This window comes from Sminthopsis crassicaudata, chromosome 6 (assembly GCF_048593235.1).
Source record: "Sminthopsis crassicaudata isolate SCR6 chromosome 6, ASM4859323v1, whole genome shotgun sequence".
Lineage (NCBI taxonomy): Eukaryota > Metazoa > Chordata > Mammalia > Dasyuromorphia > Dasyuridae > Sminthopsis > Sminthopsis crassicaudata.
The window spans coordinates 249,133,127-249,239,230 of NC_133622.1; the positions used below are offsets into that span (position 1 = coordinate 249,133,127).

Here is a 106,104-nt window from a genome sequence, read left to right on the forward strand (position 1 = left end):
AAGGGAGTACAAGGGATAATGTTGTAAAAAAAATTACCTATGCATATGTACTGTCAAAAAATGTTATAATTATAAATTTAATAATAAAAAAAGAATATCAAGCGAACCAGTGAAATTAAAAAATGGGGAAAAGAAAGAAAAATAAGCAGTACCAGATCTCAGATTACACTATGAAGTTACAATTATCAAAGCTATTTGATATTGGATAAGAAATAGAGAGGTTGATCAGTGGGACAGATTAGGTACTCAAAATACAAAAATAAATGATAATAGTAAGCTATGTTTGAGGAGCACAAACTTGCTATCTGACCAAAACTTTTGGGAAAACTGGAAAGTAGTTTGACAGAAGTTAGGCAGAGACCAACATCTCACATCATATAAGAAGATAATAGTATCAAATTAGGTTCATGATTTTTTTATTTTTAGTAAATGTACTTATTTTTAATACACATTGCTTTATGAATCATGTTGGGAGAAAAAAAATCAAAGTAAAAGGTAAAAACCATGAAAGAGATAAAAAAACAGGAAAAAGAAGTAAATATAACATGTGTTGATTTACATTCAGTCTCCATAGTCCTTTTTTCTGGACACAGATAGCATTTTTTGTACAGAGGCTATTGGAATTGATTTGAATTACTGAACCACTGAGAAGAACTAAGTCTTTCACCGTTGATCACATGATTTAGACATAAAGGGTGATACTATAAGCTAATTATTGGAATATGGAAGAAATTACCTATCAGATCTATGTATAGGGAAAGAGTTCATAGTCAGACAAAATAAAGAACTTTACAGGAAATACAATGGATAATTTGTATTACATAAAATTTTTCCCCCCCTGAGGCTGGGGTTAAGTGACTTGACCAGGGTCATAAAGCTAGGAAGTATTAAGTGTCTGAGACCAGATTTGAACTCAGGTCCTCCTGAATTCAAGGCTGATGCTCTATCCACTGTGCCATCTAGCTGCCCCTGTATTACATAAAATTAAAAAGGCTTTGCAAAACAAAACTAGTGCACCTAAAATTAGAAGAAAAGCATGAAATAGGAAAATAAATTTTTTGCAGCAAATTTTCCTAAGGGGTCTTTTCTAAAATACATAGGTAACTGAATCAAATTTAAAAGAATAAATACCTCATATTCTAAAATACATAGGTAACTGAATCAAATTTAAAAGAATTAATACCTCAAATTCTAAAATACATAGGTAACTGAATCAAATTTAAAAGAATAAACCTCAAATGAAAAATGATCAAAGGATTTAAATAGGCAATTTTCAGAGGAAGAACTCAAAGCTATCAGCAGCCATATTAAGACATGTTTTAAATCATAAATAATTAAAACATGCAAATTAAAACAACTCTGAAGTATTACTTTACACCTTTCAGATTGACTAAAATGACAGAAAGGCAAAATAACATACTAGAAGTGATGTGGGAAAATAGGTTGTAGAAGGAGCCAGGAATTAGTCTAACCTAGATTCTAAAGAACAGTTTGGAATTATGCCCCGCAAATTATGAAATTGCTCATGCCCTTTGATACTGGTATCCCCAAAAGATCAAAGAAAGAGGAAAGGGACCCATCTGTATTAAAATATTTATAGCAACTATTTGTGGTGTCAAAGAATTAGAACTGGAGAGTTTGCTTATCAATTGGGGAATGGCTAAACAAATTACAGTATAAGTATGTGACATATTACTATGGTACTATAAGAAAAAATAAAGGGGGAAGGGCTTTCAATGAAACCTAGGAAGATTCATATGAACGGATGCAAAGTAAAGTAAACAGAATCTGCAGAACACTTAATATATCGTAATGACGATCAAGAAAGACTTGAAGAAATTCTAATCAATACATTTTCTCACCAGAGTTACAAAGGGCTCATAACAAAAATGATACTCGCCTCCAAAGAGAGGGGTAAGCAGGCAGAAAGACAGACAGAGAAACAGAGAAGGAGAGAGAGGGAGAGAGAAATACATATAGAGAGACAGACAGAGAGTAAGAGAGTGTGAGAGAGAAGAGAAGAGAAGAGAAGAGAAGAGAAGAGAAGAGAAGAGGAGGGAGAGAGACACAGAGAGAGAGAGACAGAGAGAGAGAGACAGAAAGAAACAGAGAAACAGACAAACTCACAGAGAGAGAAAGCTGATAGATTCAGAGTACAGATTAAAGCATATTTCCTTCTATTTGTCTTTTTTAAAAATGTGACTAATGTGGACATTTATTTTGCCTGCTTATACATTTTTATAATGGCTTTTGTTTTTCTTACCTACTCCATGGATGGGGAATGGAGATGGGAGAGAGAGAGAATTCAGAACTGAAAATTAAATTAAATTAAATTAAATTGAAAAAAGAACTAAATGTACTCAATTACTGTCCCTCTAACCCAGATAAATTCTATCCTTGGTTTGAGAAAGAACTGGCAGATGGGATGACTGAGCCACTATCAGTGAAGTTGAAAAGATCCTGGAAAATAGGACAGATTTAAACATAAAACTAGAGAAGAGCAAATATTGTTCTAGTTTTAGTTTTGTTTTTTTTTTTTTGTTTTGTTTTTTTAAAGAGAGAGAAAACAGACAATGAGAGTTTTAAACTAAAGACCAATGAGCTTGACTCCACTTCCTTCCCTTGAGCTAAAAGAAATCCGCTCTGTTGGTAGAAGATATGACAGACAGATTATGAGATTTCAATGAACCAAAAGTTGCACAGAAGTGAGCAGTGGGAATGTGATTTAGAGCTACAGAAGAGGTTTCTAGCTTCTAGGAATAAGATGGCAGAGATTCCATGATGTTTTAAGGGCATTCCTTTCATGGATACAGAACTGGAGGCTATTGATCTGAGAGGCCAGGAACTGTCCCAACTCAACGTCCTGACCATCTCCAGAGACCCAGAGCTGATGCTCCAAACTCCTGCTCAGTGACAATGAAGACACTTGGATTTAACTGTTAATCTAGTTGTTTAAGTCTCACCCGCTGACATTCAGGGCTGAGTCATTTGGCAGCAAGGGCCGCCATTGTGGGTATGGGAACCCCTTTGCTTTTTCCCTCCAACGGGGCAAAGACTTTCAGAGGCCTTTCAGGATGAGGTTTCCAGAGATCTCAGGAAAGATGGTGCCATTGTATCCCACTGCCTGGCAGCAGTGAACTTTTCCAAGGGGTTGTTCAATGATCAATGATCAGGGAGAGCAGATGACATTTCCTCAAGGCCATCAGCAAGACTAAAGAGTTCAGCCATGGTCAGGTTGATCCAACTTGACAAAGATTCCCCTTGAGAGACAAAGCTCCAGTTGTCTAAAGATCTGCTTAAGGGAGCCTTCCTGTCACTTGCACCCGATTTCTCATTAACCAGAGGGCCCCAGCTTTGAGCTCTTAAGCCACACCAAGGAAAGTGTTTGGGCCCAAAGGCAACTGCCTCCCTGACTCTTCTGGGATGACAAGAAGAAGATGTTGATTTCTTCAGTTAAATGGAATAAAGATTAATCAGTATGGTGCAGAGGTTAACATGGAACTTCAGATTAAAGAGGGTTAAAAGATGATTATTTCAAACAAAGTCACGTATGCTTGGTAAAATATTAACTCTTCATAACTCAGTATCTACTTCTATACTTGAGCAGATTAGTTCAAGGTCGTTAGGGACAACAGGGTGGGAAACCAGGCCCACCACATACTGTCAGCTGGGATAAATTCTGAGTTCAAATCCAGCTCCAGACACTGACTGTGTTCCCTTTGGCAAATCACTTCACTTCTGTCTGCCTCAGTTTTCTTGTCTGTGAAATGGGGATAATTTCACTTACGTGTGAAGTAGTACTATAAGTATTATTGTTCTCTTTTACAGATGAAGAAACTGAGGTTGAGAATGGTGGAGGGATAACAATAATAGAGAAGTCTACCGTCTTCTTGGAATTGTACCAAAAATACAGAAGAGTATTTCTCAACAGTCTTCAAGACAAATGACCCCACCTCCCTTATGGTGAGATCCATGGGACTATGAATGGTACTCCAGTGGTGAAGAGTACAAAGTCTTGGACAAGGAAAGGAAGAATACAACAGAAATTTGTTTCCCCACAAAAGAGATAAGGCCCCATGAAGGAACTCCATAAACCACAGGGAGAGATCTCCAGAGAGTTGTTCAATCAGGATTCAAGGTCCCCTATGGGTATACATGCATAAATCTAGAGCTCCTGTGTCCTCACAGATGGATTTTTCCCATCAGGACTCAATCAGAGGACAAAATTTGCTCAAAGAAAAAATTTTGATTTGAACATCATAGCCAGTATGGTAGAATATTTTCTCCCCCTACCCCTGATGAACTCGGAACACATCATCTTAAAATCAGTTGAATTATCCAGGAAAAAAAAAGAATACAGAGATCATGCAAGAGGGACCCACAAGTGGAGAACACATGTGCATGAAAAATTTGTATCTCAGAAGCTGTGGGGAACCTTTGCTTTTTGTAAGATTCTGAGTGTTGTTCCTCACTGAGAAGAATGCTTCAGGGATGGGTCACTGCTGGGCTCACTGGGCTTCCCCTCTGAAGGTCCATTGTTGGGTTTGGTGAGAGATACTGTACTATCCAGGTCTGGTGGAACTAAAATCCTTGGCAAGAGTTTCATTCTTTCATGGATCATTGGAAATAGATAGGTGTACAAGACAAAACAGTCAATGTCTACTCTTCGCTAAACGCAAAGACTCCAGCTGCTGGGGAAAGAATTCATTCTGTAACAAAAAATGGAGGGGAAATTGGAAAACAGTATGGCAGAAACCATGCATAGAACATCATCTCCTACCATATACCAAGATAAGGTAAAAATGGATTCATGATTTAGACCAAAAGAGTGATATTCTAAATAAATTAGGAAAGCAAGGGTTAGTTTATACCTATCAGATTTTTGGAGAGGGGAGGAATTTATGACCAAAGAAGAACTAGAGAACATTATGAAAAACAGAATAGATGATTCTGATTAATTAAAAATTTTTGCACAAACAAAAGTAATGCAGCCAAGATTAGAAGGGAAGCAGAAAGCTGGGAAACAATTTTTACAGCCAATGTTTCTGATAAAGGTCTCATTTCTAAAAGATATAGAGAACTATGTAAAATATATGAGAATACAACTCATTCTCAATCGATAGTCAAAGGATATAATAAGACAATTTTTTCAGATGAAGAAATTAAAGCCATCTATTGTCATATGAAAAAAATATTGATTGGAGAAATCCAAATTAAAACAGCTCCAAGGTATCACCTAATGCCTATCAGACTTGCTAAGATGACAAGAAAAGATAATGCTAAATGTTGGAGGGGATATAGGAAAACTGGGACGCTAATGCATTGCTGATGGAGTTGTGAAATGATCCAGCCATTCTGGAGAGCAATTTGTAACTATGTCCAAAGAGCTAAAACAAAACAAAACAAAACAAAACTATGCATAGCCTACGATCCAAAAGTGTCACTGTTGGGTCTGATTCCCAAAGAGATCAAAAAAGATGGAAAAGGACACACATAAACAAAAATGTTTGTAGCAATTCTTTTTGTAGAAAGGAATTGGAAATTGAAGGAATTCCCATCAATTGGGGAATGACTGAATAAGTTGTGGTATAAGGATGTAATGGGATATTATTGTTCTATAAGAAATGATGAGCATGGGGCAGCTAGATAGTACAGTAGTTAGAGCACTATCCCTGAAATCAGGAGGACCTGAATTCAAATGTGACCTCAGATACTTAACACTTCCTAGCTTTGTGACCCGGAGCAAGTCACTTAACCCCAATTGCCTCAAGCGGGGAGAAATGATGATCATTCTGGATGAAATGAGCAGAACCAGGGCAACACTGCTCATGGTAATAGCAAGATTATGTTATGATCAACTATGATAGACTTAGCTCTTCTTAGAATATAATGATCCAAGACAGTTCTAATTGACTTTTTTTTAATTTTAACTTTTTTTTTGACAGTACATATGCTTAATTTTTTACAACATTATCCCTTGCATTCCCTTCTGTGCTGAATTTCCCCCTCCTTCCCTCCACCCCATCCCCTAGATGGCAGGCATTCCCATACATGTTAAATATGTTATAGTATATCCTAGATACAATATATGTGTGAAGAACCAAATTTTTTGTTGTTGTTGTTGCACAGGAAGAAATGAATTCAGAAGGTAAAAATAACCTGGGAAGAGAAACAAAAATGCAAACAGTTTACACTCATTTCCCAGTGCTCCTTCTCTGGGTGTAGCTGATTCTGTCCATCATTGATCAATTGGAACTGAATTAGATCTTCTTTGTTGAAGATATCCACTTCTATCAGAATACATCCTCATACAGTATCATTGTTGAAGTGTACAGTGATCTTCTGGTTCTGCTCATTTCACTCAGCATCAGTTGATGTCAGTCTCTCCAAGCCTCTCTGTATTCCTCCTGCTGGTCATTTCTTACAGAACAATAATATTCCATAACCTTCATATCCCATAATTTACCCAACCATTCTCCAACTGATGGGCATCCATTCATTTTCCAGTTTCTAGCCTCTACAAAAAGGGCTGCCACAAACATTTTGGCACATACAGGTCCCTTTCCCTTCTTTAGTATTTCCTTGGGATATAAGCCCAGTAGTAGCACTGCTGGGTCAAAGGGTATGCACAGTTTGATAACTTTTTGGGCATAATTCCAGTTGCTCTCCAGAATGGTTGGATTCTTTCACAACTCCATCATCAATGCATCAGGGTCCAATAGACTTTGGATGGAAAATGCTATCTGTATCCAAAGAGAGAACTATGGAGACTAAATGCAGATCAAAAATATACTATTTTCATCTTTTTTTCTTTTTTCTTTCTCGTGATCTTCCCCTTTTGTTCTTATTTTTCTTTCACAACATGAATAGTATGGAAATATGTTTGAAATGACTGACATGTATAACCTATATCAGATTGCTTGCTTTCTTGGGGAAGTAAGGGAGGGAAGGAGAAAAAATTTGGAACACAAAAGAGAGATCCAGAGCCTTTATCCTAGGACTCAGGAGAAGTTTTTCCAGGACTGGCCTGCTGAAGTCTGGGCTCCAAGGCTTAGCATCTCCTGAGCAGTAGGATGCCAGTTCCTAGTGCCAAGCTCTCTCCTCTCAACTCTCTGCATTGAAAGGGTGAGTTTCAGGAAACAATATTCCCATATTCCCCTTTGAAGTTGCATACGAGTGCATATTTCCCAAAGGTATATTCTTTGGCTCTATACAAGTTGGAAAAGTCCCAAGGGCAGAGCAGCTTCTTGAGCTTCCCAACCACCTCAGAGAGGCTCTAACTTGCTGGTTATAGAGGCTGAAAGAAATAAGATTTCATGGTCAAGGGATATGAACAGACAATTCTCAGATGATGAAATTGAAACTATTTCCACTCATATGAAAGAGTGTTCCAAATCACTATTGATCAGAGAAAAATGCAAATTAAGACCACTCTGAGATACCACTACACACCTGTCAGATTGGCTAAGATGACAGGAAAAAATAATGATGGATGTTGGAGAGGATGTGGGAAAACTGGGACACTGATGCATTGTTGGTGGAGTTGTGAAAGAATCCAGCCATTCTGGAGAGCAATTTGGAACTATGCCCAAAAAGTTATCAAACTGTGCATACCCTTTGATCCAGCATTGCTGCTATTGGGCTTACATCCCAAAGAAATACTAAAGAAGGGAAAGGGACTCATATGTGCCAAAATGTTTGTGGCAGCTCTTTTTGTTGTAGCTAGAAACTGGAAGATGAATAGATGTCCATCAGTTGGAGAATGGTTGGGTAAATTGTGGTATATGAAGGTTATGGAATATTATTGCTCTGTAAGAAATGACCAGCAGGAGGAATACAGAGAGGCTTGGAGAGACTTACATCAACTGATGCTGAGTAAAAAGAACAGAACCAGAAAATCACTATACACTTCAACAACAGTATGAGGATGGATTCTGATGGAAGTGGAAATCTTCAACATAAAGTAGATCCAACTCACTTCCAGTTGATCAATGATGGACAGAAATAACTCCACCCAGAGAAGGAACACTGGGAAGTGAATGTAAATTGTTAGCACTACTGTCTATCTACCCAGGTTACTTATACCTTCGGAAGCGAATAATTAATGTGCAACAAGAAAATGGTATGTAATTACACATATATATTGTATCTAGGTTATATTGTAACACATGTAAAATGTATGGGATTACCTGTCATGGGGGGAGGGAGTGGAGGGAGGGAAGGGATAATTTGGAAAAATGAATAAGAAAAAAAAAAAGAAATAAGATTTCTCTTCTCAGCCAGTCATTAACATCTCCTGGGCCCCATCTGCTACTTTCAATCACTGTCTCCTGCCCTATTGAACTGGCACTTCTTCAACTTTACAAATGACTTAGAGGCCTATATGTTTTGATGGTCTCAGATTATTTAGGAAACTATTAAATAAGAGTCATTAGGAAAAAATTTCCAAATTTCCACAGTTGAGACCCTCAGAACTTCCCAGAAGACAAAATCCAAGGAAGGAGACAGAAGAGAAGTTCATGGCTTCAAAGATTTATACAGAAATGTCCAAAGTTTAGAAAATGAAAAAAAGGAATAAGAAGTCCTGATATAAGCAGGCAAACCCAGCCTCCCAAGTGCAAGGCAGTTGGCCTTTGAAAGACCAGGATCTAATGGTATCAAAGGAGCCAATGAGGAGGGATTAAGCAAACTGAGTTAGCCTTTCCTTTCTGAGATGCAGTCAGGTTCATTGCCGGAGAAGTTCCCGAGTCAGTTAGTTTAAGTGAGTTCAGGCAGAATCCATTGGCCTTACGGGTAACTCAGAGACCCAGGCTGAGGGAAGTTCCAAGGAAAAGAGAGCTCTTTCCACAATTTCCCCTCAAGATGTACCTTTCTACAAACTTCGTGACATGGCAAAAATCATATAATAAACAGTTGAGCTAATGTGACAAAATGATCTTGTCTGACGCCCTAAGCAACTTTCTGATTCCAGGATTCTAGCCCGCCCCTTATATCTCTATAGAAAGCATGGAAATGGGAGCTAGTCAGCCCTTTTTGTAGTGGCTAGAAATTGGAAATTGAATGGATGCCCATCAATTGGAGATTAGCTGAGTAACTTATGGTATATGAAGGTTATGGAATATTATTGTTCTGTAAGAAATGACCAGCAGGAGGAATACAGAGAGGCTGGGAGAGACTTACACAAACTGATGCTGAGTGAAATGTGCAGGACCATACACGGCAACAACAATACTACATGAGGATCAATTCTGATGGATGTGGCTCTCTTCACCAATTAGAGGATCCAAATCAGTTCCAATTGATCAGTGATGAACAGAACCAGCTACACCTAGCAAAAGAACACTGGGAAATGAGTATGGATCACAACATAACATTTCCACTCTTTCTATTATTGTTTGCTTACTTTTTTGGGTTTTTTCCCCAGGTAATTTTTACCTTCTTTCTAAATCCAATTTTTCTTATTCAACAAGAGAACTGTATAAATATGTATATATATATATATATATATATATTGTATTTAACTTATACTTTAACATATTTAACATGTCATTGGTCTACCTGCCATTTGGGGGAAGGGGTGGGGGGAAGGAGAGGAAAAGTTGAAACAGAAGTTTTTCAGGGGTCAGTGATGAAAAATTACCCATGCATATGTTTTGTCAATAAAAAGCCATAATAAAAAAAAAAAAAAAAAGAAATTGGGAGCCAGCCCTCTGGATTCAAGGTTGGCTTTGGGAATTCATCTGGATTTGGTTGCCTTCCAGTGTGATTGTCCTTTCTCTTAATGTCTTCATGTTATGATTTGACCTAATCTTGCTGACTAGCCAAATTCTCATTTGGTTAATGCAAATCTTCCCATTTTTTTCTGAATCCCTCCTATTATTTCTTCCTCCTATGTTATTTCTTGCACAGCCCAAGTTCTCTGCACAGACCCAGGCTCCCACAGAGACATTACTGTCGAGACTGGTTTGGAGACAATGTTTGCACAAAGGCAGACATCCATTTCACAAAGGTGACTTTTGATCTTGAAAGTACTCCTTTCAGGAAAGATCGATCAGAGAAGGCAGACAGTGAAACTCAGCAGAAAGATGGCTAACTGAATACAATTTGCCTTATGATCCTCCTGCTAAGCCATGCAGAGAGTGTAAAATGGGTGTCTAGCCTCTCTGCTGATGAGGACGGGGGCAAGAAAAAAGAAGCTGCCAGCTGACCCCAAATCCGCATGAGAAAGCCACAAGAGCACATTTTAATGAAAATATTAATAATAAATGCTATAATTTTTATAGTGCTTTAAAATGTTTTTACATTAGTCTCTTTTTTAAAATTATAGCTTTTTATTTACAAGATATATGCATGGGTAATTTTGCAGCATTGACAATTACCAAACCTTTTGTTCCAACTTTTCCCCTACTTCCCCTTCCCCCAGATGTCAGGTTGACCAATACATGTTAAATATGTTAAAGTATAAATTAAATAAATATATGTATACATGTCCAAACATTATTTTGCTGTACAAAAAGAATAGGACTTTGAAATAGTGTACAGTTAGCCTGTGAAGGAAATAAAAAATGCAGATGGACAAAAAATGTGCTTAAATATTTTTGAAGCACTTTGCAAAAAAAAAAATTCATTTGATCTTCACAACAGCCCCTCAGAGTAGGTGCTATTATACTCATTTTAGAATTGAGGAAACTGAGGCAGACATAGGTTAAGTGATTTACTGAGGTCCCACAGATAAGAAGCATTTGTGGTTTCCTTGTGAACTCAGATCTTCCTGACTCCACATTCAGTGCTCTATTCATTGTGTCACATATATTTCACTAAGAAGTTCAGAGAGAGAGACGGAGACAGAGAGACAGAGAGACAGAGAGAGAGAGACAGAGAGAGACAGAGACAGACAGAGAGACAGACAGAGAGAGACAGAGACAGAGAGAGACAGAGACAGAGCACAGACAGGGATATAGGTGAAGGCAAAGGAGATTGAGAAAGTGAAATCATACAGAGAAGAGAAAAATCAAAATTGAAAAATTGAATTATGGCAGGAAAGCCTTGGAGGAAGAGAGTATTCAGGAGGAGGGAATGGTCAACATACTTCAGAGAGGTCAAGGAAGATGAAGACTCAGAAGGTCCATGAAGAGACCACTGGGAATCTTGGTGGTTAAATCGCCCTTTCATTCAACCTTAATTGCAACCTGGTGAGCCAAATACAACAGGTATGATCATTCCCCATTTTAGAATTGAAAAAACTGAGTCTCAGAAAGTTCAACTGCCTTAATCATGGTCATATAGCCAGTAATGCTCAGTGGGGGAACTCCAACAATTCTACCCTGACCTCCAGTCCAGCCATCCCACCACCAATTGCCTGTGACCCCCTAGGATCTGAACCTCCATGAATCAGTCCAAGTTTCCCGCAGCACAATCCATCTGGCTGGTCCATCTGCAATCCGAAGTTGATTTTTAACCATGCATTTTATAAATTGATCTTTGTCCCACGTAACCCCGAAACTCTGCACTTTTCTGTGTCTCATTGAGAACGAAAATATTTCTCTTCTTTGGAAGTTCCTGGAGCTGTTTTTACAAGTCTCCCTGTCACTACTTAGAAATCCACGGGCAGGTGGAAGGTCTATTAGTGACCCTCTGGGCATAGGTACTATGTAGAATGGGCATTTAAGCGCCCAAGTCCAGTTCTGATGGCTCCTTCCAGCTAGATACCAAGTCTGTGCCAGTTTTCTTCATCACTGGTTTGAGGCATCCTCAGCTGTACCCAGACCTGAGAACACTGCCTGTCTATACTGCTTCATCAAAGTGAGGAGGAAGGTTCTGGGGAGGAATCCTCCCTGGTCTAAAAAATACATCCCGTGGCAGTCAAATTCCTACTTTCTTAGCAGCTCTCGGAAGAAAAGTTCTCCTTGGGACTAGCATCACAGTCCTGATGGCCTTTGAGGATCTCCTGCCTGAAGTTGGAGAACAGGGAAGATTCCAGATCCTTCAGACCCTCACTTTTGTTCTCCCTCTAATATTTGTAGGGACCCATTTTCTGATAGAGAACATCACTGCCTTTGTCCCTCCACATCGCTGCTGGGTTCCCTTCCTTGACAATACCTCGGCTTTGCTCAATGTGAGTGAGAACCTCAATTATAGTTCCCTACTAAAGCTTTTCATCCCCCTGGATTCCAATGGGAAATTAGAGAGTTGTCGCCGATTCTCCTGGCCACAGTGGCAGCCCTTGCCCCCCAATGTCACAGGACAAAACCTGAGCCACCTGGATTTGGAGCCATGTGTGGATGGCTGGGTTTATGACCAAAGCATCTTCACTTCTTCCATTGTGACTGAGGTAAGAGGTTCTTTCTTGTGCCCCGTTTCCACACCAGGGAGATTTTCTTTTCTTTTGATTTGGAAGTTGGTTCCCTTGGTGAAGAACAGAATCAGATTTTTCTCTTCTGTCACCTCTCCAATTTATAGCTCCCTTTGTGATAAAAATTAGGGAGGGATCCATTGACTAGATCGATGTCATATATCAAAACAACAACAGTAGAGAGAGTTATTCTCAAAATACTGACTCATCTGAATGGGAAAAAAGTCAGAGAACTGAGCACTTATATAGAACATGAAACGTAAGCAATATGGAGACGGTGGAATTGTACAGAAAGTAGGAGGGGAAGATCAGGATGTACACATCAGCAGGGGAAGGATGAAGTTGTCTTCAGTCAGGAAGATCAGGGCCAAAACGAGCTTGAAATTGCTGTCCCAAGCTTGACTGTACATGTAGGATTGTATGATGGCAGTTTCCTCTTCTTATCATAATGGGGCAAGAATTCTGAGCCAGAATTTCCCAACATAATCTTTCTCTTCATCTTAATGGCAGCAAGAGCCCCGAGGCTCCAGTTCTCTTTCCTCACTTTAAGATCTGATGCTCTCATCTTCTCTTTCAGTGGAACCTGGTGTGTGACTCAAAGTCACTGAAGTCCTTGTCTCAAATGCTATTCTTAATTGGGATTCTTCTGGGATTTCTCATAATGGGATATCTCTCAGACAAGTGAGTTTGTCCTGGACATCAATGTTTGTGAAACAGAGAGCCCAAGGCCAAAGAGCTAAAAGTCTGAAGATGATGATATAATAGATCATTTAGTCCAACCCACTCATGGGACTAAGAAGGAAACCAAGGGTTAGAAAAGTAAAGAGATTTATTTAGAGTCAAAAGCAGAATTTGGATCAAGGATTTTTCTCTTCCTCCTTCTCTTTCTCCTCTTGCTCCTCCTCTTCCTCATCCTCTTCCTCCTCTTTCTCGTCCTCTGGTCTTCCTCTTCCTCCTCCTTCTTTCTTCTTCAATTCAAGCATTCTTTCCATGCTCTGCCAATGGTTCACACTAACAAGAAGATCCAGGCCTAGATTTGGAGCTGTGGGTGGAGGAGGAAAGGAACCTAGCAAGTTGCTGATGGACTGAACATAGGACAAAGATCAGTCAGTCAACAGTTAATGGACAAGCATTTCCTTTTTTTTTATGTAGTCTTGACAGAATATATATTTTTAATATAGTTTTTTATTTACCAGATATATGCATAGGTAATTTTACAGCACTGACAATTGCCAAGCCTTTTGTTCCAATTTTTCCCCTCCTTCCCCCCATCCCTTCCCCCAGATGGCAGGTAGAACAATACATATTACATATGTTAAAGTGGAAATTAAATACAATATATGTATACATGTCCATACAGTTATTTTGCTGTACAAAAAGAATTGGACTTTGAAATAGTGTACAATTAGCCTGTGAAGGATATCAAAAATGCAGGAGGACAAAAATAGGGGGATTGGGAATTCTATATAGTGGTTCATAGTCATCTCCCAGAGTTCTTTCATGGACAAGCATTTCTTTTCTTCTTTTTAAATTGTATTTATTTATTTAATTTTTACAAAAATTTTACGCATAGGTAATTTTCCAGCATTGACAATTGCAAAACCTTTTCTTTCAACTTTTCCCCTCCTTCCCCCTACCCCTTCCCCAACCAAGATGGCAGGTTGACCAATACATGTTACATATGTTAAAGTATAGATTAAATATAATATATGTATACATGCCCAAACATGCTGTATAAAAAGAATCGGATTTTGAAAGTGGACAAGCATTTCTTAAACACTTACTACATTCCAGGAATTATGCTATGAGCTGGGGATAGAACAAAACCAAAACAGTCCCTGCCATTAAGGAGCTCGCATTTAATGGGGGAGACAACCTGCTACCAACTCTCCCGGCAGGAAACATTCGCACCAAAGTGGGGGTCATAGTGCTGCACAGGGAGGACTGTGGGAGGCTTCTCACTAAAAGGGGGATATTTAAAGAAGCCAGAGGAGTGGGAAGTGGAGATGGGGGGGCAAGGCAGAGAGGGGAAGGCAAGGAAAATAATGCAAAGCTGAGACTGCCTATATAGGAAACATCGTGGAGTCAGTGTCTTTGCTTGGTAGAGGGGAAGAAAAGGTGAGAAGAATAGGAAAAATGGGGAAGTGCCAGGTGGTAAAAGGCTTTAAAAGCCAAATCGTCCATTGGCGGCTTAAAATAAGAAGAAACTATTGGAATTTAGTGATTGGGACCTGATAGGCTCAGTCCTGAGCTTTATAACAGGTAGCTAACTGCTATCTATGCAGAGCCTTTTGGCACTTGATTGGAGGATGGGTTGTAGTGGAGAGACTTGAGACTGTGAGACCAGCAGAAAGGTGCTGCAAGGGTTCAAGTAGTACCACTTGTACCCAGGTGGAAACTGTTTTAGGAGAGAAAAAGAACATACATCAGAGAGCAGGACTGATAGGATTTGGTAAATGATTGGATATGCAAGAGTGGGTGAGGAGGAAGTCTATGATGATCCTTGAGTAGCAAGCCTGGGTGATTGGCAAGAGAGTGATGCTTCTAAAGGTAAATAAGGAGGAAATTGGCTGAAGCAGAGCCAAGATGGTGGAGTCAAAGGATGCAATGCAGCCAAGCTCCTGTCTACAACTCCTCCAATTAGCTCCCGAAATCGTGCCAGATGGAGTCCTAATGGAGAAATCCAGGAAAATTCACAGTGAGTTCTTTGTCTGGCCCAGGTTAGCATAGGAAGGCAGACAGAGATTTGCAGACACTGACGACAGGGGCAAGGCAGAAGCATATAACATAAGGAACAATCTGGGACCCAGAAAAAAATCTGGGCATCATTACAAAAGGAGGTCCCGGACCCATAGTGGGACTACCCAAGACCCACACTGGAGTACTAAAAAAGGGACAGGTATCAACCAACAGCTTTGTTGCCTACTGGCCAATCCTGGGTCATAGATCCCAACTAGAGTGAAAAGGGGCCAGGGAATGTGACCTAGGGGCAATGTCCTTACCAAATAGGAAGACCCAGTATTGTGTACAGAGCAAAAAAATGTTCGGGAAGCGGCAACAGCAGAGGTGCAGCTCAGAGCAGGGTCTCACTTTCAGGATCCAGTCCAGCCTTTGGAGGAATTACCGAGGAAGAAATCCTGAACCAAAGGGAAACCTACAGTTCTGGTGCTCTAATCCACCAGAACTTTCTACATCACCCACGGGGGCAGAGCCCAGCAGCAGTGTATTCTTGCTCAGATCCAAATTCAGGAATACGTAAAACAGACTGAGGGAGGAGGATAGGAAGCACTCAGACTAAGTGCTGATTCAACTCTAGAAACATGGAAATCTTGCAGGACTCCAATCTGAGCCGTCCCCCAGACCCTGGAAAAACAACACTCAAGGCCCCTCCCCCATAAGCAATGTTTCATTGAAATGATGATGTCAGAAGCCAGATTGTAGAGTGAAGAAAAAAGGGAAAGGAAAGAAAAGGGAGACTTCCATTGGTTGGAAGACATGGGAGGGGGGAACTGAATGAGCAGGTGGGATGGTCAACTGGGGAGGTGGGGAGGTGAGATGATATCATGACTCTGCCCTGACTTTACTGCCCTGACTCAAGGACTCACAGCCATGTGGTTTCCTATGATATAGGTTTGGGCGAAAATGGATACTGATTTTAAGTTACTTCTTGTTTGCTGTCTTCAGCACTGGGGCTGCCTTTGCCCAGGAAGTGCTCGTTTACAATTGCTTTCGTTTCCTGATTGGATTTTTCATGACAGGAATTTTACTTTGCTGTTCCTCACTTGGTAAGTCTTCTCTGGTTTCATTAACATTTTCACCTGTTCGTTGAGATTCCATCTGTGTCTCAAATTCATCTTATGTTGGCCTTTCCTTTCAGTCATGGAATGGGCAACCATCAAGCTCCGGTCCCCACTAACTGTTGTGATATCCTTATTGATCAGCTTGGGGCATCTGTTTGTTGGGCTCCTTTCCTATGGCATCCAAGAATGGCGCAAATTCCAGCTGATAGTGTCTGCTCCCTTCTTTTTCATCCTCCTGACCAATTGGTAAGTGCCCCCAGGTGCGCTCTCTGTCTGCCTCTCTGTCTCTGTCTCTCTCTCACAGAAGCTGCAGATAAAAAATGAATACTCCCAAGTTTCTTTACATATATTTGTATATAATATGGGAAAGCTCATTTCATCACATCTCAAAAGAGGATGGGAATGTTTCCCATAATGGCCTGGGTACCAGTAGGGAGTTCAAACCCATATCTGTTTGAAATAGACTTGAAGTCATATATCTTCATCAAATCATCTGTAGGTTATAAGAAATAAAGAGAATCCAATTAAAGTTATTAGTGATGGACAGATTTTCCCCAAAGTATCAAGAAGAATATTCTAAGGCACAAGAGGTAAGACAGAAAAAAATCATTACATTCATAATGTAGTATAATATATTCAAATCTTCATTTATTATTTATTGATATTATTTATTATCACCCATTATTAGGTGAGTAACTTTGAACAAATCATTTACCCTTCCCATATCTCAGTTTCTTCCTCTGCAAAATGAATTGGTCAGACTAATGAAGAAAAACAGTAATTAAATCAGCATTAAAGACATTAGGTAACAGAAGAGGAAATAGAAAATCCAAATAGAAATATATATTGAACAAGCCATAAATGAGCTTCCTTTAAAAAAGCACCAGGATCAGTTGAATTTGAAAGTGAATTCTACCAAACTTTTAAAGATCAAGTAATTCCAATATTAAATAAATATTTGGAATAATAGAAAAAAGGAGTCCTATCAAACTCTTTTTATGAAACAAATATGATTCTAATATTATAAACCAATTTCATTGATAAATATAAATGCAAAAATTCGAGATAAAATACTAGCTGACTTACTACAACAACATATCACAAAAATTCTACATTGTGACCAAGTAGGATTCATACCAGGAATACAAGGATGGTTTAACATATAGAAGACTATTAATGTAAAATTGATTATGTCAATAGCAAAAGTAATAAAAATCGTGGTACCACTGCCACTAATTTAGAGGCCCCATGGCCTCTTCCTGGTTTTTTGGACCTTGCAAACCACCTTTGGCTGGAAAATTGTTCCACTCCGTCTTTTTACAGGTTCTGATGCTCTAAAATTTGTTTACAGTAAGTATTTAAAGGTATTTGGAGGGGTTTGGGAGAGAACTCCCTACCTTCATTCTGTCATAATCCATTTCAACTGCCTAAGGAAGACTCTGAAGATCACCTGGCAGAAAAAGGACAAGACACTGAGGTCTTTTCTTGACTTGAGCTGTTAAGTATCAAAACTCTACTGCAGAGAATACAACTCTGATGGGCTGGCCATGTTTTCCAAATGTCAAATATGTTTTCCTAAAAGACTATTTTACAGAGAACTCAAACGAGGCAAGTGCTCATATAGTGATCAGAAGAAGCAATACAAACAAGGTCTCTCTGAAGAATTTTCAACTCAACTGCATGGCATGGGAGATGTTGGTAAATGACCAGCCATGATGGTGTGCCTGTAGAAAGAAGGTGCTGTACCTATCCAGGTGGCTAAGATGACAGGAAAATGTAATGAATTTTGGAAGGTTATGGGAAAACCGGGACACTAGTTGTTGGTGAAGTTGTGAACTGATTCAGCCATTCTGAAGAACAATTTGGGAATATGCCCAAAGAGCTATAAGATTGTACATTTCCTTTGATTCAGCAAAGCCACTACTGGGTCTGTGTCCCAAAGAGATCAGAAAAGAGGGGAAAGGACCCACCTGTGCAAAAGATTTGTAGTAGCCCTTTTTGTAGTGGTAAGGAATTGGAAATTGAATGGATATCCATCAATTGGGGAATGGTTGAATAAGTTATGGATACTAATGTAATGGAATATTAGTGTTCTTTAAGAAATAATGAACAGCCCAGTTTCAGAAAAGCCTGGAAAGACTTACATGAACTGATCCTGAGTGAAGTGAGCAGAACCAGGAGATCGTTGTACACAGTAACAGCAAGATTATGTGATGATCAGTTGTGAGAGATTTGGCTCATCTTAGCAATGTGGTGATCCAGAGATAATTCCAATAGGCTTGGGATGGAAAATGCCATTCACATCCACAGAGAGAACTATGGAGACTGAATGTGGATCAAAGCATTTTATTTTCACCTTTATTTTTTGTTTATTTGTCTTTTCTTTCTCATGGTTTTTTTCCATTTTGTCTGATTTTTTTCTTGCACATGACATATATGGAAATATATTTAAGGTATTGTACATGAATAATGTATATCAAAATTACTTGCTGTCTTGGAAGGAGAGAAGAAAGAAAGGGAAAGAACAAAAATTTGAAACACAAAATCTTGCAGAAATGAATGTTGAAAACTATTCTTATACGTAATTGAAAAATAAAATACTATTAAAAAAAAGAAAAGTGCTGTGCTCATGAGCAAAGCAAAAGTACAAAAAAATGAGATGCTCAAATATAGAGACATCTCCACTCAAGATGTTCATATGGACTCTTGAGATGAGACCTTTATCTGAGAAACTATAAAATAGTTTCTCCAATTTTCTGTTTTCCCTCTAATTTTTGGATACATTGGTTTTCTTTGTACAAAACTCCTTTTATTTAATATAATGAAAAATAATCCATTTTACATTTCTCTATCTCTTGATCTGTGGTAGAGTTCTGAGCTCATATTGGTCGGATCAGACACTGACACATTGTACCTTGATTGAAACTAATGGTGTCATTTTAGTCTTCTTTTAGAAGGAAGGACAATAACTATCCATTAATTGTTTATGAGTGGGTACAGCTGATACAATAAAAGTGACAATTCTACCTAAACTAATCTACTTGTTCAATGACATCCTAATTAAATGACCAAAAATGTTTTCTTGACTCATAAAAAAATAATAAAACTCATTTGGAAGAACAAAAAGACAAAAGTATCGAGTTTACATGTAAAGACTGTTTTCAAACCCATCTTGACTTATTTAAAGAATTTATATTAAAAGAGAATAATCAAGATGGGCTCCGGTTGATTTATAATTCCAGCAATGTTGTCAGAGGTCTGTGGTATAGGATAACTGGGGATGAAAGTGTTTACATGTGAACTTCTTTTATATGTTAAATAATGCAAAGTAATTGTAGACAAAAGGTAAAAAAAAAACTTGCTCTGCTACACAGAAATATAACTTTGAAGTAGAAAATGGAGAAGTAACTTATATGTCATATACTATTTAATCAGGTGGTTGCTAGAATCTCCTAGATGGCTGATTGTCAACAATAAACTTGATGATGCCTTAAAGATGCTCAGAAAAGCTGCAAAAATCAATGGAAAAAAGGATAAATCCTTGACTATAGAGGTGAGTGGAGGAGGAGGAACCAGGACTGGGATGTGGAAAATGGGGGCTTGTCAAGTCAGACCCAGTAGCCTGAAAAAGTCTGGTTGCCAAGAGGAAAATCTGCTCTCTGATGATACTTCTCAAGGGGGTTGGGGTGGATGTTTTTTAATCCCTACTTGACAAGAATAGGGCCCCAGTGATTGAAGGTCCCTGGAGACCACAATGAATTTGGCCATTTGAAGACAGTCTCGGAGGCTGCCCTGAAAGAAATCAGAGAGGGGGAAGAGGTACTTGAATTATAGGATTCCCAGAGGGAAGTAAGAGAGGGGACTTATACCATCTGGACTAGCTCTCTGGAGGACCTCAAGACCAGCCCGAGTCCTTGGTCCCAGTGGAGGAGTGAAGAAGGCAGGACACCCACAAGGCTGGTCAAAGATGGAGTCCCTAGTTTCCAAGTCCTCTCAACCCTTAATTACCTTAGTACAATTACATCACCACAGCACACTGCACAAGTATTAACTATAAGCACCCTGCTATTGATATGTTTTTTTTTTTCTTTTCTTTTTTGTTTTTTTTTGAGGCTGGGGTTAAGTGACTTGCCTAGGGTCACACAGCTAGGAAGTGTTAACTGTCTGAGACCAGATTTGAACTCCGGTCCTCCTGAATTCAGGGCTAGTACTCTATCCACTGTGCCACCTAGCTGCCCCTCTGCTATTGATATGTAAATTCCTCTTTACTATCCCTTACTTTAAATAGAACACAGGTGGTCAAGCCCACTTTGACTTCTCAGGAAGGGTAAGAAGGGTCCAAAGGGAGCCAAACCAGACATTGTCAGCAGGTTCCCTCTGGGCTGAAGGATCTTATACCTTACCCAGAATTCCCCCACTATCTGTGGCCCTCTACAAGGATTCTCTCTCCTCTGGTTTAGAAGGGTCCCTGCAGCCCTCTGCCCTTCTGCCCTCCTGTGTTAAACATCATTCTCTTTGCCCCTTTCTGTCTTTTTTCCCCTTTTCTTCTTTGCTCAGTGGTTTAACCCTAGCTCTGCCATTCTATGAGGAGACAATGTAAAATAATAAACAAATAATACAGATTATATGAGATTACATTTATAAGCCACTTAGCACAGTGCTTGCCACATAGTAGGTCCTTATTAAGGACTTATTTCCTACCCGATTCTGTCCCCACAGAAGCCTTGGCTACCAAGGATCACTTTCTCACATATGGCACATTCAGAAAAAAAGTCTGCAGTTGGTACGAAACGAGTTTGATATGCTCTAGTAAATTACAGAAATCCAAGGTAGCAGGAGAAGCCAGACCCTGGAGGCAATGTGGCTAGAAAACTAGATTTTTTGGTCAAGAGATCTCAGTCACATTTGTCCGGGTCCTCATGGGCAAGTTACTAAATCTCAGAACTCAGATTCCTGATCTATATATAACTCATCGGAGAATTTTCTTAATTCATATCTGGGATACTAAACAAGACCACCCTTGGTTCCTACATTTGAATATCTATGAGGCACAAAGAAAAATGCCCTCTGTCTCAACTTCAGCCCTGCTGCAAGGAGGAAGGGAAAATGCTCAAGGAGCATGGAGGGCTACATCCTCTCCGAATCACAGTTCTTGACCCCTTACTGGAAGGTTGTCTTTACTGTTCAGCCAATGAACACCAACCAAAGAAGAGACATTTAATGAGATAACTTAAGAAGTATTCATATTCTCCCCACAAACCTGAGGAACACTTCCCACACCCATAATATGGGTAGGGCACACAAGATCATACAATAACAAAATCCCTACATAGAGGTCTCTATTCATTTTACACATGAGGAAATGGAGTTCCAGAGAGTTTTTTCATTAGCTTAGGTAGCACAGGAAATATTAATGACAAGATCTGAACTCAGATTTTCTGACTCCAAAGCCTGTGCTAAAGCTTATTTTTCTCCTTTTTGTTGCTTTTTAGCTTTTGTGCTACATATATGCTAGAACTGACTAGGTTCTGAAAAACATCGAATTTAGAGAGTAGCAATGATGCATCTCCATTGTAGTTTTCTTAAAATATATTGATGTTCCTGGAGGACTTTCTTTCTTTCTTCCTTTCTTTCTTTCTTTCTTTTTCTTTCTTTTTGTTTCTTTCTTTCTTCCTTTCTTCCTTTCTTTCTCTTTCTTTCTTTCTTTCTTTCTTTCTTTCTTTCTTTCTTTCTTTCTTTCTTTCTTTCTTTCTTTCTTTCTTTCTTTCTTTCTTTCTTTTTCTTTCTTTCTTTCTTTCTTTTTCTTTCTCTCTTTGTTTCCCTTTCTCTCTTTCTTTCCCTTCCTTCCTTCCTTCCTTCCTTCCTTCCTTCCTTCCTTCCTTCCTTCCTTCCTTCCTTTCTTTCTTTCTTTCTTTCTTTCTTTCTTTCTTTCTTTCTTTCTTTCTTTCTTTCTTTCTTTCTTTCTTTCTTTCTTTCTTTCTTTCTTTCTTTCTTTCTTTCTTTCTTTCTTTCTTTCTTTCTTTCTTTCTTTCTTTCTCTTTCTTTCTTCCTTCCTTTCTTTTTCTTCCTTCCTTCCTTCCTTCCTTCCTTCCTTCCTTCCTTCCTTCCTTCCTTCCTTCCTTCCTTCCTTGCTTTTGCTGAGGCAATTGGGGTTAAAAGACTTGCCCAGGGTGACACAGGTAGGAAGTGTTAAGTGTCTGAGGTTAAATTTGAACTTAGGTCCTCCCAACTTCAGGGTTGGTGCGTTACCCATAGCTATGTTTATTTCTTAGCTGGTATTTCCATTGAGGAGCAGACTAAAAGAATTTATGGGGCCCAAGTATTCATCCCTCACACTGTAGTGGCAGACATGGAGATAGCCTGTTATCTCTGCTGATCAATGGTACCCCTCTAGTCCCATGGTTACAGATATGGCTCCAATGGGCATGATATTATACAGCTGGTCAATCAGGTACAGAAAGGTTTTATGAGGCTTTGAGGTAATAGCCAATAAGCTATCAGTTGGTCCTAGTCTATGCCTAGAATCTCTTACCAACCCAATTCTTCTTGCTCCTTCCTTCTGTTCTGACCTGCTCTAATATCCAGATTGATTCCATCCTTGCCTTTTCTCCCTAAAGGATTTGAAATCCGCCATGAAGAAGGAGTCGTCTGCAAGCCAGACCCATAACACCATGTTGGATTTGGTTCGCTCACCCATCCTGCATAGAAGAGTCCTCTGTATGTCTTTTATAGGGTGGGTTCTCCATAATATAAGAAGAATATTAAAGTTTACAGTACCACCAAAGAACCCCTCAGGTAGACACAATAAATAGGTACTAGAACAGGACATCTTCGCTCAATGATCCACACAACTATAGAATCTTAGAGTTAGGTGGCCCAGTGGATCGAGTACCAGCCCTGGAATCAAAAAGACTTCTATTTCTAAATTCAAATCTGACCTGAAATACTTAATAGTTGTGTGACCCTGAGCAAGTCATTTCACCATGTTTCCTTCAGTTTCCTCATCTGTAAAATGATCGGAAAAGAAAATGGCAAACCCTTGGAGAACCTTTGCCAAGAAAACCCTCAATGGGTTCATAAAGATTCAAATTTGGCTGAAATGGCTCAATAACAAGGAGTTGGACAAGTTGCCCAGGTTATCTAATTCAATCTGAATTTAAATAATTTGCCTACCAGTATTCTTCACCTGAACCCCATTAACACATAACTAGCTTTTGCCTAAAAACTTGTAGTGAGAGGGAATCCACTGTCTCTTGGCCCAGTCTTTCTGTCTTCTGATCATTCTAATTAATACGAGATTGTTCTCTACCTGGAGTCTCAACCTGCCTCTCTGCAACTTCCATCCTGGGCTCCTATTTCTACCTCTGGGCCATCCAGACCAAGTGTTTGCTCTTCTATATGTCACCTCCTTCAGGTCCTTTAAGGCAGGGCACACTGTTCCCCTTCCCCAAGGCTTCTCTTCTCCAAATGAAGCATCCCTAGGTTCTTCAAGTGGCAGGAGCGTCCTGGCTCCGCTCCTGTGGACACTCATCTTAGCTGTTTCCAAGAAGAAAACTCAAATCAAGAATAGCCTCCAGAGCTTCCTTAAGTGATAATAGAAATCTATGTCAAGGAACTCTAAAATTAGCATTATGCTTCCATGGAACCAAGACCTCAAGGATATTCACTAGTGACATTGAAACTCATTGTTTCTCATCTTGTATAATTTTTTGGTCCATGTCATTCCATAAATCTTCCATGAAGGATCTATCCAATGTGAGAGAGTGATAAAGGTGATAATGATCGCTAACATTTATATGCTGCCTTGCAAAGCAAGTGACAAATATTTTTCCATTCGCTCCTTGTAACAACCCTTTGAAACATGTGTTATTACTACCATTTAACAAAGGAGGAAACTTTGGCAGACTGAGGATAAATGACTTGCCCAGATTTGTATAATTAGTAAGTATTTTAGGCTAGATTTGAATTCCTGATGCTAGGTCTTGTACGCTTCCCTCTGTGTCACCCCATTGCCAATCTTCCTGTAGGTCTCTTCCCATTTACTTGATAACAGGATGGCAATTGGGCAGCCCAGTTATTTATCCCTCCCTCATGGTCCCTACATCCCAGGTGCAATCATACATCATTTTGAAGATACCTTTCCTGCCATTTAAAAAAGAAAAACTTAGATTCGACCTGTAGGGCTTGTCTTATGTGAAGGATGCAAAATTTCTTTCCCCTCTTTAATCCACAAAATCTCTCCCTTTTTCTCTGTGGATCCCAGGCATCCTTCTATGCCTCTTATCTTTCATATTTAAATGTTTCCTTTTGATGCAATTTTTTTTGCTCTTTTCCAAGTGTGATCTAACTTTCTGGAAGAGATAGTGTTATATTTTCAAGGACCAAACACCCAGATTTCATCCAATATAAGGTCCTTATATCCCTATTCAACTGTCTCTATATCCTCATTTTAGCACTCCTGAGAGGAATCCTCTCCTATCTCCAGAGTAAAGCCTTTTTCCCTCCTTCCCACTTCAATCTTTTTCTCTTATGTTTCACCTACTCCCCAGTAAGCTCTTTTTTTTTTGAGTGAGACCAGAAAGGAAGTATCTCCTCATAGCTAGATTAAACCCTAAAGCCTCACAGATTCTCCTCTATGCCCCTGTTCCCCTTCCTCCTTCTATATGTTCTTAAAATACTATATACTCACTATGATGATTTGCAGATATGATGGTATACTTAGAAAATCCTAGAGAATCAACTAAAAAACTAGTAAAAAAATTTTAATAGTTTTAGCAAAATTTCAGGATATAAGAAAAATGCACATGAATCATCTGCATTTCTATATATTACCAACAAAGTTCACAGCAAGAGATAGAGAGATAATCTGTTTAAAATAACTGTAGACAACCCAAAGTTCTTTTGAGATTATTTGCCAGGACAAACCCAAGAACAATATGAACACTCTTACAAGCATGTCTCACACAAATAAAGTCAGATCTAAACAATTGTAAAAAATAATAATTGAGGGGCAGCTAGGTGGCACAGTGGATAGAGCACCAGCCCTGAAGTCAGGAGGACCTGAGTTCAAATATGACCTCAGATATTGAACACTTCCTAGCTGTGTGATCCTGGGCAAGTCACTTAACCCCAATTGCCTCAGCAAAAAATAAAAAAATAAAATTAATTGAGCAAGATTATGCCAAACCAATATAATGAAAATTACCAGTTAACCTAAATTAACTTAATTATTCAGTCCCTACTAATGTATTACCAAAAATTATTTTATTAAGCTAGAAAAAAATAACACCAAAATTCAAGTATGTCAAAGAAATCAGTGAAAAAATATATGAAGAAAGGTGGCCTTGCCATACCAAACCTCAAACTGTATTTTAGAATGATGATCACTAGAGTGATGGATCAGTAGGATAGATTAGGCATTCAATACATTGTGGTCAATGATCAGTTATTTAGCATTTGACAAACCAAAGATCAAAGCTTTTGGAACAAAAAAGTCATTATTTCACAAAAATTATTAGGAAAACTGGAAATTGGTATTACAGAAACTAAGTAGAGACCAAAATCTCACACTATATACCAAGATGCGGTCAAAATAGCTACATTATTTTCACATAGAAGGTGATGCCATAAACAAATTAGGAGAACACGGAAGTGTTCCTGTCAGATCTATGAATAAAGAAAGACTTTAGAACCAAATAAGACATAGAAAGCATCACAAAATATAAAATAGCTAATTTTGATTACATAAAATTAAAAAGCTTTTACACAAACAAAACCAATGCAGCCAAAATTAGAAGAAAAGCAGAACACGAGAGAGGTGATTTACAGCAAATATCTCTGAAAAAGGTTTCATTTCTCAAGTATATGGAGAGCTGAGTCAAATTTATGATTACAGGCATTCCCCAACTGATAAAAAATCATAGAATATGAATTTTTTTTCCAAGGAAACCTATAGGCATATGGAAAATGCTCTAAATCATATGAATAGAGAAATGCAAATTAAAACAAATCAGAGATACCAAGTCACATCTATCAGATTGGCAAATATGATAGAAAAAAGGAACAAAATAAATTTTGGAAGGAATTTGATGGGGAAAGTAGGATATTAAGGTAATTTTGGTATAGCTGTTAACTACTTTAACCATTCTGGAAAATAACTCAAAGGGCTATAAAACTGTGCCTACATTTTGATTCAGCAATATCACTTCTAGGTCTGTATCCCAAAAAACATTTTTTTAAGGGAAAAGAGCCAATCTGCACAAAGTAGCTTTTTTTGGTGGCTAAGAACTGAAGATTGAGGGAGTGTTCAATTGAGGAATGACTGAAGAAATTATTTTATATGATTGTGGTGGAATATTATTATGTTGTAAGAAATGATAAGCAGGATGCTTTCAGAAAAAAAAAAACTTGGGAAAAGTTACAAAAATTGATACAAAGTGAAATGAGCAAAATCAGGAGAACATTGTACAAAATAATTGCAGTACTGTACAATGAGGAATTGTATGTGACTTTGCTATTCTCAATAATACAATGATCCAAGATAATTCCTAAGAATCTACCTCCAGAGAAAGAATTGATGGCGTCTGAAGGCAGATCAAAGAATAATGCTTCCTCCTCCTACACCTCTCTCTCTCTCTCTCTATCCATATCTCCCTCCCTTTCAGTCTCTCTCTATATCTCTGTCTCTGTCTTCCTGTCTCTCCTTGCTTTTTCTATTTCTTTCTTTTTCACATTTTCCCCCCACAAAATGATAATGGGAATGTTTTCCATGACTGCACATATACAACTTATATCAGATTGTTTACCATCTCAGGGAAAGGGAAGAGAGGAAGGGAGAGATAGAATTCAAAATTCAAAATTAAAAATAACAATGAACTTTAAAAATGTTTTTAAATGTAATTAGAAAATATTAAATATTATTAAAGGAAAAAATACAGCTTTCCACACTCTCTATATTAGAAATCTGTGTTTCCTGAACTAGGGAGTCCACCGCCCACTTTGAATCTTTGTATGTGCAGTTGTTCGTGCCTAGGACATATGCTCATCTCACCTTTCCCTTCTGGAATCCTTGGCTGTCTTCAAGACTCAGCTCCTACTGGAGCCTTTTCTGATCACTCTACTTAGTGATCCCCTTGTCCTCCTGGATTTAACTGTATTCATGGAGCATTGCCTCCCCAACAGGATATGAACTCCCTAGCACTGAGTGCAGGCCCTGGAACCCAACAGGTATTTAATGAAAGCTTATTGATCTGAACTGCATCTAATAGTGAACTCTGGGCCACAAGTGTGATGGATTTTCTCTGCTTTCCCCACTGTCTGCTGCAGTTTCTCAACAGGAATACTTTTTTATGGACTCTCAATCAATCTTCAGGACTTGGGGTACAATATTAAAATCCTCCAGGTTATTTTAGGATTTTCCAGCTTCCTATCCAGGTTTGGAACCATTTTCATAATGAATTGCTTTGGCCGTCGAACGATATCAATACCTTGCCTCCTCTTTGCTGGACTCTTGACACTTGTCTGTGCATTTCTGCCTCAAGGTAAGAGAATAGGTTTTGAGGAAAGGGGAACAGGGGAAGTAGGAGCAGCACAGGATCAGCTAATGAGGCAGCGAGGTGGCCCAGGGGATAGAGCAAAGGCAGCTAGAAAGCCCAATAGACAAGAGTACTGGTGCTGGAGTCAGTATGACTTGAGTTCAAAACCAGCCTCAGCTAGATGACCGTGAGCAAATTATTTACCCTCTGCCTACTTCCATTTCCTCATCTGTAAAATGGGGATAATAATAATAAAACTCCCTCAAGGAGTTTTGTCAGATAATATTTCTAATGTGCTTAGTCCACTGCCTGGCACATGATGGGCTTTATAAAAATATCAGCTATGTTATTTTTGTCATCTGTGAGGAGCTCCTTGGCCATCCTTCAGGCTGGATTTAATGTGTCTTCCAGAGCTGGTCAGACCGGCCCTCTACCTCCCACTTTGGAGCATAGGGATACTGAAATGAATCTGGAACTTAGGATCTTGATTCTGCCAAGAGACTATTAGGGTGAGGATATCCTTCTGGTTGTCTTCATTATTCCCTATGACTTAGAATACAAAAGTCTTCGATCAGGAATCAATGATCACGATGGGCTCCTTGAATGTTAGGGCCCTACCAAGGAGACGGAGATCTGATCTCAAAGCTGAGAAGTACCTCCCATTTACACTGGCTAGCTCTTGTACCCATCTGGTTGTTTGTATGCTGCCTCCCTCCTTAGAATATGAGCTCCTTGTTTTTTACCTTCTTTGAATCCCCAGCACTTAGCCCAGTGCTTGACATGTAGTAAGTGCTTAATGAATGCTCATCAGTGACTGAGTTCAGTCTCATCTCATGCATACTTTCTGTGTGATCCTGAGCAGGTCACTGAACTCCTTTTTTTGTGTGGCAAAAAAGTAGGTTTATTACACTAAGAAAACAACTTTCTTAGTGGGCAAAATCCTGTTAGGACTTTAGCCTGAACTCTTCAATGTACTAAGCAACTCATAAATTATAGATTGCAGAGAAAAGACCGATCTGTGTGAATTTCTTTACTTGTATGTCCCCTATACACCTACAAAAGGATGAAATCACAGGTCTAGTCCCTATCCCCAGGGATTATTACTTATATATGCACTTTTATATGCACTTATATGCCTCTAATACATATACCTAATAAGTAATATATACCACCCTTTATATACCTCTATTAAAAAATAAAGGGATGGATAGATGGGTAGGTAGATGAAAGGAATGATTAAATAGAAGAATTAGTTGAGGAATGATTCCATGGGAAAATATGTGAATTGATAGTGTGAATGAATGAATGAATGAATGAATGAGTGAACAAATAAGTGGCTCCAAGATGTGTTGAATTCTGATTTAATGAGTTTTTTTGGTGTTCTGCCTTATAGGAATTTTGCGGGCGACTTTGACAATGGTAGGAATCAACTGTCTTGTGATCTGCATTTCGTGTAATTCTGTCTATCACACTGAGCTCCTCCCCACAATAGTCAGGTAAGACAGAGAATTTGGGGACAAAGTAGCAGCCATTGCCATTTGTGGGAGAAGGGGAATGAAAGAGACTCCATAGACTAGATCTCTCAGGAGACGGGTCAGGGCGATTGTCTGCGTCTAGGCCTCTCCCTGACATAACCAGGCTCTCACCTTCGAGGTCCAGAAATCCTGGCCCTGCTCCCCAGGCACCCACACCAAATAACATCTTCTCTCAAACTTAGATCATTCTCTCAGCCCTTTCTGTGGCTCTGGAAAAAAAATTTCCATCTTCCTTGAAAGCAACCTGCTGATTGATGACCAGAAACTATCTAAGCTGGTTCTTTGATCAAAAAGATAGTGAGCCTCCCTGGATCCAGAGAGGAAATCTTTCCAGCTTCATTGGGGCTGCCATGGCCTCTGTCCCATGTGGCTTTTGGAGACCCAGAGACCCCCCTTGTCCCAGGGGATTATCTGAGCTGAAGCACATGGATCTGTTTCTTTAGACGTAGGTTTACAGCCAATCTCAGGAATTTAGCAGCTTCAACTACACACCATGGACTACCAATTTGGCTGGGCAATGCCAACAAGCCCAGAGGCATCGGGAAGTCTGATCTCTCTCTCACCTCCAGCCTGGTCTGAACGTGGACTTGAACAAGCCAGTATTCTAGGATAATAGTATCTAGCATTCATTTAGCACTTTTAAAGTTTCCCAAAAGTTTAGTCTCGAAACCTTTGGCATTAGGGAGAATGCTTCAGATAAAATCTGGACTAGATTCTGAAAAACATGAGTTCAAATTTAGTCTCAGATACCGACTAGCTGTACTACACCAAGTAAATCACTTAAAGTGTCTTTACCTCATCTGTAAAATGGGGATAATAACAGCACTTACTATCCAGAGTGGTTAGGAATATTAGTGAGACAACATATGTAAAGCACTATGTGAACCTTAAAGTCTCCTCCTCATCATCATCATTGTCACATTGAAGGACAGATTATAAATAGGGGCTAGCCAATAAGAACCTTATCCTCATGAGCATGCAAAGAATCCCCAGTCTGGGAACAGCTAGATGGTGCAGTGGATAGAGCACCAGCCCTGAATTCAGGAGGACCCGAGTTCAAATCTGACCTCAGACACTTAATACTTCCTAGCTGTGTGACCCTGGGCAAGTCACTTAAAAAAAAAAAAAAAAGAATTCTCAGCTGGTGAAACCACACATGTTGAATGTGAGAGCATGGGTGGGCATTCTGGGACTGTGTCCAAATAGCTCTCCATAGTTTGCTTCCGATCGCCATCGATCCAGCAGTTGGTGTATAAGCAAAAGACTCCCTAAAGGGACTAATTTAGATTTTTGCTAAACATTTGCCAGCATGCCACTGGCTGTCCCTAGGAAAATAAGGGAGGGCGCAGCTAGTTAGTGCAGTGGGAGCACCAGCCCTGAAGTCAGGAGGACCTGAGTTCAAATGTAGTCTCAGATATTTAACACTTCCTGGCTGTGTGACCCTGGGCAAGTCACTTACCCCCAATTGCTTAGCAAAAGAAAAAAAAAAAAAAGAGATAAGAAGAGAACACCTTGAATGCTCTTGATGAGTTCAGGTGACTTGGCCTAGAAGAACTACATCCTGGGCTCCTGCAAGAACAAGTCATAAAGATAGAGGGATAGAGTGATGGCCATCTTGGTCAGTGATAATAAGTGAGAATGGAGAACAGGAAAGGGACTACAAGATTAGAGAAAGACAATTATCAAAAAAGGGAAGTGAACAAAGCCTACAAATCTGAGGTCAATGAGCTTGAGTTGGATTATTCCTAGAAAATTCTACAACAAACCATTAAAAATATGGTTTGAGGATCTCTAGGAAAGGAGACTACTTTGATTAGGAGCAGCCAGCATGATGGTGTCATCAAGGCCAAGGCCGGCCAGACTAACCTTACAGTCCTTTTTAGACAGGATTGCTGAATGAGCAGATAAGGGGAACACTTGGACAGAAAACGCCATCTGCATCCAGAAAAAAGAATTAAGGAGACTGAATGTAAATCAACACATGTTATGTTCACTTCTTTTTTTCTGTTTTTTTATTTTTATCTCTCCCATGATTTTTCCCTTTTGCTCTGATTTTTCTCTCCCCACGTGACTCATAAAGTAACAACTTAAAAATAAATAAATTTACTAGGAAAAAAAGAAGAAGAAAAGATAAGGGGAATGCTGTGGATAAGAGTTTACTTCAATGTAACAAAACTCTTGATAAAATGTGTCGTGCTGTTTGGGGAAAAGATGGAGTGACATGGATTATATGAGGATACATTAGCTCTTCAGAACTGGTTTCAGGGCAGATCCCGGGGGTTGTTAATTGTTCATTGTCAGCATAGTGGAAAATCTCTAGTGGAGAGGCCCAGCGATCTGGCTTTGGCCCTATTCTCAATGACTTGGATAAAGGCATAGATGGCCTGCTCATCAAATCTGACCATGACCCAAAGCTGGAAGGGACTGGATAATCCCTTCTAAAACACTGGATAAATGAGTTTGACAGACAAGAGCACAAGGCTGAGGAGATAAAAGATCAGCTCCACATAGGTGCCCTTTAGCACCCCTTATTTGGGCAGCCCAGATGTCAGGTATCCAGAAGAAGTCAACCAGGCTGTTGCAGGGCCATGAGCTTATGATCTAAGAGGAACAATGGAAGGAACTTGATGTGTTTAGTCATAAGGAAAAAAAAAACATTTTTAAGAAGAAAAAGAAAGAAAAAAAAACAGTAAAATGGATCAGGGCATTGAAAAAATATGAAATTGTCTATAGTATTTCATGCCTGTCAACCTTTCAAATCTGCAAAGTAGTTGAAGGAAAGGGATGTCTTCATAACTCTTCTTTGTGCTATTCTTCCCATTTAATATTGTAGTCTTCCACTTAACACTTCCTAGCTGTGTGACCCTGGGCAAGTCACTTAACCCCAATTGCCTCAACAACAAAAAAAAATATTGTAATCCTCATTGTACATAGTTTTCCTAGCTTTTCTAATCAACAGTTCCTCTCTTGAAGGAGTTTACACTCTTCTGGAAGAGAGATGTGGCCCACGTGTCCACCAAAGGAGGAGTGCCATCCACACAAGAGATGAAGGAAGTTGATTCTTTACCCCTCAGCCTTAGATATCAAAGACAAACAGGAGAATTTAAGCTCTTGGGGCAATTTGGATTTAACATATTTGCTTACTAATTGAGCTCACTTAGGGAATGAGCAGCATTTTCTTTCTCTTCAAATGTATCCATTCCAGGAGCCCCTGAGCTTCCAATAGTTTTTTAAGAATTTCACCCCTCCATGAATATACACTGCCCACTCTGCTAACAGAAGGGAAGGGTATCTTTAACAGGGGCTGAGTCTAGGACTTGTATAGAATCACAGAATCTGTCTGACAGGACCTCTAATCCAACTCGTGCATGATGGGATCTTCCTTCTAACACACTCAGCAGGTGATTGTCCAGCAACTGTTTGAAGGCTCCCAAGGAGGAGGACCTCGCCACTTCTTGAGACTGTGACAATAAGCTCTCCTTTATCCTGACAGGAACAGGTGCAAGGGAATCATTCTCACCATAGATCGGATAGGGGCAATGCTGGCCCCACTGGTTAGTATTCTCAAACACTACATCCCAGCCCTGCCATTGATCATCTTTGCACTCCTATGCATCATTGCCAGCTTTGTGGTCTTCTTCCTCCCTGAAACCCAAAACAAACCAATACCTGACACCATGCAAGACCTAGAATGTGGGTGAGTACTGCCTGGGGGGTCTTGGAAAAATCCCTTAACTTGCCTAAGCTTCATTTCCTCATTTCTCGTCCATCAATTGGATCAGATAGATTTACTTTACTTGACACTTACTGTATGCTTTAAAAAGCTTTATGCTAAGCAGTTGGGAAACATAAACAATCTCTATACTGAAGGAGTTTATATTCTACTAGGGGAAGAACATTTATATTAGAGAGCATCACGGGCTTGGAACAATATTTTGATCTGGAGACTCACAGGGAGGGTCAATGGAGCCCCAGCGGAGTCTATTGACAAGGCCTTTTCAGGAGCACTGCCAATATTGTTTTCAGAACTTTTCAAGATTTGGAAAGGGACTGAAAGAGGGGTGGAATATGGAGGGACAAATGTCAGAATTGCCACTAGATGGCGCCCAAAGACATGGATTCTTTGTACAAAAAGGCATTCAAGTCATCAAATCACCATCAAGATTCTCCTGGCAATTAGATTTACAGGTGAATTCTATCAAACATTTAAAGAACAATTAATTTCAGTACTATATAAATTATTTGGAAAAATAGATAAAGAAGGAGTCCTGCTAAATTCCTTCTATGATACAAATGTGGTGCTGATACCTAAACCAGGAAGAGCCAAAACAGAGAAAGAAAATTACAGACCCATCTCCCTAATGAATATTGATGCAAAAATTTTAAATAAAATATTAGCAAAGATATTACAATAACTTAGCAGGATAATACACTATGGCCAAGGGATTTATACCAGGAATGCAGGGCTGGTTCAATATCAAGAAAACTATACTTTCTGACCATATCAACAACAAAACTCACAGAAATTATCTGACAATCGCAATAGATGCAGAAAAAGCTTTTGACAAAATGCAGCACCCATTACTATTAGAATTCTCCTGGTCCCCATCTCAGATAAGTTTCCTCCCCCAATCAAATGAGGGAATATTTGTAAAAGCACTTAATGGCAGTACTTGGCATATAGTGGGTATTTCAAAAACACTTAATCCTTTTCCTTTATCGAATACACTCATGTTTCTTTATTTTACATTCATTCATGAACAGACATTCAAAAGAAGAAGGAAGAGCTGAGGGTGACAGCATGGTGAAAGTAAGCCAATTTTAGGATTACTCCCAGGAGTCTAATTAAGAAGAAAATGATGCTAGTCTAACCCAGAGTTTCCTCTTCTCCTGGTGGGGAGTAGATGCATCCAGCCTTTATAGCACCAGTGATCCTGTTTGGATTTCAGGTTTCCAAGAGGTTTAGTAGTGTAAATCAATCAATAAGCCTTAATTAAACACTATAATCATCTTTGTACCATCTCACATTGACTAATATAACAAAAAAGGGGGCATGTGGGAAAAGTGGGACTCTAATACACTATTGGTGGAGTGGATCCATCCATTCTGGAGAGCAATTTGGAACTATACCTGAAAGTCAATCAAACTGTTTATACTTTTTGATTCACTAACACCCCTACTAAGTCTATATCTCAAAGAGGTTTTGTTGTGTGCTTTTTTAAATGGGAAAAAGACTATTTGTACAAAAATATTTATAGCAGCTCTTTTAATGGTGGTAAAAATGGGAAACTGAGGGGATGTCAGTCAATTGAGAAGTGGCTGAAAAGTTGTGGTATATGATTATGATGGAATATTATTGTGCTATAAGAAATGATAAGCAGATTACTTTCTAAATATCCTGGAAATACAAATGAACTGATGGAAAGTGAAGTGAGCAGAACCAGAACCTTATACACAACAACAGCATCATTGTATGATCATGTATGATCAATCATGAATGACCTAGCTATTCCCAGCAATAAAATGATCCAAGACAATCCAAAGGTGGTGTGTGAAAAAATGCTATTCATCTTCAGAGAAAGAACTGATGGAGTCCATATGCAGAACAAAGTATACAATTTTAATTTTTTTTTCATGTTTTCCCCCTTGTGGCCCATCTCTTCTTTCACAACATGACTAATATGGAAATCTGCTTTTCACGATCACACAAAAATAGCCTATATCAAATTGCTCACTGACTTAAGGAAGGGGGAGATGAGACAGGGAGAACTCAAAAAATTTAAATGAATGTTTAAATTTGTCTTTACATGTAACTGGAAAAAAAGTACTATTTAAAACATTAAACACTTACTAAATGCTAATCTCTGGAAATATAAAGGCAAAAAGCCAGCAAGCTTTGTTCATAAGATCACATCTTATTTGGGGAGATAGTACAAACCCAGATAAATAAATACAAAATATACGTAAAATAAAGCATCTCAGAGAACTCTCCACAGAAAATTGGTACAGTCCTCACTCCACGGAGTATCCACGAGCAAAACTCAGTGGTTTGAAGACCTGCTCTTTAACAATCCCTGCTTTAAGAGACTCCTCCTTGAGCAAAATCTGGATTTCCTACTGAATTAATTGCCCCTGTTTCAAGACCCCTAGCCTGGAAAGGTGACTCAAAAGTTAGTCTGATTTTTCCATCTTAGCCTCCTTAAAACTCTCTACTGTTTGATCCTTTAGGATCAAAGACAAACTCTTCTATCAGGGCTTTCAAGCCCTCCACAAATTGGTTCTCACTAAACTTAATTCTCTTGATTCTCATTGTTGGACTTCTCTTCTATTTGAACTTAATGTCCAATCTCTCACTTACATACTTTTGCCCAGGCTGTGTCCCTATAATTTTCCAAACTTACCTTTCCCTCTGAAAATCCTTATGTACCAACTCCAAAGGAAAAAAAAAAAACTTCCTCATTCTCCTAGTTGTCAGGAAAAAAAGTTCCTCGTTCTCCTAGTTATCAATGACCTTTCCTTCCTCAAACTGCCTTCTATATTCATTCTTCTATATGTGCTATGTCTGCCACTTACCCCATAGAATGCAAATCTCTGAAAGGTAGGGATTATTATTTTTTGTTTGTTTCTTTGTTTTCGTTTCATGTCTTCATCACGCAGAATGGTGCCTAGTCCAGTGGGGACTTAATAAATGTTGGTGGAGTTAAAGTTAATTCAATAAAGAAATGAATTATTAAATTATAAAAAATCTAACCTCAGCAGTTGGCATGAAATAGGCGGAATTCTCCATGGAAAAGCTCAGGGTTTCATATTTCCATTTATAGAGTAAACGAGACTTTTGCTTGGAACAAAATGATCTGGGAAGGAGAAAGGAGAAACCCAGGTGGCTAATTCTCCAATTGATAAACGTCTAAAGATATGAAGAAGCAATTTTCAAAGGAAAAACATCCAAGGTCGATACCTAGACGCTATTAATAATAAAATGGTGATAATGATAACTAGAATTTCTTAAGAATCTTAAGGTTTGTAAAGTGTGACTTTACAAATGTTATTTTATTCTCACTCCAACTCTGTGCCCAGGCACATACCCAGGGTCTGAAATAGAATTGCAACTCAGGTTTTCCTGATTCTGGATGTTGTGTCCTATCTACTGCAGTTCCCAGATACCCTCACATGTAAAAATGATCCCAATTCCTAATAATTAGAAAAATATAAAATAATAACTCTGAGATTCATATCAAACCGAGCAGATTGGCAAAGATGACCAAGAAATAAAAATGACAAGTGTGAGGTTGTCTGAAAACAAGTACATCAGTGTACTTTTGGAGAGGGGGAAAGGGAGCAGTGGCAGGAGACAGAGGAGAAAGGAGCAGTCCACCAGCTCTTCACCCAGCTGGGACAGCAGAGGGATGGAGCATGGCCTCAGATATGTATACTCTGGCTTCCAGACCAGGAGATTGAAGAATTAGATGAAACCTTTTAGGGCTAAAAGGCCAAAGAAGGGACCTCAAACTTTGGGGAACCTATGAGAAAACCTTCAAGAAAAGCTGCAAGGGAAAGTGGTCCCAAAGGAGAGATCCAAGCAGGGCCAGGCTGGGGAACCGCTCTACCTGGAGAACTACTGAGTTGGGCAGTTAACAATCAATCATGTTAACAATCAGTGCCAACTCTGTGCCAAGTTCAGTTGTTTCTGCCCTGTTAAGGGCAAATGTTAAAAGGGTATAAATGTTGTTGCTCCAGGGGCAAAGTTCACCCTTCATTGAGCTTCTGGTAATAAGTTAGGTGGCCACAAGATCAAGGCTCTGAGACTAGAGACAGATTAATGATCTTTTATGAACTACTCACCCCACAGTCCCTAAGGCACTCCCTAGGTGCAGGGAGCTTGGTCATTTTCTCTGAGAGGAGCTATAAATCATGAACACAACCAGGAGAGACGACTCTGGCTCCCCAAAACAGAACATCTTCCTTTTCTAGTTCAAAGTCTCCATTCTTTTTTTTTTTTTTTTCAATAAAAAGATCAGGGATATACTCACACCAAAAATTTCATAGATGGACTTTGTCAGTTTCTTAACTATTTTTTCTTTTTTCATATTTTTCCCGATTATACATAAAAATCTTTAACCTTTTTTTTAAAATTTTGCATTCCAAATCTCTCTACCTCCCTCAACCCTGCCCTCCCCCATTGAAAAGGTAAGCAATTTGGTGTATGTTATATATGTATAGTCATGCAAAACATTTTCATATTAGTTATATTGGAAAAGAAAGGAATAAATAAAATATATGAAAATATAAAGAAAAATAAAGTTTTAAAAATATGTTTTGATTGTGTATATCCTCTGATCCAGCAGTATCTCTCCTGGGTCTCTATCCCAAAGAGATCATAAAAGTGGGGAAAAGTTTTTTCATGCTGCTGTTTTCAGAGCTGGTTCTAGGAGTCTGTAAGTGTTCCATTATTCCAAAGCGTTATGATCTATAGAGTGGTTCAGTCACCGCTCTCCCAGCCTGTATTTTGATGTGTAAGCAATCACAAACACTTTTTTTTTTCTGCCCTGGGACTATAACAAGGATCCCTGTTTCCTTATATCTATAAGTTCTGGTGTGTTAGGGCTCCTCCTCACACTGGGACTGGGCCCCAATACTACAACCTAGAGCTCTGATCCAGAACCATGTAGATCAATGCAACAGAGTCCTGCACCCAGTGCCCAGCAAAGGGACCTCTATAATCTCCTTCTGCTTAGTTGTCCAACCCCTTTACCATGGTCTGAGAGCTCCAGAGGCCACTGCTGCCACTTCAGCTGCTCCCAAGGCCTGCTGCTGGTTCACAGAGTGTAGCCTGTCCTGGACTGTGCTTCACTCCCACTCAAGTGAGATAGAAGTTTCTTACTGACCTTCTAAGTGGTCTTGGGCTAGAAAATTGGTAACCACCCCCCATCCTTTTGAGTATTCTGCCACTCCTAAATCCACTCAAGGAGTTTTTAAGAATTTATGCAAGTCCCTGCCTTTACTCCACTATCTTGGCTCTGCCTTTGTCTCCCTTCTTGTCTCCTTTACTCCCCCACTTGGCTTCTTAGAGGTAATCATAGGACCCAGGGATTTAAAACCAGGAGAGACCCCTAAAAACATCAACTAACAAGAAAAGTAATGGCTTAAGGATTGTGAAGCACTTTCTGCAAATTATCTCATACAAGACTTGCCATCCCCAAATTCTACTCTCAGAATTCTTGCTAGGTTTCCCTTATACCTGGAATACTCTTTGCCATCAGGTTTCCTGGGCTCTCTTCAAGTTCCAGTTAAAATCAAATCCAGGAAGCCATTCCCAACTCTTCTTAATTCTAGCACCTTCCCTCTGTTGATTATTCTCAATTTGTCCCATCTGTCGCTTGATGGTGCTTCATTATTGTATGTGCCAGATACTCTGCTAAAAGCTTTATAAGTATTATCTCATTTGATCCTCTGGGGGGGGGGGTGCTATTATTAGCCCTATTTTTTATTGTTGTCATTTCTGTCATGTCTGATTCTTTGTGATCCCATTTGAGATTTTCTTGGCACAGATACTAGAAAGGTTTACCATTTTCTTTTCCCTCATACTATAGATGAGGAAACGGAGGCAAACAGGGTTAAGTGACTTGCTCAAGGTCACACAGCTAGTAGGGGTCCAAGACTACATTTTATTTATTTATTTATTTATTTTTATTTAGAATTTTTTTTTCTACAGTACATATGCATGAGTAATTTTTTTATAATATTATCCCTTGTATTCATTTTTCCAAATTATCCCCCTCTCCCTCCACTCCCTCCCCCGATGACAGGCAATCCCATACATTTTACATGTGTTACAATATAACCTAGATACAATATATGTGTGTAAATACCATTTTCTTGTTGCACATTAATTATTAGCTTCCGAAGGTGTAAGTAACCTGGGTAGATAGACAGTAGTGCTAACAGTTTACATTCACTTCCCAGTGTTCCTTCTCTGGGTGGAGTTATTTCTGTCCATCATTGATCAACTGGAAGTGAGTTGGATCTTCTTTATGTTAAAGATATCCACTTCCATCAGAATACCTCTTCATACAGCATTGAAGTGTACAGCCACAAGACTACATTTTAACTCAGGTCATCTTGAATCCAAGCTTAATGTTTTGGCCACTGTGACATCTAACTGCAGGTAAAGAGATTGGATTCGAATCCTAGAAGTTTAAGGGATCTTGAAGATCCTCTAGTCTACCTGACCATACCCAAGCCCCCTTCCCATTGAGCTCCTGCTCCACTCATGAATATGATCTCTTAGAACTTATCTATTCCTGATCTGAAAGGGTTAACTTCTTCAGCCTGGACTCCAAGAGTCTGATTGCATACCCTCCCATTGCACACTATCTAGCCAAGTCTTCTGGATGCCAACTGAGGTCAAGGATCCAGCTGGGAAAAATAGGGGGAAATTATAGAGGGGAAAGGATGAAGGAATAAGGTTCAACTTCTGACTCTTTCATCTATTAGCTGTGTGACCCTGGACCTTAGTTTCCAAATCTACAAAATGAAGGGGCTAAAGCCCCTTCCAGCTCACTTAGGATCTGATGATTCCTATATGTGCTCCTTACTTCCTAGGTAACTTTGGACAAGCCCCCTCTCTTTTTTAGATGGTTTGGGATAATAGGAAGCCTTGAGTTCAAATTCTGACAGCTCTCTACTACTTGGGAAACCTTGGGAAAGGCAATGATGTTAATGCTCTGAGTCAAGAAGAGTGAGTCAATAAACACATGGTAAGAACCAGGAGAACAGAGGTACTCAGCAGCAACAAGATTATGTGACGATCAACCATGGTGGACTTGGCTCTTTTCAACAATGTGGTGATTCAGGCCAGTTCCAATAGGCTCATTCGATGGGGAGAGCTATCTGCATGAGAGAACTCTGAAGACTGAATGTGTATCAAAGCATAATATTTTCCCCTTTTTTTGATTGTTTGCTTGTTTTTTTTTTTCCTTTCTCGTGGTTTTTTACCTTTTTGATCTGATTTTTCTTGAGCAGCATGAGGAATATGGAAATATGTTTAGAAGAATGGAACGTTTAACCTATATTGGATTGTTTGCTGTCTAAGGGAGGGAAGAGAAGGGGAATGGGAGAAAAATTTGCAACACAAGGTTTTGCAAGGGTGGATATTGAAAACAAGCTTTGTATATATTTGGAAAAATAAAATATTTATTAAAAAAAAGGGGGGCAGCTAGGTGGCACAGTGGATAGAGCACCAGCCTTGAATTCAGGAGGACCAGAGTTCAAATTTGGTCTCAGACACTTAACACTTCCTAGCTGTGTGACCCTGGGCAAGTCACTTAACCCCAGCCTCAGGAGAAAAAAAAAAAAAAAAAAAAAAAGCATGTGCTAAGTGCCTACTGTATGTCAAACAATGCATTCAGCACTAAATGCAAAAACAGGGGAGGGGAGGGGAGAGGGGTATATGCAGAAACAGTCTCATCTGTAAAATGAGAGAGTAGGGCATTAAGGACTACATCTGGGATTCTCTGTTCCCTAGGTTGCCTTGCCAGATTGAGGGTGGAGGAAGGATCCAGGAAGGGGTAGAGGAGCCAAACAGCTATCACAGCTCTTGCCAGATGCTACAAAGGGCATTAGGACCCTGAAGGGAATGGCTAGCCCAAGAGCTGGGAGAAGGGACTTTGGATACATTCAGAGCCAGTCCTAGGAGTCAATCAGGTTGGCGGGGCTGGCCTTGGCCCCAGCAGCTCCCAGCCTCAGATAGAGCAGCCTCAGGGAGAGAGAGCTACCTGGCTCCTCACTCACTCACCCTCCATGTGGCGAGGAGAAGGAGGTCTGGACCCCCTTCCTGACAGCTTCATCTTGCAGCCACCAATCTTTTATCCGGTGAGTAGTTTCCCTGGCCAGGGAACTCCTGGTGGCAGGCTCTCTAACTTCCCAAGTTCTAGTAATGAATGCTGGGAAGTAGGTCAAGTTTATCCTCTTCCCACCATCAGTGGTGTCTGCCTGGAGAGGAGTGTCCTGCTCTAAGCAGACCCTGTATTCAGTGGCATGGAAAACACCTTGAATCTGGAGTTGAGGGGCAGGATCTTGGGTTCCAATCTCAATTTTTGGCTCAAATCACAAGGCAGAGTAAGGAGAGTGTTTGTTTTGGAAGCAGGAAGAGAGAAATTTGCTTCTGATCCCTTTCAATTTGTTCTCCCTTCTATCAGCCCCCCCCTTCCCTTTTCTTACCCCATTCTCCTCCTTCTGCCCTTCCTTTTATCACTCTTCCCTCTTACCTTTTCTTTCCCTTTTTCCCTTCTACTTCCCTGTAGGGTAAGATAAATTTCTATACCCAACAAGGGGTGTATGTTATTCCCTCTTTGAGCCAAATCTGATGAGATTAGGATTCTAATAGTAATGAGTAATAGTAATTTTTGTGCCTTTTCATGTGATCTAATTTACCCCATTTTGCCTCCCCTTTCCTCTTCTATCAGTATAATCCTTATTTCACCTCTTAATTTCTTTGTTATGTCATTACATCAAAAGTTAACTTGAAAAAGCTCATTCCCCTCCCTTTTTTCCCTCTACGGTAATAATTATTTTTGTCTAATAGTAATAGTAATTTTTGTGCCTTTTCATGTGATCTAATTTACCCCATTTTGCCTCCCCTTTCCTCTTCTATCAGTATAATCCTTATTCACCTCTTAATTTCTTTTTTTATGTCATTACATCAAAAGTTAACTTGAACCCATGATCTATGTATGTCCTTCTAATTGCCCTAACAAAGATACAATTCTCAAGAGTTCCTAATATCATAACAAAACAGAACTTTGAATCCTGACACTTAAATTTTTTATGATTGTAGATAAGAGTCTTAGCCACTCAGCCTCAGTATTCTCTATAAAAATGGAGATAATAATAGCTTCAGTTCCTGTCCCTAGCAGGTTGTTCTGAGGCTCCTGAGATCTTGGGAAAGTGCTTTGTGATCCTTAAAGCTAGTTAAGTTATTACTATCCCTATTGCTATCTGTGTGACTTTGGGCGAGTCCAAGAGATAAATCCCCCCATCATTCGGGGTCTTTCAAGCTGAAAGGCTACTGATGACTAGTTGGTAAATAGCACTGGAGTAAATGATCTCTGAGGCCCCCTTTGGCTCTACACAGATGATCTCTGTCATTCTAATTCTTACTCAAGTATTAGTGACTTATGTGTTCCTCTTTCCTAGAAGCATTTCAGACTCCTAGCATCTGGTTGAAGGACCATGGAATTATAGGTTTAGAGTGAAAAGGGACACCTCTAATATATCATCTAGAGTCTAGACCATCCACTGTATTTTGCTGATAAAGAAAGTGAATCTTAAAGAGGTAAAGTGACCACTGACATTTTCCCACTCTGGGCAATGGATCAGTGAGCAAAACTTCCTCTATCTTCAAAGCTAGGGAAAGGATAGGGAGGAGCAGCTTGTGAGTCAGTCACTGAGAGCCAGTAAGTGTCAAAAATAAAGTTTTAACTCAGAACTTTCTGACTTCAAAGCCAACGATCCCAACTATTATATCCTTCCTCTCCTAGAGAGGTCTTAATTATACATAAGAAGAGATTAGATGAAATGATCTCTAAGCTTCCTTTCAGCTTTAACATTCTGTGATTCCCTATTTTTGGTGAAAAAAGGCAGTCTCTCTCCTCTGTTAGCATTTGCTCCCAATCTTTTTAAAAATAATTTTTCAATTCCTAAGCATTTATCTGTTTCTTCTAGCCATCTTCCCACCTTGAAAAAGGAAAGCATACCTCTTGTAATATATGTGTGTATGTATAAATACATACATATATAAGATATTGATGAGTATTAAATGATGAGTAGTAAATTGAGGAGTAAATTGTGGTCTAAACAGAGATGGATCTGTTCTTTTCTCTCTCTCCTTCCTTCCCCAAAGTAACCAATGGCGGGTTCGGCAGCAAAGGAATTTGCTACTTCATGCTGTATGGAAACATAGTCTTTATTGATTAGAATGGGAACACCGGAGAGCCGGTGGGCAACATGGCTGCATGGTACAAGGCCATTTGCAAAGAGAAGATTCCCGTTCTCTCTTTTATGCAGTGATGTAGGGAGGTTCCTGAGAGTGATGTAAATTAAGATAAGGACTCTCTTGTTATCTTTTGGGGACAGACAGAAGTCTCTTCCCAAAAGGAATTTCCTGATGCCATTTGGTCTATCTGAGCAGATTAGAATGGGGGCTGTAAAACCCTGGCCATCTCAGATAGCCCAAACTAGTTTGACCAGATTTTGTATCAAAGGTCCAAGTCCCAAAAGAAGTTGGAGATCAAACAAAGAATACCAAAGGGGCTCCCGCCCTCAACAATATATGCATATAGTTGAGCAAAACGAATTCCCATATTGGCCATTCCAAAATAATTGTGTCTCATTCTTCATAGTAAGTCCATCATCTTTCCATCCATATGGGAACATGTTCTTCCTTATCAAGTCTCTGAGACTATAGTTGGTAACCACATTGCTCAGAGTCCTTAACTCTTTCAAACTTGGTTGTCCTCATTGTTGTTGTTTTTGCAGAAATTGTTTCTTATTACTTAGGATATAATAGCGTTTTTACACCACTATAATATTCCATCATATACATATACCATTATTCTCTGCCATTTCCTAATTGATATTAATTTTTTCCCCCTGAGGCTGGGGTTAAGTGACTTGCCCAGGGCCACACAGCTAGGAAGTGTTAAGTGTCTGAGACCATATTTGAACTCTGGTCCTCCTGAATTCAGGATTGGTGCTCTATCCACTGCACCACCTAGCTGCCCCAATATTAATTCTTAATGTCCAGTACTTTGCTACTATAAAGAGTTTCTACAAATATTTGTATACATATGTCTCTTTTATTTTTTCCTGAATTTATTTAGTATTTTATTTTCCTCCAGTTATATATAAAATTATTTCTAATATTCATTTTTAAAATTTTGATTCCAAATTATCTCCCTTCTTCCCCCACCCCTCCAATTACTTCACAAGCAATTTGTTATAGGTTAGTTATGTGTAGTTGTACAAAACATTTCCATATTAGTCATATGTGAAAGAAAATATAGACCAAAAAAACTCAAGAAAAATTAAGTTTAAAAAAAAGTATGCTTCAATCTGGAGTTAGACATCATCAGTTCTTTCTCTGGAGATGGATAGCATTTTTCATCATAAGTCCTTCAGAGTTGTCTTGGATCATTGCATTCCTGAAAATCACTAAGTTGTTCACAACCGATCATTCTACAGCATTACTGTTACTTTGTGCACAGTACATGTCACTTTGCTTCAGCTTCTGTAAGTCTTTCCAGGTTTTTCTAAGAGCATCTTGCTCATCATTTCATATAGTACAATAGTATTCCATCACAATCACATAAAACAATTTTTTCAGCTATTCCCCAATTGATGGGCGTACCCTCAATTTCCAATTCTTTGCCCCAGAAAAGAGTTGTTATAACTTATAGATTCTTTTCTTTTTTGTTTTTTAATCTCTTTTAGGATATAGTCCTAATATTGCTAGGTCAAGGGGTATTCATGATTTTATACACCTTTGGGCCTAATTCCAAATTATTTTACAGAATGATTGAATCAGTTCACAGCTCTACCAACAGTGCATTAGTGTCTCATTTTTTCCCACATTCCCTCCAACATTTGTCAATTTGTCATTAGATATGAGATCGTACCTCAGAATTGTTTTAATTGTTTCAATGGTGTTTTAGAGCATTTTTCATATGGCTATAGATAGTTTGGATTTAATTCATTTGAAAACAGTTCATATCTTTTGATCATTTGTCAACTGGAGAATGGCTCTTAGTTTTATAAATTTGACTCCGTTATATGCTTGAGAAATGAGGTCTTTATCAGAGAAAATTGCTTCAAAATTGTTTTCACAGTTATTATTGCTAACTATATTTTACCAGCCTATCTGCCCCCCATTTATTCTATTCTCTTTCCTTTTATCCTGTCCCTCTTTAAAATATTTTGTTTCTGATTATATCCTACCCCAAATCTGATCAATTTTTAATCACTCCCCCTCACACACCTTTTCTCTTTTCTCTCCTACTTTCCTGTAGGGTAATATAGATTTCTATACCCAATGGAGTATGTGTTATTCTCTTTTTGAGCCAATTCTGATAAGAGGTAAGGTTCGATCACTGTGTCTCACCTCCCCTTTTCCCCCCTTCCACTGTAAATAATTTTTCTTGTGTCTTTCATGTGTGATAGTTTACCTCATTCTACCTCTTCCTTTCCCTTTCTCCCAGTACATTCTGCTCTTACCTCTTAATTTTATTTTTTTAGATATCATCCCTTCATACTCAATTCTTACCTTTGTCCTCTATGTATACTCCTTCTAACTGCTCTAATAATGAGAAAATTCTTATGACTTAGAAGTATCATCTTCTATGTAGGAATGTCAACAGTTTAACCTCATTATTTCCCTTTCCTATTTACCTTTTTATGTATCTCTTGTACTTGAAAGTCAAATTTTCTATTTGTCTCTTGTCTTTTGTCAAGAATGCTCAAAAGTTTTGTATTTCATTGAATGTCTATTTTTTTCTACTGAAAGATTCTACTCAGTTTTGCTGAGTAGGTGATTCTTGGTTGGTATCCTAGCTCCTTTGCCCTCCAGAATATCATATTCCAAACAATCTAATCCTTTAATGTAGAAGCTGTTAAATCTCGTGTTATCCTGACTGTGGCTTCACAATATTCGAATTGTTTTTTTCGGGCTGCTTGCAATATTTTCTGCTTGACCTGGGAGCTGTAGAATTTTGTGACAATATTCCTCAGAGTTTTCATTTTAGGATCTCTTTTAAAAGGTGATCAGTGGATTCTTTCAATGACTTATTTTACTCTCTGGTTCTAGAATATCAGAGAAGTTTTCCTTGATAAATTAAAAAATGATATCCAGGTTTTCTTTTTGATATCATATCTTCCAGGTAGTCCAATAATTTAAAGATTATATCTACTGGATCTATTTTTCAGGTCATTTGTTTTTCTAATGAGATACTTCCCATTGTCTCCTTTTTTTATTCTTTTGTTTTTGGTTTATTGTTTCTTGATTTCCCAAAAGGTCATTAGCTTCTATTTGCTCAATTCTAATTTTTAAGAATTTTTTTTTCAGTGAGCTTTTCCACTTTTCCACTTGGTCAATTTTACTTCTTAAGGAATTTTTTTTTTTCCTTCAGTGAATTTTTGTTCCTTTTTTTCTATTTGGCCAATCCCACTTTTTAAGGCAGTTTTTTTCTTCTGTAGCTTTTTGTAACTCTTTGACCTATTCTGTTTTTTACAGTGTTCTTTTCTTTACTATTTGTGTGTGTGCCTTCTTTACCAAGCTGTTGACTTACGTTTTCATGATTTTCTTGCATTGCATACATTTCTCTTCCCAATTTCCCCTTTACTTCTCTTCCTTGATTTTCAAAATCCTTTTTGAAGTCTTTCACATCCTGGGACCAATGGAGGGAGGATCCCTAAACTTCAAGGGTTTTGTGCAGCTATTTTCAGAGATATTTCTAAGGACCTGGAAGTTTTCAGTTCTTTCAAGATTGGTATGATCTAAAGAGTACTGTGTTTACCACTCTCATGGTCTGTGCTCGTGGTCTGTGAGTGACCACAAGCATTCTTTTCTCCTGGAACTATGAGGAGGAACTAACACAAGCTCTGGTGTGTTAATGCTTCTCCTCACCCTGAGACGGCCACCCAGGACTGTGACATAGATCTGAATATAGGCAAACAACAGGGTCTTGTCTCAGTATTAGCAAAGACATCCCCGTAATCTTCTGACAGTTGTTCAATCCCCTTAATATCTGTGGATTGAAAGCTCTGGAAGCTATCACTGATGATGATGATTCAATAGCTCCCCAAGCCTCTTCCTGGTTTTCTGGATAATACTCCATTCTCACCCGATGTGACAGACCTTTCCTACTGAGCTTCTAAATTATCTTTGACTAGAAAATTATTTTATCCCCATCCTTTTGTGGGTTCCGCTGCTTCAGGAATTGTTTTTATGGCATTATTTCAAGGTGCTTAGATTGGTTTAGGGCATATATGAGTCTTTTTTCTTCTTTCTTTGATCTCTTTAAAGTATAACTGGGTCAAAGAACATACATAATTTAGTGACATTGTGGGTATAGTTCCAGTTCCAAATTACTTTCCAGAATTCCCAGAATGACTCACAGCTTCACCAACAGAGCATCAAAATGCCTGTTTTTCCACCAAACTTGCCAGCATTTGTCATTTTCCTTTTTTCATCATCTTTGTTAAAATGATGTGCGTAAATGTGAACTACAGAATTGCTTTCATTTGCATTTCTCTTATTATTAGTGATTTGGGGTGTTTTTCCATATGGCTAACTTAGATTTCTTCCTCTGACAACTTCCTGTTCGTCTCCCTTGATCATTTATCAATTGGGAAATGGCTTTTATTTTCATAAACCTAAATCAGTTCTCTATCTGTCTTGCTCCTAATCTTCCAAGGAAAGTCTGTCTGTTCTATTGGCCAAGGGAAGTCAAAGGCTGAATTTATCCTTTATCATCCAAGGCTGAATTTATCCTTTATCATCCAAGGCTCCTTTCCCACAGGGTGTAAGGAAGAATTAATGAGAGCAATGAAATCCCAGTGTTCCCTAATTAGTACTTATTCCTCATATGGTCACTACTTCCTCCCTAGAACTTTGGTTCATCAGAGGCCAGAAGGGCATGCTGGGTAATGACTGAACCAGACAGCTGTTTACATTAAGACTCTGACTGTCAATGATAAGACCTTCCTCAGGCTGACCCATAAGAGTCTACTAGACCTTTTCATCTCCACTTATCTCCCCCTCCCTACCCACCAAGGATGGTAACCTGTTTGAAACAGTGGGGCAGGCTACAGACTTGCCTTTTAAAGCCAGGAAGTAGAAAAATCCAAAGAGAAAGTTTCAGCTCAATCAATCAGGAAACATTAAGGTTTTATTATGGCAATAAGGTAGCACAAGGAGTAGAATGATACATTTGTAATCAGGAGGACTACTTGAGTTGGATTGCAATTTACTAACTGTGCGACAGTGGGCAGTAATTTGTGAGCTCCGTTTTCTATATAATGGGGATAATGGTGCAGCATGGTTGTAAGGATCAAATGAAATTTGATGTAAAATGCTTTGCAAACTTTAAGGAGCTATAGAATAATGAGTAGCATTTCTACAGTGTTTTGAAGGTTCACAAAGTGCTATACATAAGTAAACAAAGTAAGCATGTAAATATGGCATATAAATAAAATAGAATGTTTTGGTCCTATAAGAAATGATGATTATAGGAATATAGAGAAATAGGAGAGAGAAGACTTGTGTGTAAAGAGTTTTGTTAACCTTAAAGCATTATATATATATATATATATATATATATGCTAGCTGTTGTTATTTTCACATCTCACAACTTGATCAGGCAAGTGTTATTATCCCCATTTTATAGACGTGGAAACCCAGGCTGCGAGATACTGAGCATCACACAATCAGTAAATGTCTGAGACAGAATTGAAACTCTGCCTCCTGGTTCAGCGCTGGGTCTCCCTCAGGGATCAATCCACCCCAAAGCATTGACTTATTAGGCCCTAGGGAACAGACCAAAATGACCCTCTGCGAGCTTACATTCTATTGGGATGGAAAGGGGAAGGGACTGAAGAGATCAGCTCAGGGAACTAGGCCTCCTGAACCATAGTACTCCCGTGCAGATGATGCACATCGCCATCACTCCAGATGTGAAAGGTAGGGGTGCTGAGGAGAGAACCAAAATTCAGAAGAATCCCCCTTTTTTTTCACACAATGCCCTCTATCAACAGCAATGGCGACATCCAGCACTTAATTGTGCATCAGGGTTTGCAAAGTTCTTTACACTGAAGCTCTTAGTTGAAACTCACCCTCCTGACCCTTACCTGCAAGGTGTGCCCTGTGCCCACCTGATCGAAGAGGATGCTGAGGGTCACAGAAGTCATTTAGACTTGCCTGGGATCGATTGAATTAGCTCAATAAACGTAAAATGCACAAAGTTAGAGAAGCCCCCCCAAATGTCCATAGGGAATATTTGTGTCCGACCTGTAGCCGAGCACTGTGAGCTCATATCAGTCTGATCAGCCACCGTTGGGCGTTCTGCAACTGACTCAGTGTAGTGATATCATTTTGTTCCTCCTCCAGAGTGAAGGAACAACCAACCATGGACCAGGGGGACAGTTCCAGGTCACCCCCTTCTTGACCTCACATTCAGTTCTGTTTCCATTACAGCACGTTGCCTTAAAAACAACCTGCTTCAATATCTCTCTCTAGTCTTTCCATCTCTATGTGGGTCCCCTGCCTCCTGCCTTTTTTTTTCTTTTTGCTGAGGTAATTTGGGTTAAGTGACTTGCCCAGGGTCACACAGCTAGGAAGTGTTAAGTGTCTAAGGTCAGATTTTAACTTATGTCATCCTGACTTCAGGGCTGGTGCTCTATCCACTGCGCCACCTTGCTCCCCCCTCCTTCCTCCTGCCCTCTCACATCACTTTGCCCATGCCTTTGTTTTCCAGATAATCCCCTATGTCACAACAATTTTTGGTGGCCTTCACGCTGGGAAGATGGTCATGGTCCAGGGCATGGTCCCACCTGATGCTCAGAGGTAAGTGGCTCAATCCTGGTATTCAGAGGGCTCCAACCTCCTCAGCCCCGCCCCCCAGAAGGTAATGATGGGGAAAGGGGCGAGGTTGCTTGCTTTCCTCCATAGACCCCAGAACAATAACTGCCTGAGATGCCTGAGTACCCATAGTCAGCCCTGTTACCCTCCAGCCAAGATGCTCTGCAGCGGGCACCAGCCTTCCCAGGTGGGGCTCCAGGGTTCTGGGCTGCTCACCATCTCCCACCCCTCCCTGCCCTGACCCTGCCAGGTTCCAGATCGACTTCCAGTGTGGCTGTAGCCAGCAGCCCCGGCCAGACATCGCCATCCACTTTAACCCTCGATTCTACACCAATAAGCCCCATGTCATCTGCAACACCCTGCACTGGGGGCAATGGCAGCGGGAGGCTCGCTGGCCGGAGCTGGCCCTGGGCAGAGGGGATGCTTTCCGGATCCTCTTCCTCTTTGGAAATGAGGATGTAAAGGTAATAGGGATGGAGAGCCATGGGCTTGTGTGGGAGGAGGCGAGAGGAGAAAAAGAGGAGGGAAAGACTAAGGGAGAGAAGAAGAGGGAGAAGGAAAAGGGAGAAAGAGAGAAGGAGGGAAGAGCAAAAGGGAGAGAAGAAGAGGAGGAAGGAATGAAAGAGGAAAGAAGAGAAGAGGAGGGAGGAGGGAAGAAGAAGAGGAGAAAGAAAATGAAAGGAAGCCAGGATGTCTAGAAAAATGATGGAAAGGAGAAGAGAAAGGAGAAGAAAGAGAAAAGAGGAAAAGGGAAAAAAGAAGAGGAGGAAGGAGCAAAGGAGAAGGAACAAAAAAGGAGGGAGAAGGGAAGAAGAAGAGGAGAAAAATAAAGGAGGCTAGGATGTCTAGAAAAAAGAGGGAGAGGAGAGAAAAGAGAAGGAGGGAAGAGAAAAAGGGAGAGAAGGAAAGGAGGAAGGAATGAAAGAGAAGGAAGAGAAGAGGAGGGAGAAGGGAAGAAGAGGAGGAAGAGGAGGAGAAAGAAAGAGAAAAGAGGCCAGAATGTCTAGAAAAAGGAGGGAGAGATGGAGGAAAGAGAAAAAGAGAGAGGAGAAGTAGAAGAAAGCACATAGGAGAAAGAAGAGAAGGGAGGAGGGAGGGAGGAGGAGGAAAGAGAAAGAAGCAGAGGGAAGGTCAGCATAGACTGGGGAGGCAGGGATCGTTTGATACCCACCACTTACAGTTGAGATCCTTCCCAGAATCCCAGGGGTTCCTGATCAGCTCATTCCTTGTCCTAAAAGTGAAGAGGTGGGTGGGAGCCGGCAGGGGCTGGACGTCAGGGGGACCAGCCATCTTTTTCTCCAGGTGAGCGTGAATGGCCGACACTTCCTCCACTATCCCTACCGGCTCCCGCTGTCACGAGTGGACACTCTGGGCATTTATGGCCACATTTTTGTGGAAGCGGTCGGATTCCTGAATAGCAATGTAATTTGTCTGCAGTGGGACAATCCTCCGGCCCTGGGTGGCCGCGCTGGGGTTTTCTGCTTCTAGCTGGGAGGGTACAGGGAGAGAAGAGGCCGAGGCAAGGATGATTTACAGGGGAGGAAGGGGAAGGCTAAAGGAAAGGGGTGAGCTCTTCCCTGGGTAAAGCACATGGGTTCTTGGGCATTGATGAGCTCTGTGGGCACAAATTAAAAAAGACTCGACCCCCCATTTTGTCTCACGTAACAAAGTCTCCTATATTTATATAGGACTTAGACTATATAACAAGTATAAACCCCCATTCATGGGGAAAACCACTAGACTCTCTGACGTGGCCAGGCAAGGATGCTTGCTGGCCCCTGCTTGCTACAGCCCCTATCTTGTCTTTCTTGGACAGCCCTTTGTGGAGGGTGGAACGGAGTACCCCGACGGACATGTGAGTAACAAGGGGGCTTCCCAGGCTCCTGCTGCTCTTTGGGGAGGGGGCCTTGAGAAGCTGGGCCAGGCTCCCTCTGCCCCCTGCGCAGGGTGGGGAGGGACTGGGCCCAGAGCCCTGAAGAAGGGCTTACTATGTGTGAAGGGTAGCCAGATGTCATCCCCTTCTTTCCCCCACCTTCCTCAGCTTGCCCAAGTCCTCGGCTGCCCCTTCCCTTACTGCCGTGGCTCCAGGGTCTCTCCCAGCTCCCCTGAGGCTTGCTCTTGAACTTTGCCTTTTCTGTACCAAAGTCTCTTCTCCTTGACCCAGTAGAGAATTGCTTTCAAGCCTGCCTGGAGCTCATCTTGAGGCTGGGGGAATGGGGGGGTGCTGGTCAGATGTGGGGGGCACGCTCTCGCCAACTCCTTTTCCCTTGGCAGCCTTTTTTACTGAAAAGCTCCAGATTGGTGAGTGAGCCTTTCCTCCCATCTTTGGGAACCCAATATTCCTGGGGGGCCAGGTGGGTGGGGGCCGAAAGACTTCCTCCCATATCGGGGTCTTAAGGGGAAGAGCTAAGTTTCTTTGCAAGATGCTGCCTGCAGTTGGGCAGAGGGCCCGGTGGGACTGGAAGCTCCCTGAGGCTCGGACTACAGGGGTTTCCATAGCCCCAGCCCCAGCACAATGCATTGCAGGTCTCAATGTGTGCTGAATTGGGGAGGGGGGGGTCCATCCAGAAGGAGTTCTGTGAGACAGGCCCAGGAGCAGGCAGCTGGTTCTGGGGCCTGAAGAGGCCTTTGCTGCTCTTGCCAAGGGCTTTGTGATTGGAGAGTGTGCAGTCAGAAGCTGTGGTCTCTTGTGGAGTGAGGGGGAGCCTCCCATCCCCCTTTAGCTCAGACTCATCTCCTGGGGGACCCCCTCTGAGCTGGGGCCTCCTGGGATCTCAGTAACTCTCCCTTGTCCTTTCAGGCAGTTCCCTGCACTTGGCCTCTTCCCAGGGGTCTGTGGCCAGGACAGGTCATCGTGGTTCGAGGTCTCATCTGCCCCAGCCCTCAGGAGTAGGTACCTGCAGGATGCAGGAAGTGAGTGGTCCAAGGGGGTCTGAATTCATGTACAGAGCCCGGGTGGAGGGTAGAAGTCAGGGGAACATCTCACTGCAGAGCTGGGGCAAGACGCCAGCCCCCTGAGGGCCTCTCCCCGGGCACCCGAGTCAAAGATAAGGATGCTAAGGACAAACTCAGGTGTAGCAGATGCTGGGATGCTCCCCATTTTAGAGCTGAGAAAAGGGGCCAAAGTCACACAGCTAGGTAAATGTACAAGGCCAGATAGGATCCAGGTCTTCCCAGCCCGGCGCTCCTTCCTGGCCCGGTTCTGCCTCTCTCAGAGCAAGGGACCAAATGCCAGGGTCTCCAAGCCTCCAGACTCAGTAGGTACCAAAGCAGGCAGGGGCCTGGGAGGGCTGAGCTCTCTGTTACATTTTGGAAAGGAAGGCCATCCACAGGCCAAATACGACCCCCCCATCTCCCCAACCCCCATACTCTGGTTTGATCCACAATTGCCTCCTCTCGGCCCTGGACCAAGAAACACAGGTGGGGATGGCGTATGCTGCATCCTCTCTGCTCAGGGGTGACTCTGGTCTCCCCCGGGCTGGGCCTGGAAGGCTTTTGGTATGGACCAGGCCCAGCTCTGCTCATCCCTGGCTACAAGGGGATGGGATCGCGGGCCACCACAGCTCCTGAGAGATGGCCCACTGGGACGATCTTGAACCAGCCCAGATGCCCCGTGGCTATGGTGGAGGGCTTGCTATCTCTGGAGTCAAAGGCCCCCAGTTCAAATCCCACCTCCAAACCATACTGCCTGTGTGACTTTGACCAAGTCACATCATCTCCCAGCGGCTTCGATTCTTGTATCTGTCAGCTGGGAGAGGGACGAGCATAAGGTCCCTTCCAGCATCAGATCTACGATCCCGTGAGCTCCCAGCTTGTGCCTCTGTGGTCTGCCTTTGTCCTGTACTGGGCAGGGAGAGAGAACGAGTAATGAAATGAATAGTTGTGTCATGTTCTCCACTAACCACGATTATGATACTGTCATTCTTACAATCCTCTAACTCAGGTGAACCTCACAACTCTTACCGGTAGTTGCTGCTATTCCCATTTTATAGATGAGATCACTGAGGTCAGGGGGATGGGACGGAGAGGTCAGGTGACCTGGCCAGCATCACACAGCTGGTAAAAGGATTCTGAAGCAGAATTGGAATTCAGAACTTCCTGAGTCCCAGTCTAGCGACTGATCTCCTCCTGCCCTCCCCCAGAAGCCCTCCAGTGAGGAAGGAGAGAGCACTGTATCTATTTACCGGACCTCAGCTCAGCACCTGTGGGAGCAGTCCCCAAATCCCATGCAGTTTTAGAGTGAAGGGGAGCCTGTCCTCCTCACCCCTCTTTTTGCATGGAGAAACAGGGAAGGAACTTGCCAGGATCCCATTCTTGGGATCTGACAGGACCTTACTTTTCCTTCTCTAGGAGGTAAACTGAGGCTCAGAGGTAGACATCACTTGCTTAAGATCACAGAGTCAGAATTTGGCTCCAAACCCCTCTGCCTTAAGAAGCCACATTGCAGTCCCTTTCCCCTCTCCCCTACTTTACTTTAGCCCCAGCTGGCACAGGAGAGAGCGCCCCAGACTGGGTCAAGGCTCCAAGCAGACACGCAGATGCCAAAGGCTGGGAGAGCTTAACACTTTGGTGCCCTCAGTGGATGGGATCTTATGGAACGTCAGTTCTTCTTCACTTCTTTGTGTGGGAGGAAGGGTACTAGGGAGCTATAGGTTGTCCCAGCCTCATTAGCCAACTATTGCTACCTAAATCAGTGTGTTGCCACGGATAGAGCAGCAGATTTGGCACTAGTTCTGCCTCCTAATAGCTGTGTGATCTTGGGCGTGCCATTTTCTTTATTTAATGAGAGGGCTGGTTTCTTCTACATTGTGGTGTAGACATCGTGCCCTCTAAGTCTGGTTCTGGCTGAAATGACTTGAGTGGGGAGTACTAGTCCACTCTTAGATGGGCAGGAAAGTGCCCTCCAGACCCTCCCAGTCCATCCCAGTTAAGGGTGCTCCCTCCCGATCTCTCCGCCCTTTCCTCCGTCTTCTGCATCCAGATTCACCCTGAGCCTCCAGGATGATTCCAGCCACCCCGCCATGAAGCTCGAGGTTTGCTTCAGAAAGAGAACATTGGCTTGGATCTCCCGGTGGGGCCGCAAGGAGCCCGTCTCGGCCCCTTTTCTCTTTCACCCTCGGCGCTTCTTTGAGGTGAGGAGTTACAGGAGGCAGGGATTCCTGGCAAGGTGCTCCATTTCCCCCAAACCTTATTCTCTAAGGAAGGATGGATATGGGGATGGGGGGAGTAGCATAGCCAGCATCAACATCCTCATTTTACTGATGGGGACGTCGAGCTTTTGGTGAGATAGAACTAGCTAGGACTCCCATATTCCTATGAGGAAGTGAACAGTTAACTCTGGAGAGTGGGGAAGTTCCCTCGGAGTGGGGAAGACTGGCACATAATTGGTACTGTGCTATCCTGGGCGAGGTACTTAATATTTCTGTGCCCTGGGCAGCTTTCCAAGGCCTCAAGTTGCCCATTAGGTGCGGGCCTGGCTTGGGAGAAGGCTCCCCTCTCTGGGAGTTTCCTGTACCAAAGGAATCACTCTTCCCATTCAAAGAGAAAAAAATATCTTGACAACTCCCACAGACGCTTCCTGGTGACAGGAAGCTGAGGTGGGATTCACAAAGGCCGGGCTGATGGAATGGACTGAAAAGGCAGAGTCCCGCTCAGGCTGTGTATCTGTTACCTGAAGAGCTGACTGGCTCCATGTGGAGTGGAGCGCATCTCCAGGAGTGGCACAGGAGGAACTTTTCAGCCCCAACAATCCCCCCAAACCGGCTAAACTGGGGAGAGTTGCAATCGGCATGGGTGAAGGGTATAGCCACAGCAACACAGTGGGAAATCCGAAATTTCTGCCAGTTCATTATAAGGAACATGGCCAAGTGGAGGGGAGTCGGGAGAGCTGGGTTTCAAATCAGATCCTGACACTTGCCGACTGTGTGATGGGAGGGGAGGGATCCTGCCTGGATTCGTTTCATGTGTGAGATGAGGGCGCTGACTGGAAGGCTTCGGGGGCCCCTTCCAGCTCTTGAGCCCAGGATTCCACTGTCCCAACCGGCCACATGCCAGCTCCCCAGGCCAAGATGCTCCCCTCAGCTTCCTGAGCAAGCCCATGAGTGTCTCTTTGTCCCCTAGGTCCTGCTCTTGTGCAGGGGCAATGGCCTCATGCTGGCCCTGAATGGGAATGCAGTGGGGGCAGCCAGCCTGGGACAGCAGACTTTGGGGCGCCTCCGGGAGCTTCGGATCAGCGGCAGTGTGGAGCTGTACTGTGTCCACTGCTAGAGGCCCATTGGAGCATCCCTAGCCCTAGGCCATCCAGGGGCCCATCCGTCGGGGGCCCAGCAGTTCTTGGACTGGCCCACATTTCCCCAGGGATACATGTCAGTTCAATGGGTAGGGAGAGAACTGGCGTGATCTTTCAGAGAGGAACGAAGAAGGGTTGGCAAGTTCCTTGCAGTCTGGGGTTAGGCCCTGCCAGGCCAGGGCACAGACAGAATGAATTCTCTGCCCATCATCTGGGGACCTGACAGCACTTGGTGACAGGAGAGCAATGCTGTCTTTGTATCCCAGCAGCCTTCAGTGCAATGCCTGGCACAGTGCTTAATAAAAGTAGGTGCTTAATAAAAGCTTCTTGACTCAGTCTGAGTGCTCTGCCCACTTTGTGCTTCCTAAAATCTCACTGGATTTTGGTGTTGGTTTTCTTGGCTGCCATGACCCCTGATGCTTTGCTAGTCCAGCTTGAGGTCAAATGAAACCTTCCCACTGACTGGGTGACCTTGAACCTCTGAGGCTCTGTTCTTTCCCCGCTCCCCTACACTGAAGGTATCTGCAGAAGACCCCCCACCCCCAACCATGAGACCCACTCCAGTAGAGCGCCAGTGGAGGCGAGAGTTAAATCCGCCTGAGACGCTGATGCCCCTCTCAGCCTCAGTTGCCTCATCTGTAAAATTGATGAAGTAGGACAGGGCACCCTCTAGAGTCCCTTTCAACTCTAACTCTGCAATCCTGAGCGTCCCTCCTCCCGGCCATGGCTGGGGACTGGGGCTCACTGAACAAAGGCGGTTTTCATTAGGAATCTGCTTTAATGGTTCTATTTGAAAGTTTTTTCTGCAACTCTTAATGAAGGCCCTGGAGTGGGCTTAGCTAGGCCAGGGGCCACAGGCAGGCCCCTCTCGCCCCCCCGGAAGAGTGGGCTCGCCGCCGCCGCCAGGCCCCCACCCAGGCCTCCTTAGATTGCCTCTCGCAGCTGCCTCTCGCGGGCATCGAAGGCCGCCTTGGTTGCCATGAGCTCTCCCAGAGCCTTCTTCACCTGCTCCATCTCTTGCTCGGCCTGCTGGTAGCGCTGCACCAGTTCACAGTTTTCCTGGCGCAGCTCTTCCATGAGAACGCGGGCGTCCGCGTTCTGCTGCTTGCACCGATTCCGGATCTGCTTGGCCTCCGTCAGCAGCGTCTCCACGGATTTCGCCACTGAATTGATTTGCTCCCTGGACATGGAAGGTGGGACTGTGGGGGGAAGAAATTAGAAAAGGGGGAAAGCTTTACACCAGACAGTCGCAAAACTCAGGGCAACACCAACGAATGCTGGACAAACCATTCAGATGTGTGCCTCAGTTTCCTTGTCTGTCAAGGGTTGGCACTGGATCTGATGGCCTCTGAGGTCCCTTCTTCATGATTGTGACTGTAAACCATAAAGATGGAGAACAACAGGTAGCTTCCGCCACAACCCCAGTATTCCATAAAAAATACTCAGATCCCTGAGTTCAAATCTGGCCTCAGACACTCACTCACCGTGTGACCTTGGTAAAGTCCCTTAACCCTGCTTGCCTCAGTTTCCCCAGTAAAGTGAGCTAGAAAAGGAACTGGGAACCTACCGTTAGTATCTTTGTACATGCTTGTTCTTAGAAAATTTTAGGTCTTTTCCCTCTGAACAGCCACAGGCAGTAAGAGTTATTCATTAGTTCCCTCCCCACCCCACCCTTAGCAGATGAGCAACCTTCCTCAGAAATCACTCGAAGCCCAATAACTGTTAGTTGCCCAAGCCAGAACTGGAGCCGGCGGTCCAGTGCTCTTTCAGCCAGGGGATAACTGGGAGACGCTCGACAGCAAGCGCAGTGTGTGGCGAGGGCTTCCCCAGCATTCTGAGCTGGAGCCGCGTTCTCCTCTCACGTAGGGAAAACATTATGGGACTCCATCACTGCCTGCCCCAGGGCTGTTGTCACTGAGACAGAGGAGCATCCATGAGCCTGTCCCCTTGTCCCCAGCCTCAAGTAGCCACCTCTCCTCCCTCCAGGGCCAAGGCCACCTGAGGAAGGGCTCTCCTCCCTCCTTATGTTTGCTAAACACGGAATTATGGATTTAGAGCAAGATCGTATGGCTCAACCAAAGCATTTGGCCCAAACCCTGAATCTTGAGGAGTGGGGCACTGCTGCCTAGAGATGAGGAGCAGGGACTCCCGCAGCATTGCAGTTAATAAGCAGCAGCAGCAGCAGCAAACTCCAGTCACTTTGGTTCTGAGCTTTCCATCCCTCCTTCTTTCCCTCCTTTCCTTTCATTCTTTTTCCATCCATCCTTTCTCCCTCCCTTTTTCTTCTCCCTTCCTTCCTTCCTTCCTTCCTTCCTTCCTTCCTTCCTTCCTTCCTTCCTTCCCTCCCTCTCTTCCTTCCTTCCTTCCTTCCTTCCTTCCTTCCTTCCTTCCTTCCTTCCTTCCTTCCTTCCTTCCTTCCTTCCTTCCTTCCTTCCTTCCTTCCTTCCTTCCTTCCCAGTGCTTTCCAGAAAGAGGGAAGATCTCTTTCTCCCATCTTCCTTACCAAAGATTGTCTCCTTGTTCCCTGGGAACAATTCAGCCTCTTTGACCTTTGACTCTTCTGTCTCCTTTTCCATCCACAAGTTTGGGTCTAAGAAACCTCACGCTTTCTACCGCCCCCTTAGACACCTAGACCCCCGCTCCAACCGACAGCCACTCCCTGAACAGTCTCCCTGCTTCCAACTCTGGGCACCCGGAGGACCAAGCCGGCCGGTGTCCTGGCAACCATGGAACGTGGCCCGAGAATTCCAGCTCCCCGACTGCAGGGGAAGGGCGATGGAAGCAAGGGCTGCCAGTGTGGAAGGAGAGGGTACCAAAGGAGCCGCCAGTGAGGTGGGGGCAGGGGAAGATGGAAGCAAAGCCAGTGACAGGAAAAACCAAAGAGCCATGGCCTGGACATAAAACTTGGGCTGGGACGCTGAAGCTCAGAGGAGCTGGGGCTGAGGAAGGAGCTGATGGGAGACCACAAAGGGGGTTTCGTTTTTAAAGCTCTAAATGTCCGTTGTAGTTATATAAATGGGAGGGGGGAGAAGAGCATGGAGGGGGGTGCTCTCCCTGGCCCAGTCAGGCTCTGTCTGGGGCACGTGCTCCACGCTGGGGACCAGAGTCACAGTGGGAAGCTGGAGGGGCTCCAGAGCACGGGACGGGGCCTGGAGAAGAAAGGCCCCAAAGCGAACTTCGCGTGACGGTCCCATGGGACAAGGCCGGGTCTTGCTCTGCGGGACCCCGGAGGGGCGAGGGCCGGGAGAGCCACGCGGGGACACGGCTAAGTTTAACTGCAGGAAATTCCCTCAGTGAAAGCTGAGCCAGAGCCGCGCGGCCTTGGAAGTGGGAGCCGGGAGGCTCACCGGGAGGGGGTGACACCTGTCGGGGCTGGAGCGGGGGAGGGGGCTCCTGGGACCCCCTGACCGGAAGGCTCGGGAGCGCTCCAGCTGTCTTTGCCTCTGGTCGGGGCGGCGAGAGAACAGCCCCCCCGCCCCCCTCCTCGCCCTCCTTCCGCCCCCCCTCCCACATACACCCGCTCTCCAGCGCGCTCCACCTGGCCAGAGAAACTCATGCAGAGGAAGAGCCCACCGGAGCCACACGGGGGCGCTGCAGTGCAACGGCCCGGCTACTTCCGAAGCATCCTCTCCCGCGCCGGCAGAGAAGAGCGAGCAGGAGGCGAGGACTTTCGGAGCCTGCGCAGTAGTTATCAGAGGAGGCGAGCCTCTCGCCTTTCAGCTGTCAGTTTCCCGCGGGCCCAGCCGGAGCCCCGCAGTCCTGAATGGGCAGAGGGGGCTCTGGCTCAGCCCCCAGCCCCGGCTGCTCTCTCCCAAGCCAAAGGAAGGCCGAGACTCACGGGGCCTGTTCTCTCCTGTGTCAAATGAGGGGTGGGAGCGGGGGACATTCGAGAGATGCGGGGACCCCTGGAACCCCCTCCAGAGACCATGGGCCCTTTGCAGAGCAGGAGGCGGGAATGGCGGGGGCGCCATTCTAGGAGTCTGGGGCCCTCCAGTTCCCTGTAAACCGCCTCTGAAGGCTGGGGACCCTTCTGGAGACCCAGACACCGCTCAAGGCCTAGGGGTCCTCGCAGAGACTGGAGACTCCAAAGCAGCCTAGCAGCCCCTCCCCCAAAGGGTTTTTTAGAGACCTAGATCCCCAAGAACCCTCCAGGGAGGCCTAGGGATCCCCTCCAAAGATGTAGGGAGCCCTCGAGAGAGTACGTAATCTCTGCAGAGATTGAGCGACTTCCCCCTCCAGAAAAGCATTCTGGGGGTGCAGTAACCAGGGCTTGGGGTCAGCACCTGAGACCCTCCACCCTCTGCTTCCTCTATCTCTTTGCATTGGCCCCTGCCCAGGGTCTGGGGAGACGGGCAGCCAGGGAGGCCCTCTAATGCCCTCTAAGCAGCAACAGCCCCAGCCACCAGGAGGCCTGGAGAAGGAGGGGAGCCCCTGAAGTCTCTCCCCACTCTGAGATTCTTTGTCCCCCACCAACTTCCCTCTTATCTGCCTGAGATTCTTGTCAAGATTCTACCTATTGTGGCTCAACCCTTTCTTTTTCTTCCCAATGCATGATTTATTCATCCCTCTTCATTCAAGGTCATAAGTCAACATTCATTAAAATGCATTGGTAGATATACAGTAAACGTAAAAACATTAATGAAAAGTAACTTAGAAGTGAACAGACATATAGGAAGAGAACAGGAGGAAGGAGTGACCATCAAATTTTTTTTAAACTAAAACAAACACATTTTATAGGAGGGGAAGGTGAGTTACAGAGAAAATTCTCCTAAAAGTGCACTTAGAACAGTTTCATGATGCCAGGTTGTGATAGATTCCAGGGGTTCTTCCCAGCTTTTATTACTTAACACGATAATGTTCTATTAAATTTATAAATCACAGTTCAGCCAGTCCCCAATCAATAGACATGAACTTTATTTCCTGTGCTTTACTACCAGAAATTATCTCTATGAATATTTTGATATAGATAGGACTTTTCTATCTTTGACCTTTATGTTCATTAGAGATGACATTGAATATAAACTGCTCATTGACTTTTTTCACCTAAACTGTTTTCCAGAATAGCTGGACCAATTCACAGCTCTGTCAGGAGTGTGTTAGTGTGTTTCTCTTCCCCCAACTTTAAACCATGGGCCATTTCTCTTTTATGATTTTTGTCAATTTGATTTCAGAATTGTTTTCATTTGCATTTATCTAATTTTAGTGATTTGGAGAAGTTTTTTGTAAAAGTTTTGATCATAATGACAAATGTTGGAGGAGATGTGGGAAAACTGGGATGCTAATACATTGTTGGTGGAACTATGAATGGATCCAATCATTCTGGAGAGCAATTTAGAACTATGTTCAAAAAGTTATCAAACTAGAGGGAGGGGGGGTAATTTGGAAAAATGAATACAAGGGATAATATTATAAAATATATATATATAATAAAAAAAAAAGAAAGAAAATAAAAGAGCTTTAATAAAAAATATTATACCAGAAAAAAAAAAAAAAAAGTTATCAAACTGCGCATACCCTTTGACCCAGCAGTATCTCTACTGGGTCTGTATCCCAAAGAGATCTTAAAAGAGGGAAAGGAACCCACATGTGCAAAAGTTTGTGGCAGCCTTTTTTGTAGTGGCAAGGAATTGGAACCTGAGTGGATGCCCATCAATTGAAGAATGGCTGAGTAAGTTATGGTATATGAATGTTATAGAATATTATTGTTCTGTAAGAAATGACCAGCAGGATGATTTCAGAGAGGCCTGGAGAGACTTACATCAACTGATGCTGAGGGAAGTGAGCAGAACCAGGAGATCACTGTGTACAACAACATCAATGTTATAAGATGATCAATTCTGATGAACATGACTCTTTCCAACCATCAGATGACTGATGCCAGTTCCAATGAACTTATGATGAAGAGAGCCATCTACACCCAGAGAGAGGACTGACTGTGGAACAAAACATAGCATTCTCATTCTTTTTGTTGTTGTTCACTTACATTTTGTTTTCTTACTCATTTACTTTCCTTTTTGATCTGATTTTTCTTGTGCAGCAAGAGAATTGTATAAATATGTTTACACATATTGGATTTAACATATATTTTAACATAATGGATTATTTGCCATCTAAGTGGGGGGGGAGGAAAGGATGGGAATATCTGAAACACAAGGCTATGTGAACGTCAATGTGGAAAAATTATCCGTGCATATGTTTTAAAAATGAAAAAGCTTTTTAAAAAGAGTTTTGATCATTTATATTTTTATTTTTGTAAAAGTAGATCCATCAGGAAGGTTTCTCTTCATCATTTTGGCAAGCATACCTCTTCTATTAGATGGGCACATGAGCATGCTCCTCCTTTCAAACCGTGTGGAGATGTCCATTAGCATCTTGTTAAAGGAAAAATTAACGACTCCTGATTAGATTTCAGACATGACTAAAGCTACCCTCCCTCCACCCCACTTGTTTGAGAAGCTGTCTGCTATGCAGAAAACAACAGGCCCCTCTCAGCCTTATTTTTTCTTTCCCTCTTCAGGGGAGAGTTCCAAGTGCAGCAGAGTAGAACGGAGCTCTGAGGGAAACAAAGCCTGAGACTTTTATACAGACTCTTCCGCTTCTTTCTAGAAACCATTAATGGTGGCTTTGGAGCAGATGTGCTTTCCCACAGCTTTCTGATCTTGGCCAGATTGGAGACCTGAGAATAATGGATTCTTCCAACCATAGAGCTGGCAGCTGTTGATGTAATGAGTTCCTGCAGCACATGGCAAAAGCAATAGTGTGTTTCCCAGTCAGCTCAAGGAAGGCATTCATAAATGATATCCTTAAACCCCAAATTCCTGTGTCATGAAAGGGGAGTTTGATTTCCTAGCCATTGTGATCTGAGAATCTAGCTTTCTTGTCTTAAAAGGGCAGAACCATAACGTGGAGATTGTGTTGTGAATAAGCCCACACTTAAAATTATGATCTATGATGTCCCCTTCTTCCCCAGTAAGGTTTTGGAGATATCCAATCCCACCTTTGACCAGCAGTTGCACCAACATCAGGAAAAGAGGCTACAGTTCCCAGAAACCCAAAGGAAGCACAAGGAAGGAATTCATAAAGGAGCTTTAAACACTGGTGACCATCCCCCTTCCCCTGTTCAACTCTTACTTCTCTGAGCACTTCTTTTTTTTTTTTTTTTTTTTTAATTTTATTTTATAATTATAACATTTTTTTGACAGTACATATGCATGGGTAATTTTTTACAACATTATCTCTTGCACTTACTTCTATTCAGATTTTTTCCCTTCCTCCCCCAACCCCCTCCCCCAGATGGCAAGCAGTCTTATATATGTTAAATATATTACAGTATATTCTAGATACAATATATGTGTGTAGAACCAAATTTTTTGTTGCACAGGAAGAATTGGATTCAGAAGGTAAAAATAACAGTTTACACTCATTTCCCAGTGTTCCTTTTCTGGATGTAGCTGGTTCTGTCCATCATTAATCAATTGGAATTGGATTAGCTCTTCTCTATGAAGAAATCCACTTCCATCAGCATACATCATCATACAGTATCATTATTGAAGTGTATAATGATCTTCTGGTTCTGCTCGTTTCACTCAGCATCAGTTGATGTAAGTCTCTCCAAGCCTCTCTGTATCTCTCCTGTTGGTCATTTCTTATAGAATAATAATATTCCATAACATTCATATACCATAGTTTACCCAACCATTCTCCAATTGATGGACATCCATTCATCTTCCAGCTTCTAGCCACTATGAAAAAGGCTGCCACAAACATTTTGGCACATACAGGTCCCTTTCCCTTCTTTAGTAGTTCCTTGGGGTATAAGCCCAGTAGTAGTATGGCTGGGTCAAAGGGTATGCACATTTTGATAACTTTTTGGGCATAATTCCAGATTGCTCTCCAGAATGGTTGGATTCTTTCACAACTCCACCAACAATGTATCAGTGTCCCAGTTTTCCCACAGCCCCTCCAACATTCATCGTTATTTGTTCCTGTCATCTTAGCCAATCTGACAGGTGTGTAATGATACCTCTCTCTGAGCACTTCTAAGTTTTACTTCTAAGCTTCTGCTTTTACTTTGCATCTATTAGTATAAATTAATTAAAGTGTGTTTGATTTATGTCCCTGAATAAAGAAGGAATGAATGATACCACACATGGGGCAGCAAAAGAAAGGGATGGACCAAAGAGGGAGAGACTATGTACGTAGGACCTCGCTTCTAGAAGAGAGGGGAAATTCCTGTCATGACATATACTTAGAGAAAAGGATTACCCATGGAGCCCTGAAACCAGAGGAGGATAACCACACGAGGTAAAGAAGCAGAAGACTGGTGCTTTACTCCTTACTCTGTCACTAATTTGGCCAGCACATGCCTAGTGGAAAGGGGAGCCTGTTCAGTAGCCCCAAGTGTGTTTTCCTCCTGGAGGCTGTCTAAATCATACAATGTTACTATAATTCTCCAGAGGGATTTTCCCCTTGAGAAGAAGGGACTGGACAGAATGCCAAGCAGTTAACCCACTGACCACCCTAAATTCAGGGAAGTTTATGGATTATTTGAGGATTTTGAATGTTTCAGCATCAATTTTATGGTCCATATTTTCTATGGGCTGCTCTCAGGGATGTGTTGCTCTGGGTACCTGCATAGAACAGGGCACCTTGATACCAATATTTGTGGAAACCTACACATGAACATTGTTGGGGAATTTGAGACAAGTTAGAGAGCCAAAAAATGAAAATAAAAATGATCCCTTTGGGTGGTCCTGAGGATTAGAAGCCAAACTCCCATGCCTCATATGTTTTCACTGTTGTTTTTTAGCTCTACCAATCCTAACCTACCCCAGGGCCTGACTTGGCTCTCCTACTCCAGGAGTATTCCAGGCCCCCTCAGCTGCTAACGTCTGCCCTATACAATGACCTGGTATTTCTCCAGTAAAGATTTGACCACAGTTAAAGGTGCACATGTTGTCTCCCCCAGGAAAATGTGAGCTCCTTGAGGCCAAGGCCTTTCATGTTGATGTTTCCCCCATGGTTCAACACAATGCTTGGTACATAGCAGGATGTGGCTGTTGACAGCTTGGTTCAGAGAAAGGAATACTGGTTCTAGAGTCATCATGTTTTCTACCTACATGGTCCCATCTTTCTTTCTGAGTGTCTTATCAGAGACATCCTCACAACTCCCATCCTGAATCAAACTCTATGGTCTCCAGTCTTACTGGGCTAGATGCTTCTGTTCCCAATCTGAGAAGAACATGTCCCAGGGTCTTTAGTACGATATCCTGTCCAAGCTCTGCCAGAATTATAACATTCAGCTTGAAATGACCCTGCTCTAGGTTCTAAAGAGCCTGGCTTTTAGTGCTTGGGATGAAGTATACGTTCCAGCCAACCCTGAAGGGGAAAAAAACAAAACCCAGAAGGTCTTTTTTTTTTATTTTAACTACAAGCTAAATGCCTAAATCCAATCTGTAGCCCATTTATGCTATTGTAATATAGGCAGTCATGATGATTTTGGACGTGAATACATTACATCACATGATGTGAGTATATTATATCACATGACATGAGAGCATTACATAACTGCAAAGGCAAAAAAGAAGCATAACACCAAAAATCATGATGAAAATCTTACAAGGGACCTGTGAATACAAAGGAAGGCTGGTCAGTGTTCAACCCTGCTTCCCTTCACTCCAATCGGGTATTCTACTCTGGCTAGCTCCCTTGGGAAAAGAAAGGAACGGCCACACCATAGGGATGGGAGGAGACTGAGGGAATCAAATTGGGATAAAGCAAAATGCAGACCAAAAATACCTTAAACCTAGGGGGACTTAAAGCTGATGGGAGCAGGAGGAGGTGGGAAGAGGAACTTTTCTAGGACAATCTAAGTCAGAAGAGACATCTTGAGCCCAAGGATTTCTCCTGGTTTTTATATCATTATTGAATCAAGTGGGAAATGTTTAAAATCCCACAATGATTCATGGTGTCTCATTAAAAATGACATAGAATTTTCATGTTCTCTAGGGACACAAGAGGGAGCTCTAACCCACCAGCATTATATTCAAAATAATAAATCTGGTATCATAGATTGGAATGAAACCAAGCCAAATTATTCTCAAATATCATCAGTCATGGGGGGAAAAGGGAAAAAGAAAACTTGGCCCTGGGGGGAATCAATGAACATGAGATTTCACCTATTTCAGTTAAAAACCTTCCCATAGCTTTAAAAGCAAACAATTCCTTTACCGAGGAGGGAATGTTGACCTCCCTAAATGAAAACACTGAATTTAAAATGGGAAAGCCCAGGACTAAGCTGAGGAAACATAGCGTGCCCCTGCTCTCTTTGGTTCTGACCGTGACCAGAGACTGTCAGCTCCAAAAGCCTGCTTTGTCATTTACTAAAATTCATTCACTTATCCACCATTTACTAGTGAGCTCTTTTCCAGAATATACCACATCGCTCTTAGAGTTCCCGTCATTCTGAAAATCTCATCGTTCTGATAATAGTGGCTCTGATAGAACCAGTGGTTCTAATAGGGTTCTGCGCTCTTTGAGCTTTGAAGTGCTCATCACAACCAAAGTGTTCCTCCTGAAAAACCTTAGTCTGAAATTTCCTACATCTCAGACCAGCCACAAAGTTTTAGCTGATGAAGAGCACAGTCTGCCCTTCAAGGCCTCCGCAACAAACATGCTAGAATCCAGTGGCATTTTGGCCTTTTTGCTGTTCCCCACAAGTGACACTCTACATTTTAAGTGTCTCTGGCCGCCCCCCCCCCCCCATACCTAGCATGCTTTATCATCTCATTTCCACCCGCTGGCTATTCTGGCTTCTTTCAAGATAATCCTACCTTCTAGAAGAATTTCCTGCCTAAACATTAAAACAAGAACTCTATGACCTCAATTTCCTCTGTGCTAAAGGCTAACGATACAAAAAGAAGCAAAAAAGAGTTTATGCAATACTCTTAAGGGGGAGACAACATGTAATAAATATATACAAGTTATATACAGGATTAAAAAAATAATTAACAGGTTCTAGATTACCGTTGCTGGAACTTGCTAAACAGTGTGGTAATAGACTGACACTAGAAGGGGAAATGCAGAAAGACCAGACCTTTTCTTCCACCCTTCCTTGGTCCTTGAGGAAGTGAGTACAAGTGGTGGCTCTAGAAAGCTTAAAAGCATAAGCCAATGGGAAGCCAGTGGCTCTCTGTCCTCACTTCAGTCCAACTTTTCCCCAGTGATACTGGTTTATTTTTGAATTAACTTATTATCTCCCCTTCTTAGCTGTCGAACCATAAAAATCTCTTCTAGAACTGGCAGAAATTCCTCATTGAGTCTTGCCAAGTGGCTCCAGCTCACCAAAGATTTTTTGCACTTTTATCTAAAGTGCGTGTGTATAAATACATATGTATACATGTAAATATCAACATATGTACATGAATGCATCGAAATATCTACATGTATACTCTATGCAGGATGTAAACACGCACATACATAGTGACTTGTTCTCGCTTGGTTAAAGTTCTTGGGTTCACATTCTGGTTCTCACTTTAGATGAGATGGGTCATTTGATAAAGGATTCAAAGAAAACAGGAAGAGAGTGCTGAAGGGTGAAGGTCGAAAACTATCTTTGTGTATATTTTGAAAATAGGAAGCTATTATTAAAAAAGAGTGCTGAAGTTCAAAAATTAGATGAGGATGTTAACCCTTCGCCCCTCCTCCTCCCACACCCCTGACCAGAGCCTGAGGAGGAGGTAGATCTGTGCAGGTTTCCTAGTCCTCCTTCCCCTAGACTTCTCAGCAGCTTTGGACAGAATGGATCACTCTCTCTTCCTCCATACTCCTCTCTGCAGGTTTTCAGGACACCCCTCCCCCTCCTGCTTCCCCCCCCCCCACTTCTCTGACCACGCCTCCATTTCCTTTGTAGCATCCTTCTCTAGATCACACCTTCTAACTGGAGTGACCCCAGGGCTCTGTCCCGGCCCCTTTTTCATTCTCCTTTAATGCAAACTCCCTTGGGGATCCTCCTCACCTCAAGCTGTTGCCGAGGCCTGTTGATTTCTCACCTTTGCAGTATCTCTTGAACATGACCTTTCCTTCTCCTGACTTCCTCCACCCTGGTGGGGGATCCTCGTCACTTCACAGCAGGACTACTGCTAAATCCATCAGCCTGGCCCTTTAAGAAGCCGCTCCTTGACCCGAAGCTCCTCACTGGGGACCACAGGAGGAGGTCCTAAGCGGGCGCTCCCCCGTGCCCCACATCCCGGCATTTGCGCCTGCGCAGGGGGTGGGGGCGGGGCTGGCGCTAGAGAAGGACCAATCCTCTTGCAGCAGAGCAAAGCCCAAAGCCGAACAGCTGAAAAGAGCGCCTGCGCAATAGCCGTTGGAGCACGTGTTGGTGGCGCCTTCCCGCCCTTTCCAGGCCCAGGATCCGGGCCCTGCAGCTGAGGAGCCCTCAGGGGCTGGCTCTCACTTCCCCAAAGGCTTCGGGTCCTCCACTGCCAAAAGAAAAGCTCGAGCCCTTTTGAAATCCCGCCCTCATCCCCACAGCACGAGGAACAGTACGGACAGAATTCAAGGGGGGAGGGGCGTGAAGACTTCTCCCCACTGGGGGAGGAGAAAAGGGCGCTGCCCCAATAGCCCCGCCCCCCGGAAGACGTTTAGAACACCACGTGTCCCAGGCCTCAATGAGGGACTCCCCGAAGGATAGGAGGAAGCTGAAGGAGTCCCGAGGCTCGGGCATTTAAAGAGCTGGCTGGCGTTGGGGGAGAGACTGACGAAGCTCCCCCCCCCCCCATTAAGAGGTGCAGCAACGCAGCGGGAAGTGGTCTGGGAGGTCAGGAAGGCCCAGAGACTGGGCCCAAGAGAAAACCACTTTTTCCGGCCCAGAGCGAGGGGCAGGTGGAAGCCTCTTGCTGGGGACTTTCCTGCCCAATAGAGGCGGCCCTTTTGTATTCCTGGGTTGATTAGGAATGGGTCACTTATGTAGCTCTAAAATGCTCTTATCAGTGCAGGAGGCCTTGAGGTAGACTTTGTGCAGAAACACGAGTAACCCCAAAGGGAGGGAAATGAAAAGGGGCCAACAGCTCCAAAGGCAGAGACCCTTTATATCTTTTTAAGTATTTAAAGCTCTAGGAAACATGAATTAATCGTTTGAAATAGAAATGTTTTAATGCTGAGAAAGTTACAGAAGTCATTTCCTCGGGACAGTATTGAGAACACGGAAGGTAACACTAAATATGAGAAGCAGTATAGGGGAGAGGGTCAAGGGCCAGCCCTCGACTAGGGAACATCTGGCTTCAAGGCCCAAGCCATGCTAGTATCATTTGGCTTCTTAGTAACTTTTCCTCTTGGGGTAAAATGTAAACTGTACCCATAGAGGACTCTCGGAAACTTTAAGTTAAAGATGAGTTGTCAAACTTCATTGCTTCAGTACTTTCCTACACTGAGGAAATCACAGGGCCAAAATTATGTCGGTGATCTGAATTATCACCCTGAAACAAAAAAGTGTTGATCCATGACATGATGAAAGGAGAAGTAAACCAAGAGCCAAGGAAACAGGATAACCATAACTGCAACAGTGTAATTGGAAAGAACAGCCACAAAGAAATCAAAAACAAATGTTGCAAAATTGTAAGGAGGCAGAGTCTGAACGAAGATCAATGAAAAGACGCCCCTTTGTAGAGGTAGAAGCTCCATAAAATGTTGTACATTGCATGTATTTTCAGACTTCTTCAATATATTGATGTCATGATGATTTCCTGTTTGTTTTTTCTTTAGAAAATATTCTTTCTTATATAAAATGACTGAGAAAGCAATGGTACTGGGGGAAATTATGGGGATGTAAACAAAAGATATGAAAAACTCGTTAAAAGGGGGGGAAAATAAATCAAGAAACAAAACTCATCAAAATGTTACTTTCAGGCAATGCAAAAGATGGTGATAGAATTCAAATAAGACTCAATCCTAAAGCACTTAGTACTGGTCATTTTGCTAAATACTAAGGATACAAAAACAAAAGGCAAAAAATCAAATAGCTCCTTTCCACAAAGAACTTACATTCTAATAGTATGTACTTTTCTAAATATGGGTAGATTATATACAAGATGAATATAGGGTAGTTTGGGAAAGGAGGGCACTAGTAGCTAGAAATGCTACATGTAAAAAGTGTAAGGCTTAGTTTTGTAGGCAGTCAAGGATTCAAAAAGACAAGAGGGAGGAATAAGAGCACTTCAGGCATGGAGATGATCTGAAAAAAGATCAGGTTTAGCAGTTAAAAGGCCATTAGTGGTTTTAGGAAAAGATGAGGTCAGGTTGAAAAGGCTTTAGAAGGGATTGGGGAGAAAGGACCATAGACTCAGCACATGTAATTACTTTTTTCAAGGAGTGTGAGAAAGGAGAGAGGAAGTTTGATGGTTGGTGGGGATAGTGGGGTCTAATAGGATGCTTTTTAAGGATGGTAGGCCCTTGGACATGCTTGTAAGAAGCAGGGAAGGAACCAGTAGATGAGAGGCTGAAAGATTAAGTGGGGATGATGGTGGGAGCAGTCTGTTGGAGATGAAGTCAAAGGCCATCTGGCCTTGAGGAGAAGGGCTCCTCCTCCCAATCAGAGTCTGCACTAACGGATAGAAAGAGATGATATCAAGAATAGATGAGGAAGAGGGTTGTGAAAGGAAGATACAGGGGAAACTTGAAATGTATAAGAAAGGTAAAAGACTGAGGTCCTCAGCAGAGAATGAGAATGTGTGTCTCTGTGAGTGACAGATGGACAGATGGAGGGAGAGAAAGTATTTGTCAGGATAGAGAATCAATTAAACGAATAAAAGGACTTTCTTGTTACAGCAAAATCCCACTTGAGATTAAATAACACAAATTTGTAGTGGGCCCAGTTCAGATAGTTTCATGACTTCCTCTGATTGGCGGCACCTAAATAGGAGTGGAGGAGATGACTGGTGGGAGTGGTTCAGGATTGGGGATTGACAAGGTCCAAGCACAAGACAAAGGTTTGGAGCAGATAATGTATGGGTGGACTGATTGCTTAAGCAGTTGAGCTTAGAAAGGGAGAAGAGTGCCACCAAAGCAGAAGTGGGAGTGTGGAGAAAAGGACTGAGGGTTGAGGAGTAAAGGGAAGGGTGGAATAATAGGAGAGGATATGAGAGGAGGTCATAGGAAAATGTCAAAGTTCTTGATCATGGAAGAGAACACAGATCAAAAGCAACTATCCCCATTCCCCAGATGTAACACATTAGTATGGCCTAAAAGCTCAGTAATTGAAGAATTTGATATCACCCAGTAAGAAAAAGTTGACTTTTTCTTAGGTGACCGATGATCCTGCAGGGCAAGAGACCTTTGGCATTCCACTGTCTGGCATATACAGTGCTTAATTGGACACCATCTTATTAAAATTTTAAAAATTTATTCAAAACATTAAATATAAAATAAACTTTCAAATTTGTGTAAGTTTGTAGCATTTATACTTCTGAAGTTATTAAAGCTTAAAACTGTACTAAGACTTTTGAGATACCTTATGTATTAGATGCCAAACTTCTATAAGGGATAAGGCAAGAGTTTTTGGTTTTGGTTTTGACCATCACTAGTTTCGTTTCTTATTCTACTAGCATTTATTTTTTCATGTGTATACTTTTAAAAATAGTATTTTTAAAAATAACATTTTATTTTCCCTAATTATATTATAGAAACAATTTTTAACATTCTTTTTTTTTTTAATTTTGAGTTCCAAGTTCTTTTTCCCTCCCATGACTCCCCTGTCTCCTTCTATCAACACATTTAATATAGGTTATACATTAGCAATCATAGTGCATATATTTTTAAATTTATATTTTATGATTTTATCGATCCATTTTTTTTTATGATGTGACTTATATTTAGATAACATTCATTTGAAGCTGCTGGCATGTGGTCTAAAGTATTTATTTGTTGAAACTTAATTTCTGCTGAACTGATTTACAGTCCCTCTTAATTTGTATTCTTAAGTTTATCAAACACCAAACTATAAAGTTCTATTGTTTCTGGGCCTTACTTATCAAGTACTTTCCTATTTTAACCAATTCTAACCAATCATTCTTAAATGCTTCTTTTATTGATGTCATTAGATTATGTATTAAATTTGTTTCAGGACATCTTCTATTCCCACTAAGGGATCCACCTCATAAATTTTTAAAAGAAAAAAATTCAAAATATCTGCCAACACATCCACAGACCTAACAGTATTCTGTATCGATAGCTGCTCCCTTCCCTTTGCAGAGAAAGCAGGGAGATGCATTTTCTCAATTATTCTTTAGAGTCAAGCGTGATCATTATAATTGCAAAGAATTGAACTTCTTTAAAAAATACATTTAATCAATACCAAACAATTTTAAGGATTACTGCTAATTATAATGTAATTTGAGGCACCCTTCACATTTTCATTATTCTCTGAAAATTCTAAACTTTTTGTTCCTCTAATGTGTTTTATTCTATGGGATAACTCCTCAGTGGTTAATCAGGATCGATGGAAGTGCATTTTAGGACTTTGGGACATGAGGGATTGATTTCCAGGTAATTTCTTTTTGAAAGCCAAGTACATCTTGGGCCTTATGTAAGATTTTTCAATTGTTTGAGTTTACTTTCTTGTCTTAGGATGAAATGAGTCCATTTGAATGACCCTGCAAAGATGTATTAGAGAAATACTTTCATTTCCCTAAGTATTTCAGGAAACCCATATAAAAATTTGGGGGCCCACCTTTATCTGGATTGTCCTGTACATTTGAGGGCTACACCTAGGTTGATCTGTGGTCAAAGGGACCAATTAGATGACTAGTTTCTCACCTGGCTGCTAGTAGGTGACACACCTAGTCTCACATCTGTGTTGATAAAACCCCATATACAAACCTTGGGCCCTTATCTGGAATTATGCTTACACTTGAGTAGAAAAACCTGGATTTTTTTCTTGCATTGCCAGTTTTAATTTTGTTCTAGTTGTTTTGGGTTTTGTCAAGCCCTTATAAGCAACTGGCAGGAAGTAGCCCAGGAGAACCTTGTAAATGTTTTGTTGAATTTGTATATATATATTTTTTAATCTAAGGACTAAACCTGTACTCTTTGAATGACAGCTATGAGACCGTTTATTCAAAATGTTAATGTAAAAAATGAAAAAAACATGAAAAACTACTAAAAATCACCATGGTGCATGGATTGTGTCAATATTCATTAGTCAAGGTTCCCAGGAAATGCTTTCCAAAAGAATGTGGGAGTCTCTCCAGGTGCCCAGAAGACTATCCATAACTGGATGGACAACTGTGTCCAAAGCACCTTAACTGATTTGTTGGAATCTCTGACTAGGGAAGAAGGCAATAAGGTTCAACAGTGAACTGCAACTGACTTGATGGTTCCCCCACTTCTCTTGATTAGAGGACATGGACCTTTGTAGATTGGAATCTGTCCCTGGGAGTTAAGACCTGGACGCTGAGCCTGTCATAGAGGGTGGAACCAGATACAGTGAGTCCTTCACAGACTAGGGCATGCTGAAGATGATTCTTGATAGGGAGTCAGGGAGAATGAACCCCCACGTTGTTATTCTACAAAAGGCTCTGTGCTTTTTTTTAAATCATTGTAACCCATTTTGAATACTCTTCCTTTTCTCCTTTGACTGTTACCCCCTGTTGCAGGCCTTCATCACCTCTGCTATAACAGTTGCTGGTTGAGTCAGCCTACCTCATCTCTCTCCAATGCATCTTCCATTCAGCTATTAAAATGATTTTCCTAAAACCCAGATCTAATGTCATGCACCCCCATTCAATGAATTCCAGTGGCTCCCTATTACCTCCAAAATCAAATATGAAATTCATAACCTATCTTTCATTTTACTATCCATGTATTATTTGTTCTAAAAAACACAAGCCTCTTTACTGTTCCTCACATAGAACAGTCCATCTTCCAAGTGACCATTTTCACCCCCAGCCTGGAACTCCCTCCATCCTCTATCCTGGCTTTCTTCAAGTCCCAGCTTTAAATCCCAGCTTCTGGAAGAAGTCTGTCCCAGTCCTCAATAATCTTAGTGCCTTCCCAGAGAGACTAACCCTAATTTATCCTCTATAAATCTTGTTTGAACTTAGTTGCTTCCCTTTGGTCTACCTCATTATATTGTGAACTCCTTGAGAGCAAGGATTGAAGTTGATTTGTTGGTATTTCTTTGTACCACAACTCCTAGCAGTGTACCTGGGACACACATTGGCGGCACTTTAAAAAAGGCTTAGTGACTTCTTGACTTGCTATTTTCCTCAGACTTACAGACTTTCTGGGACTTTTCCCACCCTTCCAATTCTCTAATCTCCCTAATGCAACAGAAACTTGCAATAGAAAGCCAGTACAACCATAACCTGGACCTTGAGTCCATAGTTTCCCCCTTTTGTCTTTTAGTTTCTTTTCCAAGGTCAGCTACTGGTGATTCTGAATAACAGACATTTGTGGGTCAAGAGTTTGAGTACAGGATTCAGGCATCAGAACAGGCTCAAAAAATTGTCATCCTCAACTCCTCACTCCCATTCAGCCCACATATCCAGCCAGATATTGTTTCTGCTGTCTCTGTATTGACACAACTCCAAGTCATCACCTCATGCCTGACTGTCACAGCACCCTTTTAATTGGTCTCAAGTTCTCTCCATTCTCTAAGCCATCCTCTCAGTTGCTATAGTGATATTCCTAAAGCACGGGCCTCGTGAGTTACTTGGGGATCCAAACTGAAGACAAAAAAGCCCCAAGTTCAGTAGTTCTTTGAGAAGTAGCTTACTAGAGATGATTTGTTTTCTGTACATATATGTATGCCTTTAGGTCCTTTACATCTTGATTTTTCTGCAAAGTGAAATAAAGACTATCCCATATCTAGTATCCATATTAAACATTGAGTACCTTTATGGGAATGGTCCCTAATATCCACCTTTTGAGGAATATCCTAATTATGAGCCATATTTAATCATTGTTTTAGAAACTTACCTTTAAGGATATAAGTGGAAAACCCCTAGAGAGACACTCTGGTCATCTTTGGACTTTATCTAGCTCTCCCACATACACACACCCATACACCCAACCCTCCCAGAAGGAAACATTCAGGTCCAAGTGAGTCAAGTCAGCTTTTTTCACTGTTGTCCCCTCGGTTTTGGGGGTCCATCCAGAAGGTCTGAGGCTACATAGCAAGCATTCCCCATTTATTTTCTATCTGCACTATTAATGTGACCCAGTAACTACTTGAGAAGGTTGTCAAGGTCCAGATCTCCTGGGCTTCTTTTCCAGATCCCCTCCTTCTGCCTCAGAGAACCTAGTGCCTGATTGTTGAAGTCAGTTTCTCTAACTTGAGAACTCTCAAATTTCAGATTACCCATGAAAAGACTGGAAATATTCATTCCTAGGATGGCCAATCATCCACAACTTCTCAGGGGGAAAACAAAGACGGTAACCTGTAAGACCTTGCGACCTGCAAAGGTCCCTCTAGGGCTCCCCAAGACAAACACAGATTTCTGTTGAAGGATACCGGGAGGAGAAAGGTGGTCAGGGAGAAAGAGGGAAATAGCCCTCACCCACACCAATAGTTGGGTACTTGCATTTGGAACTCTGAGAGAAAAAGCTCAGGACACAACGGGGATGGGAGGTTTCCCATCATACTGTTGCAGACTACCTCTGCCAGAGACTCTTCTGCCTGAAGTCATCAGTCATCTTGGAGGGGGCTCCATTCACTGGGGACAAAGGAGTGAAGCTCCCTGTGTCCTCTCAGTAAGGAAATGAATTTTCATAAAAAGGTACCTGATGAATATCCATACCCTTTCATCTCATCAAGTTGGTTGAGAAGGATTTATCTAATAATAAAATTTAAAATAACTAGCATTTTATCTGGTTTTAATGTTTTTAAGGGCTTTACAAATATTATCTCATTTGATCCTCACAACATCTCTGTAAGGTGTTATTATTATCCCCATTATACAGATGAGACTGAGACCGAGAGAGATTTAAGTGTCTTTCCCAGACATACAGCACATGTGTCTGAGTCTGGATTTGAACTCCTATGTTCCTGATTCCAGGTCCAGAACTCTATCCACTATGGCACCTAACAAAGGGTGGTTTACCCCCAACCCACAATCACTTTCCTCCCCATTATACTATTACTTTTTTTTTATATTGCACCTTCTTTCTCTTGCTTAAGCTTTCCCTGGTTTCAGTACTAGAATTGTATTTATCTCTGAGAAGTTAGGTTACTTTTTCCATTTTTTTTTTGACATTAATTATTGAGAATAATTTTTGTAGCATAGGTAATAATTTCTCTTTAAACATTTGATAGGGGAATCTAGCTGGTGTAGTGGATAGAGCACCAGCCCCCTGAAGTCAGAAAGACCAGAGTTCAAATTTGGCCTTAGATACTTTACACTTACTATACCCTAGGCAAGTCATTTAACCCCAATTGTCTTACCAAAAAAAAAAAAAAAAAATACAAACCATTTGATAAATTACACTCATAAAGCTGTCTGGACCAGGGTTTGTTTGGGGGCTTTTTCCCTTTGGTAATTTCTTTATGATTTCTTCAGTTTCATTGTGTGATATTGGGCTGTTTAATATCTCTAGTTCTTGTTTGGTTAATGTGGGTATTTTAGATTTTTGTAGGTAATCATCCACATTTCCTTAAAATTCTTGGCTTTGCTAGAACATAACTGGGGATAGTAGGTTCTGCTAATTCTCTTTCTTTTCTCTCTGGTGTGTGTGTTCACTTTGTTCATGAATTTTATTTTCATCATGGGGTTTTCCTCTTTCTTGAAGTTAGTTTCTCAATTCATGAGTTCCATGAGGTTGACAGCCAAGCCAGGTAATTTCAAGAGAGCGTTTCTGATCTGTGAACAGAGAGGGAAGGATTGTCAGTGTGGAAACCTTTCCTCCTCATTCTCCTGAGCCCCCAGTTCAGTATTTGCCTCTTAGTTGTCTTAACCAAAGAGTTAACAAAAATAGTTAACCTAGAGGATATGGGGCAACCACACTATGCAAGGAGTAAAAAAAAGAATTTTTGAGAAAAACTGGGGTAAACAACACTGCTATTGACAAGGAATGGAGCCAAAATGGCTTCTCTCAGTATCAACACCAGATAAAATCTCTGAATGGATTTTGGACTGACAGAACCCACAAATATTTGGAGTATCATAATTTTCCAGCATAAGATATCTTGAAATGACCTCAAGAAAGGTCTGTCTCAACTGGGCAGGGAAAACCACAACCTGGCACTGTACAGGGAGTCCCAGACTGGAGAAGCCTGGCATAGGGAATCTAATAGGAGGCTCTTAGCCAACATAAAACAGTGTGGCTACTCTGTCCTGGTTCAAAAGGCCAGTGAATTAGCAGACTAGCTGTGAGACTTCCAACACAACTACAGAAGGCAAATACTAAGCCCATGAACCCCAGCATAACAAGTGGGATTTTACCAGGCCTACCCAGCACAGTTGGAAAGCCTACACCAACTCCAGCACACAGTGAGTCACTCCATAGAGGAACCTCAGGAAAATCTACCTCTTTGCCTTGGGGCAGACCTCAACCTTTAAAAATGAGCAAAAAAAGCACACACACACACACACAAGTTCTAACCATAAGAGAGCTACTATGGAGACAGGAAAAAAAACAGAACATAAATCCAGAAGAGGACAACAAAGACAAACTCCCCTCAGGGGAAGTCTCAAAGGGGAATATGAACTAGTCACTAGTTCAAAAAGCTCTCTTAGAAGAGTTCAAAAAGGATCTTAAAAGAGTTGGGGAAAAAATTGGGAAAGGAAATGAGAACTTTACAAGAGAGTTTGGAAAAGAAAACACAGAAATTGGCTGAAAAAAATTCCTTAAAAAATTTATAAAATGGGGGGGAAAATATATATATACACATATGTATACTGAAGAAAACAACTTTTTAAATAGATTTGGTGAAATGGAGGGGAAAAAACTCCTTGAAAAATAAATTGTTGAAAAGGAAAAAGAAAACAAGTCCTTAAAAATTAAAATTGGTGAGATGAAAAAAAAAAAATCCAAAGAACAAAACAACTTCTTTAAAAGTACAATTATCCAGATGCAAAATGAAGTTAAAAAGCTAAATGAAGAAAATAAAATTAGATGTTATTATCTATAAATAATTATTTAATAAATAGAGTTGGACTCTATAATAAAAATTAGAGTTGGACAAATGAAAGTGAATAGCTCAATGAAACATCAAAAATCAAACAAAATTTAAAAAATAGAAAAATTGTAAAACATACCATTGGAAAAACAGCTGATCTGGGAAATTGATCCAGAAAAGAGAATCTAAGAATTATTGGACTACCGAAAGCCACAATGAAAAACAAAGAACCTAGACAACATCTTTCAAGAAATCAATAAGGAAAACTGCCCTGATATCTTATAGTCAGAAGTTAAATATTTACTGAAAGAATCCACTGGCCAAATCCTGAAAGAGACCTCCAAATGAAAACTCCAAGGAATATTGTAGCTAAATTCTAGAATTATCAGATTAAGGAGAAAATACTGCAAAGCAGGAAAAAAAAATCAATTCAGATATCGAGGAGTCATAATCAAGATTGTCCAGGACCTAGCAGCTTCCACTTTAAAAGATCAAAGGGCCATAAATATGATATTCCTTCCAGAAAGGACCTTGGACTGCAAACAAGAATCAACTTTTCCAGCAAAATGAAACATTTACTCTTTCAGGGGAAGAGATGGACATTCAATCAGGGGATTTTCAGTCACTTTTGATGAAAAGATCAGAACCAAACAGAAAACTTCATCTTCAAATATAAGACTCAAAAAAAAAAAAAAAACATAAAAAGGTAAGAGGAAGAAAAAAATGTTTTTTAAAGGTTAAAATGTTTACCTATCTGTATGGGGAAAATGATATGAGTAACTCTAGAGAACTCTACTTTTGTCAAAGCATTGGAAAGGGTTTACTAAGAGGGTATAGGATAAATTGACTTTAATGTCATGATATAAAGAAATTGGGATGGAAAATGTATTGTACTGGTAGAAGAGGAAAGGGGTGGTAAAATGGGGTAAATTATGTCGCAGGAAGAGGTACAAAAGACTTATTACAGTTGAGGGGGAAACGAATGGGGATGAGCATTCTTTGAACCTCAGTCTCATCAGAGTTGCTGCAAAAAGGGAATATTAATAGTTTGATATAAAAATTTTAAAAATTTGTCTCTATAGGAACTAGTAGGGAAAAGGAAAGGGAGAGCCTAATAAAAGAGAGGGCAGAAGTAGAAGAGGAAAGGGATAGAAAGGAGGGGCTGAGATTATTTGATGATCATTTCTGATTTGAAACACAAGGTTTTGTTGCAAGGGTAAATGTTAAAAATTATTTATGCAGATATCTTGAAAATAAAAAGCTTTAATAAAAAATAAAATATAAAAAGAAAGAGGAATTGAAAAAGGAGAGAACAGATCGGGGGAGGTGATGTTCAGAAGCAAAACAGTGGTGAGGAGAGATATGTTAAAAAGAGAGAGAAAAGTATAATTTGGGGAAAATAGGCTGGTGGTAAATACAGAGTAATTTTAACTGTGAATGTGAATGGAATGAACTCTCCCATAAAATGGAAGCAGATAGCAGAGTGGATTAAAAGGCAGAATCCTACAATGTATTGAAACACATTTGAAACAGAAAGATACATACAGAGTAAGAGTAAAAAGATGGAGCAGAATCTATTATGCATCAGTTGAAGCAAAAAAAAAAAAAAAAGGGGGTAGCAATCCTGATCTCAAATCAAGCAAAAGCAAAAATAGATTTAATTAAAAGAGATAAGAAAAAGGAAACTGCATCTTTCTAAAGAGTACCATATATGCACCAAGTGGTATAGCATTCGAATTCTTTTTTTTTTTTTAATAGTTTTTATTTACCAGATATTTGCATGGGTAATTTTACAACACTGATAGTTGCCAAAACCCTTTATTCCAATCTCTCCCCTCCCCCCCATGGCAGGTCGACCAATACATGTCAAATATGTTAGAGTATAAATTAAATACCATATATGTATACATGATCAAACAGTTGTTTCGATGAACAAAAAGAATCGGACTCTGAAACAGTGCACATCTAGTCTGTGAAGGAAATCCAAAATGCAGGCGGACAAAATCAAAGGTCTTGGAAATTCTATGTAGTGGTTCATAGTCATCTTCCAGAGTTCTTTTGCTGGATGTAGCTGGTTCAGCTCATTACTGCTCTATTGGAATTGATTTAGCATTCGAATTCTTTTTTTTTTTTTTTTTTTTTTTTTAGCATTTGAATTCTTAAGAAGTTACTTGAATTGCAAGAAGAAATAGCAAAAATTTACTAGTGGGGAATTCTCACTCCCTCTATCAGCACTATATAAATCTAACCACAAAATAAGGAGGTTAATAGAATTTTAGAAATCTTAGATATGATAGACATTTAGTGAAAATTGAATGGTGATAGGAATATACCTTTTTCTAGGTGGCATATGGCATTTACACAAAAATTGACTGTGTATTAGAGTATAAAAACCTCACATTCCATAACATGTGGGGAAAATAGAAATAGAAAAAATTCACCACCTCAGTGAGATCCTTTGTTAAAAAACATAGGAATATTATTTTCAAATTTCAAAGCTCCCAAGATCAAAGAAAATTTTGCAAGAAACAAGAAAAACCAACAACAATTCAAATAGAATGGAGCTACAATTAGAATTTTACAAGACTTATCAGCAACCATAATAAAAGACCACATAGGTCGGTCCTTGAATCATATCTACTGACAAAAAAAAAAAACTAGGCCTGCAGCCAAAAATATCATATCCAGCAAAATTATCTATAATATTGAATGAGAAAAAAATGGATATACCACAAATTTCTAGATTGTCAGGACTTTCTATCAACCAAACCTGAATTTTAACAGAAAATTTTAATATATAAGAACCAATATTAAAGATCAATGTCAAGGAACTCACATGTATGAATTATTTAGGTTTTTTTGCATGGAAAATGTATACCATATGCTTAAGATTGACAACAATAGAATAGGCTTCAAAAGAAAGATTGGGGCAGAGTTAGACTGGGGAAAAACAATTCAAAAATTAATTGGAAACTAAACATTCTAATCTTTTTTTTTTTTTTTTTTTTTTTTTTGAGGTTGGGGTTAAGTGACTTGCCCAGGGTCACACAGCTAGGGAGTGTTAAGTGTCTGAGACCACATTTGAACTCGGGTCCTCCTGAATTCAGGGCTAGTGCTCTATCCATTGTGCCACCTAGCTGCCCCCTAAACATTCTAATCCTAAAGAATGTGTGTATAAAACAACAAATCAAAGGAATAATCAATATTCCCAACTCACTGGGCATGGAACTAAAAGAATTAGAAAAAGAACAAATTAAAAATCTGCAATTATCAAATTAAAAATTCTGAAAATCAAAGGTGAAATTAATAAAATAGAAAACTTTTGAACTAATACAACTAAGAGTTGGTTTTAAGGGGAGGAAACTTTTGGTTAATTTGTTAAAAAGATAAACTTTTGGTTAATTTGTTTAGAAAAAGGAAAGAAAAAACCAAATTATCAATTATAAAATATTAAGAGAGTGAACTTATTACCAATAAAGAGGAAATTAAAGCAATAATTAACAGCTATTTTGCCCTACTGCGTGCCAGTAAATCTGATAATCTAAGTGAAATGGATGAGTGCTTACAGAAATATAGCTCAATAGTGTACATTGTTACTGAAAGCAAGGACCTTCCAAAACCCTACGAAATCATAATTTAGGGAGATTTCCAAGTATTCTGACCAACTAGCATTCTACCCAAGCAATCAGCAAATTCACTGTTTGGTAAAATCATTTATTGCCATCCTTTGTCTGGGACCCCTGGGTATGAATTAAGCTCATAAGAACCAAGAAGCTAGGCTAACTTAAACAGAACCCCCAAATTGGAAAAGGTACCCCAAGTGCTATCTAATGCAGTTCATACTCCCTTCTGTCCCTCTATCCCTACCCACAACACATCTGCCAAGTGATCATCAGGTACGTTTTAGCCTGGTTATGGAGTTTGAATTTGATTCTGTATGTAGTAGGAAGCCACGGGAGCTTCTTCAGAAGAGAAGTAACATGTTTAAGCTTCTGTTTTAGAAATATCTCTTTGGTAGTTAGATGGAGGTTGCACTTAAGAAGGGAAAAATAAGGCAGGGAGATCAACTGAAAGGCTATTATATAATCTAAATTAGAGGTAATGAAGCCCTGAACTAAAGTGTCATTGTATGAGATTGTGCAAGAGATGTTATGGAGGATGAATCAACAAAATTTGGCAATTGATTGGATAAGAGGGTGAGGGTGAGGAGTAAGCAAGGGAGCAAGGGAGATGAGAATTGTCCATGGTAGCAAACCTGGGTAATTATAAGAACGGTGGTGCCCTTGACAAATATGCCAAAGTATGGGAAGGATGATTATGAGTTCTGTTTTTGGACATGTTGATTTTAAGATGCCTACAAGACATCCAACTAAATACCCCTTGGAAAGTTGGGGATGTGGCACCATGGGCTGGATATTTATTTTGGGGAGTCATCTGTATAAAGATGATGATAACTAAACTCTTGGGAACTGATTGGGGGGGGGGGAGAGGAGAGAATGGTGAACAAAGCATTTTAAAATACTCCCCACAGTTAGTAGGTGGAATATGGATAATGATAAGAAAGAACAGATAGGCAGATAGGTAGGAGGAGAACCAAGAAAAAAACAATTCTCACTGATCAGCTAGCTAATAGCAGAGAAATAGAGAAGGATGAGGATTAAAACTATTAGCAATTTAGTGATCACTGAGGACTTTGGAGAGAATTGTTTCAGTTGAATGATTCTGAAATTCAGTTGCAAGAGATTGAGAATTAAATTATAGAAGGGGAAATTGTAATGATCATAAAACAGTTTTTCTAGGACCATTGCTACAAGAGGGAAGAACGGTCTAGGTAGGAAGCCAATTGGACAGTTGGGTCAGTTTCCTTCAAGTATTTAAATTTTTAGTAATATGTACATACTTACCTTGGTGGCATGTAGAGCTTGAGGGTTTCAGTTTTGTTTTGATCTCCACCATTGCCCAGTACCATGCCGTGCATGAAGTGTGCACTTAATACAGATTGAATTGTATTTGACCTTTGCAGTCATTCATTCACTCATTCAACCACCATCCTTTATGAAGGGGCCTGCTACTTTAGAACACACCTGATCACTCCGAGGGACTCCAGATCTCAGTTGTGTTGCAAAGTGTTCACAGTTATTGTTGAGGAGGTTGTAGGGAACCAGTTTCCCCACCAATTTCAAAGCTCGATGCACGATCTGGCTGGGTGGCAGTGGCGGGTCACTGTCGTCATACTTGTTATTGACTTGATACCTGTTGCTTCCAACCATCACATAGAGCAGTTCTCTCTTAAGTGGTGCAATGTCGGCAACAACTGACAGAGGACCATAGGATCAAAAATGTAGAGCTGATAAGTGACCTTACAGGTTATAGAGTGCCAACCCCCTCATTTGTAAATGAGAAGACTACAGCATATTTGCCTTTCATTCCACAAAGAAGATCCTACATTGGATTCTATTTTAGGAAGCTGGTGATGTGGTTCCCATCCTGGGTTAAGCCCAGTGGTCGCCCCAGCCTCAAGTTTCTGACAACGGCACAAAATTAACATTTGTATGACTATGCTCCCTGACCACTTCCTGAGTTTTAAGCAAACTCAAAAATGATTGGATGGTAAAGAACAATTCAATAACTCAATATGATTTTGACATCCATAATCTATTAAAATTCTTATGCAGAAATGTGAAAATTAATATCTGTGCTTGGAGTAGCACAAACCAGACCAGGGAACAAGCAGTATGCAACCTCTTCTCCAAAAATTTTAGCTGAGCACTTCCTTAAAAACAGTAGTGTAGTTCTTAATTTACTGGTAGGAAAGAGCATCAGGGAGAAGGTGGCTGTGAGGAATGAGAATGTGTGGTTTAATGAAACCACTGTTAACAGAAGACCAATCAGATCTTCAGAAGAACAATAGAAGAATAATCAGCTCAAGTCAGCAATAACCACCCAGTCCAACATGTTTCTCCCCCATAGCAAAAACCATGGATTAGTCCATGCTGATGTGGAAGACAGGTAGGGGAGGAGATGGAAGGAGAGCTCTAGGCTGTGCTGTTTCTGCCTTGTTAAAGGCCTGCAGGTGTATCCAGTGCCCTCCCTGACCTGTGCCTTGTGTAAATCCCTAATCACCCAAACTCATCCAGTTAAGGATCTATCATAAGAAAATCTTGCCAGGTTTGACCACTACAAGATATCATGTACCACCCCACCTGGACACCCAGCTCCTTGCCTGCACACAGCCAAACCATGTCTAAAAAATAAAGGGGAGAAACTTCTTACGTGGAGGTGCCAGGTGGACAACACAACCATAACCCACATAAACAGCCCAATGAGAGTAGCCTCTTCGGAATATTTCAATCAGGTCTCCAGGCATGGGTTCTTGCTGTAAAACCAAAAATAGAGCCAGGTTAGAGAAGCAGCTTTTGGGAAGAAGGAGGGATAGACTTGACAAGCTAGGCCACACCCAAAGGAAGATGGCCAAGGAAAGGAGGGAGACTGGATTTGAAACCATAAAGAGATTGGTAAATACCACCAGGAAAGAGACATGTGGTTGAGACACAATCACTTACATCTAATATCTGAAGGACTGCCATGAGAAAGAGAAGTTAGTCTTGTTCTACTTGGCCACAGAACTGGGTAAAAGACAGAGGTAGATTGAGACTGGATAGAAAAGGAGTCTCTCCTAACAATGAAAACTCTTCCGAAGTGTAAGAGACTGGAGTGGAAAGTAGCAAAGTCATTATGAGGATTTGATCCTCTGAGTTGAGTGAATTACTTGTTAGAAAGAGTATTTACTAAGGTGATATAGTAAGAGCAATTGGTATATACAGCATCCCCCCCAACCCCCAGAGTCTGGAGCAACTGTCCCACAAATCTGTGCAGAAATCCAAAGAGATTGGGCTTATACTTGGAATATGATGGTGATGTGGAATGCATGCAGTACAACAATGGCAAGCCAAGAACTATAGAATTAGAGATTTAGAGCTGATAAGCGACCTTAGGCGTTATATCCACATTTGCACATGAGGAGACTCTACCAACATATCTACATTTCACTCCAAAAAGGAGATGTCTACTCCATCTTAAGCAGGACACCCTGGGTCAAGCCAAGTGGTCCCTTCAGCCAGTTTCTGACAATGGTAAAAATGTATGATCATCCTTCTCTGGCAAGCAAACTCAAAAATGGTTGGATGTAATCAGTTTCATGGGTGCCCAGAGGGTTAACTTACAGCTCTGGCTTACTGGAGGTCCTTTCTCGAGTCCATCACCAGATTTGTTTTCTGGTTCAGATAATCACGGACCTTGAAACCACGTAACCCTCAGATGGCTATCTTTTTTTCCCTCAATGTCTATATTTAGTCTATATTTGTTTTTGTATATCTTTGCTCCAGATTGTTCCCCTTCTCCCTAATGGCATGGTCAATGGAAGTAAGGGAAGAAAGAGAAAGAAATTCTTTCTTCCCCTCAAGATCTGGGGCTTGGTTCCAGTTGGAATCCTCAGGGCCAGAACTGAAATTTTCTGGTCTAAATTTACCCATAGACTGATTGCTCAATAGGTATGGCTGATCCTCTCAGCCTATCATACTGCTTTCTTTCTTAACCCAGTCAAAGAAACCCACAGATTACTGTGAGTATTGTAGACTTGTGTCTTTACACATTTAAAACTTAGTCTCTTTATCAATTCATTGAGATGAAGGAAAAATACTTAAGTCCAAATCCAAAGCCAAATGGGAACTGGAGATAGAGAAGTTGATCTAGATTCTGTGGATGGCAGGTGAATGACTAATGAGAGGAAGAGTAGGAGAAACAGGATGAGGAAAATCCAGATGAGAAATATCCAACTTGGAGCCAGAAGACTTCTTGTGACTCTTGAAAGGAAGGAGTTTGAAATCTATACATGTCTATCAAATTTTGAGAACAGAATGGATATGCTAATGAAAGCAGTGATCTTTCAGAGTCTTTAAAATCACATTGTATCTTAGGACACATGAAGATGCCCTAACCAACCTGCATTATATCCATGGTAATTACAGATTCACTGGAAATTAGTATTTGGGGATGAATTTTAAGAAGTGCAAAATTCATAGGTTGAATCAGTCACCATCAGAACAGATGTTGTTCATGGGCTCCTTTAGTCAGGCACCCAGTAGTGGTGATGGGATGGTCTCTCCTTAAGGGTTTAGGAAATCACTCAAAATTAAACTACATTTGTTTCACTCAGAAAACTTATTGGAGCTTTACAAGTTTCATTTGTTCAACCCAAAAAGGCAAGAAGAGGTTTCCAGAAATCTAAAGCAATACTGGGGCCAGGCTAAGAAAATGGACCAAACTTCATCTACTATGAAATGGCTCCAATTAGTTCAAACCAGTTAAAAATAGCCCATACAGCTCTTTTTGTAGTGGCTAGAAACTGGAAAATGAATGGATGCCCATCGATTGGAGAATGGTTGGGTAAATTATGGTATATGAAGGTTATGGAATATTACTGCTCTGTAAGAAATGACCAGCACGATGAATACAGAGGGGCTTGGAGAGACTTACATCAACTGATGCTGAGTGAAAAGAACCAGATCATTATACACTTCAACAACGATACTGTATGAAGATGTATTCTGATGGAAGTGGATATCTTCAACATAGAGAAGATCCAATTCACTTCCAGTTGATCAATGATGGACAGAAACAACTACACCCAGAGAAGGAACACTGGGAAGTGAATGTAAACTGTTTGCACTATTGTCTTTCTACCCAGGTTACTTATACCTTCGAAATCCAATTCTTAACATGCAATAAGAAATTTGGGTTTTACACACATATATTGTATCTAGGATATACCATAACACATTTAATATGTATGGGATTGCCTGTCATCTAGGGGAGGGAGAGGAAAATTTGGAAAAATGAATACAAGGGATAATGTTGTAAAAAAAAAAAAATTTACTCGTGCATATATACTGTCAAAAATTATAATTATAAAATTAATTTTAAAAATTAAAACAAAAACAGCCCAGAGATCATGCTAGACACATAATTTCCTGAATTTCATTTCCTGAACTTCACTTATTCTTCCAGATAGCTAGGTGGTGAGGTGATAGAGCACCAGACTAGAAGTCAGGAAGATCATCTGAATCTGAATCCTTCCTCACTGTGAACACCTTGGCAAGTCACTCAACCTCGTCATCTGTTCAATGGGAACAATAATAGTACCCACTTGTAAAGGGCTGAAACTCTAAGCAGATGCACTTGGACAACCTCGCACTAGAGGCTAATTACCAATTGGACAATACTCTATTAACATAAGCTTGGAGGATGACCCTGCTCAATTATTCTGTGCTGGCTCTATATGTGAGTGTGGACAGAGAAGAGTGAGAGAGGGTGGAGGAGGACAGATACATTCTTTGGCAGTGGAGAGAGAGAAAGGAGGTGTGGAGATTCCTAAATCTAATCCCCTGACAGCGACCCCAAAAGACCAAGAATAAAGACTTGCTTATCCTGACTCTGGCTGATTCTAAGATATCCAGGGTGCTCACGAAGTTACAACACCCACTTACAAAGATTCTTGTAAGGATCAAATGAGATAATGAAGTGTTTTATAAATCGTATAGCATCACACAAGTTCTATAGCATCCCACAAGTTCATCATCCTTTCATTCACTTAAGCACCATTTGTCAGTGCCTATTTTTTATGACCACCTACCTGATTGCTGCCAGGTATTCCATATCTCAAGTAGGTCAGGAAGTACTCCTGGATCAGTTTGTAAAACACTTCATTGCCCACCTCTTTGAAAGCTCTTTGGACAATCTTATTGGGTGGTAGAGGCTCGTATTTGTCATCATGTTTGTTATTGACCTGGTATTTGTCATTCCCAGCCACCACAGAGAGCCTCTCCATCTTCACCAGGGCTATATCCTTCCAGGCTGGCTTCTTGGCACCTATAGCATGTTGGTCTTTTAGATTTAAGGAAGGAAAAAAAAAGGATAACTGCAGTGAATCTGAAAGCAGTCCATTTATGGGTGAAGCCCAATGGTCCCTTCATTCAGTCCCATGTTCCTGACAGTCAGAAAGAGATCAGTGAGAGACAGCTTGACTATCCTAACATCAAACTCAAATGCATGGAAATATTCCCCAAACAGCTTCAGTAACCAAATCAATTATGAAACTATTCAAACTCTTGCAATGAATAAACTTGGGAAATCTTGAGAGAACATTATTTTTTGCTAGGGGAATGCAAACAGTGGCATCATAAACAAATGCCACAAAGGCCTTCAGACCAACTTTTAAAGAGGGAGCTGATCAAACCAGAAGACAGCTCCCCACTATACCCCACCCCCATTGACTGACACAATGGTTCCAGTTCCTTCTCCCATCTGTTGTAGGTATCAGGTTAACCAGGATCAGGGATGAAGCTTTAAGCACTGACACCATAAGCCTTTCTGCCTTGGTAGAGGATCCTTGCCCATTTCTATTCTCTTCCTGGACTGGGCCCTCATCTCCTATCAATGTAAAGAATAAAGAAGGACTCAAAAGTTCTGATGGCTGCTAAGTTGTTAGGGGAATTTTACCTTCCTTCAATAATGGTGCTATCCTTGGCCCACCCAGAACTAATGATATCAGGGCCTACTTGATGTTCTATAATGATCTTATTGCCTTCCCCAGCCCTAGCCTCCCTGCAATGCTATGATATGGGTCGAAATCCCTTCTCTCTCTGTGGCAGAGACCAATAGACAGTAGGTGTTGATGTAGCGGCAGGGATGACAAATCCATACCATTGAAAATGCATTCAGTGCTGTCTAAATTCATTACCCAGTCAGTTACTTGACCCATTTAAAGATCTATAATCAGAATACCTTGCCGGTGTTGGTCATTGCTAATAGGTATCATGCACCATTCTACCTTGACACCCAGTGCCTTTCTTGTACATAATCAAGCCATGTCTGAGAAGTAAAGGAGAAACTTCTTACGTGGATGTACCAGGTGGACAACACAACCATAACCCACGTAAACAACCCAGTAAGAATAGTTGGTTCGGAAAATCTCCAGTAGGTCTCCAGGCTTGGGCTCTTGCTGTAAAACCAAAAACAACACCAGGTTAGAAGCCATCTGGAGGGAAAGAAGGGATACACTTGACAAACCAGTCCACACCAAAGGAAGGTGGTTAGGGTGATGAGGGGACTAGAAATGAGACCATAAGAACTAGAGATGTTTAGCTTAGGAAGAACTTTTCCAAAGAACATGAATGAGAAACTTCTGAAGGGCTGCTGTGAGAAACAAGGGTTAACTTTGTTCTGCTCAGCCACGGAGACCAGAACTGGGCACAAAGGGGTAGAAACATCAGGAGCAGATTGAGTCTCGATGGAAAGAAAAACTTCCTAAAAATGAGTCCTTATCCAAAATAAAAAGGGCTATCTTGTGGAGCAGTGAGGTTGCCATCATTGGAAGTCTTCAAGCCACTGGAGAATCATTCACTTATTGTAGAAGTAGTTCCTTCTCAGTTACAAACTACAATTGATTGCATCTGAGGTCCCTTCTGTTCTGAGAATCTTTTAGACTTCCATTAGGAATTTTTAAAATTAATAATATACAGGGAAGTATAGCTACTTATCAATAATTCAGTCCTCATCTTTAAGAGAAGAGTGTCCTCACTCACTCCAGACCTGGATTATTGACTTATGGCCTCTTGATTTCTTTCTCAAAAGCAATGCCATCCTTCTCACTCATTCTGATGACTCAGAATGAGTCAGGATGTTCATTTTATTAATAAAAATGAAATTTCAATGGATTTTTTTAAGGTTTTTAGAATACCTCCCTTAATTAGCACAGGACTGTCAAGACAATAGTACAAGGAGTTCTTAATTCAAAAAGATCCAATGGAGCCTCCAAGATTCAAAGCTAGTAAGAAAGTTTGGTTCACAGAGGTCCAATGGCTTGGCTCAATTTCTTATTCTAGTGCTGTTGATTTTCTCCATGCCTTTGGAAAATTATTAAATCCCCAAGGCTATCTTTTTTCATGATTTCTTCTATCCTTTTAGCTATAAATTTTCTACCTATCCATAGATCCACGAGACGGTCTTCTATCCTCTTCTAATTTTTGGGTATGAATTTTTATATTTCACTGGAGTAACAGTTTGTGTATACAGAATACAGTGTTGTTACTGATTTGCTCTTGCTTCTCATAACCTCCTGTAATCAACCTCAGATATTTTCCTTGTGTCTCTTGGTTCTCAGGATCAGGGTTCAATGACGTCTCTAGAAATTACTCTGGAGATAGTGATTTTTTCTAGTATAGGGCTAAGATCCCAGGCTCCCAATCTCCTATTAGTGTATATCTTGTCCACTGGGGGCATAATCATAAAATATTCCTATGTTTCATAACTAAAATCTCAGAGCAGGATACATATGAATGTGGGCCTTTCTTACAGTGTGTTCCATCAGACTGGGAGCATAACCCTTTTGTGTGCTGCTGTATAATTTAGGTGGCTGGCTCACTAAGGGAGAAGGAATGAGGTACCATAGCAACATTTCAAATGGCATATGAAATCTGGTAACCAATGAGAAACATGGCTAGGAAAATCTAGATTAGAGTTCTCCAACATACTATATATTATAATTCCACAATTTTATCTTTGCCTGCTAAGTCCACAGTGCTATGATTGAAAGCAAGACCTAAAATCTCATTATACCTTGGGACATGTGAATGTACTAACTAACCAGCATTTTATCCATATTAATAAACAAATTAGGGATTAACACTTAAAGAAGTCCTATATTGTCAAGCAAGCTTGTGTAAAAATCAAAAATTGGAGCCAGGAAAATATCGTTCATGGTTACACATGGGATGGCCCAAGTAGGTACTGGTGGGAGCTCAGCCAATGGACTCACCAAGCATAATTTTTGACCACTCTTATTCAAAGAATTCCTTGGAGCTTTACAAGTCCCACTCTGTCCCTCAGATGGGAAAACCGAGTGTACCTAAGATGATCTGAGCCTAGGGTCAAACTGAAATGGTGGATCGAACCTCATCTCCTGGGCACCAGGCCCAGTTTCGTTTCAACCCTTGTAAGCACCCTCAGTTTTTGTGCAAGCCTCACAAACCTGCTTGGACTTTTCCTAAAATCCATTCCTTTATTCTATAATATAATATTCTCTGGTTCGGTTTCCTTGGAGGTCTCTGGGGGCAGCCTTCTTTTCAGCCCAGTAATCACAACAAGAACAGCTAGATGTTAAAGTCCTTTATTATCTCCTTCCTGGGGCTGAGCAGCTTTCTAGAGAGCCTTTCAGACCGGCCTTGGTCTCGGTGGGGGAAGTGAAGTGCAGGAGGAGAGCCTGCCACCAGTGGCCTGACTGAAGATTGAATGAACGTCTGTCCTTGGTTCCGAGAGCTTGAGCTCTCGCCTGTCTCCTCTGCCCTCTGAAAGCTTCTCCTCTGTGGCTCTCAGTCCCTGCTGAGTCCCCACACTGAGTATAAAATAATCATTATATCGCTAGGAAACCATTATTTGTTGTAAGATTAAATCAATCATATTGAACCACGTATAACTAGATAACCATTGTCTCTATCAATTCCACTGACTTAGCACCTTGTAAGAATCCTTTGTTTCAAGTTCAGAGTTCTGGCCCATAACATTATTCCAATACAGTGAACATTACACTTGACTCACCTGAATGCCGCCAGGGATCTCATTTCTCATGTAATTCAAAAAGTAGTCTTCCATCAGCTTGTACAGAACTTCATTGCCTACCTCCTTTAAGGTTGTCAGGGTCTGCTGAACAGACTTGTTATTTGAGGGTAGCTGGTATTTGTCATCATTTTCGTTTTTATTCTGTAGCTTGTCTAGGCCAATCACCATGGAGAGCAATTCCATCTTCACCAGAGCTTTGTCCTTTGCAGCTGACATCTTGATAGATATTCATCAGAACCATCATATTGACCTTTTAGTCCAAAAAATTAGACAGTTAACAGTGAATTCTTTATTAAGTAGTCCTTTCCCTCAGTTAGACCTAACAGTCTCAAAGGTCAATCCCACGTTTCTTATAGTGCCACAAATGGGTAAATTGTGAGAGAGGCCTGTTGTCCTCCCTAACTTCAGAGCTGTTGGGAGACACTGAAGTAGTGACTCATTTCACCTTTTCTTATTTGTGTGTTTGCTTTTTGATATATAATTCTAGACAGCAGTTGGTGTCTTGCAAGGTATTTAATAGTTGCTAAAGATTTTCATCTTGCAATAGGTTTATTACATCACATTTCAAACATTTCCTTGTCTAATTTATATTTAACAGTAATTGCAATTACTGGATATGCAATTAAGGATAGCCTTTTGTAATTTAAGACCTGAACAAGAAATGTCATTATAAATCTTTTTCATATAAATGAATCCATATGATACAAATACTTGTTTAATACTGCTTTTTCGACATATCATTAACTGAATTGATGTGAATATTGCCCATGGAGGGCCTTTTGATTCCACTGTTGTTTTCTAAATATTTCACTGGCTCCATCCAGAGCTAAAAGACTTTTGGTTAAATTCAACAAATGGCAGCAATAAAGTATTGATTAGTTTTTTTTCCCAAAAAAGTATTCTGTAAGTTTTAAACTTCTTGTGTCTGTGCTCTGAAAATGTCTATCAGTCTTCTGCCTTTTTTTGGATACTTGTTTATAGTTGCCATAGATGAATGATAGTAGGAAGAGGCAAGATCCTTGCTTAACCTCTTTACTTACATCAAAAGCATCCATTCTTTCCCCGTTATGAATAAAATTTAAGTTATATATGCATACACACACACATACACACACACACACACCACATACACACATCAACATATTTTAAAGGACCCTGCACTTATACTTTTAGATAGGGATCTAAAAATAAGTGAATTCTTTATACTATTGAAAGTCTTTTTTTTTTAACTTTACACATATTTCCATATTTGATATGTTGTACAATAAAAAGTCAGACCAAAAGGGGGAAAAACACAGAAAGAAAGAGCAAACAAATAAACAAGAAAAAGTGACAATACTAGGCTTTCATCTATATTTAGTCTCCATAGTTCTCTCCCTAAATATAAGTGGCATTTTTCCATCCCAAGTCTATTAGAATTATCTTGGATCACTGTGTTGCTTAGAAGAACTAAGTCTATCATAGTAGATCATTAGATAATTTTGTTGTAACTTCATACAATATTCCTCTGGTTCTGCTCACTTCACTTAACATCAGTTCATTCATATAAGTCCTGGAATCAGTCTGCTCATCATTTCTTATAGAACAATAGTATTCCTTTACATTAATATACCATATCTTATTCAGCTTTTCCCCAGTTGATGAGTATCTACTCAATTTTCAATTCCTTGCTACTACAAAAAAGGGTTGCTACAAACATATTTGTACATGTGGGTCCTTTTCCCTCTTTAATGATTTCTTTGGGAATAAGATCCAAGGGTGACACTCCTGGATCAAAAGATATGCAGTTTTTTTTTTTTTAACACTTTGGCCATGATTCCCAAATTGCTCTCCAAAATGATTAGGTCAGTTCACAACTCCACCAACAATGCATTAATGTTCCAGTTTTCCCACATTCCCTCTTAACATTTATCATTAACATTCTTGTCATCTTAGCCAATCTGAGAAATGATATGTGGCATTTCACATTATTTCTCTAATCAATAGTGATTTAGAGCATGTTTTCACATCTATAAATGGCTTTAATTTCTTCTTCTAAAAATTGTCTGTTCAATATTCTTTGACCATTTGCCAATTGGGGAATGTCTCGTATTCTTATAAATTTGACTCAGTTCTCTCTATATTTTAGAAATAAGGCCTTTATCAGAAATGCTGGCTGTAAAATTGTTTCCCAATTTTCTGTTTTCCTTCTAATCTTGGCTGCATTAATTTTGTTTGTACAAGATTTTAACTTAATGTAATCAAAATGATCCATTTTAACTTTTATAATGTTCTCTAGTTTTGAAGATCTTTTCTGCATTTATTAGAATAATTCTATGGATTTTGTGGGGTCTAATGTATTTGTGATATTGAAATATTGATTGCTTTTCTTTTTTTTAACATTTAAATAGAATTTTATTTTTCCTACTACATGTAAAGAGAGTTTTTAACATTCACCTTTGCAAAACCTTGTGTGTCAAATTTTTCTCTCTCTCTTCCCCTTTCCCTCCTCTCCAGTTCAGCAAGCAATCCAATAAGGGTTAAACATATGCAATCCTAAACATGTTTTATGAATTGCTTTTCTTATAAAATCTTCTCAAATTCATCTTATTCATTCTGATTTTAGTTTTTCAAAATAACAACCCATCACCAACAGCAACAACAGTCATCCAGATCAAGAAGTGCAAAAACTATATGACCCAGAATCCTAGGAAGATCTCTTTGGGCTGTACACAGAGAGGAAGGCAGGTCACTGTGGAAGATGATGACCTTCCATTCCATCTGAGCCCTTAAGTCTGACAATTCTGCTTTGGATTCTTGATCTTAGAGAAAGTCTCCTCCCTAGGGAAAGAAAACTCAGCAAATAAGAGGAAGATCTATTTATTTGGGGTAAAACATCATGAAGAAAAGGAACGAGTAAGAATAATTCAGGTAAACCAAAATGGTTGGAAACCTTGCACTATTGACTTTCTGCCCAGGTTACTTACACCTTCGGAATCCAATTCTTACCGTGCAACAAGAAATTTGTATATTGTATCTAGGTTATACTGTAACACATTTAATATTTATGGGATTGCCTGTTATCTAGGGGAGAGAATAGAGGGAGGGAGGGGAAAATTTGGAAAAATGAATACAAGGGATAATGTTGTAAAAAAAATTACCCATGCATATATACTGTCAAAAAATTATAATTATAAAATTAATTTTTAAAAAAAGAGTTGGAAACTTGATTGATTACAATCTATCTATAGAAAGTTGGCAACTCTTGAGTAACAGGAGTTGCCTGAAGTACAGGCAAGAAGGAGAGGACAGGCATTGCAAGGAGAACCTAGATCAGCAGGATCCAGCCTTGAGCTGGGAGAGCTTCAGACAGTTTTGTACAACTCTTGAAACAAGAAGAAAATGTGGGGAAGTCTTGATCCAGGAGCATGCTAAAACTAGCCAGTGTTCTACTCGATGTGAACTTCGGCCAGAGAGGCTAGTTGTGTTTGAGAGAAGTCATATCCTGCCCGGCCTTGTTCATGAGCTAACCTGAAACCTCGGCAGATGGTCAGCTGTTGCAACCAAGGTCATTAGAGTGATCATGGAATGTTGTCTCCCCACTTTAGAAACTGGTAGGGGCTCTGCTCTGAAAGTCACAGAATTGTGACCTCACCTGTTTCATTCCAGACACTCTCTGGAGTTTTATAAGTCCCTTCTCATCAAGTCAAGAAGTTATCCCCAGGTGGGAGAGATGTGAGTCTGACTAGGAGGGCCATGCTCAGGGTTGGGATGAAAAAAGGCAGCAATCCTAACCTCCCACAATTCCCCCTCCTTTCAGTGCTAAGCCTAGGAAGCATTCTGCTCGTTATAATGCCACCACTTATGAAGGCCCCAGAGAACTAACCTGCTTACGTCCAGCAATCCTGTATCTCAGATAGGAATCCAAGTAGACCTGGGTCAGCATAGAACACACTTCATGTCCAACCACTTGGAGGCCCTCACGGCCTTCTGGATGATATGACCAAGTGGCAGCAGCTGGTCTTTCCAGCCCTGTGTCTCTGGCAGCGTCACAAAGGACTCATTATGGGAGAGTCCAGCTGTCCTCCCTGACATCAAATGTGTCCCATACATTAGCATGCCCCCAGACAGCTTCAATAAGCCTGCAGGAGTTTGTCCAGACTTCTCTTGTGACTGAATGCAGGAACTGTCCTTAAGAAACTGTTAACTAAGCAGACCCTTACCCTATCCTATTTGTACCTAAGCAAATACAGCCATGGGTGAGCAGCCCAAAGGCCCTCAGCCAGCTTGTAATGGGAGTAGGAGAAGTGCTTTCAGCAGAGGATCACACTGGACACACATGCAGGGGACTCCCAGCATGGAGGGGAAATATGTGTAGATGGTACAGTAGGGCATCTATCTGATCAGCTGCAGACAGTGACTGCCCTAAGTACTCACTCATGGCATCTTTGTGCTTGATTAGAGAATCCTGGCTCTCTGACATTCTCTTTATTAGACCTAAGTCCTCATCTGTCAATGGTGCTCAAGAATATGTGGAATCTATATTATTGTTCTGTAAGAAATGACCAGCGGGATGAATACAGAGAGGCCTGGAGAGACTGACATGAACTGATGCTGAGGGAAATGAGCAGGACCAGGAGATTGTTGTATATTTCAACAACAATACTATATGATGATCAGTTCTGATGGACTTGGCCCTCTCCAACAATGAGATGAACCAAATCAGTTCCAATAGAGCAGTCATGAAGTGAACCAGCTACACCCAGCGAAAGAACTCTGGGAGATGACTATGAACCACTCCATAGAATTCCCAATCCCTCTAATTTTGTCCACCTGCATTTTGGATTTCCTTCACAGGCTAATTGTACACTATCTCAAAGTCTGATTCTTTTTATTCAGCAAAACAACTGTTTGATCATGTACACATATATTGTATTTAATTTATACTCTAACATATTTAACATGTATTGGTCAACCTGCCATCTGGGGGGGGGGGAAGAGGGGAAAAATTGGAGAAAAAAAAAAGTTTTGGCAATTGTCAACATTGTAAAATTACCCATGCAAATATCTGGTAAATAAAAACTGTTATTATTTAAAAAAAAAAAAAAGAATATGTGGATTCCAGTGGGCAGAGAGAAATAAGTGGCTTGGGGTACATTTCTTTTTTTTGGAAGAAATTTGACTTCCCTTCTATAGATGCTGCTGTTCCCAAGACTTAGGAAATGTTTCCCTTCCCTAACCTCCTTACACTGTTTGACAGCCGCCGCCAACAGATGTCTATTAAAAACATGACTCTCCAATTGGGGGGGGGGGCAGCTTTATGTCTGAGCTGTTGTGGCCAAATGATCCCAGAGTGGTCTAGGATAGAATACAAGTTCAAGTTCCAGGGTTGGTTTTGGTCAGATTTCCAAAAATATTTGAGGGTCTCAGATTCATCATCTGTTTATGAGGCTAACATGTTTCTGACGTTGAATTCTGGCCACCTGGATATTTCAAAGATGCTCAATTTCCTCAGCTTCCCCTGATATATCGTCATCGTCACAGAGCTTGTTCCTAGTATCTTTTTCAACTTAGTTGAGATAGAATCCTGGGACAAGTTATTCCCAGGATTTTAAATTTTTTGTTTATATTTATGTTCTGGATAGTTCACCCAAGTGGATTAAAATGAGTACTTTTTGTAATCGAATAAAACTTTGAAGTATAATCCCAAACTCCCCAAAGGCATTCATCAGACAATTCCAGCAGGAGAGAGGATGACAGGGATGATTGGCACCACATCATTTTGATTTCTTTTACTAATTTGTTTTGAATATTTTCTGTGTGTCCCTTTGAGCTTAAGAGGTTATTTGCTTTGGCAGAAGTTTATTTGTCAAGTTCTCAAGAATAGTAACGGGGCTGTATTTGCAACATGGAGGCCTTTGTCATCTGTCTGTGAAGGACCCCTAGTTTCTGCTGTATAATTCCAACCACCAAGTTGTATCTTGGTAGGTATTCAGTGGGTGCTAAATTTTTGCTGCCCACGGTGATGTGCTGTTGCAGAGTCTGTTTCCTTCCTAATTTGCACTGGTCAATAAGAATGGGCTCCTTAAGGAGAAAGCTGGTCCTTGTACAGTGAAGGCCCACCCTGACTTCCCAGGCATAAGCCGCTCTTTTTTCACAAACAAATCCTAGTGTCAGCAAATTCCGTGGGATGCACCTGCTCTTAGCCTTCCCTGTTGACTGGTGAAACCAAGTCCACTTTTTTCCAGAACATTTCTGCATCTTTTCTACCTTTTACCATGTGCTCTGAGAACATCTTCCAACCCTCTTCAGCCTTTTCTGACAAGGAGGGACCTCTGAAGGGTGATTTTGAGCAGAGTGAACTCTGTATGACCTGAGTGAGCCCTGTAAAATGATGTAACGGCACACGCAAAAAAAAGTCCCCTTCCACCTACAAACCCCAAAGGTCTCCCGTCCTCTCAGAGCAAGACAAGCTTGGCGCAGGCAAGATTTCACGTTCGATTGAGAATTATCAAACATAAAATGGATCTTCAAAAAATGACTCTGCCCGCATATAAGGAAGATATGCCCGCCTCTTGGCGTTTCTTTAATAAGACAGCTTTTGACCACAGCCTCTGGGTTTAAGGGATTCTTTTGCTCAGAACTCGGGGCTTGGAGAAAAGGAACCTCCCCCATTCTTGCCCACCCTGGGCATGGCATACCCTCCTCAGTCTCCGGTGACCTAGAGCCCAGCTTCTTGATCCCAAGCGGGGCCTCGGAACTGAATGTGAGGTTGGGAAATTACGCAGTGCGTCCCCTTTGACCCGGCCGTGTCTCTGCTGGGCCCGTACCCCAGAGATCTCTAAGGAGGGAAAGGCCCCGCGAGTGCAGGAGCGTTTGTGGGGGCCGGAAACTGGAGGCTGAGTGGATGCCCCTCAGCTGGAGAATGGCTGGGCAAAGTGGGGCACACGGGTGCTACAGAACGCTCTTGTTGGTGAGAAAAGACCAGCAGGAGGTTTCGGAGAGGCCCGGAGAGGCTGACGGGAGCGAGCAGGACCGGGGATCCCGCGCCCGGCAACAGCCTCGGGCCTCCTCGGCCGCCCTCCCTAGGGCTGGTCTCCCGGAGCGGGGGAAGGGCGCGGGCAGCACTCTGGCCCGAGCGCCTCCTCTCCCTCCCGGCTTGGGCCAGCAACACTGGGGGCCAGCAACGAGCACGGGTGAGTCCGTGGCACGAGACCTGCGCCCAGAGAGGGCGAAAGGCAAAAGTCCCCCGGGGAAGCTGTCTCCTAACGGGGCTTCCTGCAGAAGCTGCCATAATAAGGATCTTCCGCGAGGCTCTGGGAGCCCGCGCTCATTTGATCCCCACAAGCACCTGGAGCCAGCCGCCGTTGTGCCATCCCCACTTTACAGAGGGGCAAACTGAGGCAGGCAGAGCTCTGCGGCTTGCCCAGGATCACAGCGCTCTGGCCCGAGTCCTGACGAGGAACCCGAGCAGGAGGAGGGAGGGGCTGAGAGCCGGAGGGCACGGGGCACGGCCCGGGGCAAAGGAGACTGGGCGGCCCACGCACGGAGAAAAACGCCCGTGGGCTCCCACCGCGGCCCCGAGGACTCCTGGTTTCTGGGGTCACAGCGGTGGGAGTCAGCGCCAAGCCCTGTGGAAGGGGACCTTGAGCCTCAGTTTCCCGATCTGTAAGAAGCGGGATTTGGACTCGGTGAGGATCATTCTCACCAGGCCATGTAACAAGATCAGAGCAGAGTGAGCATGGCGCTTTAAGAGCCAGCTGCAGGCCTTGCGCTCCTCCCCCTAGCCTCAAAAGCCTCACTGCGGCTGCGCATCCGCCCGCAGTCTCTCCACCCCCCCTTCCCACGTGCTTTCCCTCCCTTTCCCTTTTCTTTCCTACTCTTTCCCACTGCCACCCCGCCCACGCCCAGAACTGTCGTTTTCAGGCCTAGAACGGAAAGAAACTTCTCAGTAAACGTGGGTGGAGCGGAGCTGTGGCCCCGGTACCCTACTGCGGGGTGCCAGAAATGACGTCAGTGGAAAAGTACTAAAAGACTTGCGCAGTGGCTAGTAGGCCCGGGAAGGGGCCCTCTGCGGCGTGCTCTTCTGCGGCCCGGGAGGCGGCACCCAGGGGCCCTCCAGCCATCCCAGCGCTTCTTAAACTTTTTCCACTGGCGACCCCTTCTGGCCCTTGTAGGTTTTACGTGATGGGACCCTAGGTGTAAAGGTCTATAAAAGATACACAAATCAAACGTTTACTGATAATAAATCAGAGAGAAATGTATTTTAAACCAATTCTTTAGTTTATTAACGTAAAAACCAATTTGCTTAAGAAGGCCATGGTTGTGACTCAAATCTCGAAAACATTTGATCCTCCAGGATGTAGAGCATCCTCTATGTTGTTCAGCATTTAAATATTAAATACAAATTGTTTTATATACATTTATACATAAAGCATTAAAATATTCTGAGTTTGAAATCAAATCTTTGGGAAGATTGTCTTCAGTTATAAAATCATCTGTATCTGTAAACATTTCTAAAGAACCATTCTTCACCCTATTCTTCCACATGTTAACTATTTTAGTAAAACTTTCAATTATCTTTTAGCATACGTATTGCAATTTTTTTCCTTAAAGCAGCACGCTTAAATACTTTAAAAAAAATCTGACAAATAACAGTTTTTAAAACTTTAAGTCATTATGAAAAAAATTTACAAAATCGGTCAAAAATATAACATTCATCTTTCAGTGTCAATAGCCTGTTTAAACTTCACCTTCTTGAAAAAACCATCTTAACTCTGCATGTAGTATATACATGGATAATTTTCAACATTCACCTTTGCAAAACCTTGTGTTCCAAATTTTTTCCCTTCCTTCCTCTCACTCTCTCCCCTAAAGGGCAAGTAATTTAATATATGTTAAATATAAGCAATTCTTCTATACACATTTCCACAAATAGCATGCTGCACAAAAAAATCAAATCAAAAAGGAAAAAAAAAGAAAAAATGCAAGCAAACAACAAAAAGTGAAAATACTATGTTGTGATCCACATTCAATTAAGAGTAGAACTTTTACCATTTTGATGGTATCAGGAAATATATCTAACTCAGGGGATTTGTTTTTTCACTGTTGAGTGCCTCCACTGGATCACAGCAATGATTAAATGTGATATGTTCATTGTCAAATGTAATTTTTGCTACAAATCCTACGTTCTTGCCCATCATTGTTTGCCCATCATTGTTCCAACACCATCTGCACAGACTTCAAAGCAATTTTTCCACTGTAAATTTCTATTTGTGAAAAATTCATCAACTTTTTATGTCCTCATGTGCCCTTACAATAATTCCTCGTGTATACTTCTTTTATACATGTATATTACATAAAGTAACAACTGTACTATGCCAGAAATATCAATTGTTTCATTTAATTGAATTGCAAACGTTGGGCTTCTCTTAAGCCTACTAGTAAACTGCTGGAATTGGTTATTCCTAATTTCACAAATTATTTTGGAAACAATATAATTTGATAAAGAAATTTTATTAATTTCTTCCCCATGAATTATTTCAAGATCTTTTGTCTCATAGGGCTTTTTAGTTTTTGCTATTAAACAAGAAGTTTTGTAAGATACAAGTAAAATATTTTTCATTGATAATAACAAATTTCTCGAAACTTGTTTTTCGTTATGTGAAGACTTTAAAAGTCATTCGACTGGAAACTGAGCGGATACCCATCAGCTGAGGAATGGCTGAAGAAGATATGGTATATGAATGTAATGAGATAATTATTGTTCTATAACAATCAACAACCAGGCTGATTTCAGAAAAGCCTGGAAAGACTTACATGAACTGCTGTTAAGTGAGTAGAACCAAGAGAATATGGTACACAGCAACAAGATTAGGTGATGATCAGCTATGATGGATGTGGATCTTTTTCAGCAAAGAGGTGATTCAAGGCAATTCCAATAGACTTGTAATGGAGAGAGCCATCTGCATTCATAGAACCATGGGGATTGAATGTGGATCAAAGCATAGTATTTTCATTTTTTGGGGTGGTGGGTGTGTTTGTTTGAATGGTGTTTTTTTTTTCTTTCTGGCATTTTTTTTTCCTTTTGATCTGATTATTTTTCTTGATCAACATGACTTATATGGAAATGTTTAGAAGAATTTAAACTATAGTTTAACCTATAATGGATTACTTGTTTCTAAGGAAGGGGCAAGGGAGGGGGAAAGAAAAGTTTGGAACACAAGGTTTTGCAAAGATGAATGCTGAAAGCTATCTTTGCATATATTTGGAAAATTTAAAAGCTATTATTAAAAAAAAAAAGTCATTCAAAATATTCCTTTGGTTTCTTATTGTACATTTCATGGTTGCTATTAAGATGCCATTTTAGTTTGGCTGATTTCATGCTCCCCGCAGGCAAAACTTCATTACAAATTAAGCAAAGAGATTTGTTCATATCATCATCATTATTAGACATAAATCCATATTGCAAAAATGATTTGACTTTTTTTTCATATTTTCTTTTTTTTGTCAATTTAGGGGAACTACAACCTGGTAGTGAAGACTCTGCTGCATTGTCATCAGTATTTTTACCTTTTGTCTGAATTTAGTCACCCATAACTGAAAATATGTTTGTCCTAAAATATCAATAAATATTACTAATAAATTCTCAAATAAATACTAGATTTGATTTATGAAATTACATTTGTGCTTAATTTTTTAAATTGATGTTCAGATTATAATGGTAATGGTGAAGAAATATTAAAAGGCATTTGTCTTTACTTGCTGCAAGTGAAATACTTATGTTTCTGTAAAAGAGAATAGCAATTTTTTTTTTTTGCAAGGCAATTGGGGTTAAGTGACTTGTCTAGGAAGACACAGCTGGGATGTGTTAAGGGTCCGAGGTCAAATTTGAACTCAGTCCTCCTGATTTCAGGGCTGGTGCTCTATCTACTACACCATCTAGTTGCCCAGAGAATAGCAATTTTAAAAATCGAACATTCTAACACAATACAATCTACTGATATATTAAATGCTGATAGCAAAATATTAAAAGTTTTTATTTCCTGTAGTGAAACTATGATGTTTTTGTAAGAGCTGAAAACTTTGTAAATACAGTAAAAAAACAAAAAAACAATGTAATTCATTCATTAGCATTGTGTGCATCGATCTGGGCATGTGTAGTGAGAAGTGTGCATGTCATGTGTTCAGAACCAAGCTGCAGTGAAGCTGTTCTATGCAATCTGGGCAAGCCCTGCCAGAGACAGCATGGATTCATTACTACACATTTGATTTTGAATTCGTTTCGATCATTGCATTCAGAAACCTTTCAATGTTGTCATATTTTTTTTTGCCAGCCCTACATTCAGTTACTTGACCCCATCTGGGGAGAACCCACATTTTCAGAAGTTTTGGCCAAAAAAATGCCTTGGAATTCAGTCTGTCACATGTTAAATCCTTCTGTTTCCCTTCTTCATAATTGGTTTCTTTTCATCAAATTTATCCATTGGACTGGTGCAATAAATTAAAATTAAAAAGGAATCAATCTGGGATGGGAAGATCCTCAGTATTTCTGGCCAATTTTTTTTTTTAACATTCACTCTGCTTCCTCTATCTGAGATTACTTTATTTATACATCATTTGATCCTGCTAAATGATCCCTTTTTTTTAAAACTAGGTAAAAGGGACCATTAATCATTGATTGGGCTTTGCCTCAGTCATACTGAGACCTGTTAAAGATCTTAGTTTAAAAAGGCCTCTGTCTTCCAGGGCATCCAGGGCCAACGTGAATCATCCTGATCTATGTCTGACCACTGGAGTCAGATGATTCTGAAGGAGAAAGTGAGGGTGGTAACCTTGCTCAGTTCTCCCTCCCTCAAATCCAGTTTAGGTGCATGTTATGGCATTACCTCCTCAATGTCATGTTATGTACTTCCTTCTTCCCTCCCTGCCTTCCTTCCTCCCTTTCTCTCTTCCTCCCTTTTTTCTTCTCTTCCTTCTTTCCTTCCTCCTTCCCTCTTTTCCTTCTTTCCTTCCTTTCTTCTTTCCTTCCTTCCTAACAACATGTCCTGAGGCCAATCAGGAACAGGAGTTTAGAGGGTGCCTAGCCTTGCCCATCATTAGGTTGTAAGCTCCTCAAGAACAGATACTGCAGCTGGAACCTAAGCATTGAAGAGGGTCATGTCCAAATACCAATACCCAATGATTTTGATGACTAGCGCTTTATAATACAATTTTAGATCTGGACCTGCTATTCCCCCTTACTCCATATTTCTTTTCCATCATTTCCACAGATATTGGGAACAATAGACATTTTTTGCTTCACCTCTGTATTTATTGGAAAAGGTTCTAGGATATCCTCATCACATATGATACTTACTTTTTTCTATGACTATATTTTGTAGAGGTGGGGTTTTTGGTTTTGTTTTTTATCATACATTAAAAGCTTTTACTGCTAGATCTATTCAGATGATCGTGGATTTGAAATACATTGGGTTTCAGTATAATTAATTAGGTTGATTATTTTCCTAATGTTGAACCATTCATGCATCCTGGGTATAAATCCCACTTGGTCATAAGGAATAAATGACTTCTTGCATCAATTGTAATTTTTTTGATAGTATTTTGTTTAATATTGTTAATGATAATTGTTGGGATATGCCAAGTATCATCTCTGAAAGAATTCAGGCTCAAATTATCTCCAAATCAAGCATGAGCATTTACTTGGGTATTTACTTGGGAAAGGGGTGACATGTGCTTCAGGATTCCTCCTTAAGGGAGATAAGCACTCCAACAGAATAACTGAAGGAATTATATAGAAAAGGGAGAGTAAAAAAGAAGAGAATTGGGCAAAACAGGGAAATTGGGCAGGTGGTTTAGATTAGATATATTTTATATAGGAAATGCATGGAAAAAAAACTTTTTATTCTAGAGATAGAATATCAGGATATAGTAGCTAGATATGCAAGGGAAAAGGTCCTTTTCTAGGGTCAGGATGTTGGGCTGGGGCAATAGCTAAAATTCCATCAATAATTACTTCTAGTTTTCTTTCCCTGTTTTATCTCTACCAGGTTTAGGTATTAGAATTACATTTATCTCATAAAAAGATTCTTTCTCAAATTTTTCTTTTTTCAATGGTATTTTATTTTTCCAAATACATCTATATATAGTTTTCAACATATATGTATGTAAAATTCTGTGTTCTAAATTTTTCTCCCTCTGCCCCTTACTCCCCCCGTCTCTAAGACAAGCAAACAATATGATATAGGTTAAATATATGCAATCCTTTTAAACATTTTTCATGTTGCACCAAAAAAAATCAGGCCAAAAGAAAAAAAAAATCATAACATTCTCAATTTTTCAAAACTCTCAATTAGACACTTAAAAGGAAAACCATTTCTTTTTGCAGCTCCTTCCCCCCTATTTTTTCTTTCTCTCTGCTCCTTATTGTTCCTTATTGTTTTTTGATCTCTCCTGGTCACTGTTCTCTCAGATGGCTGAGCTGACCAGAGAAATCATAGTATTATTTGTGTTGAAAAAAATGCTTTAAAGTTTCTTCCACTTAGTACCTTTTAATGTTTACTTGGTTTCTCTGTAGATGTCCTTCAGTGGGTAACTTCAGTTTAAAAGTGTTTGTGATATTGCCAGCATGGGAGGACTTTCTCTCCCTCTTTTCCCCTCCTCCCTTCCTGCTGTCTAAGTAAAGTAAGGCTGCCCCAGTGGCCCCCAGAAGGGTACTGGCCAACAGCAGGGGAAGCACCTGTGGAAGGATATGGAAAGATATTCCACAGAAAATGCCCACCACTTCTGGAACAGAGAAAAGTATCAGCTGAAGCCTGGGTCCATATATCCCCTCTCCAGCTGCTATAATTAAATTGGGGCAGTCAGGAATACTCTGGGACTGGGGAGCAGGACTCCCAGGAACTGCAAGCTGGGTTGAACCACATGTTCCCTCCTTCACTCCTCTCGAATTCTAAGCATGAAATCTTCCAACTCTAGACATTTTCTCAGACATCCCCTGGACCAGAATGCTCCCCCTTCTCATCTCTGCTTCCCTGGCTTCAAGTCTCTATTAAAACCCCACTAGGACCTTCCCAATGTTGATTATTTCCAGTTGATCCTGTGTATATCATGTTCATCTTCCTCATTAGACTGCGAGCTCTTCAAGAGAAGGAATTTATGTCTTTTGCCTTTCTTTGGATTCCCAGCACTTAGCACAG

General features: G+C 41.0%; 3 protein-coding genes across 5 annotated transcripts; 2 read left to right on the top strand and 1 right to left on the bottom strand.

Annotated features, from left to right (window-relative positions):
• Positions 1–11,498: 11,498 nt before the first annotated feature.
• Positions 11,499–34,764, top strand: LOC141545628 (steroid transmembrane transporter SLC22A24-like). Of its 2 annotated transcripts, XM_074272751.1 has the most exons (9): positions 11,506–12,331; positions 15,983–16,137; positions 16,230–16,398; positions 19,588–19,705; positions 22,770–22,885; positions 27,478–27,692; positions 29,080–29,182; positions 32,715–32,918; positions 33,986–34,764. In XM_074272751.1, the coding sequence occupies exons 2-9, from the start codon at positions 16,104–16,106 to the stop codon at positions 34,044–34,046; spliced, it is 1,020 nt and encodes a 339-aa protein (XP_074128852.1). In that variant the 5' UTR covers positions 11,506–12,331; positions 15,983–16,103; the 3' UTR covers positions 34,047–34,764. The 2 variants fall into 2 exon arrangements, with proteins under 2 accessions (XP_074128851.1, XP_074128852.1); XM_074272750.1 differs by lacking the exons at positions 27,478–27,692; positions 29,080–29,182; positions 32,715–32,918; positions 33,986–34,764 and adding an exon at positions 12,930–13,033 and having other exon boundaries at positions 11,499–12,331; positions 22,770–23,901.
• Positions 34,765–40,986: 6,222 nt separating this feature from the next.
• On the top strand, positions 40,987–56,117 carry LGALS12 (galectin 12). The gene is made up of 9 exons (XM_074275003.1): positions 40,987–41,092; positions 49,747–49,835; positions 50,101–50,314; positions 51,153–51,272; positions 51,667–51,705; positions 52,125–52,151; positions 52,651–52,739; positions 54,832–54,982; positions 55,971–56,117. Exons 1-9 carry the CDS (start codon positions 41,021–41,023, stop codon positions 56,115–56,117), a joined length of 948 nt encoding a protein of 315 aa, XP_074131104.1. The 5' UTR covers positions 40,987–41,020.
• Positions 56,118–76,645: 20,528 nt separating this feature from the next.
• Positions 76,646–95,946, bottom strand: LOC141546898 (uncharacterized). Of its 2 annotated transcripts, none has more exons than XM_074275056.1 (7): positions 95,793–95,946; positions 91,907–92,177; positions 89,210–89,312; positions 87,945–88,195; positions 84,527–84,629; positions 83,338–83,567; positions 76,646–76,994 (listed from the first exon to the last, which is right to left on the bottom strand). In XM_074275056.1, the coding sequence occupies exons 2-7, from the start codon at positions 92,141–92,143 to the stop codon at positions 76,932–76,934; spliced, it is 987 nt and encodes a 328-aa protein (XP_074131157.1). In that variant the 5' UTR covers positions 92,144–92,177; positions 95,793–95,946; the 3' UTR covers positions 76,646–76,931. The 2 variants fall into 2 exon arrangements, with proteins under 2 accessions (XP_074131157.1, XP_074131158.1); XM_074275057.1 differs by having other exon boundaries at positions 95,801–95,898.
• Positions 95,947–106,104: the final 10,158 nt, after the last annotated feature.

Bases quoted from the DNA above. Each gene is read 5' to 3' on its own strand.
- LGALS12 (XM_074275003.1), top strand. From the start codon at position 41,021: ATGTGGCGAGGAGAAGGAGGTCTGGACCCCCTTCCTGACAGCTTCATC. The intron at 50,315-51,152 runs GTAATAGGGATG...CTTTTTCTCCAG, and splicing joins TTGGAAATGAGGATGTAAAG to GTGAGCGTGAATGGCCGACA. The intron at 52,152-52,650 runs GTGAGTGAGCCT...TTGTCCTTTCAG, and splicing joins TACTGAAAAGCTCCAGATTG to GCAGTTCCCTGCACTTGGCC.
- LOC141546898 (XM_074275056.1), bottom strand. From the start codon at position 92,143: ATGTCAGCTGCAAAGGACAAAGCTCTGGTGAAGATGGAATTGCTCTCC. The intron at 88,196-89,209 runs GTAAGAAGTTTC...TAAATCTAAAAG, and splicing joins TGTCCACCTGGTACATCCAC to ACCAACATGCTATAGGTGCC. The intron at 83,568-84,526 runs GTAAGAAGTTTC...GTCCTCTGTCAG, and splicing joins TGTCCACCTGGCACCTCCAC to TTGTTGCCGACATTGCACCA.
- LOC141545628 (XM_074272750.1), top strand. From the start codon at position 11,930: ATGGCCTTTGAGGATCTCCTGCCTGAAGTTGGAGAACAGGGAAGATTC. The intron at 16,138-16,229 runs GTAAGTCTTCTC...CTTTCCTTTCAG, and splicing joins ACTTTGCTGTTCCTCACTTG to TCATGGAATGGGCAACCATC. The intron at 16,399-19,587 runs GTAAGTGCCCCC...CTATTTAATCAG, and splicing joins TTCATCCTCCTGACCAATTG to GTGGTTGCTAGAATCTCCTA.